This window comes from Zalophus californianus, chromosome 10 (genome assembly GCF_009762305.2).
Source record: "Zalophus californianus isolate mZalCal1 chromosome 10, mZalCal1.pri.v2, whole genome shotgun sequence".
NCBI classification, from domain to species: domain Eukaryota; kingdom Metazoa; phylum Chordata; class Mammalia; order Carnivora; family Otariidae; genus Zalophus; species Zalophus californianus.
In genome coordinates this window covers 3,954,582-4,097,448 of record NC_045604.1, presented here as the reverse complement: position 1 = coordinate 4,097,448, position 142,867 = coordinate 3,954,582, and the positions used below count along the sequence as shown (strand labels likewise).

General features: G+C 47.1%; 2 protein-coding genes, 2 long non-coding RNA genes, 1 other non-coding gene and 1 pseudogene across 7 annotated transcripts; 3 read left to right on the top strand and 3 right to left on the bottom strand.

The window, feature by feature from the left end:
• The first annotated feature begins 2,034 nt into the window (after nt 1-2,034).
• LOC113932661 lies at nt 2,035-3,110 on the top strand (annotated as a pseudogene).
• Nucleotides 3,111-63,302: 60,192 nt separating this feature from the next.
• ACKR1 (atypical chemokine receptor 1 (Duffy blood group)) lies at nt 63,303-64,871 on the bottom strand. The gene is made up of 2 exons (XM_027611307.1): nt 64,736-64,871; nt 63,303-64,324 (listed from the first exon to the last, which is right to left on the bottom strand). The coding sequence occupies exons 1-2, from the start codon at nt 64,757-64,759 to the stop codon at nt 63,353-63,355; spliced, it is 996 nt and encodes a 331-aa protein (XP_027467108.1). The 5' UTR covers nt 64,760-64,871; the 3' UTR covers nt 63,303-63,352.
• A 3,418-nt stretch (nt 64,872-68,289) lies between these two features.
• On the bottom strand, nt 68,290-97,406 carry CADM3 (cell adhesion molecule 3). Of its 3 annotated transcripts, XM_027611303.1 has the most exons (10): nt 97,162-97,406; nt 79,819-79,920; nt 77,593-77,733; nt 76,936-77,088; nt 76,141-76,278; nt 75,629-75,799; nt 73,385-73,475; nt 72,793-72,962; nt 70,136-70,261; nt 68,290-68,531 (listed from the first exon to the last, which is right to left on the bottom strand). In XM_027611303.1, exons 1-10 carry the CDS (start codon nt 97,241-97,243, stop codon nt 68,413-68,415), a joined length of 1,293 nt encoding a protein of 430 aa, XP_027467104.1. In that variant the 5' UTR covers nt 97,244-97,406; the 3' UTR covers nt 68,290-68,412. The 3 variants fall into 3 exon arrangements, with proteins under 3 accessions (XP_027467104.1, XP_027467105.1, XP_027467106.1); XM_027611304.1 differs by lacking the exon at nt 79,819-79,920 and having other exon boundaries at nt 97,162-97,405; XM_027611305.2 differs by lacking the exon at nt 75,629-75,799 and having other exon boundaries at nt 68,383-68,531.
• LOC113932344 lies at nt 80,875-91,176 on the top strand. The gene is made up of 3 exons (XR_003523042.2): nt 80,875-81,543; nt 90,114-90,169; nt 90,521-91,176. It is a non-coding gene; the product is annotated as an uncharacterized LOC113932344 (long non-coding RNA).
• A 17,676-nt stretch (nt 97,407-115,082) lies between the features above and the next one.
• On the bottom strand, nt 115,083-126,573 carry LOC113932345. The gene is made up of 3 exons (XR_003523043.2): nt 126,343-126,573; nt 125,577-125,696; nt 115,083-115,212 (listed from the first exon to the last, which is right to left on the bottom strand). It is a non-coding gene; the product is annotated as an uncharacterized LOC113932345 (long non-coding RNA).
• Nucleotides 126,574-127,012: 439 nt separating this feature from the next.
• Nucleotides 127,013-127,086, top strand: TRNAR-UCU. The gene has a single exon. It is a non-coding gene; the product is annotated as a tRNA-Arg (tRNA).
• The last annotated feature ends 15,781 nt before the right edge of the window (nt 127,087-142,867 follow it).

The window sequence follows — 142,867 nt, the reverse complement described above, 5'->3', positions numbered from 1 at the left end:
TCACTTCCAACACTGTTCAGAAAGGTTTTCTTTTTCCAACTACCATCTTTCTTTAAAAACCGAAGTTAATTTCCTCTGGATCTGGCTGTTGGGTGCTCAAATTCTATGAAATGCCTGTTCGGAGGCTAACTTGGTCTTACATGATACTGTCAGCTTTCTCTTCTCCAAGGTAAATTAACCCACTACATTTACCTTTTCTCTTTCCTTTTCTCTTCAATCCTCACTGCAGCCTCATTATGGAGCTCACTGTAAGAAGAATTTAAGTTATTTTTCAGTATGTTTAGAAGAGAAATAATTAAGAAAATCTGTCTTATATAGAGAAGATAAAAAGAAAAGTCATTTAAGATTCTCCACTATCCAGAAAAAAAATATTTTTAGCATTTTGGTATATTTATTTCCAACCCATTTTTAATGGTGTGTGTACCGTTCCATGTGTTTCCCTTCATTGTTTATTCCTTCTTCTTTTCTTTTCTTTTTATTTTTGAAAAATTATGGACTATCTATCTATCCACCTATCATATTTTTCCGTGTCAGAACATTAGATGTTTAATAGTTCCATAGTTCCCATCAGATGGATATGTTATAATTCGTTATTCCCTTACTTATTTACATTGCTTTTGGTATTCATTATTATAAATAATATCATATAAGCTTCTTACACATATATCTTGATACATCTCTCTGATTATTTCTTTAAAGGAAGTAATTGGCGGCAGAAGTATTAAGCCAAGGAGAATGGACACTCATGGTCACTAATATGCTAATTTTTCATTTACTTATCAAGGTAAACATACTAAAATTTTTCCGGTTTCCCCAATGTTTTCCAGTTTTTCCAGTTTTTTTTTTTTTCCCCAATGTAATCTCATTCCCAGAGTGAGGAAAATCCTTTAATTCTTTTCGATAAAAGCCGGGGGGAAAAAAAGTGTCTTCTTTCTCCCCTGTTTTGTAGCCATGATGCTTTTTCAGGCAGTTGTGGTAAAGGCAATTCACACCGGCCTTAAAAGGAGAAGATTGGATCTATGACTTACTAATTTTGGGCAAACCACCAAACCCTAGGTGTCTTAGATTCCCCATCTGCAAGATGAAGATAGTTATTGAACAGATGGGATTGATGTGCTGTTAAATAATACATATAAACACTCTTCATAAACCAAAAAGTGCCATAAGGAACTATTCTTTATGTTTATTATTATTATTATTATTATTATTATTAAACTGTTTTTTTAAATGAGAAGTTGTTGATCTCTAAAACTCCCCAGATAGCAAGGGAGGGTGTGCAAACTGGTTTTCCCAGAGGTACAGTATATTATTCTGAAGAAATTAGAAAAGAGAGCTCAGAGTTTAGTCATGAGTCAGACCACCTGTGAAAATTCACATCCAAGCACCAGCTGCAAAACACGAAAATACACACAGTGCAGGAGAACCAACACTTGGTAACTGACCTACACACAGAAGGTGCACATCGACAGGGCCTGGCTGGTCCTGAGAGGGCCCTCTGAGCAAGAGGAGGCTCCGTCAGTACGCAGGAAAGAGGGGGAATGTGTGTGGTTAAAAACTACATTCGGGAGGGCAGTCAGGTTTGAAGCAGTTGAATGATTTGTGAAAAGGGTTCACGAAAAGATGTAGACAGGTGGAACAGGGACAGAACAAAGACTCAGGTCCCCTCAGAGTGGAGTGTTGTCCCAGTTGGCAACTCGGAAGGTAAGATTTTTAAGAAGATGATCAAAATTGTGGCTTCAACAAAATGGAAGAGGTTGGCCACTTTGGTTTTAGTAAATAAAAATCTGAAACTGTCATTCATGAGAAAATTCTTTTCAAAATTATGCATTTTCTATTTCTTTAGCTCCAGTGGCCTCCCAACACCCACGTTCTGGCTCATGAGGGAACCGCTTCCAAACTAGCCCAGGTGGCCTTCCTGCTACACTGTCCCATCCGTTTCGTCCTCTGTGCTTTTATACAAAACTCTCTGTACATGCAATTGCTTCCTGATTATGTTTTCTGCCTTTTCCCTCCTGGGGCACAGGAGGACCCATGCACCCGACACACCTCCTGGAGCAGGTCCTTATTGCCCCTTCTCCTGGTCCTGAGCAGGCGTGGGGCACAGGCATGTTCTGACTCACTGACAGGCCTGAGTCTCCATCATATCGACCCAACAGTTCGTCCATGAAGAGCAGGAACCACACAGTGGTGAGTGAATTCATTCTCCAGGGGTTTTCCAGCTTCTGAGAACACAAGGTCATCCTCTTTGTGATATTTCTTACGTTGTACCTTTTAACTCTGGCTGGCAATGTCATCACTGTGACCGTTATCGGCTTTGCTCATCATCTCCACACACCCATGTACTTCTTCCTCAGTGTTCTCTCCACCTCCGAGACCGTGTACACACTGGTCATTGTACCGCAGATGCTCTGCAGCCTTACAGGTCTTAGCCAACCCATCTCCTTGGCTGACTGTGCCACCCAGATGTTCTTCTTCCTCACCTTGGCCATCGACAACTGCTTCCTGCTCACAGCCATGGGGTATGACCTCTACGTGGCCAAACTGCAACCCCTTGAGGTACACAGTCCTCATGAACAAGAGGGTGTGTGCCCTGCTTGTGTGGGGGGCTTTCAGCTTTGGGCTGTTTGTGGCCATAATTCAGATTTCCTCTGTGTTCAGGCTGCCCTTTTGTGACAGAGAAGTGGCCCATTATTTCTGTGACATCCGCCCAGTTATGAAACTCTCCTGTGCGGACAACACCTCTACCTGACATAACTAATTTTATCATCAGCTCGCTTGTTATCATGATGCCCATGGGGCTGGTCTTCATCTCCTACGTCCTCATCGTCTCCACCATCCTCAAGATCAGCTCTGCCCAGGGCCGGAAGAAGGCCTTCGCCACCTGCGCCTCCCACCTCACGGTGGTCGTGGTCCACTATGGCTGTGCCTCCATTGCCTACCTCAAGCCCAAGTCCGAAAATACCAGGGATCAGGATCAGCTGATCTCGGTGGCCTACACCGTCATCACCCCCCTGCTGAACCCTGTGGTGTACACCCCGAGGAACAAGGAGGTCAAGGATGCTCTTCACCGTGCTATTAGCAAAAATCCTCTTGCCTTGGATCTATGGTAGTTTGACACATAGCCTGTCATCTTCTGGGTATTTCATAATCTCAAAAAAAAAATTTGTTTTTTGATCCTGTCATTCATTCTCTACCCAGAAAGAGTTGCAGAATGTGGTGGTAAGGCTGCAGGGAGGAGCCCAGAGTTTCCCTGACTGGAAGCTCATTTTCATCATCATGCTCACATGCCTTCTACTAATCTCAGAGGTTAGCACCAGAGGAGGTGTCAGGTGCTGCTCGGAAGGTGGAGAGCTGGTAGGGAATAACAAGCAAGAGGGTGGCTGATTGTTATCAGTTTTTGGTGGCGGGAACCTGGGCTGTATGACACCTGTTTGAAGGGAGGAGTTGAAAGAGCAACCTGAGTGTCAGGTAGATCCTGAGCTCTGAAATGTAAAGAGAGCATGGCTGGTGCACAGGATGTCCTGGAAACACAGTGAGAACTACCTTCCTACTTATCATTACTTTCTCCTTTGGGCAGTGACAAGAGTAACAGACCCTGACATTCCAGAAGAAATATTCTCTGCTTTAACATTCTCACCTGCCTTGGAGACCCATGAATTTTTTTTTTCCAATTTTATTGAAGCTCACATTAGAACTGTTTCCTTGGTGAGTCTCATATATTCACGTTAGTAACTTGTCACATCCGGCAGCTGCATTTCCCTGCAGTTAGAGATGCTCTCTGTGGGGGTAACGCATGAGCTGTGCTGCATTCACGAGCGTGGGGATATCTGAAGACCTTTTCTGAAATTAAATTTATTAACCCCACCTCCCACCTAACTCTGGCTGTCTCAGATCTGGATAATTAGCGCATGTGGAGCCTGAGCAGAGACACGTGTCTTGCCTTCACGCTCTTCATTTCTGCATTGCTGAACTCATTTTCTGTCAACAGTTGGGTGCCTACTTTAAACTCTAAGTTTGAACACTTGTCTAAACGCAGGCCGGGGTGTCTCCCAGTTCCTATTGCTGTTGCCTTCTGCAGGGGGGAGATTGCATTGATTTGTGAGAAAGGTGGAAGTTTTTAGGGTTATTTGGCCTGGAGTGAAAAAGAGACAGAGCTTGTCAAATGTCTTCCAGTCTGTAAAAAGGTGATGTTAAAAAGATAATAATCCAAATTTCCCACCCACCACCCTCTTCCGCTCAAGGACAGTCCAAGTACCCCCATTGAAGGTGCAGTGAGAGTGCCTGTCGGACAAGCGACTTGGGGTCCCTAATGGTAGAGGGGCCAAGAAGAGAAACTTTCATGTTTATGCAGCATTACCTGAAAGAATAAAAGCTTTGCTTCCTCACAGCAGCTGCCTCATTGTTGCCCTTATCTGGGTTCCGTGAGAGCACCTCAGAATCCTTTCTGAGCCTGGTTCAAGGGAAACACTCTCCTAGGCCTGCATCTCGGAAAACCCCAAAGGAGATCCTCTCTTTGGGGGTCCGGCTCATTGTAGCAGCCCGTTCCTGAAAGCCTCTCCCAGCGTCAACCCATTTTGTAGATTGCTGAATTTTTGCACACAGAACCCCCATGGGATTTCTCACAGCTGCCCAGGGCTTTATAGGATTGGCGCTCATACTGAAAATAGTGTGTTCCCCTGAGTTCCTATAGTTTGATGCTGCAGAAGATGATGGTGTAATTTTCCCAAAGTAATATTTGCAACAGTAAAGATTGTGTGTTAAAGGTCCACCCATCCTTTGTCTTTTTTAAAATATAGATTATACCATCATAACGAGCCAGAAAAAAAAATTAAACCAATGCATTTAATTTCAAAGAGAGTGTGTGTGACTAATTCTCACTCAACATAAATCATGTCTGAACAGATGACGCTCAAGCCCACACCTTGGGCTTGGTCACTGCATAGCCATTATCTTTCTAAGTCAGGGCCTGCCAGTTGAGGGGTTTGCTACTGTGACATGGGGCACACATCTCCTTTTGGGAGAACATGTAATCCCGCAAGGACACATCCCATATCTCCCCAACAAAGGATTGCTACTCTTGTCCCAGAATATTCTTTGCCTCTGTCCCCCACACAGTACCCCTTGCTCACGCCCATCCTCCCCATGGTCTTTCCATCCTCCCGGAGCTGACTCCTGGCACAGACATGGAATTGGGCATAAGGAGACGGGGGCTCTTGCCAGTGACCCTAGCATTCCCAGTGGACCCCATGTGCTCACTTGCTTTGTTGACATAGAGAAGCCGCTCACTGTCCTTGGACTGGGTGCTGTGGGGGGAAAGGCTGTAAGGGCAGGTGAGGCCTGTAGAGTCCTTCAGTGGCCTCTTCACCCTGGGGATCAGGACTCCCCTTCACGGGGGATCAGAGGCTGCCTCCAAACAGGGTGTGTGTGTATATATATATATATATATATATGCATATAACACACTGGAGCTCACAGGCTGCCTGTGAGCACATTATCTCAGTCATTACCTAAGAAATGTTGTGGTAAAGTGCAGGCTTTGGTCCAGTTGTCCTTAGAAGAGGAAGTAAAGACGTCCTACATCACCCTCCACTTGCATCTTCTCTGCAGATTTCATCGTGCAGACAGCAAACACCGCCATGGGGCATGAAACACCGCTGACTCATTCAGTGTGACTGATAACCCATGGAGTGCCCCCACTTCCCCCACCGCTGATCACACTCAGATATCTCACATGGGACGCTAGTGGTTGTGGTTCGAGGGCCTTATCGTGACTCTTCTAGAAGCATGGCTTGTCTGTGCTGGACCATCGCTCAGAGCCAGTGGACGCCTGAGGAGCAGAAGTGTGCCTGCCGTGCCCCCCCACCCCCCCTTTGTGCAGCTCTTGTGTTCAGGGCCACATTCCTACTGCTTACTTCCCCATGGCTGCAACATCCGCATCATGGCGTTACTTATCATCGACTTATTTCCTCTTAAGACCCCTGGGAGAGGCAGGCTTAACCATCATAAAATCAACTGTTTTTCTCTTGCTTAGGGAAGCAGATTTAACAAATATTATGGTCTGGAAGTAAATTAGGGAATAATGAATAACTTAATCAAGGGAGACACAGCCTAGAAACACTGCGAAGTCCCGAACTGAGTTAGTTTTGCTTCATAGTAGGAAATGGGAAAACAGCATGAACTCTTCTTTCCTCGGATACAAGCGTTTCTTAAAATGTTCACCCTAGACAAAGATTGAGAGAGAGGGAGAGCACCTGTGTGGGGGGAGGAGGAAGGAGGGAGAGAGCCCGTGCTTTAGTCAGTCCTGTAGGAACTAGGAGGATGAGGCAGTCCCTCTGGTCTCATTATCTCCCTGTGTGTGATTTATGAACTTGTTAGTGTACAAACCTGGGGCAAAACAGTGTGGTTAGCCCGAGAGTGGCATTTTGAATATTCGATTACTGGTAGTGACATGATAGAGAAAGGGGGTGTCTCAAACCTGAGAAGATGAGGCTGTGCTTAGTGGCAGGAATAGGGAAAAAAAAAAGGTTGACAGAATATTAATGCTTTGTTTTTGCTGCTAATAAAAACTAACTTTCTATAACATTTACACATCACAAAGTGCATTTTCCCTTTAACTGATCTCGCCCAATCTTCAAAGCAACTCTTGCAAGATTGATGTCATTTTTATCCCTATTTCATAGATGAAGAAACTGAGGATCAGGGTCCACTGAGCATTACAAACGTAATGCAATTTGGGAGAAACCAGCTCTCTGATTAAAGTCCGAGATCCTTGTAAGTTTTCGTATTTCCTCCCCTGCGACCCAGACTGAAGGATTGGAAGGGTCAGAGAGGGGACACCCCAACCCTGCAGGACCTTCTCTTTTACTAGTGAAGGCTGCCTGCCCCTTCTCGTACCCCCACCGCAGGTGAGAGAGAATGGTGTTCCCATGGAGGAAACAAACCACTCTCCTTTCTCTGTCCTGGGGCTTTTTCGAGCCAAGCATATCCTTACTCAGCAGCGTCTGTGGCTGTTTTAAAAAGATGTCCAAAAAATAACTCTACTCTCCTTGATTGTGGGTCAACTCACTTCTACTGAGTAGAATACAGCCAAACTGAGGTGTGTGGTTTCCAAGATTAGAGTGGGGGAAGACAGACTTCTGTGCTAGGCAGGATCGAGGCAGGGATCAGTGTTGGAGATGCCTGCCATGCTGGGGGCTGCTCTGTAGGAAGGCCCACATAGCAAGGAACCAGGGGGAGCTCTGCCAGTAGCCAGTGAGGATCTGTGGCCCCCAACCCAACAGCCAGCCCAGAACAGATCCTGACAGTGGCTACGCAGGCCAGCATGGAAGCAGGTCCTGTCCTGGTCAAGGCTGAGATGAGACAACAGTCCTGGTGGATGGACTGCAATTCAGTCGTCCAGCTAAGCTCCTTCTGGTTTCTGACCCCCACAAAGGATAATAAGTGTCTGTGTTTGAAGCTGTTAAGGTTTGAGGTGCATGGCACATAACAGCGGGTAACTTAGGCGGCGTCCTTCTTCCGCGTCTTTCTTAAAACAGCAACAACACAGGTGCTGTGCCCCTGCTCCCCCAGGGACATGGAGAAACGTCTTCCCAGCAAGACTTAGCACCCACCCAACAGTGTCACACTGCCCGAGAGGACTGCCAGAGCTCCAGCCTGCTCTCCGTGGTCTCAGGCAGGGCAAGGCATAGCACCACCTGCAGCAGCGTGGAGATCTAGCTCTTGTGGTCTTGATGAGGAAGTGGCCCAGTTGTCGATAACGAGCTCCTGGATATTGGGTTAACGGATGAAGCCCTTCACCTGGAATCAGGACATCAGCTAGGAAATTAGGAGCTCAGAGAAGGTATCTGTGAAGATGGATAGACTGAGCCCATCTCAAGAGGACGTGAAATAGTGCTTGATACTGAGAACAAGCCAGCTACATTGGCCTAAATCTGTGATTTATAAACTTGACTATAAGCATTTCATCCTGGGGTTTGTTTCTCTGTCTCCAATAAAAACTGTATCAGTTCCCTGTTTTGTTTTTTAGGTATCATACATTATGAGTGAGACTTTAAAATCCAAGAACATATGGGTCAGGTATGGTTTCCCCCACAGCGTGATCTCCAGCATCTATCTCTGTGATTAATTCATAATAAGAGCCATACAAGTACTTAGAGCATGGACTAATCTTGGTGTTTCCTGGTCGGTGAGAAGAATGGAAGCAAGTTGTCTGAGATAAGGCTCCCAGTTGCAAACAAAAGCCACCATATTGAGTTGTGGCTGTCCACCTCTACTTAACTATTCTGTGCAATAAACCACCCAAAACTCAGTTTGTGAAACAATAAACATTTATTTAGTACATCAATCTGTGGGTAGGTGATTTGGGTTTAGGGATTTTTTTTTTTAATCTCAACTAGGTGCTTAATAGCAAGTCAGCTACTTTTGAGGCAATAATATCATCTGGGCCAGAAATGGGGTGATGGGAATTAACACATTATTAAATCCTTGTCTTGTTTGTATAATTTTAGGTTGGTCTAAATCAATCTTGATTTCTCACTTTTGATTCTAAAACTCCTTTCATTGTGATATATAACATCAAAAATTCCCTAAGTGAGTCTTAAAATAATTTTTCACAGCATATTTTTGCATAATATTAAATAAACAAGTTATTTTCCATAACATATGTTACTTTAGATCAATATATTACAACTAAAGCTTACACTGTAAGTTCATTTTATCAGTCTTTAATATCCATTAATATATATCTAAAAAAAATCTGACTTATCTACATTTAATAAGTGCTCCATATTATTGAATTAACTTTAAAATTATTATGAAAGAAAGAACATAATTTATGGACAGATTCACAATATTTTATATACTACATTTCATTCAGGGATAAAAATAGATGCATTAAAATGAACATTGAAATTTAACTACTTTTTGCTACATCAGAAATATACAAAAAATCCTTTGAATGTTTGATTTATGTTTCTGAGGTTTAGAGCCTAAGAAAACCCCACACATTGTATGTTAAATAATATTCATGCTTAGTTTCCAAGTACTTACATTCCAAGTGTTTATTTAAGTGCTGAAGATATCTTGATGTGCTATAGAATAATTTATTAGATTGGGATCTCTGGCAATTGATATGGATAAATATCAAAAATAGAATACATATGTATATTTGGGATAAGACCATATATTTATACATATAGACATATGTGCTAATGAGTAAATGTGCAGAGGATTAGCTCTCACTCAACACACTGGTTATCTCTGAGGAAGAAGAAGGGAGGGGAAGGGACGGAGTGAGCTCCTGATTTTATCCTCAAGTGTTTTTACCTTAAAAAAAAAAGATAGGAAACAATTATGACAAATATGGCATAGTGAATACATGGTACTTGATTTGTAATTTTATAACTTTTCTCCACCTTTTTTGTAAATTTTAAACTTTTCACAATTATTTTTATTTTTAAAGAATCTTCGGGTGAATTCTGAGTGATCATTTTTATGTTCTTCATTAACATATTCTATTTCAACGTGAATGTTCCTCATGATCCATAACTTTAACCAATGATTCATTGTGGATATAAATGAAACAAATGTATAATCGAGGGGGAAAAAAAAGCCACTGTAAAATGGTGTAACGGTCAAAACCACCAGCTCGCCTTGCAGTGATAAACTCTCAAGAGTGGTTGAGTTACGAGCAGGCATTTCTGATCTCCACTAACCACCGGACCTGCTCACCTGATTCCCACTGGGAGGTGTCCAGCAGGCTCCTCTTGAAAGAAACAAGACCAGGAAATGGAGGGCCTCCCCCCTGGCTTCCATTTTGAAGCCCACAGCTGACCTCCGTGGTGAATGATGTCAGTTGTCTATAAGATACCAGTCTTTCATATTTCCGCGTTGAACCAAGACCTGGACACACAGATCATAATGTCAAAGAGGCTGTATCCTCATGGTCAGACAGCCTGTCTCCTTGGGTGACGTGCTCAGGCTTCTTCAGGGGAAAACAGGAAAAGGGGAGTTATAGGAGATGGGGCCATCACACCTGCAAGAAGTGACCAAGGAGTAAAAGAGCATTTGCCTCCCTCTCTGTGCTTATTTGTCATCTGAATTTGATTCCTGTCAGCTAGAAAAAAAAGACCCTGTCCTTGAAAGAAGAGGGCCAGAGGCCTGGTGGTGTGCGTCTTCCCCTTGCTCAGACCCTTGCGGCCTTTGAGTGTCTCCTCAGTCTTCACAGAGGACGGAGGTGCGGTCAGGTAGGTACTGAGTCCACTTGGGTGGAAGCTCCCAAGCTAGAAAAGCAGGGAGACAGAGAGGTTTTTTGTGTGTTTGCTTGTTGTTTGTCAATGGGGGTAGAGAGGTGGGGCTGGAGCCAGAAGAGGTGGCAGATAAATGGGAGAACTGATTTTCAGAGCACCAGGGACCCTTAGGGCCAGAGAGAGGAGAGTCGGTGTGGCTGCCAGATGGGAACACCATTACCTTTGGTTCAAGAGAAGGTCTGGGGCCTTGTTGGTTCACAAGCCAGTTTCCTGTACACGGGGGTGGGGGGGGGGATAGGTGGGGGGGGTGGGCACTAAAGACAAAGAGGTAGTCCACTCCAAATCGGTAGGTGGCAATTTTCTTACGGGAACAAGGGAGCTTATCCAGGGGGCTTGACTGGGGTGGCAGCAAGATGAATAGATCTCTGCACCAGCCCACCAGAATCTGAAAAGTTTACATAGATTAACTGCGTTCAGCCTCCTGTACCCTCCAGAGGCTCTCAAAGCCATATCTGTCTCAAGGCTGTGTCCTTGGAACAGCTCCCACTGTGCAAGTTACCCCATCCCCCCACCCACCTCCCTTTCTGCAACCCTCAGGTTGTTTCCCAGAGTCAGGAGTCTCATATGGTTTGTCTCCCTCTCTTATTTCTTCCCCTTCAGTTTTCCCTCCCTTCCTCTGTGGTCCTCCCTGCTATTCCTTACGTTCCACAGATGAGTGAAACCATATGATAATTGTCTTTCTCTGCTTGACTTATTTCACTTAGCATCATCTCCTCCAGTCCCATCCATGTGGATGCAAATGGTGGGTATTCATCCTTTCTGATGGCTGAGTAATATTCCATTGTAGATATGGACCACATCTTCTTTATCCATTCATCTGCTGATGGATATCTGGGCTCTTTCCATAGTTAGGCTATCTGCTGCTATGAACATTAGGGTGCATATGGTCCTTCTTTTCACTACTCTGTATCTTTGAAGTAAATTCCCAGTAGTGCAATTGTTGGGTTGTGGGGTAGCTCCATTTTTAACATCTTGAGGAAACTCCATACTGTTTTCCAGAGTGGCTGCACCAACTTGCATTCCCACCAACAGTGTAGGAGGGTTCCCCTTTCTCTGCATCCTTGCCAACATTTGTTGTTTCTTGCCTTGTCAATTTTTGCCATTCTAACTGGTATAAGGTGGTATCTCATTGTGGTTTTGATTTGTATTTCTCTGATGGCAAGTGATGTGTAGTATTTTTTCATGTGTCTGTTAGCCATTTGTACGTCTTCTTTGGAGAAGTGTTTGTTCATGTCTTCTGCCCATTTCTTTTGACTGAATTATTTGTCTTTTGGGTGCTGAGTTTGAGAAGTTCTTTATAGATCTTAGATACCAGCCCTTTATCTGACATGTCATTTGCAAATATCTTCTGCCATTCCATAGGTTACCTTTTTTTAAATTATTTTATTTTATTTATTGTGTTATGTTAATCACCATACATTACATCATTAGTTCTTTTATGTAGTGTTCCATGATTCATTGTTTGCGTGTAACACCCAATGCTCCTTTCAGTATGTGCCCTCTTTAATACCCATCACCAGGCTAACCCATCCCCCCAGCCCCCTCCCCTCTAGAACCCTCAGTTTGTTTCTCAGTGTCCATAGTCTCTCGTGGTTCATCTCCCCCTCCGATTTCCCCCCCCTTCATTTTTCCCTTCCTGCTATCTTTTCTCCTTTTTTTTTTTTTTAACATATAATGTATTATTTGTTTCAGAGGTACAGGTCTGTGATTCAGCAGTCTTACACAATTCACAGCACTCACCATAGCACACACCTTCCCCAATGTCTATCACCCAGCCACCCCATCCCTCCCACCCCCCACCACTCCGGCAACCCTCAGTTTGTTTCCTGAGATTAAGAATTCCTCATATCATAGGTTACCTTTTAGTTTGGTTGATTGTTTCCTTTGCTGTGCAAAAGCTTTTTATCTTGATGAAGTCCCAATAGTTCATTTTTGCTTTTGTTTCTCTTGCCTTTAGAGATGTGTCTTGCATGACGTTGCTGTATCCAAGGTTGAAGAGGTTGCTGCCTGTGTTCTCCTCTAGGATATTGATGGACTCCTGTCTCACATTTAGGTCTTTCATCTATTTTGAGTTTATTTTTGTGTATGGTGTAAGAGAATGGTTCAATTTCATTCTTCTGCATGTGGCTGTCCAATTTTCCCAGCAACATTTATTGAAGAGACTGTCTTTTTTCCATTGGACATTCTTTCCTGCGTTGTCAAAGATTAGTTGGCCATAGAGTTGAGGGTCCATTTCTGGGCTCTCTATTCGGTTCCATTGATCTATGTGTCTGTTTTTGTGCCAGGACCGTACTGTCTTGATGCTTACAGCTTTGTAATAGAGCTTGAAGTCAGGCATTGTGATGCCCCCAGCTTTGGTTTCCTTTTTCAACATTTCCCTGGTGATTCAGGGTCTTTTCTGGTTCCATACAAATTTTAGGATTGTTTGTTCCAGCTCTGTGAAAATGATGGTATTTTGATGGGGATTGCATTGAATGTGTAGATTGTTCTGGGCAGCATAGAGATTTTCACAATGTTTATTCTTCCAATCCATGAGCATGGGACATTTTTCCATCTCTTTGTGTCTTCCTCAGTTTCTTTCATAAGTGTCCTAGAGCTTTCTGAGTACCGATCCTCTGCCTCTTTGGTTAGGTTCATTCCTAGGTATCTTATGGTTTTGGGTGCAATTGTAAATGGGATCAACTCCTTAATTTCTCTTTCTTCTGTCTCATTGTTAGTGTATAGAAATGCAACTGATTTCTGTCCATTGATTTTATATCCTGCCACTTTGCTGAATTCCTGTACGAGTTCTGGCAATTTCGTGGGGGGGGGAGTCTTTTGGGTTTTCCACATAGAGTATCATGTCATCTGCAAAGAGTGAGCGTTTGACTTCTTCTTTGCCGAATTGGATGCATTTTATTTCTTTTTGTTGTCTGATGGCTGAGTCTAAGACTTCTAGTACTATGTTGAACAATAGTGGTGAGAGTGGGCATCCCTGTCATGTTCCTGATCTTAAGGGAAAAGCTCTCAGTTTTTCCCCACTGATAATGAGAATGATATTCACGGTGGGCTTTTCATAGATGGTTTTTATGTTATCGAGGTATGTTCCCTCTATCTCTACACATTGAAGAGTTTTAATCAAGAAAGAATGCTGTATTTTGTCAAATGCTTTTTCTGCATCAATTGGGGGGATCATATGATTCTTTTCTTTTATTAATGTGCTCTATCACGTTGATTTATTTCCAAATGTTGAACCACCCTTGCATCCCAGGAATAAATCCCACCTGATTGTGGTGAATAATCCTTTTAATGTACTGTTGGATCTCATTGGCTAGGATCTTGGTGAATATTTTGGCATCCATGTTCATCAGGGATATTGGTCTGTAATTTTCCTTTTTGGTGGGGTCTCTGTCTGGTTTTGGGATCAAGGTAATGCTGGCCTCATAGAACGAGTTTGGAAGTTTTCCTTCCATTTCTATTTTTTGAAACAGCTTCAGTAAATTGGTATTATTTCTTCTTTAAATGTTTGGTAGACTTCCCCTGGGAAGCCATCTGGCCCTGGACTCTTATTTTTTGGGAGGTTTTTGATTACTGCTTCAATTTCCTTGCTGGTTATTAGTCTGTTCAGATTGTCTATTCCTTCCTGTTTCAGTCTTGGTAGTTGATAAGTTTCCAGGAATGCATCCAGTTCTTTCAGATTGCTTAATGTGTTGGCATATAGTTGCTGATAATAATTTCAAACAACTGTTTCTATTTCCTAGGTATTAGTCATGATCTCTCTCCTTTCATTCATGATTTTATTAATTTGGGTGCTTTCTCTTTTCTTTTGGATAACTCTGGCCAGAGGGTTATCTATCTTATTAATTCTTTCAAAGAACCAGCTTCTAGTTTTCTACTTCTTACTCAAAGAGGAGCTATAATAGAGACTCAGGAAAATCAAGACATTGTCCAAAAGAAAGAATTAACACCACATTTGTTTATCATCAGCCAAATCCAAATCTACATGGAAAAGTCTCTGATTCTGAGGGGGATGTTGAGGCCCAGGGACCAGGTATGAGGAAAGGAGATAAATGGGGTAACACAACCTTTGTTCACTACTCTCAATACACTAACTTATTTTTCCCCCTGGAATTGAGTTGATGAACCAAACAAGTGAGTTAGGGGAACAGCTTAACTTATGAGATCTTTAATTCCTCTATCACATATAAATAATATAAGCTATATTTGGAAGTCCTATGTAAATTCCAGCAAGCTGTATGTGGAAATAGAACATGCCCACAGGAAGTTGGTTTTTATTTCAATTTTTATGTCAACTCTCATCTTGTTTACATGTCCTGATTCTAGAGAAATCCTCCCCACCAACCTCACCTGTGGTTGAAGTCTGTTGTTCTACAGCACCTGGACCAAGACAATAGGCTCTTCTATAGCCACATAAAATTGGGGAGCATAATCTCTCAACTGGACAAAGAGAGGGTATTGTCTGGCTACTCTGAGCCTCTCTGGCCTCAGTCCATTTGCACCATCTGGAGTCAGCCTCTGGCACCATGGAACTCCTGAGTAGGAGAGAAACCCCAAGTAAGAAAGAGATACTCAGTTGGATGGAGAGAAAGATCACCCTGAAACAGGAGCAGGATTCCTTAGGGGGCAGATTTCATATAGCTAGCCCTTTGATGGGGAGATTTGGGATTAGTCCTATAGGACTGCATGCTCTTCTCAGAGAAGATATGTACCACCTATTGTAATGACATCATCCTAACCTGGCAGGTTCTGAGGTTTCCTTTTCATTCTTATAACTTTTTGTTTTGACATAATTTTGGACCACAGAAAAGTTGCAGGAATAGTACAAAAAAATTTCCATATACTTAAATTATTGTGGTAAAATATGCCTGTATAAAATTTACCATTGTGACCATTTTTAGGTGTACATCAGAGGTATTAAGTACATTCACAATGTTGTATAATCCTCTCATCACTATGCATTTCCAGTCTTTTCATCATTCCAAACAGAAACTCTGTTCCCATTAAACAATAACTCTCTATTTCCACCTCCTCCCCAGCCCCTGGTAACCTCTATTTGCTTTCTATCTCTATAAATTTACCTATTATAAGTACCTCATATAAGTGTAATCATATAATATGCATCCTTTTGTGTCTAGCTTACTTCACTTGGCACGACGTTTTAAAGGTTTATCCATGTAGCATGGATCAGAATTTCACTTCTTTTTAAGGATGAGTAATGTTCCATTGTATGTATATGCCACCTTTTGTTTATCCATTCGCCTGATAATAAACATTTGGGTTGTTTCCACCTTTTGGCTGTTGACTCTGTTATGACCATTGGTGTACAGGTATCTGTGTGGGTTTCTGTTTTCAATCTTTTGGGTATGTGCTTAGGAGTGGAATTTCTGGATCATTCAATAATTCTGTGTTTAACTTTGTGAGGAGCCACTGAACTGTCTTCTACAGTTGCTGGAGCATTTTACATTCCCACCAGCAATAAACAAGGGCTCCAGTTTCTCCACATCCTCACCAACGCTTGTTACTTTTCATTTTTAAAAATTATTAATAGCCATCCTAATGGGTGTGAGCTGGTATCTCACTGGTTTTGATTTGTATCTCCGATGGTTATCTAGTAATATTGAGCATCTTTTTGTGTACTTATACTGGCCATTTATTTATCTTCTTCAGAGAGATGCCTTCAAATTCTTCACCTAGTTATGAATATGATTTTCCTTTTTTTTCCTAATTGTAGAAATTTTTGATATGTTCTGGATATCAATTCCGAATCAGATACATGATTTGCAAGTATGTTCTCCCATTCTGTAGGTTGTCTTTTCACTTTCTTGATACTGTCCTTTGATGCCCTAAGTTTTTAATTTTTTATCTTTTTTAAATTTTTTATTGTTATGTTAATCACCATACATTACATCATTAGTTTTTGATGTAGTGTTCCATGATTCATTGTTTGTGCATAACACCCAGTGCTCCATGCAGAATGTGCCCTCTTTAACACCCATCACCAGGCTAACCCATCCCCCCACCTCCCTCCCCTCTAGAACCCTCAGTTTGTTTTTCAGAGTCCATTGTCTCTCATGGTTCGTCTCCCCCTCCGACTTACTCCCCTTCATTCTTCCCCTCCTGCTATCTTCTTCTTCTTTTTTTTTTCTTAACATATATTGCATTATTTCTTTCAGAAGTACAGATCTGTGATTCAGCAGTCTTGCACAATTCACAGCGCTCACCATAGCACATACCCTCCCCAATGTCTATCACCCAGCCACCCCGTCCCTCCCACCCCCCACCACTCCAGCAACCCTCAGTTTGTTTTCTGAGATTAAGAATTCTTCATATCAGTGAGGTCATATGATACATGTCTTTCTCTGATTGACTTATTTCACTCAGCATAACACCCTCCAGTTCCATCCATGTCGTTGCAAATGGCAAGATCTCATTCCTTTTGATGGCTGCATAATATTCCATTGTGTATATATGCCACTTATTCTTTATCCATTCATCTGTCAATGGACATTGTGGCTCTTTCCACACTTTGGCTATTGTGGACATTGCTGCTATAAACATTGGGGTGCACGTACCCCTTCGGATCCCTACATTTGTATCTTTGTGGTAAATACCCAGTAGTGCAATTGCTGGATCGTATGGTAGCTCTATTTTCAACTGTTTGAGGAATCTCCAAACTGTTTTCCAGAGTGGTTGTACCAGCTTGCATTCCCACCAACAGTGTAGGAGGGGTCTCCTTTCTCCACATCCCCGCCAACATCTGTCGATTCCTGGCTTGTTAATTTTAGCCATTCTGACCGGTGTGAGGTGGTATCTCATTGAGGTTTTCATTTGGATTTCCCTGATGCCGAGCGACGTTGAGCACTTTTTCATGTGTCTGGTGGCCATTTGGATGTCTTCTTTGGAAAAAGGTGTGTTCATGTCTTCTGCCCATTTCTTGCTTGGATTATTTGTTCTTTGGGTGTTGAGTTTGATAAGTTCTTTATAGATTTTGGATACTGGCCCTTTATCTGATATGTCATTTGCAAATATCTTCTCCCATTCTGTTGGTTGTCTTTTGGTTTTGTGGACTGTTTCTTTTGCTGTGCAAAAGCTTTTTATCTTGATGAAATCCCAATAGTTCATTTTTGCCCTGGCTTCCCTTGCCTCTGGCAATGTTTCTAGGAAGAAGTTGCTGTGGCTGAGGTCGAAGAGGTTGCTACCTGTGTTCTTCTTTAGGATTCTGATGGGCTCCTGTCTCACGTTTAGGTCTCTCAACCATTTGGAGTCTATTTTTGTGTGTGGTGTAAGGAAATGGTCCAGTTTCATTCTTCTGCATGTGGCTGTCCAATTTTCCCAACACCATTTGTTGAAGAGACTGTCTTTTTTCCATTGGACATTCTTTCCTGCTTTGTTGAAGATTAGTTGACCATAGAGTTGAGGGTCCATTTCTGGGCTCTCTATTCAGTTCCATCGATCTATGTATCTGTTTTTGTGCCAGTACCATACTGTCTTGATGATGACAGCTTTGTAATAGAGCTGGAAGTCTGGAATTGTGATGCCGCCAGCTTTGCTTTTCTTTTTCAATATTCCTCTGGCTATTCGGGGTCTCTTCTGGTTCCATACAAATTTTAGGATTATTTGTTCCATTTCTTTGAAAAAAGGGGATGGTATTTTGACGGGGATTGCATTGAATGTGTAGATTGCTCTAGGTAGCATTGACATCTTCACAATGTTGGTTCTTCCAATCCATGAGCATGGAATGTTTTTCCATTTCTTTGTGTCTTCCTCAATTTCCTTCATGAGTATTTTATAGTTTTCTGAGTACAGAGCTTTTGCCTCTTTGGTTAAATAGATTCCTAGGTATCTTATGGTTTTGGGTGCAATTGTAAATGGGATCGACTCCTTGATTTGTCTCTCTTCTGTATTGTTGTTGGTGTATAGGAATGCCACTGATTTCTGTACATTGATTTTATATCCTGCTACTTTACTGAATTCCTGTATGAGTTCTAGCAGTTTTGGGGTGGAGTCTTTTGGGTTTTCCACATACAGTATCATATCATCTGCAAAGAGTGAGAGTTTGACTTCCTCTTTGCCGATTTGGATGCCTTGGATTTCTTTTTGTTGTCTGATTGCTGTGGCTAGGACTTCTAATACTATGTTGAATAGCAGTGGTGAGAGTGGACATCCCTGCCGTGTTCCTGACCTTAGGGAAAAAGCTCTCAGCTTTTCCCCATTGAGAATGATATTCGCTGTAGGTTTTTCATAGATGGCTTTTATGATACTGAGGTACGTACCCTCTATCCCTATACTCTGAAGAGTTTTGATCAAGAAAGGATGCTGTATTTGTCAAATGCTTTTTCTGCATCTATTGAGAGGATCATATGATTCTTGTTCTTTCTTTTGTTAACGTATTGTATCACGTTGATTGATTTGCGGATGGTGACCAGCCTTTCAGCCCAGGGATAAATCCCACTTGGTCATGGTGAATAATCCTTTTAATGTACTGTTGGATCCTATTGGCTAGTATTTTGGTGAGAATTTTTGCATCCATGTTCATCAAGGATATCGGTCTGTAATTCTCCTTTTAGATGGGGTCTTTGTCTGGTTTGGGGATCAAGGTAATGGTGGCCTCATAAAATGAGTTTGGAAGTTTTCCTTCCATTTCTATTTTTTGGAAGAGTTTCAGGAGAATAGGTATTAATTCTTCTTTAAATGTCTGATAGAATTCCCCTGGGAAGCCATCTGGCCCTGGGCTTTTGTTTCTTGGGAGATTTTTGATGACTGCTTCAATTTCCTTAGTGGCTATAGGTCTGTTCAGGTTTTCTATTTCTTCCTGGTTCAGTTTTGGTAGTTGATACATCTCTAGCAATGCACCCATTTCTTCCAGGTTATCTAATTTGCTGGCTCATAATATGTTCTTATAATTGTTTGTATTTCTTTGGTGTTGGTTGTGATCTCTCCTCTTTCATTCATGATTTTGTTGATTTGGGTCATTTCTCTTTTCGTTTTGATCAGTCTGGCCAGGGGTTTATCAATCTTGTTAATTCTTTCAAAGAACCAGCTCCTAGTTTCGTTCATCTGTTCTACTGTTCTTTTGGTTTCTATTTCATGGATTTCTGCTCTGATCTTTATTATTTCTCTTCTCCTGCTGGGTTTAGGCTTTATTTGCTGTTTTTTCTCTAGCTCCTTTAGGTGTAGGGTTAGGTTGTGTATTTGAGACCTTTCTTGTTTCTTGAGAAAGGCTTGTATTGCTATATACTTTCCTCTCAGGACTGCCTTTGCTGTATCCCAAAGATTTTGAACAGTTGTGTTTTCATTTTCATTGGTTTCCATGAATTTTTTAAATTCTTCTTTAATTTCCTGGTTGACCCATTCATTCTTTAGTAGGATGCTCTTTAGCCTCCATGTATTTGAGTTCTTTCCAACTTTCCTCTTGTGATTGAGTTCTAGTTTCAAGCATTGTGGTCTGAAACTATGCAGGGAATGATCCCAATCTTCTGGTACCGGTTGAGACCTGATTTGTGACCTAGGATGTGATCAATTCTGGAGAATGTTCCATGGGCACTAGAGAAGAATGTGTATTCCGTTGCTTTGGGATGGAATGTTCTGAATATGTCTGTGAAGTCCATTGGGTCCAGTGTGTCATTTAAAGTCTTTATTTCCTTGTTGATCTTTCGCTTAGATGATCTGTCCATTTCAGGCAGGGGGTTGTTAAAGTCCCCCACTGTTATTGTATTGTTGTCAATGTGTTTCTTTGCTTTTGTTATTAATTGCCTTATATAATTGGCTGCTCCCATGTTAGGGGCATAGATATTTACAATTGTTATATCTTCTTGTTGGATAGACCCTTTAAGTATGATATAGTGTCCTTCTTCATCTCTTGTTACAGTCTTTGGTTTAAAATCTAATTTGTCTGATATAAGGATTGCCACCCCAGCTTTCTTTTGGTGTCCATTAGCATGGTAAATCGTTTTCCACCCCCTCACTTTCAATGTGGGGATGTCTTTGGGTCTAAAATGAGTCTCTTGCAGACAGCATATGGATGGGTCTTGTGTTTTAATCCAATCTGATAGCCTGTGTCTTTTGATTGGGGCATTTAGCCCATTTACATTCAGGGTAACTATTGAAAGATATGAATTTAGTGCCATTGTATTGCCTGTAAGGTGACTGTGACTGTATATTGTCTGTGTTCCTTTCTGGTCTATGCTGCTTTTAGGCTCTCTCTTTGCTTAGAGGACCCCTTTCAATATTTCTTGGAGGGCTGGTTTCGTGTTTGCAAATTCCTTTAGTTTTTTTTTGTCCTGGAAGCTTTTTCTCTCTCCTTCTATTTTCAATGACAGCCTAGCTGGATGTAGTATTCTTGGCTGCATATTTTTCTCGTTTAGTGCTCTGAAGATATCATGCCTGTCCTTTCTGGCCTGCCAGGTCTCTGTGGATAGGTCTGTTGCCAGTCTAATATTTCTACCATTGTAGGTTACCTATCTCTTCTCCCGAGCTGCTTTCAGGATTTTCTCTTTGTCTCTGAGACTCGTAAGTTTTACTCTTAGATGTCTTGGTGTTGACCTATTTTTATTGATTTTGAGAGGGGTTCTCTGTGCCTCCTGGATTTTGATGCCTGTTTCCTTCCCCACATTAGGGAAGTTCTCTGCTATAATTTGCTCCAATATACCTTCTGCCCCTCTCTCTCTTTTTTCTTCTTCTGGGATCCCAATTATTCTAATGTTTCATCTTATTGTATTGCTTATCTCTCAAATTCTGCCCTCGTGATCCTGTAGTTGTTTCTCTCTCTTTTTCTCAGCCTCTTTATTTTCCATCATTTGGTCTTCTATATCGCTGACTCTCTGTTCTGCCTCATTTATCCTAGCAGTTAGTGCCCCCATTTTTGATTGCACCTCATTAATAGCCTTTTTGATTTCGACTTGGTTAGATTTTAGTTCTTTTATTTCTCCAGAAAGGGTTTCTCTAATAACTTCCACGCTTTTTTCAAGCCCAGCTAGTATCTTTAAAGTCATGATTCTGAACTCTAGGTCTAACATCATACTAATGTCCATATTGAGTAGGTCCCTGGCTGACGGTACTACCTCTTGTTCTTTTTACTGAGGTGATTTTTTTCATCTTGTCATTTTGTCCAGAGGAGAATAGATGAATGAGAGAACAAAATGCTAACAGGGTAACAACGTCCCCAGCAAATATACTCTATAGAAATCAGAAAAGACCTGAAACCAGGGGAAAAGAAAGGGAAAGAAAGAAAAAAGAAAGAGAAAAAAAAAGAAAAAGATAAAAACAAACAAAAACAGAACAAAACAGAATATGATCAAATAAGATCAGGCTAGTGCATAGATCAGTGCCACACACTAGATTTTGGGCGTATTTTGGTCTCTTAGAAGAACGTGCCTCCTAAAATTTTAAAGGAGGAAAGACTTATATATGTACAAAATAACGGTTGATACAATGAAGTGATGGAAGATGACTGTAAAGATGAAAAGATTCTATAAAAGGAATTGATAAGATAAAAAGTTATTTGAAAAAAGAAAGAAGAAGATTTTAAAAAAAAGGAAAAAAAAAGGGAGAGAATGTGATCAGGCAGGAGACTGGAACAAAGCCATAAACTTGTGGTTTAGGGTATATTTTGATCTGTTAGAAGAAACTGTATCTCAAAACTTTAAAGAGAGAACAAATGATATATATATGCCAAAAATAACTGTAACTACTATGAAGGGATAAAATATGACTCTAAAAATGAAAAATAAAAAATGTTTTTTTAAAAAAGGGATTGATAAAATGTTGGTTGAAAAAGGGAAAAAGAAAAATTAAAAAAAAAAGTTAAAAAAATTAACTTTGAAAACTAATGAATTACGGTAAAAAAGCCATGAATTCTATGTGCAGTATTCCCCTAGCGCTGGAGTTCTTCCGTTCTCCTTGATCGGTAAACTTGGTCTTGGCTGGCTGTCCATGCTGATCTTCTGGGGGAGGGGCCTGTTGCCGTGGTTCCCAAATGTCTTTGCGGAGGCGGAATTGCCCCGCCCTTGTCGGTCGTGGTTAAGCAGTCTGCTCGGGTTTGCTCTCAGGAGCTTTTGTTCCCTGCAAGCTCTCGGTACAGCTTTGGAGGATGAGAGTGAAAATGGTAGTCTCCCAATCTCCACCTGGAGGAGCCGAAAACTCGGGGCCCCGCTCCTCACTGTGCCCCCAGAGAAAAGCAGTCACTCCCGTGTCCCCGGTCTCCGGCCGCACTCCGTGCTCACCCGGCCTGTGACCGAGGGTTTCTATCTCTGGCACCCGACCCCGTGTGGAGTCTCCAAACCCAGCAGATCCCCGCGGTGCGCTCCCGCGCCGCTCCTCCCGGGGGAGGAAGGGGAGTCTCCCCAGCTCTGCCGCTTGTTGGGTCCCTGCTGGAGGAGCAGTGGCCCGACTGTCACTGATCACAGTTTATGGCCACCCCGAGCTGAGAGCCCGCGCCTTGGCTCCGTCTTTGCAGCCGGCTTCCCCACTCTGATACCTGGGAGCTCTGCCGCACTCAGGCACCCCCGGTCTTTCTGTGACCCCGAGGGTCCTGAGACCACACCGTCCCGGGAGGGTTCCACCCCTCGCTTGGCCACTGGAGCGACGTCCCTCAGCAGAGCCGATTTCTAAAAGTTCCGATTTTGTGCTCCGCGGCTCTAGCACTTGCCAGAAGCGGCCGACGGAGGCCCCCTCCCCCGCCGTCTGTCCTCCCGAATATCGCCTCGGATTCACTTCTCCGCACGTCCTACCTTCCAGAAAGTGGTCGCTTTTCTGTTCAGAGAGTTGTTGCTGTTCTTTTCTTCGATCTCCTGTTGAGTTCGTAGGTGTTCAGAATGGTTTGATCCCTATGCAGCTGAATTCCTGAGACCAGACGAAATCCAGGTCTCCTACTCCTCTGCCATCTTGCTCTGCCCCCCAGTTTTTAATTTTTTAAAGATTTTATTTATTTGAGAGAGAGAGAGAACAAATGAGTGGTGGGATCCGCAGAGGGAGAGGGATAAGCAGACTCTCCACTGAGCAGGGAGCCCAATGCAGGACTCTATCCCAGGACCCTGAGATCATGACCTGAGCTAAAGTCAGACACTTAACTAACTGAGCCATCCAGGTGCCCCTAAAAGTTTTTAATTTTGATAGAGTTCAATTTATCTATTTTCTCTTTTTTTGCTTGTGCTTTTGATGCATATCTAAGCACATCATTGCCAAATCCAATATTATAAAGATTTTCCCTATGTCTTCTAAGAGTTTTATAGTTTTAGCTCTTACATTAGGTCTTTAATTCATTTTGAATTAATTTTTGAGTCTGGTGTAGAGTAAGCATCCGTCTTCTTTCTTTTGCACATGCATGTCCAGTTTTCCCAGCACCATGTGTTGAAAAGACTGTCTTTCCCCCACTGAATGATCTTGTACCCTTATTGAAAATCAACTGGGCTCTCTAGTCTATTTCAGTGGTCTCTATTTTGGTCTTTATGCCCCATATACTTTTCACTTGGATTTCCCAAATGTTAATATTTTATCATTTTTTGCTATATAGCCTTTCTACACATACACACACACACGCACGTGCACGTGCGTGTGTGTGTGTATGTATATACATATATATATGTATATTTTTTATCTACTTTTCTGAACTGCTGAGAGTCAGTTGCAGACATGAGGCTCCTTTACCCCTAAATACTTTAGTGTGTTTCATTTTCTTTAAAAGGTATTTTTTTAAAGATTTTATTTATTTATTTGAGAGAGAGAGTGCAAGAGCAGGGGAGGGGGTGGCGGGAGTGAGAGCGGGAGGGGCAGGGGCAGAGGGAGAGGGAGAAACAGGCTCCTCTGCTGAGCAGGGAGCCCACTGCAGAGCTCCATCCCAGGACCCTGGGATCAGGACCTGAGCCGAAGGCAGACGCTTAACTGACTGAGCCACCCATGTGCCCCTAGTGTGTGTTTCCTAAAAGATTATTATTATTCCAAGATTATTCTCTTACATCATATAGTCTCAGTAGAGGTGACATCACCCTCAAGGGGGCAAAAATTGATTGTATGGGCAAAAAAGTCTGAGATATTATGAATGACCTGTGGCTCTCCAAAACTCAACGCTATCCAACAAAATCATATTTCTTAGTGTTTAATTTATCTTATTAGGGAGAAACTAATTTAAGTATCAATTAATTTAATTTTTCTCCTTTGGGTGTACAATAATGAAAAAAATCGTTGAAAAACATTGTCCTATATACACAACAATTATCAAAATGAGGAAATTAACTTGATACAGTAATCTAATCTATAAATTTTGTGTTGTTTTGTTTTTACATTTCACCAGGAACACCACGGAAGTAACGTTGTGTTCTTCAGGTGCCCTTTTCAGCCTCTCAGAGTAAAATACTAGGAACTGAGGATATAGCAGAGAACAAGATAATGTTCATGGAGCTGACATTCTAGAGAAGGGTTTACAAAGCACTGAGAAAGGATTGCCCATGGGAGGAAAGACTTAGGGGTAACACGGGAACAGGGGTAGCCTTGTTCTTTACAGCCCCATTTGATTGGACAAAGTCTGTTGGAAACAGATTTAATCCCAGTGTAAAGAACTCCCTCCCCCCACTCTCTCTCTCACACACACACCCACATACACACACACACAGTATTGGAGATGAAGTGGATTTCTCTGGGAGAAACTGAGTTTCCTGTTATTCAAAGGACAGTATGTGTAATGGTTTGACTTCTGCCATGACAGATCCCTTTGTTTTAAGTATTGATCTGGTCTCTATGCCCTTGAAAAAAATAAAAATTCTATCAACTTCACTATTCTTATCTGCAAAATGGAGAATAAAAATAGTACATACTTCAAAGAGTTATTTTAAAGATTAAATGTGATAATGCATGAAATAAGCTTTTAGCTCAGTGTCTAGCATTAATAAGAGCAAAATAATTATTGATTATTATTATATTTTTTAAGTAAAAGACTACTTAAGTTATTTTTCTAGAAGATTGTTCATTAAAAGCAAGGTCAGTATGGAGAGGAAACTTGTGCTAATATTATTAAGTAGTATTTCAACTATGTCAGTTTTTAATTTTTATTTTTAATTCATGAATGTCAAGGTTGCATATACAATGGTTTTCTATATGTATAATAGGGCACCTGGGTGCCTTATGTCAGGCCAGTTTGGAGGAAGTCTGATTTCTATTATGGTTAAGTTTATGTACCTGGTTGAACTCATAGCACTAAGGTTCTGGTTAAGCTCAAGGATGAATTTACTGAGAAGCTAATGAAACTTAAGCTTCTCCCTCATTTGCACAGAAAATAAACTTTCATTTTCATGTATTCAGAGCCTGAGCCTTCCCCTCGTTCGATGCCTATCCAGAGAACCGAGGTCAAGTTCTGGCCACCTGTTTTATTTGATAGGAAAAATCTTGGTGTTAAGATCTCATCTCAGGAATCTTTCCTCAGAATTTCATGGTGTGATATACAACAAATAAAACATAATAGCACTAAAAAACTGCCATTTAAAACAATTTCTTTCTTCAGCCACTTGTCCCTTCTCTCTGGAGCATAGGGTCTTTTCAGTAACAAAACGCCTTTTAGACCATTTGTATCACAATGTTGACTTCCCATTTTCTTTTCTCTTGGACAGCCCAGGAGATTGCTTGGGGGGGGGGGGGGCGGTGGCACAGAAGCAAAGAGATTTAAAGCTGAAGTGCCTAAGAAATGACCTGAATTTTAGTGGCCCTCAGGAAACAGAAGAGAAGGTGGAAGAGAGGGTGGGGAATATGACTTAGATGGTGACCTATAAAGTGGTGTGCAGTGAGAGATTGTAAGGAGTGGGGATTGTTGAAGAATTTAAAGAAGAATGATCAGGTATGAACACTGACACAGTTTGCCACAAGGTGCTATATACGATGTAATCGTACTCCATCCCTTTCTTCTATTAGTTCTGCTACAAGAACAGGTATCTGGCTGACTGCTAGTTTGTGGCCAATTAGAGAAATGGGCTGGATTTCTTTTTTCTCTTGGTATAGGGTCAAGAAAAGACAATAGCCCATAGGAAGTAAGGGCAAGGCAGAAATGGAATCAAGAAATTAGAAGTGCAAGCATAAAAATAAAAATCCTGGTGAATTTGCCGAAATTGTTAAGAGGGCTTTGGACTTCTCATCAGACATAGAATGGTAGGTTTGAATCAATTTTAAGCAATTATATATGTATGTCAAAGGGCAGGTGGCTCCTGACATCTGGGATTACTATGTATATGAAAGAATTAGCAAACATTTTCGCAACCATAAAATATTTTGTGATTCTTGAGATTACCTTCCCTGGGGTACTGGGGCTTCTGCTTCAGGGGGACCAACGACCATTAGTGGGAGGGGAAGTTTGTAATCCTTAATCCATTTGTGTCTCCAATTGGTTGTCCTGTTGAGAAAGACAGAAATAGACCTAGAGAATGAAGAAACAGAATGGGCAGTGGAAAGAATGCCATACTTAGGGCTGTGGGTTCATGTGCCAGCTCTATAGTGAGTTTTCTGTGACTCTGGGCTAATACGTCACTTTTTAATTTCTTTACACACCAACCATTCAAACCACAATCTCTTAAATGCTGACTGGTCTTTTAGGACTGAATCCTTCAAATCCTCTTTCTTACAAGATACCCATTTTTGTTTTGTTTTATTTTGCTTTGAGCAGGTGGTCTGTTCTCTCACTCATCAACAAATGCCTTTTTTTCTTCATGTTTCAAGTTTTTATTTAAATTCTAGTTAGTTAACATATAGTGTAATATTGGTTTCAGAAGTAGAATTTAGTGACTCATCACTTACGTAAAACACCCAGCGCTCATCACAAGTGCCCTCTTTAATACCCCTCCCCCACCTAGCCCATCCCCCACCCATTTCCCCTCCAGCAAACTTCAGTTTATTCTCTAAGCGTCTCTCTTATGGTTTGCCTCCCTCTCTCTCTTTCTCTCTCTTTTTTTTCTTTCCTCCATGTTCATCTGTTTTGTTTCATTGTTTCTTTTGATTATAGCTATGACTTACTGACTACACCTAATGCCCTGGTTTCCACTGTCATTCACAGCATCTTGCCTTTCTTTCCTTCCCCTAAAGAATTCTCCTTGATTATCCTCCAAATGACTTTCTCCTCCATCCAGACAGAATAGTCATTCTTCAAGGTCTTCCTAATTCTTCATCCTAATTAAGTCCTAATCAGTGATGCCTGTTGCTACCAACTCCCACTGGCCGAGAGGCATCCCAGACCTTAGAGATAATTACTTCTCTCGATTATCCAGACACCTACCCAGTTTTTTCATTTCAAATGAATTTATTGGCTTTGGGGTGGGGGAGGGTGGGGTAAGGATCAGGAACTATTCAAAATGAGGCTGGTGTAGGCTGGCAAACACATCACTGATAGCTTCATATCTGTTAGAACAAAATCCATAGGAAATGCTGATTAAACAAACATCCCCCCCTCCCCACCCCCTCCAGGTCTGTGGCTAAGATGAAGCAGCTTCAATTGTGTGAGTTGACTGGTTTTATTTTAGTGGGAATTCCCTTCTCTATGTTTATATCAATAAAAAGAGTTAGATACTAAGTGTGGGTAGTATAATACAGCATGCTTATCAGAATTACCAGAAGAATATGACATCAATAGCAAGCCTATAAGAAGAATGTGTTAGTTAATGCTTATCAGGAGAGTATACCATAGATAGCTTGCCTATAAATAGTTAGATGTTAAGTACTGGTTGTATAACAATGATAGCATGCTTATCAGATTAGATCTTAAGTTTATTACCTTTAGAAAGGGTCCTTTTAGTATATCCTCCTGGACCTGCATATTTTAAAAGGTTTTAGGTTTGTTTGTTTGTTTGTTTGTTTGTTTTTACCAAATGAATTGTGTTTCTTAAATAACTCATATTCTCATTAAAAAAAAAAGACATCAAAGTCTTCCAAACCAGTGCTACCAAAGTTAATTGAAGTAATTCAAGCAAAAGCAGTGAAAGTTGACATGTGGTTAACCAATACTACCTTACAGAAGATAAAAATATGATTTTTTTAAGGACATTTAAGATAGAGGAAAGAATGTTTTGGTCTTCACCAGGTAAAATCTTTAGATACTAGGTCAGAGCCAGAACTCGTAAAGATTACTGTAGGGGGTTGAATGGTGTTCACCCAACAGATATGTCCACCCAGAACTTCAGAATGTGCCTTATTTGGAACAAAGGTTTTTGCAGATATAATTAAGGTAAGGATCTCAGAATGAGATTTATCCTGCATTAAGACAGGCTCTAAATCTAAAGACAAATGTCCTTACAAGAGACAGAAGAGGAGAAGACGTAGGCATAGAAGAAGGCCATATGAAGACAAAAGTGAGATTAGATTTATGCTGCCACAAATCAAGGAATACCCAGAGCCATGAAGCAGAGGTGAAGGAGTCTCCTCCAGAGCCTTCTGTGGGAGTGTGTCATTGAAGGCACCTTGATTTCAGACTCCTAGCCCCCACAACTGTAAGAGGTTCATCTCTGTTGCTTTAAGCCACCAAGATTGTGGTAATTTATTATAACAGATTTAGAAAACTAATATAATTACCTTGCTGGAATATTCTAGCAAGAGCTTTGGAAGGTAGGGAATGGGAAAAGAAAAATGACTAAAGGATCCAGAACTTCATGGATGAGTTGAGGTTGGCTGGGAGTGATTCTAAACATAAAGGATCAGGAGAGGGTTTCTTTTTGGATTGGGATGCATGGGCGGGGGGGAAGTTGGGTGAGACCATTCTTTTCTGGTCATGACTCTCCCCATGCTTGGCTCAGCACAGCTGAGAGATGCCAGCCAAACTTAAAGGGTCCCCTGCAGAGATTTCTGAGAAAATTAGGACCAAAATAGTAACAATCATGAGATTTTCAGTAAGATAGGTATTTCCAGAGAGAGTTGTCCAAGATGAGCCTCAAATGGGGCTTGATCTTACCCAAAGGTTTGGCTGCTTAGACTCTTGATGTTCCCACTTCTCAACAAGAAGGCCAGGCCCTGAGCCCTGGTGCAACCCAGAAATTTCCCTGTGATAGGCACACCATGAAATTAATTCTATGGAATTAGTGCTATGGTGAATTTCACCCTAATGAAATCCCAACCTCAACGTTACTCTGGTTTCTCTGGGTTTTTTTTTTTCCTTCTATTTTTTCCCCAGTAACTTAAAAATTTTGGGACAGTTTTATATTTACAAAAAAATTGGAAAGATAGTGCAAAGAGTTTCCATATACCCTGAATCCAGTTTGCCCTGTTATTAACACCATACATTGGTATGGTACAGTTGTCACAATTGATGAGCCAATATCAATACAGTGTTATTAACGAAGGCCATAGTTCATTCATATTTCCTCGGATTTTACCTACTGTCCTTTTTTTCTTTCCCAGGATCCCATACAGCACACCTCGTAGTACTTAGTTGTCATGCCTGCTTAGGTTCCTCTTGGCTATGACATTTTCTCAGATTCTTCTTTTTGGTGACCTTGACAGTTGTGAGAACCATTGGTCATGAATTTTGCAAACTGTCTCTCAGTTTGGCTTTGTCTGATGTTTTTCTCATGTTTAGACTGGGGTTGTGAATTGTAGAGAGGAAGACCTCAAAGGAAAAGTGCCCTTCTCATCCCATTATATCAAGGGTACACACTGTTAGTGCGGATGTTGACCTTGACTATGGGGATGAAGTAGTGTTTGTCAGCTTCCTCCACTGCAAAGTTCCCCTTCTCCCTGTCATGACATATACCAGTCTTTGGAAGGAAGTCACCATGCATCGCCAATATTTAACAAGTGGGGAATTACATTCCACCTGCTTTTGGTGAAGAGTATGTTCAGATATTTTGTCCATTTTGTAATTGGGTTTTTTTTTATTGTTGAGTTTTAAGGATTCTTTGTGTATTTTGCATACAATTTCTTTATCAGATATGTGCTTCACAAATATTTTCTCCCAGTCTATGACTTTTCCCCTAGTCTCTTAATAAAGCCTTTCAAAGAACAGTTTTTTTTTAATTTTAATAAAGTCCAATTTATTATTTTCTTTCAATAATCGTGCTTTTGGTGTTGTATCTATAAACCCATCACCAAACCCAAGGTCATGTCAGTTTTCTCCTGTGTTTTCTTCTAGAAGTTTTATAGTTTGGCATTTTACATTGGAGTCATGATCCCTTTTGAATTACTTTTGATGAAAGATGCAACATCTTGGCCTAGGTTCATTTTGTCATTATGGACATCCAAGATTCCCAGCACCATTTGTTGAAAAGACTATCCTCTCTCTTTTGATTTACCTTTGCTCCTTGTCAAAAGTCAGTTTGCTACAAAATACCTTGCTGGAATTTTGACTGGGATTGAAATGAATCTGTAGAGTAAGGTGGGAAGAATTGATATCTTAATATTGAAAGACAACCTCTGTCTTTTCATTGATGTATTTAGACCATTCACAAAGTGATGAATGATAAGGTTAAGTTCACTACTACCATGTTTATATTTGTTTTCTACTCAATGCATTTGTTTTGTTTCTATTTTTCCCCCATATTTCTAGCTTCTCTTGTTTACCTGAACATTTTATGTGATTCTATTTTATCTCCTCTCTTAGCATATCAATTATGTTTCTTTTAAAAAATATTAAAAAGAAGGGCAACTGGATGTCTCAGTCAGTTAAGTATCCAACTCTTGATTTCAGCTCAGTGCTGATCTCAGGGTGGTGAGATCAAGCCCCACTTCAGGCTCCGTGCTCAGCACGGAGTCTGCTTGAGACCGGCTCCCTCTGCCCCTACCCCCATGTGCACACACACTCTCTCTCTCAACAAACAAACAAACAAATAAATAAATAAAATATAAAAAAATAGTTTGCCAATAAAGTTTGCAATATACATTTTTACCCAGTCGAAGTCCACCAGCAAATAACATTATACTGCTTCATGTGTAGTACAGTACCCCATAACTGAGTGTTCTTAATTTCCCTTTCCCATCTCTTATGATTTTGAGTCATTTATTTCAGTTTTTTATATACTATAATTACCCAATACATTGTGACTATTATTACTTTAAACATTTATTTTTAGATCACTTAAAATAATAAAATAAATATTTTATTTTAGCTTTATTTATTCCTTCTCTGATGTTCTTCCTTTCTTTATGTAGATCCCAATCCTGACCTATACCATTTTTCTTATGCCTGAAAAACATCTTTTAAAATTACTTGTAAGGCCAATCTCTTGGCAATGAATTCCTTCAGTTATCATTTGTTTGAAAAAGTATTTCTTGTTCATCTTTGAAGAGAATTTTCTGAATACAGAATTCTAAGTAGTAGCATTTTTTCTTTCAAAGCTTTAAATATTTCACTTTATTCTTGCTTGCATGGTTTCTGATGAGAAGTTCTGATCAGTGTTCCTCTATAGATGAGGTGCTTTTTCTCCCCTCTATATTTTTTTCAAGATTTTGTCTTTGTCTTCTGTTTTCTCCAGTTCAAATGATATGCCCAGTTATAGATTTTTTTGATATATTTTTTTTTTTTTGGTGTTCACTGATCTTAATGAATCTGTCTATGGTTTGTGGTCTATCATGAAATTTGGAAAATTCTCTCTATTCTAATTTCAAATATTTCTTCTGTTCTGTCTCGTTCTTCTTCTGGTATTCCAATTAAACTTTCTGAAATTGTCCCACAGTTCCTGGATGTTCTGTTCTGTTTGTTTCTTCATTCTTTGTCTTTTCAGATTGTATTTTTTTTCTTGCCTTATAGTGTACTTTTTAAGTTTTGTTGAAAGTTGGGCGTCATGTATTAGAATAAAAACTGAGGCAAATGGGCATTTAAGGTGAGGCTTTATGTTAATCTGGCTAGGAGCTGGGCTGTGTTTAATATTTGCTGTATCTGCAGGTACCAGAGACTTCAAATTCCTCTCGGGCCCTTGCTTCTGTCTTCTCTAATGACTTGGGGATTCCCTCCTCTTATAAGTCTTCTAACTGTGAACCACGGTTATTATGCTGGAGTCCTCTTGATGTGGTGGTAAGGTATGGGCGGGGGTTCACTCTATAATTTTATGATTAATTTTCAGTCTTTTAATGGGCTGGTGTCCATAGGAAGTGACCTTCATGAGTGTATCTTATCCCCCCTCCCCACTTCTGGGTGAGAGAGCCATGCCAGAATGGTGGGAGTGAGAGAAATGTTCTTCCCCACATGGGCTAAAGCTCTTGGTAAATCTTTACCCTGTGAGAAGAGGTCTTTTTATGGAGGATATTCACACCGTACTTCATTACAGTGATTCTTCCCTGCCTCAGCCAGAGCCCTGCTGTTCCTTCTTAGCTCTTCCCCATGAGAGCCCTGTGGGGCATCTGGAGGGGCGACTCAGGAAGGGATGAGGGGTCCCTTAAGACAATATCCCCCAGGTATTTCTCACTCTCGGGACACTCCACGCTCAGCCTCAAGCAATTCATCAAAATCGTCTTCTAAGTGTTACAGTTTATGGCTCCAGCAGCTTCTCTAGGAATAAGCAGATCTCCCTGTGGCTCCCTGGATTCACCTGTGTGTCCAGTCTGGCAGGGACAGTTCACTCTGCAACTTCAATTTCTGAGGTATCCATGAAAATGTGGTTGATTTTGCTTGTCTCTTGTTTTGTTGTTACTGTAAGAATGGGAGTGACTTCCAAGTTCTTTACATGTTGGAACTGAGAAGCATCTAATCTAATTTTAAAGACCAGATTTTTTTTTTTTTTTTTTAAGGGAAGCCCCTGTAGGTCAGTACAGCCTGGCTTATTCTCAGGCTGAACACCAGGTGGAAATATTAGGTCTACACAAATAATACAATTATTTTGGAGTTTCTTCTTAATATCACGTCTTCCGTGAAGCCTTCATCTGGCACTGAATTCACCTTCATCTGAGCTTACATCCCTTTCCGTGTCGTCTTTTTGTCTTGATTTGCACTGAATTGAATACTACTTAGTAACATTTAATTTTAGATGATGAGCTGCCTTTTCAACTACAAGCTCTTTTATGGGAGGAACAATCTTTCATGCAGCTATTATACTCCTAGTTCTACTGCCGGAAGTATATATTAGGCATATAGGAAATACTGAATTAAGTGTTTAGGGCAGTATGGCAGTTGCTTACTTTTCTTTGATTTTGGTGTTAGTGAGGCTTCCTCAGACTTTCAGAACAGAAATATGCTCAGGTTGCTCCAGTTAATAGAGGCTTATTGTCTGGATAGATGGGAAGGTAAGGAGGAGAGGACAAAACAGCCAAACAACAAGACCCCACGAGTGACTGGCACGTCATTCATTATTAGTTCAAGATACAACAATAAATCCTTTCATTTCAGGGCAGGGGCAATGGCCCCCGAGCAGTCATCCGTGCGGGGACAGCTCCTGCACCTCTACTTCCCTGACTCTGCCTACGTTGTGGGTGACGGCCCTTTTTCTTACTCTATCCATATGTGTCACTGATTGACTGATTTAAGGAAGACCTGAGCACTCTCTGTGTGCCAGGCATTCTGCAAGGCTTTGGAAATAATAAGGAGAAGAAAGATACAGTTCATGTGCATAGAACCTGCAGGCCAGAAGGAAAGACAAGTAAGCTGGTCATCGTAGCACATGAAGACTATGATGGGGAACCTGGGTGTGTAATGGGAGCGCACAGAAGGAGTGTTTCATCCAGGCAAGGGGATCAAGAAGAGCTTCTTGGAGCAAGTATCACCCAAAGTGAAGAAGTGAATGAAGAGGGGGAGTTTAACAGCCAGATGATTGTGATGAGTGTTTATTACAGGCCAAGGGGACGGTGTGTATGAAGGCCTAGGGAAATTGCAGTGTGTTTGGGAAACTGAAAGCGGTTTAGTGTGACTGCAGTGCAGAGCATGGGATGGGGAGCCGGGGAGGGTGTGGTGGAAATATAAAAAGAGAGTGTCTTGAAGATAAGCAGGGTCAGATTATTTAGACATTTTAATCGTGTCAATAAGGATGACCTTCATCCTTCATGCCCCTGAAGGGAAGACACGGGTGACTTCCATCCATGAAAACGACATAGTCCAATTGGCATTTTGGAAATACCATTCTGTTAACTGTTGGAAGAAGCCAAGGGAGACTTGACACAAAGAGACTAGTTACTGAGCTTTTCCGGTAATCTGAGGAAGAGACGATGGGTGTGATGAGAAAGAAGCGAACAGAAGGGAGGGAGAACTATTTAGGAGAGAGAAAGGCGAGGCTCAGGACTTTGTACGTGAATCCTGAGAGGGGGCCATGCGTTTTGATGCTGTGTTCACTTCAGCACACACTCTTCTGGGGCCCTGTCAGCCACACTCAGGGTGGTAGAGTCGGGGCCCACAACCCAGTGCCATTCTGAGCCCCTGCATGCACTAGTGAATAGGCCCTGACTTCAGGTTCCTGAGGGTGGGAAGCAGTCTGGATATTTTAGGGAAAAAAAAAACATTTGTAGAAGCTTCTCTGCACCAAGAATAAAGGAAGACTTTAATATGAGTCCAAGTAAGAGTCTTATTGGTGATAGAAGTGGTAGCAGGAAGCCAAAGTACCTAATTCTTGCCTTTTCTGAAGATGGTATGGGTGAGGGGGGAGGAGCTAACGTTCCCCAAGATGCTCTAGTCCACCAGTAGGCGGGTGTTCCTTCACGGAGAACCCCTCGGTAAACTGGGGCAGTTGGCTTCCCCCTGTCCCAAGTCCTAACCTCTAGCAGTTCGCTGGGAGAAAACGAGAGTCACATGGCTCTCTCCAGACCAGGCATCCTGACACATAAGTAAGGGCCCTCGTCCTGGGGCAACCCCTCATTTGGACTGACCCCTGAAAGCCCCACAGTCGTACCTACATTTTGACTTTATTCATTCTTCTGTGCAAGGGGGTTTCACTCAAAATAAAGCTGTGCTATCCGTCTAATTATTCTGTGATTCTGAACGAATACAATAGCCTCCGGCAGCAGCCATGCTGTTGTGTTTATGTCCTGATGGGTTACAGGCATATATTCTTGCGCTATTATGGAACTATTTCTGGTGAACTAAAAAAAAGGGGGGTGGGGAGAAAAGAAAGAAAGGAAAGGAAAAGAAAGAATATCCCTATTTTAAACAACAGTTGCCTTTGGGAGGGCGATAGATTTTGTTAAAAATAATCTCAGAACTGCCGGTCTTTTGTGCCCCTAATGCAGGACATGGCCCCTTTGCTAAGCACCTTCATGGGTTTTGGTACAACAAATGTGAGCCTGGAACTCAGTTTTAGAGCGGAGGTTAGAGAGAGCTTTGTTCTGCATTCTGTAGGAAAATAATTCAGAGTTCCTAGCAGGGGGGATGTGGATGTGGGAGAAATGGCTGAGGAAAAGACGGGAAGAAAGGTGGGAGGGAGAAGGAGTTAATCCTCGGTAAGAAACATGTAGATCCACAGAGGTGCCACACTGGAGCACGTTTTGTGGGAGTGTGGCTAACATAAACTTCCGGGCAGGGATGACCAACATTCACTTGTAAGTGTGCATTCTGCAGTGACTTCTGTGCCCTAGGGTCTTCCCCATCATCCTGACCTTCATTAGTAAAGCCCGATACACATCCCACACGAGATCTGTAGGCAGAAGTAAAGGGGATTCCACAGGAAGGTGAGCACATGCGTGGGGCAGGATGCTGTAGACACGAAGCCCCCTAGAGACTGAACGAATGCACTGGGGACCAGAGGTAAATGTGAGAATAGAAACCTCTGAGAAGTCAGAGAAATGAGGGGGCAGGCACTGTACCTTCCATAAATGATGAAATGGCTGTTGAGGATCACCCCAGCTCCAAACTGGGTTATCCTCATGAATGAGTGCCTCATAGGTGTGGGCTGTGGAAAAGTACGAAAGGAGGGAGGCCCACGTAATCTAACTAGGTATCTTATAAATCAAGTAGGAACAATGGTAAATAAAATGTTCTAAACTTTTCCCTAGACTGGCATATCTTTATAATATCAAAACTAAAAATATGGATAAAGCTGATAAGAAATAGATACAGAATTCACAAAATATATGTTTGTTTCAAGAAACTTATTTTTCTTGCCTTTATTTCAGAAAAGTCACTAATTATGTTCTTTTATGAATATTTCCAGGTTATAGTTGTCTGGTTTTTAAAGATTTTATTTATTTATTTGACAGAGAGAGAGATAGCAAGAGCAGAAACACAAGCAGGGGGAGTGGGGGAGGGAGAAGCAGGCTTCTGGCTGAGCAGGGAGCCTGATGCGGGGCTCGATCCAGGGACCCTGGGATCATGACCAGAGCCGAAGGCAGACGCTTAATGCCTGAGCCCCCCAGGCGCCCCTATAGTTGTCTTGTTAAAAGCAATGCCAAATTAGATAATTTTCCTTGAGTTGTTCATAGATAGTTTTTATTAATTTCCATGTGCAGAAAATTTGCTTTTCTGAGGCAGTAGCAACTGGAACCAACAACAACAAAAAATGTGTAAAGCAATATTTCACTGGAAATGAACTATACATTTTATGTATTATGCTCAAACATTGTGATGGGGTCAAATATAATAAATTACCACAGAGTATGTTACCAAATGTTTAGATTTCATCCTTTAAATTACTATCACTTGCATCATATTTTTTTTTTTTTTTTTGCTCTTTTAGAGCAGTATCTTGAGCCATACAGTATTACTTAGTTCTTTCAAAAATGTCAATGCTAGAGGGGCGCCTGGGTGGCTTAATCAGTTAAGCATCTGTCTTCGGCTCAGGTCATGATCCTGGGGTCCTGGTATCAAGCCCCACGTTGGGCTCCCTGCTCAGCGGGGAGTCTGCTTCTCCCTCTCCCTCTCCATCGGTGTGCTTACTCCCTCCCTCTCTCTCTCTCTCTCTCACAAATAAATAAGTAAATCTTTTCTTAAAAATGGTAATATGTGGTTATCTCTCTTTAGGTGAAACTATACCATTATCACTAACAGACTTAAAATAGTCTGTATAGAAACTAATACTAGAATTTTTTATATATGCATCTTTTCCTTCAGAGTTTTGGAAATGCTTTTAATTTTCTTTTTCTGATTTGTTTTGTGTTGTTGGAATATCACTTTTGGAATCTATTTCACTTATGCAGTTTCTTTTGACTTAGAAAAACATTTTCTCTAAAATGTTAACAAGTATTTCTTTACTCTTTAAAAATTACTTGTTATTACTTTTTATTAAGTAATTAATCTGTTATTTTTATTTCTTAGTTGATGTTGTTCATAAGCTTCTGCTAACATTATTGACAGCAAGCAATATTTCTTAACAAATAACTGTGTGGAACAGAAATTAAACTTTATTTTTTGCGGAAGATCAAGATTTACTATTTTTTTAAAAAATTCTTTTTTTGATGTTTCATTTTTTTAAGGTTTTATTTATTTATTTGACAGAGAGAGAGAACACACAGGCAGGAGGAGTGACAGAGGGAGGGGGAGAAGTAGGCTCCCCACTGAGCAGGGAGTCTGACGAAGGGCTCGATCCCAGGACCCCAGCATCATGACCTGAGCCAAAGGCAGCTGCTTAACTGACTGAGCCACCCAGGCACCTCAAAAAATTCTTTATTTAAATTCAATTTAGTTAACATATACTGTATTATTAGTTTCAGGGGTAGAATTTAGTGATTCATCAGTTGCACATAACACCCAGTGCACATTACATCACGTGCCCTCCTTAATGCCCATCACCCAGTTACCCCGTCCCCCACCCACCTCCCCTCCAGCAACCCTCAGTTTGTTTCCTAGAGTTCAGCATCTCTTACGGTTTGCCTCCCTCTCTATTTTCATCTTATTTTATTTTTCCTTCCCTTCCCCTATGTTCATCTGTTTTGTTTCCTAAATTCCACATATGAGTGAAATCATATGGTATTTGCCTTTCTCTGAATGAGTTATTTTGCTTAGCATAACACCCTCTAGTTCCATCTTCATCATTGCAAATGGCAAGATCTCATTCTTTTTGATGGCTGAGTGGTATTCCATTGTATATGTATATACCATATCTTTATCCATTCATCTGTCAATGGACATCTTGGCTCTTTCCACAGTTTGGCTATTGTGGACATTGCTGCTATAAACATTGGGGTGCACGTACCCCTTCGAATCACTATGTTTGTATCCTTTGGATTAAGTCCCTAGCAGTGCAATTGCTGGGACGTTGGGTAGTTCTATTGTTAACTTTTTGAGGAACCTCCATACTGTTTTCCAGAGCAGCTGCATCAGCTTGCATTCCCACCAACAGTGTAGAAGGATTCCCCTTTCTCTGCACCCTCGCCAACATCTGTTGTTTCCAGAGTTGTTATTTTTAGCCATTCTGACTGGTGTGAGGTGGTATCTCATTGCGGTTTTGATTTACTATTTATTTTAGGATCTTCTTTTGTTTCCCTTAATTCTTCCAGTGCTTTACCTTGTTTAACCTAATGTAATTATTCTAACAGTGATTAGTAACATTCTCATTATGTATCTAAGAGCACTTTTAAGGTCAATTTATTAGGTGTTTCATCAAGATATTTCATCTGATCCAGAAAATATTGTATGTAATCTTTGATTTGTTCCAAAAAATGTCATTTCTTTTGGCACAGTTGGGTACATGTCTTCTAGTGACAAATTTAAATTACGCAATTTGTATGTCACCAAAGAAAGCTTCTGACTTTTCACCTGAAATTCTGTCATAGACACATTAACTTGAATTGGATTCTGTTTTGCTCAAAATGTTCGTATCATGTCAAAATAATGCAATGGCCATTTTCTAAGATTCTCATCCAATAAAGTGCAAGAGGGTCAGTCTTCCTCAGCTATGAAATTTGCCAACTTCACTAATGTGATTTTCTTCATCTTCAGGTGGGCAGGTCAAAATTACATTTGCTGTTTCCAAATTGTAAGTTTGAGTAATTCTTTTTCATTATCATTGTTTGTATTAGTAATTCAGTTTTCATTTGGTAAGGGATAGAAAGTTGTAGGCATTTCATTTCACCTGTTCAAGTTGCAGATTTGATGAGAATAGTTTTCTTACTCATGTATATTGTTTTTGTAAATAAGTCTTTCACTAGAGATTGTAATATCATCATCACAAATCTTATGTTGGTCATGCACATCAGAAAGTATTCACCTTCATTGTTTATAGTTCTAAATAGCTCAGCCTCTTTTTTTAGCTTTTCAAAAATTTATTAGCTCAAAATTTCCTTTTTTCCTCTAGGTTTATTAAGATATAATTGACATATAACATTGTATAAATTTCAGGTGTGCAACATGTTGATTTGATACATTGACATGTCCCAAAATGATCACCGCCATAGCTTTAGCTACCAGCTGCATCATGTCAGGTAATTACCATTTCTTTTTTTGTGGTGAGAACACTTAAGATCTACTCTCTAAGCAACTTGCAAATATATAATACAGTATTATTAGCTATAATCTCATGCTGTACATTAGGTCCCCAGAATTTATTCACCTTATAACTAGAAGTTTGTACTCTTTGACCAGTATCTCCCCATTTCCCCTACCTCTAGCCCCTGGCAACCAATAAACTGTTCTGAGTTTTTATTTTTATTCCATATATAAGTAATATCATACGGTATTTGTCTTTCTCTGTCTGACTTATTTCACTTAGCCTAATGCTCTCAAATTTCATCCATGTTGTTGCAAATAGCTGGATTCCCTTCTTTCTCATGGCTGAATAATATTCCATTGTGTGTTTGTGTGTATGTGTGTGTATACACAAACATCGCACATCTTTATCCTTTCATCCGTTGACAGATACTTGCAAATTTCTTAATTTTTATTTCTATCATATTCTTGACTTATTCTTACTGACCTAAGAATTTTTAAAATGTCTTCCTTTAAAGTGTATAAAATTTGAACATATTTTCCTTAAAAATTCAAATTGAAGTAAATGTGAAAGATTTTACAAAATAATTTGTTTTCAAGAGTTATTTTTCTTCTAAAATATTTAAGTGTGTTAAAAAGTAAATATGAATTATAATTAAAAAATTAAAAATTATTTCAAGCTGAAAGTTTTAGTCAATATTTGAAACTTTATTAGAATCGTATTGAATATCAGGGCGCCTGGGAGGTTCAGTTGGTTAAGCCTCTGCCTTCAGCTCAGGTCATGATCCCAGGGTCCTGGGATCGAGCCCTACGTCGAGTTTCCTTGCCTCCCTCCCTCTGTCCCTCTCCCTGCTCATGCTCTCTCTCTCTCAGATAAATAGATAGATAGATAGATAGATAGATAAATAAATAAATCTTTAGAATTATATTTAATATCTTTATAAAAATAAAGATATTCTGGGGTGCCTGGGTGTCTCAGTCAGATGAGCGTCCAACTTTTGATGTTGGCTCAGGTTGTGATCTCAAGGTCCTGGGATTGAGTCCCGTGTCTGGCTCCGCACTAAGCACAGAGTCTGACTGAGATTCTCTCTCTCTCTCTCTCTCTCTCTCTCTCCCCCTCCCTCTGCCCCTTCCCCTCCGCTTGTATGCATGCTCTCTCTCTCTCAATGAGTAAATAAAATATTCAAATAAATAAATAAAAATAAAGATATTCATAATTTTAGAGTTCAATGTCTGTTTACTTGCAAATGTAAAGAATCAGTGCTGGCTTTTCATATATTGTGTTGGCTATAAAGATCTAAACTTAAGAGGAACGTGAATTGTTTAACATCGCAAAACATTTTTCATCGGCCACGTGTAAACTGTGCTGGTTAGCGAGTCTCTGTGGAAACTTCAAATTGGAATGCAAAGAGAAGCAAGAAAATGGACAGTTGGCTCTATTGGGAAGGATCATCTTTTATACAAGAACTCGCTGCATTCATGTTATCAGAGAGCACAAATGTGACAAGTTAATTAATTTGTTTTGTTCTGTCCTAAGAGCTTCTGCCATTCAAACCTCTTTTCATGCTAGACGGTATTCGTTTCATAGTGCTGCAACCTACCGACTTAACAGTATTTAGACACAATTACTTTTTATTTTGAAGACAAAGGACAAGAGATGTGGAGAAGTGCTTCTCTGGGGGAAGTAAAGGTATTAGTTATAAAAGCAGATGTCAGGATTATCTGTCCTTTGGCCATTGCTGGACACTGGATCCCCAGGGCAGAGGCACTATTATGTTTTTTTTTAATAAACTTACTCTTGACTACGTTTATAATATGAGTCCCTCTAGAACGTGGGACCTAGAGCAGGATCCCTTTGCCAGAATCAAAAAGTGTTACTGACACTCGCAATTTTCTTATATATTGAGTTTAGCTTCTTCACATGGTATTGGAGGTGAGAAACCATACTCTCCTTTTGGCTTCACCTCCACTGTCAGCTGTAACATCAACAACCTTATATTTCTTGAATTTCAATCTCTTTTACAGTTGTTTACGTTGGTTGTAATTTTTTTCCCTTCATCTTTTTCTTCTCCTTTGGTAATAAAATTCTGTTTTTCTAGCAACTGCATCTTCTCAACTCTGGGCTGTGTTCAGGGGGATGGGATTTTTCTGATCAACCAACCTGGGTTATCTGCTCAGGATAGTCTTGGGGGAAGTGGGATCCCACAGTCACGCTGGGCGTGTGATCCACATTGGTCCATCAGAGTTGCTTTCCATACCCCAGACATGGTGAGTAGTTCAGAGATGGGCACATGACCCCAGCAGCAACATGGATTTTCAGAAGCTGGTATGATTTCTCTGCTTCAAAATTATAAGCATTAATGAACATGTAAGCCTAGAGATGCCACCAGCTATTTTTGCTACAAACTAGAGAATGCCTACCTGAGAAAAAAAACCAACCCGGAAGAGTAAGAGCCAAGAGATTTAAGAGAAAGACACCTGGTGATGTCATTTGAGCCCTTGGATCCTGCCTCACCTACTGGGCATTTGAGGTTATATGATCAATTACATTCTTTGATTCTTGTCTTTTTCCTTACCTAACTCAGGTTAAATTTTTGCATTTATAATGAAAGTGTTCCAAATAATACACAACTGTCCTCCCGCCTGGCTTCTGGATTTTTTTTTCTTTTATGTACTTCACTGTAGCATTTTCTGTATGACTTCCCCATTCAAATCTCTGTAACAACGAATAAAAGAGTGAATGAAGCTAACGAAGACTTACTGTTTTTTCCCATATATGGAAGCACTTTCCAGATCCTCCTCTGGAATTAAATTTCTTTGAAATTTATTTCAAATAAATAAATAAATTAATTAATTAAAAAAATAAATTAATTAAATAAAAAAATAAATAATTAAAGAAATTAATTAATTTCTTTGAGATGTGTGTTATTCTTATGGTTATAAAATATCAGCTCACAAAGTTTAAGCTTCTTGCCCAAGATCATACAGCTAGTGGGCAACAGAAGCAAAATTCGGAGCCTGGAAACACTGTCTGCAAAACCTAAACTTTACGCGCTCCTCTCAGTCTCCAAACAAACATTAAAACGGAAACAAAATAACATTTGTTTGTTTCAGATGCCTTAGATCCAGTGATTTCTCAGTGGCCTTTCTCTCCATGGTTCCATGACCGTGTTTACCATGTCTCCCGACTTACTTCTCTCAAAGAGATCATTGATGTTTTCCTAGTTGGTTTAATAATGAACAGCTCTTACATTTGCCTTTCATACCTCTTAGTGTTTTTAGATCAAATTAGATAATCCATAGAAAGTGTAATGACTAATACACACTAAGCACTCAAAAATGCCTTTTGCTGTTGTTATTAATATAGAGGTACTCAGTACGTATTTTGAAATGAATTAGTTATGTGGCCCCAGACCCTCACTAATCCTGTCCCGAACCTCTCCCTACACACCAGTTCCCAGCAATTAACATTGTAGGTGTGATGTGACCAATGAAATGTTGTGAAGATTGGCCACCTCCCTTTTGCATGGTTCTCTCTCTCGTCTAGGCAAGAGTTGACTGATACCGTGCTTGCCAGACAGCTTAAGCTTTCTCAAACACGTGCCGTTTATCAGCAACTCCAGGAAAATCCAGGGGTAGAAATAATGGACTCGCCATGTTGGAATCTAACAGGGTGATGGCTTGGGCTTCAGAATGAGGTGTGGACCTGAGGACAAGGGAGGAGAGACATCACCTCAGTGACCCAGGGAAGCAAAGAAAATAGCTCTGGATTTGGAGCTGTGGGGTGGGAGGGAGAACAAAAGTTAACACTAGGAAGCAGGATGGAGATGAGCATAGAGACCAGCTTTATGTGTCAGCAAATGCCGAACTGAAGTAACAAAACTGTGTTTAAAAAATTATTCGCCCAGATACAGTTTGTATCCTGAGAGCTTTGCATATTGTGGTAAAACATCCTTGTCCTCTGAAACAGCTGTGGGGGAGAGGAGGCGCATAAGTGAAGGGGAAAGGGTATGGGTTCTGGGGCACGATCTTTGGAGGAGCGATCCCTTTCCCTTCATGTGGTGGCGGCGGAAACCGGCTCAGTGGCAAACGTGGCCACAGAGCCTGCTGTTTGGGGGCTGCTCTGGGCACCTGCTTTATCACATGTTCATGAAAGATCATGTGCTCTCTCCAGCCCAGTGTCTGTGCCAACATCCTGAACTGGTGGGCCCTGAGCAGTAGCCAAAACGTCACGTCCTGACTAAATCGGAGCCGTGGGCCTGAGCCCTGCCATTGTACTGAAAGCATTTCTCCGTGCCCTCGATTCTGCTGTCTGTGTGGAAAGCCACCCCCCACCCCACCCCACCCCCGTGAGCCCAGACACTCAGGAGCAAAACCAGTGCTCCCTGCTCTGCAGCGTTCCCGGGAGGGAGCCAGGAAGGGTGCAGAAAGGGGCTCCGTCTGTCTCTGAATAAATCCTTCTCAGGGCATGGTATCTTGAAAATGTGCAGTAATTCCCTGTATAAAGAGTTGATTCTTTCATTCATTAATTAACTAAAACATGGCTTCTAAACTTAACTTTTGGCTTCTGTAAGAGAGATTTAGGACTGTGTTTACCCTGGCCCACCCAAAGATAAAATTCTCCTTTCTCCCAAACTCAAGCTCCTTGAGAAAATAGAATATAATATATAGAAAACTCGGAGCCTTATGTCATTCAGTCCTGTCTCCAGGTTGTATCTAAGGATGCCCTAAAAACAGTATATAAAGTCAGAAAAAAAATCGTCTGATCTTTAACTGATTCTCTCAAAGTACATTGAAGGAAATCCCATTCAGAATCCCTAGATCAAGCACTCCATAAAGAACAGTTTTGCTTATGTTTTTATTACTAGTTTTCATTTATTGTTTTTTTTTTAACTTTACATCCCCCGTCCCACACTCCCACCTCTACTGGGGCACTGTCCTGGGACCCTAAAGTCCTTTTGTGGGACTGTCTGTTGAGGCACACATCAGAATTGCACAGAAAGCAGTTATCAGCCAGGAACACAGCTTAAATTAGTTCCTCAGATTGGCTTCAATCACTTGACGGAAACCTAAGTCGGAGAGCCTTGGAACCCCGTCAGGAAAGACGGTTTCCCTCGCCTCCAAAGTGAAGAGCACTCAAAGCAAAAGCTTAGAAAAGGCTCCGACTCCCTAGTCCAAGACAGAAGACAAATCCCTTGACTGACGGTAACCGGAAAACAGCAATCCACCCACAGTGGATGAAGCTTCTTCTCATATACTTGGAGGAAGTAGCCAACTTTAAATGCTGTCGATGCCAAAGGTCAATTCATAGGCTCTCAATGCCATAATCAAGTAATCTAATACAAAGAGAGCAGTCAGGCTTTACCCTAAGTTATCTTTTACAAGAAGGATTACACATGAAGAATGTATGCCTCCAGCATTGACTTAGAGAAGCAATTCAGTAATTCAGTTATTGAGAAATACACCTTGATGAAAGGATGTCAGTTCACCAATGCACAGATACTTGATAGCATTAATTCTGGGGAGCATCCCAGTGTTTTACTTCTGAATTCTACAATCACCAAATAGTTTCGTGTTCTCTGTTTTGCCAACTGTGTGACCTTAGTCAAGTCACTTAAATTCCTGGGTCTAACTTTAAATAATTAATGAAAAGTCTGGGCTAGATCATCCCTGTGTGATTTTCAAGTGTTAAGAGTTTGAATTCATATCATTTGTAATTTTACCTCCTGAGGAAAGCAACCCACCAAAAAGCTAGTATAAGAGGACTTGTTCTAATGCTTAAGATTTACGTAACGTGCATCTTTTCCTATTTAACGATGTTGCTACCTCTATTTACTTTCGTGAGGATTGCTTAGCCTACTGCGTTAGAACAATATGATGGCTCCCATTGATATCATCTACAGCTTGCAAAGTGCCGTTATGCTGGAAGAGAAGTTAATAGGGCATAAGGATCAAACGGTGTGTGCTCAGGAGGCAAATTGCCTGGATTTGATACCTTCACATCTTAGTTGCATGATCTTGGGACAGTTGGCGTGCCCCTGTGGTGTCACTTACATAAAAGGGAATACCAGAGTACCTCCTTTGTGTGTCACCATGAGGATTGAATAAATTAATACATTGAAGTGCTCTGGATATCCATACAGCACACGGCAAACATTCAGTGGCCATCAGCTACAACGTTAATTGTGACCATTGCGTCCATCGATCTTCACAAGACTGAACAGGCATTCCCGGTGGCCCTTCAGATGAAGAAATTATACCTGAGGGGGAAAAAGGAAACGATATAAGGAAATGCTGGCAGTCCTTGAATTAGAAGCCTCTTCCAAAAATTCATTTTAAGTTAGTTGTTTGAAATTTGGAGAACGTTTACCTATGGAAACATTGTCATAAATTATGCTCTATTCCCAATATTCATCCGCGGCATTTTGCCAGAGAAGTCAAAGATGAAAAGGACTTCAAAATTTATCTGGTCAAACCCTCTCATTTTATGGAAGGTACGGTGCGACTTTCTCAAGCTCACACAGCGAGTGACCAGAAGCTAGAATCTGAATCTCTCGACTTCCTATGTTCACTTTAGTAACAGTCGGTACTAATGACAGAAAAGGCAATCATCACGACAGTGAACTGTGTTTACATAAATGTTGATCCAACACCCATCACAAGGCATTCTTGTGAAAATGCCTTTTCATGCAAGCTACAGACCCAGGCATCCTCCTTGACTGGCCCATCTCCTCCACTGCCCCCTGTTCTGATCATGTCCTGCCGGTTTCCCTGCCTAGGCGGTCCTCAGATCTGCTCCTCTTCCCCACCCCTGCCTATTCAGACTGTCTCTTCCTCATCTGGCCCATTTAGCAGCTTCCTATACAGCCTCCAAAGTGATTTATCTACAGCTTCTAAAAAACAAGCCAGATCATCTCACTTTTCTGCTTAAAATCTTCCCATGAGTCTATCCAGTCACCTCCTGGATAAAATGCATGCTCCCTAACTTATTCTGCAAACTTCTTCAGGATCTAACTCCTCCCTTCCTCCACGTCATTTCCCACCTGCCACTCTGTGCTACCACAGCATGCACCTGCTTCTCACGCAGTGCTCAGACTATGATGCCTCGAGTTCTCCCCTCTGCCCAGAGTGCCTCCCATTGCCTGGCTAGTCCGTGTCTGCCCTTCATAACAGAGGTATGCATTTTGCTCTGCCTCCAGCTTGCTTCAGTACATCCCCTGAGTGCGGGTTCTTGAGCCCCTTACCCCAGGGGTGGTGATAGAAGAAAATTCAAAACAATCCTTCCATCACCTTATTAGGTGACCAGGAGCATTTGCTGGGTGAGTCGAATTAGGGAATCTGCCATGTTGCTGGATCCATTGCGGGTGGTGTCTCTGAGGCAGAGGCCAGATTACACACAGTGACTCGGAGTCCTCAGATAACAAGAACGGTCAGGGTTGCAGGTGTGGTCTGGCTCGCTGGCCTTTGGGAGGGTTGTCCCAAGCAGGCACTGCTGGAATGATCCGCCTGCAGAGGATCCAGGGAGCTTGCACTCTTGTCCTTCAGCCCTGGCCTTTTCCGGCCCCGTATCCTGGCTCTGCTTTCCCGGGAACTCGGGGTCCTGACACATTTCCCTCTCTCTCGTGTCTCCCTTGGGTCCTCCCCTTTCTCCACATCTCCTTCAGCAAGGACTGATTCCATCCTCCTTACACAGTAGGGCTGTTGGCCCCTCAGGGCCCGTACGTTTACCTAAAAGCCTATTAAGGAGGTTCTGGTGTGGGCCATCCATAGCTACTGGGCAATTTCTCCTGTCCAGCCTTTAAACCCAAAGATTGATCATTTTCCCAATCAGGGGAAGAAGCGGTTAGTTTTGTGCCACAATGGTATCTCTCTAATTAAAAAGAAGTTGATGACACTTATTTACGATAGGGCATTTTGCTGAGCTTGAGGACCCGGTTGGGCATCACCACTGTCCAGAAGCCACTCTGACCAGCAGCATTGCTCTCCCGCTCCGGCCGGGCCGGGCACCACTGCTCTGTGCTCTGTATCAGGTGGAGAGACCGCTCTGACCCTGCACTCACTGCACTGAACTACAAGGTCTGTTCATACGCCTATTTCCAACACGCTATGCCTCATTCACCTTTGTGATCTTTATCCCAACAACAGTGCCTTGTCGACACATAGTAGGTGCTCAAGAGAGGACGGTTGTGGTTTTGCTGCATTTCACTGACCTCCTTTGATATCTGGAATTCGTGAGAGCGCTGACCCATGCCCTCAAGGATCTTACAACCAATTTAACATTAATTATTACTACTATAAATAATGATCCTTTCGAGATATGAGGGGTAGATGAGACACCAAGAATTACTATGCAGATGGGAGACACATAGAAATATATTTAGCTAACCAACAACTAATAGCTCAGATCAGCTGAATGGCCAGCTGTGATGATTCAGCATCAGTCGGGGGCTTATAAAAAGTCCAGCAGGAGCCCAGGTGATCTCCCTTCTCTCCAGGGTTCTGGATGAGGTCCACACTTTGTGGAGGGGTGGTAAGTCTCTGACCCACAGAGCAGAGTCAGATACCAAAGTGGTGTCTAACAGATGCTCCTTTCAAATCGGCTCTGCGTCAAGGAAAAATCCTCAAGTCTAGATGAGAATTGATTTAAAAAACAAAATAAATCTAACAGAATCTAAGGGATGCATGAAAGTTGGTTAGAAAAAGGAGTCTTTCGGGAACTTTCATTCTTATGGAGGAGATGAGGCAGGTGTTTGTGCAACTGGCATATAGATATCGCTCTAATCTCCTTTCTCTGAATTGCAAAAATTGGCAGAGAGGCAAGACCTAGTGGTGATGAGGGACTTCAACTAGCAGGACATCTGCTGGAAGTCTCATGCAGAACATCTGATGAATTCTTGCCTTGCCCTGCTGACAACTTAATCTCTCTGTAGGTAGAAAAAGCAATGACGGGGAAACTGGTACTCAGGACTTAATTAGGACCAGTAAAGAAGACCTGGGTCATGATGTGCCTGTTGTAGGAAAGTGACTGGCATTTCCAAAAACTAAAAATAAAGGGTAGGGTGGCCTCTTATAACAAAATATGACAACCACCTCAATTCCTTTTGGGAAACAGGCAATGTATGAATAAATTAATTAAAATATTCAGATCAGTGTACCCCAGACACCAGGAGAGCAGATTTCTAAAAGTTCAGAGCAAAGGATTATGATCTTGTGACCCACAATGCAAAATAGTAATGGAACTCCATTCTTTAGTGGATGGGCACTTCTGAGACATGAAATCCAAATAAAATAATCATGAGTCATCCTGATAGAAAGAGAAGTCGGCTAACAAAACCCACGTGGCTTCATAAAGAGCTCTTTGATGAGCTCAGATTGAATAAAGAGCTGCACAAAAGATGTAAGGAGGAAAGCGTAACTCATAGCAAATCCGCAAGTTCACGTGGTCCTATAAGCACAGGAAGAACGTTAATGCCCAATATTTACTGAGGATTTACTGGGTACCTGGTACCGTTCTCAGCACTTTACATATATTAACTCACGGATTCCTCAGAAGAACATGATGAAGTATGGTGTACATTTTATCTTGTTTTCACAGATGAAGAATCTAAAAAACAAAGAGGTTAAGTCACTGGCCCAAGGTCAAAAACCAACACAGAGCAGAGTGAGCCCTGGCAAGCTGGCTCCAGGGCTCACACTCTTAACGGCGCTTCTCAGGACACTGTGAGCAGGTGAAAGGGCAGAATGCATCAGTCTTTGGCAAAATAGTCACTTCATATGGCTTTGAGAGGGAATATTCCATGTAACAGAGTGAGGAAGACAACAACGGGCTTAGAGGACATGACATGGTGGGAACAGGTGTCAAAGGAAAGGCAGTCTCCTTAAATGCTTCTTGTGTTGCCATTTCCTCCAAAGCGAAGAATTTTAAGTTGGAGCAGGTAGATTAAACCATGCTGTAAACCTGAAGCCCGCGTAAAAAGAGAAAAGCTTCTAGTTGCTCCCAAATCATAGCTGTCCTGGGGATTCTGTTAGCTGGTCAGAAAGGAAACCAGAGCCCCGGCTGGGAGGGGCGGAGGAGTGACAGCTGTAGGACGCAAGATCCTGAGGACGCCCCATGCTGCTGTTGTCGCGTTGTACTCCTGGTGGTTGATTCGATCAGGCCCAGGTCTGGGTGTGACATCTTGCGGGAAGCACTCACCACCATGCCACCCATGTCCAGAGGAGTAAAAGCTGATGGTGAAGAGTGGGCACTGTACGAAGGCCTCCTGATGGCCACGGAGTTCCCGTCATTACGCATGTGACAATCACACGACATTCACCCTTACAAGGGTGCTGCCACGCGCCTCATCGTGCTCGGTCCCCACAGCGTCGTTCCTCAGTAGATGCTCCTAGCCTACGGAGCAGAGGTTTGGAGGAGGAACCCAACATGCCTGCAGACCTGGAATGGAGCTTAACCACGGGCTCTGCCGTCTGAAGGGCAGGGGTGTAGAAGAGGACTTTGATGTGTCTGGGGAGCCCCGTCTGGGCTCTGCAGGGGCGGGACGTCCCAGCAGAGACAGCACCTGACGCTGGGAGCGTTCGCGTGGGGCGAAGGGACTGGTGACTGCTCCCAGGCTGGTCTGATGGATTTACGCTCCCTCGAGAGAACAATACCAGGAGTAATCATCGTTAAGTGGAGGACTGATGTGGGACTGGCAATCCTACCAGTTGCCTTGTATCAGCCCATTGAAAAAAGAAAACTCGGGACACCTGGGCGGCTCATTTGGTTAAGCCTTTGATTTCGGCTCAGGTCACGATCTCAGGGTCCTGGGATCAAGCCCCACGTCCAGCTCTGCACTTAGCAAGGAGTCTGCTTGTCCCTCTCCCTCTGCCTCTCCCCCGGCTCATGCTCTCTGTCTCTCTTTCAAATAAATAAATAAAATCTTAAAAAAAGAAGAAGAAGAAGAAAATTTAAGGCCAAAGAAAGCACAACTTACTACTACATCACCTTTTATTTTCACATCTTGCTAGAGACCGATAAAAGATTTGTCACAAACTGGCAAGAATCCGTAGAACAGTATTTGGGAAACATTGGATTAGAGGGTTTTTAAGGTTCTCTCTAATTCTAAAAATTGCCTGACTCCAAACCACGTATTTGGGTACCAAATTACACCTTTCTTCTATTGCATCCAACTTCTTGACCGTGGACTCGGTGCCAAGCAATGTGTTTAGTCCTTTACATGCTCTCCAATCTAATCTTCCAGGTAACCCCTGGAACAGGTACTTGCTCGTCCACTTCCAGTGGAAACTGAGACTCGGAGATGCTCTGGGGCTTGTCCCTGGTCACATGGATGGGAATCCGGCTTTGGTCTCTGCCTTCAGTGCCTTTGCCCTCAGTGACTGTATTACAGCCCTTCCATTATTAAATACTCGTGTGATATTGCAAGTGTTTTGGGAGGCCCCAAGCTCCTGGATGGCAGGGTCGGTACGTTTTTTATTTCTTAGTTCCGTGCTTGTAGTCAATGTACTACCTCTATCGCAGTCAAAAAAATCGGCCACCATTTATTGAATGCCCGCTATGGGTCGGCCAGTAAGCTCAGGACTTACAGAAGATACACAGCAGATACTTGTTGATGGGGTGATCAGCAAATTTGTGTAGGAGAATGATGCATCTCTGCAATCAGTACAACTGTACTCTTGTTTAATTTATATGCTGAATCTTCAAACTCACAGGAATCATCAGCAGAGACCGTCTTTTCTCCGACTTCAGAACCCGAAGAAGGAAAGTCCTGACGTTTTATTGCTTCTCAGACTCCTCTCCGTGCCAGGGAGAACAGCAAGGACCCAACCTGCCCTTTCTTTCTTGTGTTCTCCAACCACCCAGCCAGGCCTGCCAACTGTTTTACAACCTGGAAGACCAAACAGGCTCCCCTCGGGGTCTTGTCGGGCCTTGGCACCATTAAAAATGGTTGGGAATTAACACCGTGTGAGCCAAACGGTATGAAAGGTGGTTCTGAGGAGGGTGAGAGTGTAAGATTCGGGGGACGGACAGCCTGCTGCCTGACTTCCCAGCTTCTGTGCACACAGTGCGCATCCCAGGCCACTGTCCCATGTGCCCAGGGGGCCGAGGTACTGTACGGGGGGAGAGAGAGCCACTCGCCCAGGGTCCAAGCAGCGAGGCTGTCCCCTTTATGTGAGCACAGCAGATGTGACCGAGCAGCATGTTCCGAGGCTCATGAGCTGCCCTGGCCACCTCTCCTGCCACCCACCCCTGCGCCCTGCTGCACCCCTTCAGCCCCGTCCTTCTCACCACACCACACGAGTCCAGTGCCGGGGCTGGGGGCCTGTGGGCGGCAGGTGAGAAGGAAAGTGAGAAGAGCAAAATCTATCCATGACAACCTGAAGGTGGCAATAATCACATCTACTTGAAAACTGCCTGAGAATGAACTGCATGTTCTTGTGTGGATATGCAAACACATGCAAATGTATGTAAATGTGCGACCCTCTTAACTGTTTTCTCCATCTGGTTGTGGCCCCTTGTGGTGAGGCCAGAAGGAAGGGGGCTCCAAGGGATGGATTCTGTTCAGTTCTCCCCCTGGGCCGTGGGCGTGGCTGGAGAAACAGATCCTCTGTTCTGCAGGCCACCTTTTCCCCCTCCCGGCGGTTTGGGGAGGGGGTAGGGTGGGGAGGCTCCTGTCCAAGAAATATCTCTTGCTTTGATTCAGCTTGATCTGGGCCCGGAGAAGTGGGCCTTCTGTTCTCTGGCCCCTTCCTCATCCCCAGCCCCTCCCATCCCAGCCGGCCCAGTCTGTGATGGCGCTACGGCCTTGCTGGGAGTATCACCAGGATGGGGGAAGCCCCCACATCCCTGAGGCTCAGCCACCAGCTGGAGAACAAGAGGGCTGAGCTCGATTCACTTCTAGGTCCCTCCCAGAAGCTCAGATCTGAATGTCTGGGATCTATGATGGAAAATATAGCAACAGGGCTGCGCTGATATGACTCACCACCAGCTGGATGCGAGAGAGGAAGGAGCACACTTGAAAGTCATCCTGGAACACAGGCCTGGGTTCAAATCTTCGATTTTTCTGGTTCCTAACAGTTCGTGGACAAATTGCATGATTTCTGATTTAAGGGCCCCATTTTTCCCTTTCGGTACTTAACCTCTGTCCTGCATACATGCGTCAGTATATACAACAGACTTCTAAAATGTATACTTTGTGTCCAGCCCTGGGCAAGGTTCGAGCACGGCTGAAAGGTAAGGGCACCTGGGTGGCTCAGTCAGTTAAGCGGCTGCCTTCGGCTCAGGTCATGATCTCAGGGTCCTGGGATCGAGCCCCGCATCGGGCTCCCTGCTTGGCAGAGAGCCTGCTTCTCCCTCTCCCTCTGTCTGCCGCTCTGCCTGCTTGTGCTCTCTATCTCTGTTAAATAAATAAATAAAAATCTTTAGAAAAAAAAAAGAAACCATAGATTCTGTCCTTCAGACATCTAAGCTAGGGGGGCCAACACCCAAGGACAGAGGTAAAATAACACCGGGTGCGAACTATGATCCCAAGATGCTCTGGGAGCACAGAACAGGTACATCTAACTCACCACCCCAGTCGCAGGGACACAGAAGGTGGCTGCAGGTAAGGAACACCTGAGGCAGGTCTTGGAGGACGAGTGGGCATTGGCCAGACAGAGGGGGCAGGTGTAGAGAGCTTTCCAGTCCAGTGGAACAGCCCCACGCAGAGACACAAAGGAAGACAGAAGGCCTTACTTTGGGGAGCAGCTTGTCACACATCATGTCTGGAACTTGGCATGATTGGCAAGGCCGGGGAGGCAGGTTCAGGGGAAGGTAGGGAGGGCCGCACGTGCCATGCTGAGGCCTGGATTTCCTCTAGGATGACCGGAAGCCAGTGACTCCCAGAGGATTGATTGGTCTGCTTTCAGAATCTTTCTTGCTGCAGGTGGAGTGGTCTTGGGGTGAGCCAGGCTGGGGCCTGAGAGGCCCATCAGGAGGCTGGAAAGCCTAGTTGCCCTGCTTGCCCCGGAGAAGGTGAATCTGTGCCAACATCTTGCCCTGTGAACCAGCCCTGCTCCTTGGCACCACCGTGAGGCAGGGAAAGACGAGCTTGGGGCCCCCACCTCTGCTCCTTCTTCCCTTTGGTTCCCAATCCACCTCAGCTGCCTGATTGTCTCCTGTCAGCAACTTGACCCTTGACCTCCTTGCAGCAACATTTCTGAGAAGTGAAATTGCACTTATGGTCTATTATTTAATTCATGGCCCGTCTTAGAGGAATTCTGTGTTGAAGGGGGACCCCGGGGTGAGGGGTGGTGTGTGCCAATGAGAGGCAGGGGTCCAACGGCAGGCCTTTCAGGAATCTGCAAGGACTTCCCACTGCCCCCACCCGCGCTCCCATCACAGGGTGCCTCCTTCTGCCGGGGACGGGGACAGCCTGCTGGGGTCGGGTCTGAGCCACCAAACGCAGACGAAGCCTGGCCTCTGTGTGAAGGGCATGGTGCTCAGACTCAGGGTCTAGAAGCTGAAGATCGTGTGGGGCTGCCTGCCTGCCCCAGGCCTGTGGTGCGTGGTGTGAGACCCTGGGTCCCACGTGATGCTCTGGGGTCCCTTTGCTACCTAGAGGGAGTGATGCTTTTCCTTCCTGCGGCTCACAGCCAGCTCCTTGGCAACCCCTGGAAGCTCAGTCATGACTGATCTTGCACTCACCTCACCGCTGATCTTACTGACAGTTTCCCACAGTTGCCCTTTCTGGGGACCCCTCCCAGCCTGGACACGGGAAGGACAGAAAGGCAGGAAGGTTGCATTCTCCAACACCCTGCCCTCCGACTGGTGCCCCATGGGGGAAGATGTGAGGAACGTCTCTACTTTTGGGGCCAAGGAGGCCGGGGAAGGAACGGGAATGTGTTTTTTGTTTTTTGTTTTTTTCTCACTTTATGTAAAGCATGGGAACTAAGCATGTGCAGGTCCTGCCACCAGTGCATGGTAATGTCTGAATTTTGAAGTCAAGTCTGGAAGGCAAGGAGACTGGAGAAGGGAAAGGTTCCGGGACCCAGGCCTTCACCTGCTAGGGGAAGGGTGTGGGCGGGGCTCTGGATGAAGACAGCCCGGCTGAATAGCCACCGAAGCGTGCAGTGTTCCTCACACTCCAGCTCTCAAATGAATTGCCTGGGATCCTGTTAAAGTGCAGATTCTGATTCAGCCCCAGGTCTGGGGCAGGGCCCGAGAGTCCATATTTCCTCCAAGCTCCCAGGTCATGCCAATACTGTGATCCATAGCCCATATTTTGAATGGCAAGGGTGTAGAGTATATGCCATTAATCTATGCCAGAGAGCTGGAGGCAGCTCAGCACCTGCTGAGCAGACAGGTTCTCCCCACCGCACCACCTCCCACAGCAAGGAGCCTCGGAAAGACCCCGTATACCAAGGGACAGAAACCACAGGCGACCATGTGAGAAGAGCTGGAATGTAGTCATTTTGGGGTCCCTGGGGCAAGGTTCAGTATCATAAACAGCATGGGGGAGGGATTGCTGCTTTTTGGCAGTCCAAGAACATTTTATGCTCTGCCCTAAATAATACTGTAATGCAGCCAAATCCAGCCCAAATGCCAGGAAAATGCCTGCCACAGCCCCATTATCGCCCTCGCCAGGCCAGCCTCTCTTTTAAAGGAACACTTCCTCGGCACTTCTTGTTAAGCTGTCTCAGGCACATTGCGTTAGCCTTTTGGTCCCTGGGCCAAGTGGAGACACAGGAACCTCCGGAGGTACACAGGGGACACCCAGCATTCCTGCTCCTTCTGGTGGAGTTTACAGGTGGAGTGAATGGCCCAGAAGGCAACGGACACTTCCCCAGTTGCCTGCAAGGCAGACTCTTCTTTAATACTAATCGTGGTGCATGTCCTCCCAGCTGTAACTCATTTGACAGCTTCCACATCTGTCAGTTCATTTACTCGTCAGGTCAGACCTGTGAGGGAGGTGGGACTGGCATCATTACCTGCTCTTTCTCGAGTGGGAAAACTGAAGCCCGGAGAGCTAAGTCACAGAGCTCAGGACGCCTCGACCCAGCCGTCCAGACACCCTGTCTTCACACACTGTGTACTTTCCCAGGGAACAGAGACGATCTTGGAATCCCTGGCTGGTGGCTGCGCATCCTGAAGAGCCGTCTACTCTGGTTAGGGGAAGGTATCTAAATTAAGATCATCCAAGGCTTGGCAACGAGGGGCAGGCAGGGGGGATGTAATTGGTAAGCAGGTCCTTAGTTCTACCACCTCTATTTCTTAATGCTAAGTCTAGTGGAGAGCTTTCTAAAACACGTATTTCGGCTTCTCTGCGTTCTCTTCATAGTGCCCCTTCCTCGTCTTAGAGCCAGTATCAGCTAATAATTTTCCGGCCAAACCTGGGTCTGGAAAGAAGGGGAGCCGAAGTGACTACTTTTGGCCACTAGAGGGACCCCAGGCACCAGCTACAGTTTTTTTTGCAGCAATTGGTTCCTGGAATGGTACCCACCTCTTGGAAAGATTCAGGTCAGCGGCGTATCTGGCTAAGAATCCCTTCATTGTTCTACAGACCAGGTTTGGAAGAGACCAGAGTATCCTAGCTCTGAACCAGAGCACTTTAATTCAAGGATCCAAGCAAAGAGACTAAAATCATCACAAGTGAGACCCAGACACCAGAATCAAAGAATTATGCAATTTGGTCTAACTCTTTCATTTAACATATCATCACAAGGGTTTCAGAGTCTTCTGGCCCCAAATATTCTGATTCAGAATATCTTGAATTGAGTCAAGGACTATTGAAAGCCTCTCCCCAGGCGATTCTGATGCACTGCCAATTCGGGGAAAAGCTGCTGGACTAGTCCTGGCTCTGTCCCAGTGCATGGGACATCCCTCTACTGTGTCTGATGATTTGCTGCTGTTCAGCCTCCACTTGAGTCCTTTCTGTAACTGTGAGCTCATAACTCAAATCAGATCTGTCCTCTTATTCTCTTGCAAGACACCAGTTCTGTTCTCCTGTAACAGCATTTAAAAAAGCATGTGCAGGGCGCCTGGGTGGCTCAGTTGGTTAAGCGACTGCCTTCGGCTCAGGTCATGATCCTGGAGTCCCGGGATCGAGTCCCGCATCGGGCTCCCTGCTCGGCGGGGAGTCCGCCTCTCCCTCTGACCTCCTTCCCTCTCGTGCTCTCTCTCTGCCTTTCTCTCTCTCTCTAATAAATAAATAAAAAATCTTAAAAAAAAAAAGCATGTGCAATTTATCTGTGTGTTTAGTGTCTAATCTCTGCCTCTCACATTTGTCTCTAAACTCCACAAGGACAAGGCCATCCTCGGATATGTTTCAGCACAATAAAACAAGAGCACAGCGCAGTGCAGAGCTTGGTGTGTGTGTGTGTGTGTGTGTGTGCGCGCGCACGTGTGGTGCGTGCCTGTGAGCATGTGTCTATTTTTTATAGTAACAAGAATGCTATAACCCATCCCTGTCATCTGTAATCTAGTTGTGGAAAGACTTTCTTAACATTCAGCCAAAGTCAATCTGTTACTTCTCCCCCATCCAGTGTCCCTAGTTCTAAGGCTACAGCGGACATTTCTCTAATGCTCTCTTCAGAGGACAGCCATTCAGTGACCTGAAGATAGCTGTGTGTTTTCTACATTTTTCTAGAGTTGGGGTCCCCCCCCCCGCCTCCCCTGCTCCTTCAGCCCCTCTGTCGGGGGTGGGGGACTGTCATTTCGGCCACTCCCCTTTAAAGAGCTCTAATTTGTTAGTGTGGTCCCCAGAGCTGAGCCCTTGGTTCCCAAACTGGCCTGTGCAGGGCAGGAAGGAGCGGTGGAGCATCCTGCCTTGTCTCTTACTGCAGCTTGGGTCTGCATTCGCTTTTTGGCTGCCACACACACTACTGAATCGTCTTTAGCCTGTGGCCAAGTGAAACCTCTAAGTTGTTTGTTTGTTTGTTTTTTAGTAAGAACTTCTGTCGAGCCAGGTCTCTTCCATCTTGTTTCTGTGCAAATGATTTTTTAAAACACAGGTTTTGTTTTAATTTCTATTAAATTGTATTTAATTTCTGCAATTCTTTCTACCCCAGTGGACTTCCCTCCAACTCTGTGCTCCCAGAGATTTCCATGGGTTGTTCTCTGTCAACCAAGAACATGGCCGGAGCAGCCCCATCCTGGAGACTGAAGGAGTGGCCATAGAGGAGAGACATGGGCATGCTTTTGGAGCTTCCAGGTTGCTAGAAGAGACGATCCACTTCTTCCTCACCTCTTCCTTGGGGGTCACAGACAGACAGGGGCCAACTGATTTGTAAAGCACTTTCTTCCCCAAAGCTCCACACCCTTTTTCCCTCTCCTCTGGGTAATTGCCCTCATTGTACCGACTTTCATAACCCACCACACCCACCTTGGAAAAGTGTGGAGGGAAAATGCCCTCCGTTCTTCTGTCTTCTCTGCATCTGTACGTAAAGAACTAAACAACGCTCCTGGCCACCACAGGGAGGCAGGACCACCCGCTGATGAGGGGCTTTGTGATTTGCTAAGCGTCTTTGGGTGTGAAGTAGAAACCCGGACTGAGCTGTCAAGGTGACCAAGGACCTTGTGGGGTTTCTGTATGTCCTGGGACCCAAACACGTGTAAGGTTCTTGAGGAGAGAGCTGGGAAGTCCTGAGAACCTAGGAAGGAAGGGGACAGGAAGGGACCAGGTGGGTCCAGGGAGATGCTGATGTCTAGAATTGTGTCTGAGTCCTTTCTGTGTCTTCTGGGACCTCTCCCAATGTCCTGAACTTAGGAGGCATTCAATACATCCTTTAAGTGAAATGAGTTACACACCCCTAAGTGCCTTCAAGGGTTAACCTGACCAAGTGCTCAGAACTGCGGAAAGAATGGACTGCTGCGGAGGGTGGGGGTGGGCTCCAGCAGGCTAAAGAAGGAGCCAGAGCTCCAAGGTCTCCGAGGGGTGGTGGCAACGGGCAGTGGGGGCACTGAGCTGAGCTGGGACTGAAGGAAGGAGAAGAAACAAGCAGCAGGGAGGCCAAAACGTCTCTTAGGTCCACGAAGAGTGTGGGCTGCCTCCCTGAGTGTGATCAAATCTGAGGAAGTGGCTGGACTCCAAATTTGATTCTGAGCCAGTGGAAAACCGCCTCCTGGGGACTCGGGGGCATCCCCAGGGACTCACTTTTCCTCCAGTAAAGATGAAGGATGGCAGGCCTTCCAGCTCTCCCCCGATGCCCAGAGCTGTGCCGTCCCGAAGGAAAGCGAGCATCCCTCCTCCCACCTGTGACTCGGGGACGGCGGCGAGTCCCCCCGGCGGCAGCTGCCCGAGAGTGGACACAGAAAACAGGTTCCCCGGCCAGAAATCTTTTATTGTTTTGCTTCCGAGACATTACTTAAATTCAAGTTAGTTAACACGGAGTGTAGTACTGGTTTCAGGGGTAGAATTCAGTGATTCATCACTTCCGTAGGACACCGAGTGCTCGTCCCAAGGGCCCGCTTAACGCCCATCCCCCAGTTAGCCCATCGCCCCACCTCCCTCCACCCAGGCCAGAAACCTTGTGCTGACAGTCCTCCGGTCTCTTCAGCCCCCAAAGGACTGGATAGCTGGGAGCGATGCCCTGGGGGACTTTGGGGGGAGGAGCTCTGGGCCCTGGCATTTGTTCTGGGGGAATTCTGTGTTTACTTGTCCCGGGGGCCTCCAATCCCTCCAGGCTGGGGCACCACGCATTATTCATAGGAAAGTAATTAATTCACATATTTAGCTGGAATGTTAAAGAGAGGAAGTCAGTCACAACAGAGTAAAAGCTCCTGCATTCTCGACACTTGCTTTGTTGTGGTGGGGGGAGGGGCAGATGAGCAGGAAACCGGTCAGCAAAACAATGAAGAAAGGAGACAATTTCAGTGTGTGATACACACCACACTGGAAACATCTCAGTTGAATTGGCAGAGAATAACTGGGTGCATGGAGTGGCCAGGGGCTCCATCTCATTTGATGTCAGGAAAGGTGAGTCTTGGAAGAGGCGATATTTGTATTGAGATCCCGAGGATGAGAAGGAGCCAGGCACGGAAAATGCACAGGGAAGAGTGTTCCAGGCAGAAGAGATGTCAAGTGCAAAGCCCAGAGTACAAACGGGGTTTTCCCATTCAGAGAACAGAAAGTTCTTTAGGTCCCTGGGCCTCAAGCTTCCTGAGCAAGGGGGAGACGAAGCCCCTACCGTCTGATCATGGAAATTCCTCCGTTGAGTTTTAACTCCAAGGGCGGTGGGGAAGAACTCAATGCCAAATTGTGGGTGTAATATTCTATCTTCCTAAAGAGAGATTTCATCACTTTCACTGGATTTTCCAAGAGACCTAGGAGTCCCCCTTCCCCAAGCATTAGTAATACCCGACTTCGAGGGAGAAGATCAGGCTTAGGTCCTTCAGAAAGAGGCAGTTTGCAGCCGTAGACAGTGTATTTTTCTTTCAGGATAGAGGGAAAGACTCAAGAAAAAAGTTCAAACCATAAGCCTTGAGAAGGACATGGCTGGGACTTGGAACACTATCTGGGAATCTTAGGGAGTAGACAACTTTAAACACCGCCAAAACATGGTACCAGGGAAGGCGGAGAGACATGGCAGTGTTGGGGCAGTTGGGGTTCTCATGCTGGAAATCCAGTTCCCAAACACCTGGATGGTGAATTAGACACGTTTGAGAAATTGCAAGGACTCCTTCCTCTCGTTTATACAACTGCGTTGGAAAGATTTCCTAAATGTAAGTGTGACGTAAAGATGGCTGAAATCCTCTACAGCTATGCCCCCCGCCCAGTTCCCCTAAACCAGTTTTTCAAGGGGGTCTCTGGAGACTCAGCACCAGGTAGTCACGGGAGAGATGAAAGCTGACGCCCACTTCTGCTGAACTCATTTCTCGGCTGGCCCCACCCCCTGCGTGCCCCACATCCCTCCTGCCCGAATCACTCAGAAGATGTGCGGATTCGGTTTGGAAGGACTTGGACTTGTTAATTAACCTAAACAGTCACATTCGTCTGCAAGGTGCATTATTGTTAATTAAAGCTGCGATTCTCCTTGTGCCCAGACGGCGGGCTGCTCTTGTCAGAATAATTAGAGAGCATACGACGGTTTTCAGGCAAATCCCTGGCAATTAGAGCTGGCGAAGAATTGGGTTTGAAATCCCAGTGACATTTTCAATCAGAATTCCTCAGAGGGCTACCTCTGGGGGAACGTGATGATGGGGCTGTGGGGTTCGGACATGGGGGTGGGAAAAAGGGTGTGAGGACAGGTATCTGTTTCCTGCCACCTCTGGGAAGGGACCCCAGCCTGGAATAAATGAACTGTGGGTATCACTGTGATCATCAGTCTTCCCCGGAGAAATAAGTCTCCCCCCGGAAGCAGTGTGGATGGACCTTCCCCAGGGCAAGGTGAACTCCCCACCCTTGCTTGCTCCCTGCTCTCATCTTTCGGAGAGGATTGTTCCTCTAGCCCGGGGCGGGGGGGGGGGGGGGCACTAACTGAGACACAGCGAATGTCCCTGCCAACCCTAAGATGAAATTCTGAAGGGTTCTAAGGAAACAGGAGCTGGGTTCCCGAGGGGTTGCTGAAAGGATGCCAGGTTCAGACCAGTTTGGGGGAGGCCGGTGGCGTGCGGTGGGTGGGTTAGATGGCTTGGGGTGACAACCTGGGATGGGAGGACCCCAGGAAAGTCTTGAAGAAACATCCAAAGTCAGGTTGAGGCGCACAGAAGAAGCATCCCTGTGCAGTAGACAGTGCAGGAAAGGGTCGCGGGGAAAGACTGGGGCAAAACGGCAGGGCAGGGGTGGGCTGGGCAGGAGATAAGCGTGAAGAGGCCGCCCCAAACTCCCGGACCTCTTATCAGCCACCAGCTTCTGCCTCATCCTTGGCTTGGTGAGAGATGTGATAGGGGCTGTCTGGGCTTCTCTCCAGCGAGACCCTGCAGACGCAGTTTGTGTCTAGGGGCCGGGGCTGGAGCCAGGGCTGGGGCCGGGGCTGGGGCGGGGGTGCACAGCCCCGGGGGCTGGAGTACAGCCTCCAGAGTATCAGGCTGACCCTGCAGGTTTCAGGACCGAGAGCACCCTCCACTGCCCGTGGACTAGGTCAGTCTCGCTGCCCGGAGAGGGGGTCGGGGGATGTCAGGTAGGATGGAGAGGGAGCGGGGCTGGCGGGTTCCGAGGAGGAGTCTCTGTAAAGAGGCTGAGAGAGAAATCCCTGTGCCGCCTTCGCGAACTGTGGTTGGAGGCCTTAGCATAAATTAGGTTTGTAAATTCTCTTTTCATTTTCCCTTCTCTCCTTTGTGTCTCAGAACGCCTCCCGCGGTTCCATGGGCCCTAAGTCCCGCCTTTCAATTTAGGATGCACCAATCAGCAGCTCCCCCGATGGTTGCTAAGAGACAGGAGGTGGGGGATTTGGAGGCTTTGTCACGCACCCACCCAGGAAAATTCCCGAGCCTCTCCGCCGCCTGCCCTGGATGTTCTAGCTCGTGCCTGCTCCTCTCCTGCACTCTCCTAGCTGTCTCCAAGCCCGGAGGCGAGCAGAAACGGTGTAGGGGAAAGCCAGGTTAGAGCACGTCTTTACAAGACAGGACAGGCTGTGTCCGGATTCAATGGAAGGTATCCTTCAAGTTTCCCCAGCTTTCAACTGGGTTGGAGGGAGAAACTCATTTTTGGGTGTGTGGCATCTTGGGTCGAGGGGGGATTTGCTGGTGGCAGTAGAAGTTGCGTCCCTTATGGAGAGGGCTTATCCACTGTCCTTCCAACCATTACCCAAACTTGGAGAAAAAGCCTCCAGGACCATGACTATGCAACCAGAGCATCGGGGGTATAGCTGGGTTCAAAGGGGAAATTTGGATTCTAAGCAGAAGATGAGTCAGGTCAGACCCCTCCCCTTGAAGTGCCTCAACCTTCTCAACGTCTTGATTTTTGGTCACCTGTATGCATCCCACACAGACACACAGAGAAAACTCGGCAGAGACGCCAGGGGAAAGAACTTATTTGGGTAGGGAGTGAGTCGTTAATCCTGATTCCACATTCTGAAAACAAGGATGGAGAGTGGAGCAAAGTGGAGGGAGAGTCTGAGAGAGAGCAGGGCGGGCACACAGCTGTGTGTGGTCGGACGCTGAGGGAGAGGCACCCACACGCGGACCGGTGGTATTACATGCATGCACCCAGCATGGATGTAGGTGCCAACAGATGGAGACAGACAGATGCACACACACATACACACACACACACGTGTGCACACTCACACACACACACAGGGATTAAGGTCCTGCCGAGAAATGAACCTCGGGGAATTGACTCCTAGGAAGTGCCTTTTGGAATTATCTTGATATGTTCCCTGGACTAAGCGAGCCCCCCCCCCCCCCCCCGGGATGCTTCTCTCCCTGATCTCTAAGCAAAGCCAACAGGTGTCAGGGACACAGAAGGCAGAGAGGAAGGCTGGACAAGACAGACAGGGTGGGAAGACATGCTCTGAGATCTTCTCTCTTTTCTGTTTTTCTCTCTCCGGTTTCTATTCCTGTTTCACTTGCTTTCTGGAGCAGTGTCTCTTCCTCCTTCATGTCTTCTAGGTTTTCAGGTGTCCTGCTCCCCTCATACTCTGGCATCTCTTCTCCCACCCCCTTTGAGACGGCAGTAACCCCACACCTCTAGAGAACATCTGTGCACCCTGAGGAAGTTTGTACATCATTCACTTTCTCCCCAGGCTGGCTAGAGAAACAGATGCCGGCAGGAAGGTCTGGCATGAAATGCCTCTCTCTCCATGCTCCTTCCTCTCCTCTGTGTCCCTGGATAAAATAAGAAACCACCAGCTTCATAAAAGCAGCGCAGACTTTAATGCAGGCGGACAGGTAGGAAGAGAGCTAGGACTTTCCCCCCTCGGTGTCCAGATGAGAAGGCCGTCTGAGCGGGAGGGGCAGGGAGGGCTGGGAGGTGCGCGCCGTCTGGTGGTAGGACAGGGCCAGGAGCAGGGGTGTGGCCACGCAGTGCAGAATAGCCACGGCCTCCGCCAGGTGCTGTAGCAAGTCCAGGGCCTGCTGGGCCAGACATGTCGACAGGACCAAGGTCTTGGACCTCACGAGAAAGTCCAAGCCCACAGCCACCCCATGGAGCCACCAGAACACAAACCAGGCCCACAGGACATTGACCCAGGGACACGGCCACCTGCCCAGTATTTTCATCAGCACCTTGGCTCCTAGCAAACCCAGTGGCAACAAGGTGAAGAGGGTGAAACAGGCCATGACGTGTGACAGCTGCAGAAACCAGTGGCTCTTGCTGAATGTCACGGAGCAGAGTCCACGGGAAGTGTCAGTGGCCAGGGTGACTGGCAGCCCCAGTAGGATAGCCATTCCCCAGAGTCCCACACCGAGTCCCAGGGCGATGTTGGGGACCTGACCTGCGCTCATTTTGGGGCCCAGGCAGGCATGGCCCCCTATCAGCAGAGCCTGGGCAAAGGCTGAGCCATACCAGACCATGTGGGCCAGGTGGCACAGCGCTGTGCCCTGGACACTGTTCTGCCCCGGTGCCAGGATGGGCACTGCAGTACTGAAGAGGGTGCTGCCCATGGCCAGCTGTACCAGGAAAGGCCGCTCGGGGCACACCTGCCAGTGGGAGAGAGGTCTCAGGAGCGCGAAGAGGACCGCCCCGCCGGCAAGGATGCCCAGGACGCCGGTGAGGATGAAGAAGGGCAGCGAGGAGCTGTCCAGCAGGCTGCACGAGCGGCAGGGGGCAGCTGCGTCCACATTGCTGTAGTTATAGTTCAGGTCATAGGAATCATTAAACTCGTCCCAAATATCGTCTCCAAAGGGGAACTTAGTAGAGTCCTCATCCGCCACCTGGAGGACAGCCCCAGAGGGGACAGTCAGATCATCTGTTTACCCCACTGAGGAGTCCCTGGGAATGAGGGGGTGGGTGGGGGAGATGGAGGGGAGGCTAGCCTGGAGGAGGGGACACAGTGGGGGCAGTGGGAGAGGTGGGAACAGGGAGCCTCGGAACCTGGGCAGAAGAGCAGGGGAGGGGACCGGACAGGCTGCAAGAGCCAGACAAGGTCAGGGCCAGGGCGCCAGGGACCCGGATGGATGGGGGACCCAGGAGACCAGAGTAAGAAGGAGAAAAAGGAAACAGAGGGAAGGGTAAGAGATGAGTGGAGAAGGAAAGAGGTGCAAAGCCCCCCCCCCCCCCGGGGCAGACCGAAAGAGGTGGTGGGGCAAAGAGATGGGGGACTGTGGGCCTGGCCCCGCACTCACCTGGTGCTGCAGACAGTTCCCCATGGCACTGCTGGACTCAGGGCAGGCAGAGAGAAGGGCTGGGAACGTCCTATGGGCAGCTGCGGCTCCAAGATAAGTGCCAGGGGCTAATGAAGGCCATCAGTTCTGGGCAGGGCCATGGGATAGGCGGCGGGGGGGAGCTGGGCATTCAGGAAGCCTTCGCCCCACGCCCATGGCCTGCCTAAGCCTCAGGAGCAGAAGGGGCACTAGCCCGGGGCTTCCTGTTTTGAGGTTGGATTCCATTGGTGTGGACCTGCGCTCAGGAAAGGAAAAAGGCGGGCCAGCAGATAGTGGGTATTTTCCCGAAGGTGGAAAGGGGGGCTGAGAAGCCAGGGGGGTTTCCAGCAAGGACAGAGTCTTCAAGCACCAGGAAGGAAGAGGGGCCAGGGGTGACTTGTGAGACAGAGATAAGAGACCTGCTGGGAAGGCGGAGGGAAGGGGCAGTTGATGACTCTCACTGAGTCTCCACCCCTTGAACTGGATCCAGGGAAAGATGGCTCCAGGGCAACATTTGTGGGAGGGGGTGTGAGTGGTGCCTGGGGTTGGATCCGCGGGCGGCTGATAGCCCCAGCGCCCAGCGCCGTGGGTGCCCCAGTCTATGTGTGTGGCTGTGTGTTGTATGTCGCATGCACATATCCGAGTGCTAGGTGGTAGGCAGGTGTCTGGGTGTTTCCGTGTGAGGACAGGAGGAGCTGGGGGGCAGCTGTCAAGGCTACATAATGAAGCTACTTTGGGGAGCGATTGGGCGTTGTCTAGCCACCTATGGGCGCAATGAATGCGTTTTCCATACCAAGCACAACCCACGGCCTGACAAGTTAAAGCAGGCTCTGGGGGACAATGGGACATGTTTTAAAATGGGACGGTTGCCTGTGGGGTAATCTCTATTCATATTTCTGTTGGGGGACATAAACGTTCTGGAATGGCCGCACGGGCCTGGCATCTCAGCAACGTGCGCAGTCCCTTACTGGGGTGGGGTCCTCTATTTCTCTGTGGCTGGCAGAGTGAAAGCATGGACTCTGCAGACCAGGCCCCTGAGCCAACACCTCTGCTCTTCTGCAGCCCCCACCCCCACCCGGCTTCTGCACATCTCTGATGTTTCCCTGCATTTTACTCTCTCGGGTGGGGAAACAGCCGGGACTTTGGGAGGGGTGAGTCATGGAGTCTCAGGAGCTGGTTAGATGACATTATTTCACTCCAAGACGGCATGGGATGTTTCAACTCCAATCTCACCAAGAAGCTCTTTTGCATTTAGGTAGGGATGCATGGAGCCGGAGTAGGAAAGCCAAGACACAAAAGGTGGGCGCCTTACACAGATCGGCATCCCCTTTCTTCCCAGGATGCCAACTCCAGTTTCAGGTTCAACATGAGCGGGTTAGACAGTGGTCCCTGGGGAGGGTCTGTCCTGCTGTGGGGCTAGTGGAGTCTCTGCCTTCATTTTAACCTTCTCTGGCACTGCCTGGCGATGGGCCGCGGGGAGGAGTCAGACACCTCTCCCCAAACATGCTGGAAAGCAAGGACCCAGCCAGGACCCCAAAGGGGGCTAAACACCCTTCTCTCCCTTGGAGAGTTCTGTGGTCTCCATACAGGGATGCCCTTGGGAGAGGGGCATGGCAAGGCGCACGCCACCCCTGGAGGCGCCGGGTGCAGGGGACACCAGCAGGACCACCCTCACACGCACACGTCCCAACTGGAGCAAGAAGGAGGCAGCCGGACGACACGGATAATCCAGATATATTGAGGGTGGCCCCTCTGAGATTAGCACAGGAGAGTTAGAAAGATTATAAAGATACACGATCCCCTCCCTGCTCCCCTCCCCCGCACCCACAGACAGACACACACAGCACAACGGCCCCTCCCCCCCCGCCCCCCGTACAAATATGGCTTCTGTGTAATATGGACAGAGTGGTTCAGCTCAAAGAGGAAAGGTGCTGGGAGACAGGGAGCCGACAGGCCTGGGGCCCTAGGCTGCCTTGCTGCTGTGGGGGGGGGGGGGGGCCCTGGCTGAGGTGGGGCGTGCCTGCAGTGTCCAAGGGCCCTAACCAGCGGCTGGAAGAGTCACGAGGCTATTACCTGAACTGAGGGGGTGGGCAAGCCTGCTGGATGCAGCAGGGAGGACGTGCCGGAGTGGGTGAGCGGGGCCGAGGGGCACCCTGGCTCCGGGAGTGTGGGCAACCTCATCTCCACGGCAATGAAGGAAGACAGAAAATCAAAAGCAGGGGTGGAAATGGGAAGGAGACCGAGGTCTCGCTCCCGGCCCTTGCTGCCCCGGGGACAGACTATAGGGGAAAGAAGTGACAGCGGTCCTTCCAGGGTCAGTGCCAGGGAGAGGCCTGAGGGGTGCATAGCAAAGGCTGTGGCACTGACTCCGCGGCTCTGAGAAGGGAAATTGAGGCAGGGTTTGAATGCTGTGTTTTAGGGAGAGACGAGATGGACAACTGAGCGAAACATATCCTGGGACTGTTTTCTCCGTGACTCATGGGCACTGAGGGTGGCCTGGGACACACGGGGACGGAGCCACAGCCCAGGGGAGGTCCACAGCCTGATTAGGAGCCCGCCGCACCCGAAGCCCTCCTTTGCAAAGTGTCCCAGCCCCCTCCTGCCCGGGCGCCCCTCCAGCTCTGTCACACGCACATGCATGTACACACAGACAAGCACAGACACCATAACCACACACTCACAGAGTTCACATCACGCCCCTCGTCTGGGCAGGACACAGCTCAGTGCAGTGAAGCGCCTTTTAGTATTTTTGTTGTTATGTCTGCCTGGCTGCTGTGGGAACGGGAAGGGGCACAGGCGGCACAAGACGGGAGGAATGGTTGCCGAGCGACAGGGGGGCTCGGGTCAGAGCCAGGGGCCAGGAGCAGCGCCTCTCCTACAGCTGCTGGAGCACTCCCCCCAGGGCCTGGCTTCCTTCGCCCCAGGGGGCAAGGGGTACACGGCCCTCTCCACCATCCTCCCCCTGCAGATCTACCCCCTCCAGGCAGGGACCTGTGTCCTCCCCATGCGGAAGCCCTGGGTCCCTGCGTGGCTGCCTTCCACCTGCGGGTCACACCTCCTCGGGGCCCCCACTCACCCCTTTCCCGATGTGCTGGAGGAGGGGTGACCGGGTGGTACCTGCTTCCCTGTCCGTAGCTTGAGGTGTGTGACTAGCAGAGGAAAAGCCCCCTCCAGCTTCTGCTCACCACCTCCCCATTGTCCCCTGGAGGCCAGGAAGCTGCCCTGTGGTAGGGGACAGAGGGCGGAGGGCCGGGGAGGGCCCCCCACACCAGCCCAGCTTGGCTCCCCGTCCTCACCCCTCCGCCTTCGCTCTCCTCCTAACACTCCAGGGTTGTTGCTTTCCTCACCCAGGGCCCCTGCCCCTCCAGCCTGGAGACGGATTTGATTTGGGATTGTTATAAAAATAATAATAACCCAAACGCAGAGAAGCCACGGAAAGGGCTGAGGGCAACCCTCCCTCCCCCCCGCCCTCCTCCCTCCCCATTCCAAACCGAGTACAAAACCGCACCCAAAGCAGACATTCTGTACAGGGGGGTGGGGGGGGCTGGGGAGCAAGCGGGAGGGGCGGCCCTGGGGTCGCTCTGTACAAGTCCAGGGTGGTGATGGCCCCATCAGTCCCCTTGGGGCCCCTGGGGGGCGCAGGAGGTGGCTGGGCGCCTCTAGATGAAATATTCCTTCTTGTCGTCCCCGCCCGACTGCCCGCCTTCTGCATTGATGATGGCCGTGTCTGCATCTGGGGCGTCATCGGAGCCTTTGGCCTCATGTGTCAGGTAGGTCCCTGCAGAGAGGAAGAAGCTCCTCCTGTCAGTTTCAGGAGCAGTTTCCACACCTCTGAAGCCCACCCCCCACCCCTGCCCTGCCCGCCCACCACACCTCCTCCTGCAATGTTTCTCCTGCCTAGAGCTTTCTACCTCCCCACCTGACCCAATTTGCCTCTTGCTGCCAACATCCATCACCTGACCACACCTCATGAATTAATGAATGAATGCGGTCCTTAATTAGAATCTCATTTATAAAACAGGAAAAAAGCCCTATGTGTGCGTGTGTATATGTGCATGTGTGTGTATATGCGTGCATACATGCACAGTTATGTGCGTATGGGTGTATGTATGTGCATGTGTGCCTACACATGTGTGTGTGCGTGTGCACGCGAGTACACACATGTACATGTGTGCTCCTATAGATGTGTGTCTGTGTGTACCTGTGTGTATGTGTGCATAAGCATGTATGTGCCTCTGTGTATATGCATACATGTGAGTGTGTACATGTACAGGTGTGTGCCCATAGGTGTCTGTGTGTACCTGTGTGTGTGCACGTATGCATGTGTGCATGCACCTGTGCATACATGCGAGTATGTATGTATACATGTGTGCCTCCATATGTGCATGTGTGTACATGTGTGCATGTATACATGTGTGCCTCCATATGTGCGTGTGTGTATGTGTGTGCACCTGTGTGCACATGTGAGTATGCATACATGTGTGCCTCCATATGTACATGTGTATACCTGTGTGCACATGTGAGTATGCATGTATGCCTCCGTGTGTGCACGTGTGTATGTGTGTGCTCCTGTGCGCGCATGTATGTATACGTGTATGCCTCCGTGCGTGCATGTATGTGTGCGCACCTGTGTGCACACGTGAGTATGTATACGTGTGCCTCCATATGTGCATGCGTGTATGTGTGTGCACCCGTGTGCACATGTGAGTATGCATACATGTGTGCCTCCGTGTGTACATGTATGTGTATACCCGTGTGCACATGTGAGTGTGTATGTATACATGCATGCCTCCGTGTGTGCATGTATGTGTGTGTACCTGTGTGCACAAGCATGTGTGTACATGTGAGTAGGTGTACAGCGTGCATGCATGGCCCCACTAGGCTGGGGACAGGGAAACTGCAGGTCAGCCATGTGCAGGTAGCTGAGATCCGGGTCAGCCCATGCAGTTGGACTGCTGGCTAAAGCAAGCACGGAGGAGAAAGTCTGTGAGGAGTCAGCAGGCATGGATACAGGAGAGGGGACACGGTGTGGGGACAAGGCGCCAGGGGACCAAAGGACGAAGAGATGAGAAAGGGAGCCAGCGCAGGAAGAGATGGGACGCAGTGGCAGAGTCGGCAGGTCTCTGCCCGAAAGCACGAGACCCTGGGGGCGGAGCGCTGTGGGAGCGGCAGCAGGCTGAGTGCGAAGACTCCATTTTACTTGGGTGATCACCGAGGGATCGGGCTGTACTGCGGGGTTGGTGGTGCTCAGTCATCACAGGGCTGGCTGTCTTCTTTCTTCCTCTCACACTCCAAGGGGCCAGCTGAGTCCCCAAAGGCCCGTCCTGCAGCTGGCTCCCGGCTGCTTCCCTACCTGCCCTCCGGCTCCCCGCTGCCTCTGACCTTTGTGCCGGATCAAGTAGTGTCCAAGGAAGATGAGCAGGATGAGCAGCAGGAAGACGATGAATGCCACGATCCCACCAATGACGGCGTGGTAAGTGCTGGAGGACGAGGGTACCGGGCTGGGGTCTGCGGGGAGGGACGCACACAGTCAGACCTGGGGAGAGCCCTGGTCTTCGAGCGTCTCTGGCCTGGTCGTGGGCAATCGGACTCGGCACAGAACACGGGCTGACGCCCACAGAACGGGCTGGATCATACGGCAGGAGGGATATGCCTTGCCTTGTTTTGTACCCTTTCTTCTTACATGGTGTCAGGAACGCAGTAATTGTTCTAAAAAATTATGTATTCCTGAATAAATGGACAAATCTGCTCACACTCAACCCTTTAAATTGTGTTTCTGGCATGGAAGCTTTGGTCAAAGTTCACTGCTTTAACGCCTACATCGTCTCTTGTTCTTGTTCTCGCTCTTGCTTTTACTTTCGGGGGTATCAGACTATTCTTTCTATCTCCTCCAGGCCCGCTTACCTCCTGTCTGTTTGCCATTCAGAGCTGGCCTCTCTAGGGGGGCCTCCAAACTATTCCCCGCCCCCCAGGGACCAGACAGAGGAGGGGCAGTGAAACACCGACGAAGCTGGGAAGGGGGACTCTGACAGCACCTCCCAGAGTGCCATGGACTATGGCTGCTGTGTAAGGATCCCAGTTCCGGGATCCAACGAAATCCCAGTCCTCCAGCATGCCTCCTCCGGGAGGTCTGGGACTCCAGCATCACATCCCACCGTCCAGAGGTTTGTGGGAAAGGCAAAGACTTCCTTCATGGATGCCACACCCCCCCGCCCCCACCCCAAGCTTCCTCTCATGGTGGCTAATGTCTCTGCCCTCCACTGCAGCATCTACAGGGGAGGGTGGTGTAGATCCTCAGAGGACACACTGGGCCAGGCATGCCACGGACAGCAGCAGCCTAGTCTGGGTCCCAAATGTCCGAGACAGTGCCCAGGCCCAGGATACAGTTCTGATGTGTCCAAAATTACATTAGCCGTAGATACAACTCTCCCACCCATGGGAGTGCTACTGTTTTCCTACAGACTCAGTTTGAGTCTTGATGCCTCACTGACTCCTTATATATTTCTTCTTTCCTATCTTATGTCTCCTCAAGCTTCTTGAGGAGGGCCAGCTTCTTGGTTCCTTGACTGTTGCTATGCCTAATTTGACAAGAAAACATTTATGTTTTGGTTTTTTATGCTCTGCTTGGGGGTGGGGGGAGGATTGGCCTGGGGGCTCCATGATATGACGGGGTAGGCGTGAGGGTGTTGAGTGGGAAGAAGCAGAGGGACGTTGCCCCTGTCTTTCTCCCGGGCAGCAGGTGACACACAGTCCACACTAAAAAAAAAAAAAAAATTAATCCTGGATAATTGTTCCAAGGCTATGGAAACGGAAATCCCTTAGAAAAACATAGCTTCCCATGGCCAAAATGACGTGTGGGGTCATCAGTTACAGATCCCTGTCTCTGCTGGAACTCCTTTATTCCTTCCAGGCTGGCGGGGCGGGGACTGCTCAGGAGACGCCTGGAAGGAGATGCAGAACCTCCTCCTACCGCCAGGTGTCAGCACTGGAAGCGGACGTGGTGAGACAGGACTGGGTGGGGGAGGGCGGGCCGCAGGAGACCAACCACCAACCACAGGGGCCAAGAACTTTCTCTCAGCGCCCTGCCGGTCACCCTCTGAGGTGGTGGGGGGAGATCCGGGGGCTGACACTGGTCCTTGCTGCTGGCATCCTACACTAGCTTCGCCTGTGGTGCTGAGGCAGCTCCCACATGCCCAGGCCTGTCCTGGAGTCACATCCACCCCGTCCACACGAACACCCCACTCCCACGGGTCTCAGGTCTCTCATCCATGGGAGGTCCGACTGCCATCACCTCACTGACTGAACGGGCATTTCCAGCAAGGGAGCCTCTGGTGTTCCCCCGACAATGCCTTTCCCCTATTATGGGCTTATAAGGTTTTCTGGCAGGACCCCACTGCCACCGGGATCTTCAAAAATTCTGCCCACTCTCCAATAAGGGGGGCCACTGTTCCAGCCTGTCATGGCGCCTGGGTTTTGGGGTCACACCTCTGGGAAGAGCTTCAGAGAAGAAGCATCACTAGTGTCTCCGGGAGATAAAGCACCGGAGAAAATGCCCTGTGTCTCAGCGTCGTACCGGCGGACCTCTGTGTTCTGCCTGGACCCACCCTACCCTGTCCAAGGTCTGCAGCGAGGAGATGGTGGTGGCACCACGTGTCCCCCACGGGTCACAGGAGTGGCAGCCCTGAGACAGCCCACTGGGAAGGGGAACCCCCACACTGGCCCTGGTGAGACGCTGGGGCCTCTCCACACAGAACTGCAGTCGTTGCTGCCTGGGGAGCGCTGGGGTGCGAGGGCAGGGTCCGGCGGGCCATCAGTGCTAAGCAGGCAGACGAGAGTCCACCATCCTGCTGATGGCTTCCGTGTTACACATTCCAGAGTGCACCTAGAGCCCAAGTCCCAGGCCCTTCCGCGGTGGGCTCTTGTCCCCTCCCTTGCCCCCAGGGTACAGCGAGGGGTGCTCTCAGGAGCCCGCCGAGACACAGGGCGTGGGGTGGGCGGACAGGGCAAGGGGGATGCGGGGGAGGGCTGGGAGGGCTCACCGTTCACGTTGAGCGTGTAGTAGGCCTTGTAGCTGCCCATGTTGCTGGTGGCCGTGCAACCGTACGTCCCACTGTCGCTCTTGTTGAGGAAGGGGAAGATCAGGGCACTCTCCTGGGTCATCTTTAGTGGGGGCACACTGCCCTCCTTCTCCCACAGGTACTGCTGGGGCCTGCGGAGGCAGAGAAATCACACGCGTTTGGGAGAGAGCAGGCCAGGGGGCTGAAGGGAGACCAGAAAACACCTGGGTGGAGGAAGTCACGGACGGTTTGGCGCAGGCTGAAGGACTTACAGGGGCCGCAGGCACGAGGTGCTGAAGGGAGGGGTGACCCCCTGGGGTTCGACCTGAGGCTTGAGGGCGATTTCCTAACTTGTATCTGACTGTGACTTGGTGGATCCTACGGGGACCTCGGGGGCAGCCAGAGAGTGTCCCCCTTCTGCTGCTTTGCAGGAGAAACAGGCGGGGGACGGACGGCGCGGGGCAGGGGCAGGGAAGGCGAAAAGCTGACAGTGGAGGGTGATGGGGAGACGCTAAGGGAAGGTCACAGTGTGAGGTGCGGAGGTGTGCCAGGGCCGGGAGGCGGATCCTCTTACACGGGATTGCCACGGCCTTCACAGTGGAGCAGCAGTTTCTGGCCCTCGCGGGGGTGTGGGGGGTCTGGCCTAATCTTCGCCGTCGGTGTGTCTGTGGAGAAGGAAAGGGCGTCAGCGCACAACAGCCACACCGTCCAGGAGAGGACCGTCATCCCGCCATCGTCCAGTTGCACATTACGGCTTCCACCCCGAGAAGTCTCAAGCGCTGGCGGGGCCAGGGACAGAGGCCTCCACCCCCAGCCTGCCGCGAGCCCAGTCCCCAGTTGCTACAGAACGCGCGTGGGATTCGCACTGCAACCCGTAGAGGTAGGATTTCTGAAGATCTGTCGTGGTGGGGACCGAAGGGACGTCCTAACAGAGAGCTGAGAAAGGGTTGACTTAATACACATTTTTGATAACCGGTGAACTTGAACTGGATTGTTTATTGAGCTCACGCTCTCTCCATCCTCTCTGTTCTGCGGGAGTTTTAACTGAAAGCAACAAGGGAACACAAAATATCATTTTCCACCATCAGTCCAACAGTGAAGTAAGAGCTTCCCAACAACAAGAGATGGGGGTCGTATTTGGGCTGCAGAAAGGCACTGACACTGTATAGATGAGCTCTGTGAAGGAATAATGGCATCTGCCCCGGCGCCAAAGGGCTGCTAGGAGGCTAAGTCCAGATGGCCGCATGAACAATACAGCCAGATGCTGGTTTAGAACAACAGATAAAGGGGCCGAGCTTCCCCTAAGGACAGAGCCAACCTTAACCACCAGTTAATGAACGTGTTTCTGTCAGATCAAACAGGACAAAGAGCATCAGGCCAGGTGAGAAGATGGGTGCTCCAGGGCCCCACAGCCAAAGAAACCTGTAGCACAGTGCCTGGAGTCTAGCATTTGTTGACTGACTGCTGACCACAGTTGGGCCTAGAGAGTCAGCGCCAGATGGTCGGGTACCTGACAGAGAAGTCTGTGGGGTTCGGACATGGGAGGGCCCTCCTGAGCCCTAGACAGGGACCCGGGCCTGGGGCCCCACACCTCTAACTAATCAGCAGAGAAACACCTTACAGCAATGGAGAACTCCGAAGTCTGCACAGTTCTTTCACAGATATTTTCCCCTTGACCCTCACGCTAACTCCGGGAAGTAAGCAGCCCCTGGGAGGTGGCAAGCTTGGTGAAAGAGGCACAGCTAGTCGGTAGGGGCCCCACAGCTGGAATCGGGGCCGTCTGCCGCCAGCTTGAGAGTGTACCAAATGGGAAGTGACGCCACCCCTCACCTGCCTCACATTCAGGTTTCAGCAATGGGTCTAGCAATTTTAAAAAGTGCCAAGTTCAGTCCTGGATCTTCCATAAGAAAGAAGATGAAACAGCTGAGTTATTTTAGGAAAATGCCCGCCTCTAGATAAGTTAGGATGAGAAATGCATTCTTTTATAACTCTCTGTCTTCTGCCTCGGTACTTTCTTTTCTCTTTTCTTGGTTCCCTGACTCAGAAAATTTACAAATTTCCTCAGGTGAGGGTGGAAGTTTCCTGTCCACACCCAAGGCAGATTCCACAGAGAAACGAGGACCCTTGGAAAGGTTCTGAGTAGGGACTATGACAGTGGCCATTGTAGGTCAGAAACCCAAGAACACTTGCAGAGCTGGGGCAGATGAGGAGGACCACAGGGAAAATCTGGGATCCTGAAATCACAGTATGTTCGTCTAGGAAGAAGCCTTGGTGATCGCCAGGTTCATCTTCTCGTAGAGCAAATAAAGAGTCAAGCTCAGTGGGTAAAGCCATTTTCTTAACCTCACAGAGCCTGGAGCGGCAGGGGGCAGGGGGAAGACTAGCACCTGCATCTTCTGACTCCTGGCTTGCTACAGTTACCACTAGAGCTTACAATCTAGCTGCATAACACTGGCCTAGCTTAGGGCTTAGTAAACTTGCCCTGGGGCCAAATCCTGCCAGCTCTGTGTTTTTGTAAATAAAGTTTTATTGGAATGCGGCCACACTCATGTGTTGACATACTGTTTATGGCTATTTTCCTGCAGCAACAGCAGAGTTAAGTAGTTGAGACAGAGACCATGGGACCCCCAAAGCCTCAAATACTTGCTATTGGGCCCTTTACTGAAAAGCTTGCTGACTCTTGGCCTGGTGCTGTCACCCCTCAACTCATCACTTATCTGTGCACGGTGCTTCACATATAGTCACGAGCGCTTTCTCCCCCGCCCCCCCCCCCCCATCTCATACCTGATCCTTCTTCACCCAGAAGCCCACCACATACATAGAACTTCGATGCGTTGAGAGGTGGATCTGTCAGCTCCCTTTAGAGATTCATGGTTCACAGAGCATACGATGTCAGCCCCATCGTCCTCACGGGAAACCTGGAATGTCACTGCGCTGCTCACAGTGAAGGTTTTACCATTGGGATCTTCCTGAACGCGGGTTGGTTCTCCTGGAGTACAGAACAGACGCACACGCACACACACAGACACACACACACAGAGTGAAGCCCTATCATACAGACACAGTGTGGGCCCCACGGCAGACATACAGATGGCGAGTCTCAACTTAGACAAACTTAGAAAGTTGTGAAATGGTTATGTACACACAGGGAGAATGTAGGCCCTAACACACACACACACACACACACACACACACACACACACGAGTGTGCACAGAATATCTGTCCTTCTCCTTCTGCACCATGCTAATGTGCACATACAGAGACATGTACCCCTCTCTTCCTCACCCTCCCCACCACCTCCTTCTGAACCCCAAAGCAGGGGGACTTACCGTGGAGCTCTTGGTCGCCCTTCCGCCAGGTGAGCTGGGCTGCAGGTTTGCTTCCAGAAGACTGACAGTTTAGGGTGGTTGTCTCCTTTTCCCGTAATGAGGACTTGTAGCCAGTAATTATGGGCTTCTGTGGGATTCCTGCCATGGAGGGGGCATGGCCAAGATAGGAAGGGGAGGCACCATGAGGTGACCTCAGCTCTCCCTGCAGAGATGGCCTCTCAGTGGCGGGGTGGGGAGGAGTCAGGATGCATGAGTCCTACTTTGGTTTAGAATGGGTAGAAGACTAGAGAAATCATCTTTCTCTTCATTCTCCTCCCTAAGGACCCACAGGGAAGATCTGTTACATGACCTGACACCCCACAGCAAACCTGGCTGGCTAAAGAAATGGTGTGAAGTCCAGGGGAGCAAAGAAGAAAGCGGAAACGTAGGACCCAGGTAAGAGCATGTAAGCGGCTGGGGTACTTGGACAATAGAATCATACACTGCAAGCACTTCTCGTTTTCCTCATATAATCTTGGGAGGTTCATGGAATAGACATTAGCATCTTTCTATCATAGGTTAGGAAATTCAGGCTCAGAGAGAGTAAGAGATTCCTCCCAGAGCACACAGTAAGCAGAGGAGAAAGGATCAGAACCCAGTGCTATTTGCACTTGGTTCCATTGTGAAGGAAGCACAGACTGAAGTTTTCCCGAACGCTTGGAGACTTGCCTGGCCTCTGGCTGCCTCGGGGGCTCACCTAGGAGCTGTGTTTGCAAGGAAGCCCACTGTGGGGCCCCTGGGGTTGGGGAGCCTCACCGAGCACAGTGACGAGGGACTTGGCAGTCCTCACGGGCATGGTGAAGATGGAGCAGGTGTACTCGCCCTCATCCGCCAGGGCCACGTTGCTGATGCTGATGCTGAGCTCATGGGGTGTGGATCTAACCAGCTGGATCCGATTATCACGAAGGGCTGGGGACATCGGGAGAACGGGAAGCAGGGCTTTTACTGGCACTGTTCATCTTCCAGTCCCATGCCAGAGTCTTTGGGAGAAGGGGTCTAGCATGGTTTGGGGCAGGGAAAACTGCTCCTGAGTTTGAGCAGTCTTTATGTGGTCAGTCACTTTCCTGAGCCACTGGGCAGGCACAGCAGCCTCAGGGACACTCAGAAAATTAGGCTTGAATCTCATCGGCTGCCGTATGAAGTACATGGGGCAACACTGACACCAGCTAAATCTTAGGGCTGCTTTGGGGTATCTCCAGGGAGGACCCTGTGGGACCGTGCATGGCTTAGGTCAGAGCTGCAACACTACAGTTTCTCTGGAGCCAGGGGAGGAGCCCCTGGCTTAGCTGCCTCCTCCAACAGCATGCCTTCCCAGTGCCCAGCCTCTGCACCCCAGGCACATGTACCCCTGGGCTCTGCAGACCCCTGCCCCAGCCCACAGTGCCCCCAGAGAGAGGACACCTGGGACGGTACCTCTCTTCTCGCCAAAGTAGAGAGTCTGCTGGGCAGGGTTAGACCACTGCAGAGATGAGTCCTCATGATCTTTCACTTGGCACTTGAGCACCACGGTGCCACCAGCCACCACTGTCTCATCCGATGTCCAGGGCTGGCTATCTGCAGGAGTACAAGAGGGTCAGCTTCCCGAGGAAGCCCTGGCCCCTCCACCCACTTCTGGGCCAAAGCGTGCCTTATCTAACCCAGGCGGTCCAAGGCCCAGGTGTCTGTCTGTGTTCTCTTAAGGCATCGTGGGAGAAGGAAGGGAGGTGGTGGGGAAGGGGAGACAGACCTTATTTCCTCTTGCTCGGAACACACAGAAAAACAGTCACTTGTTGAATGTTTGCTGAGTGAACTGACAGGGCCACAAACATTTAGGGGAATAAAGGCGCCCAAATCTACACAGAGCACCGCACATGCGTCTTTCCTGAGAGGCTCTGCCGTTCACTTTGAAAGCACGCACACGCATCTGTCATTCTGCACTCCGCCTTCCTGCCTGGGCCTGCCTGTTCGAGCAAGGACAGGAGAGGCGGTTGAGACCAACAATCCCCAAACTAAAAGCGAGGAGAAGGCTGAGCCAGCCTTGGGTCCCACATTCATTTACATAAGAGGTAGCTGATAAAACTGTGGAATAAGCAACCAAAAAGATTAAAAAAAAAAAAAAAGAAGAAGAAGAAAAAGAAGAAGAAGAAAGAAAGAAAAGAAAAGCTGAAACATTTTGGCACAGACTTTTGAATTCCTCCCACAATAACTTCCCTTCATCGTCAGCTCACACTCTTTCAGTACCCGGACAACCGGCCTCTCCACACACCAACCCAAATCACCCCCCTCCTGTTATTTTAGAGCAAAGGATTAAAGATTTCCCTGCCATGTGATGGAAATACTTTCTCATCCCTCTCTCCTTAGTCAAATTGATTTAAAAAAAATAAAAAAAGGACGAATAAGGTATCGTATGGATGAGCCATTTGACTCCCAAATGGGCCCTCAAGTTGGCCTAGCCGGGAGCCCTCACTGAGTGACCCTCGCTTCTGCCTCCACCCAACATTGTTCTGTGTTCCCCACGGCTTGGCTTCTGCTCCCCATGCTGACTCCCTCATCTTCAGGGCTGACTTTCTGTGACCCCAGAGCAGCGACCTCCACGGGATGAAAATGCACAACACCTTCCAGCTCTGATTCTGAAGCATCCGCACCATCCCTTCGGTAGCACAAAACCAGTTAAAAGTGGCATTATTCTTCTCCGAATAGGAAGCCAGGGAACTTACTTCCTGCGTTTCTTAATTGAGTAATTTTAAACAATCCCCATCCTCCCCCTGGCACTGACCTTACCCCTGCCCTGTCTGTTATTCCTTTCCTCCTTGGTCACCAGAGCTCCATTTCCAAGAAATACATAATGGATGCTCCTAGCAGAGAAGGGGCCCTGGGGAGAGAAGGTGGCGTGTGCTGGGCTTGATAACGAGCACGCGCGCTTCGGGGTGTCTGTCTCCACGTTGGTGCACAAAGTCTGGCCACTGGTTTTGGTGTTTAGAATTGTAACAGAACTGAGGGGGATCTTAGGGATCACGGAATCCAATTCCCTCATTTTACAGATGTAGACAATGAGGCCATGGAGGTGGAGTGATTGCCTATGATCATTCTACTAACCAGGGACTTCAGCGGGGACTACGATTCTGTTCTTTGACTCTCAATGCAGGGGCCTTTTCATGGGAATGCTCCTCAAGTAACCATCTAACTTGAAAATTTAAACGATGATTTTAAGATTAGTGAGCCAGAGACGGAGCTGGCTGAGTAAACAGGGACATGATTTATCCCTTAAGCATCTGAACTAAAGGTTTGGGAAACCTGTCATTTACTGCTCGCCATGTACCGTGTTTTGACCAGTAATCCTGTTGTCCCTGGGTCCCTTTGAAGAATTCTACCTCGATTGTGTCTTTCAGAACCTCTTTATTCTGAGTAATACCCTCCTCCTGGGATCATTTTATTTTGGGAAAAAGGTGTAGGGGATACAGAGGTCTCTGCACTGGAGTAAGGGAAGAGGCGTAGGTGCAAGAGAAGTTGGTGGTGTGGAACTAAGAACTGAAATGTCAGATGGAGCTGTGTGGTAATGAAGGGAGTGAGAACATAGGGCAGAGGCAACACGAGTGGGAGATGACGTGAGGATGGCCGAAGGAACCGAGGGACACTGAGATGAGGGTCCTGGATTCTCACCTTGACTGGCCAGCATGTCAGAGCTGCTCCAGACTGTGGAGCTGATGGCCTCGCCGGGTGGAGCCAGAGTTCCCAGCTCCAAATCCTGCTCCTGCCAGTAGCCTGGGGAGAGAATCTCCATCAAGGATGAGCCCTACGTATTTGCTGCTGCCGTTTGGGATACGTTGGTTGTTGAGGGTGGGGAGAGGGCAGGCCCTTAATGAAAGGCAGGTTCTCCAGGATCCCCTAAGAGAAGGTGGGTTTCCCACAAACGGGAGAGACTAACTAGAGTCCTGAAAAAGGAAGTGAACTCTTCCTCGGAAGGAGAGAGAAAAGGAGGATGCTGAGTTTTACCAGTCAGAGCCAGAAGAGACCTTAAAGATCCTCTGGTCCAGTTCTCCCACTTTACAGAGGAGGACAATGGAGCCTACAAAGGTTAAAAGTCACTTGGTGAAGGTCATCCCAGAAAATGAAAGATAAGCGTAGATTTTTCTTTCCTTATCCAGGATTCTTTCTGCTACACCATATTATATACTAAAATAACAACAGATTTAATAATTACAAAATACCTTTACTCTTAATCCTTTTAGTAGACCTGTGAAATAAACACGCTGGTTCCTGTTTTGCAGAGTGGAAACAGGACGAAGTGACTTGCCCAAGGTCATACAAACAGAAGAACAAAGACTGGAAATTTAATGTTTAATGCCTGATCCCAAGTCCAGAGGCCCCTACCACTGCAGACAGACCGCGGCGGGCCGGCGACAGCCACCTGCTAGGGGACGCGCAGTCTGGACTGTTCCTCCTGAGCCCGGCCCACTGCCCACTTGATTCCCCTGGCTCCGCTCCCTGCCCGCCACAACTAACCCCAGGGCCTGAGTCATGGCCTGTCTTCCCGGCCGGTGGCCCCTGCACCCGCCGGAGAAGCACTGCACGGAGCCCAGGGCCTGGGTCCCCAGCTCCTCCTGAAGAGGCGGAGGGACAAAGAAACCGGCCACGCGAATCTGCCGAGTCTCCCGCCGCAAACCCAGAAGTAGCCAATCACTGGCGCAAAGCTCAGTGACGTCACCGGCTGCTGAGCAGAGTCCGGAGCGGCCGCGCGTCCCGGGCCGGGAGTCGCGGGAAGTTGGCGGGCGGGGCGGGCGCGCGGGAACCTGACAGGCCGGCGCCGCCCGGGCGGTGCTAGGGCCCGTCGGGGGTTCGGGTCCGGGGTGCGAGACCCGACTGAGACGGGGGCCTGAAGAAAGGGGACGGGACGAGGGGGGGAATTGTGGAATGTGAAGGAAAGGGGAGAAGGGACAGGTTGCGGGGGAGAGCAAGGAAGGAGAGGGGAGGGAGGGAGGGAGGGAGGGAGGGGGCGGGCGGGGCGGAGGAAGAGAGCGAGGGCCCCGAGAGAGCGCCTCAGGGGGTCACCGGCCTCCACTGGTCCTCCCACACATCCTCCAGGAAATTCGAGAAAACACTCTTCTCCGGGAGTGTTCCACCAGTGTCCAAATAGGGAGGGAAAGTAGAGACAGCAGAAAACCTGGAGCCCGCGGAGAGAAGTAGGCAGCAAAGGGGCCAGGGAAAGTGTTGGTGAAGGGAGGCAAGAAGACGGAGGCCGCCAGGAGAGGTGGCCAGGGCTAACACAGGGGCTCTCGGACCCAGCAGTGCCCCCCCGCACCCCACCCCCCCGTCCCCACCACCGGGGGCCGGGCCCTGGCCCTGCTGCCTTCTGCGGACTTCAAGGCTGGAGGCAACCTGACGCTGGTGAGTGTTTCATCTTCTTTTCCAGGTTTTTGTATTTGTGGGTGCTTGGACACACGGTGAAAAGCCAGACTGGGGTGGTAGAGGGTCAGGGAGAAGCCAGAGAGGGGTCCATGCTTAACCTCCAACCCCCAGTACTGGTACTATGTGCACTGCGTAAGCACCAAATAGGCCTTTGCTCATGGCAGCGGAGGGAATAGGGATCTCAGACTTTGGCACAGGACTTCTCAGTTTGCAGGGTGGATCTTCAGCCACCAGTTCATTTAATGACTAAACAACCTTGAGAGATAGGCAGCCAAACAGAATCGCTTTTTAGAGACGAGGTTGAGAGAGATCCAGTGACTTACCTAAAGGCACACACACAGCACACCTCTCAAGAATCCTCTTTCTCTCTCCCTTGGGGCTCTCAAAGCTTTTTCAACAGCTCTTTTTTCCGTGTGGCATTTCTGCCCATTGTATTGCAGTACACTTGTTTACTTATCAGTTTCCCCATCTAAACTTTGAGCTGGTTAAGAGCAGGGGCCTGACCTTACTCATTTTGTATCTTCAGCTCTTAGTGCAGAGCAGGCTCTTGGTGCATTAAATTGGCTCTGGTCATTCATTCAGACACACCTGGCGCTCTGCTCTGTTCACAGTCAGGCAGAGGATGTATCTGCCCAACAGTGTGGATTTCGTCCCCACTTTCCTGTGCCTTCTTTCCTCTGTGCTTTTTTGCTGCATTCCCTCAGTTGCTTTTCCCTCCTGTTTCTATTTCTTTCATCTCTCCCCTCCTGCATTTTGCTGGCATTTCCTCCCCCTGTACAGGATGAATATGTGAAATGGTAAGGTAGGGCATTCAAACCACACTGAATTGTTCAGATGAGGGGACAGATAATTAAAATGAATAGCCTCCAATAAATGACATATATTGTGTTTGTAGATTTCCAGGGAACTCACTCTGGTTTGTAGTGTTTTAAGAAGCTGGTGAACAGATAACTGTGTGTGTGTGTGTTTCTTTCCCTGCTGCGGTGATATTTCTCCCTCTAGTTCTGAAAAGTACTTATGATCGCATGTCTTCTCTTGAAAACTGTCTGTTCGTATGCCTGAAAGTTTTCTCGCTGTTCTTATAACACTGTGCACCTGCAATGATAAACGCAGAATGGCCATTCCCCCAGCAGTGGACGAGTGATTATAATGCTATTAACAGAAACATGGATAAGTAGCAGAAATTATGACCGGTCGCAGCAAAAGCCTTGTGCCTTTGGGTTCAGATTGTGCTCATCATTTATGACATCAGCATAAATTCCTTCTGTGGACTCCAGGTGGAAGAGAAAACTCAGTAGCGCTCTGAAAGGGCGGCATGGACTTTGCTGTGCACACAGTGGACCTTCTGCTCAGGCAGGGACACTGGAGGGAAATGCAGACTTTGGACCACAGAGCCACTTGTTGGGGGGTGGGGGGCAGGCTACTCATAGGGAAAAGCAATGAAGACATTCTATTGAAATGGGCCTTACTGTCTTCCTGCTTGCGAGTCTTCACTGACTTCTTCACTGACTTCCCGTGGTCTGCAGATAACATCCAGATGTGTTAGGCTGGCCTTCAAGATCCCGGGCAGTCTGACGCCACCGTGCCTTCCAGCTTTGTCTTTCCTTTATCCTACTCATATCCCAGGCATGATGCCAGTCTGAGTTTCCTAAAAACCCTTGGCTTTCCCGCCTACATTCCCTTTCCTACCATAGCCCTGCTGATAATGCCCTCCACCCATCTTCATACATCTAAGCCCTACCAGTGCTTAAAGCCTACTTTCTGTGGCATTTGCTCTGGTAAGTCTTCCTTAATTGTCTCAGATGGAAATGGCTTCTGGTTTCTCTGAGTTGCAACACTTGATCTGCTTTTCTTAAGTTGTGTGCATCACTCTGTGTTGTACTGCAAGTTTGGCTTCCCTCCTAAATTATAAAGATTCCACAGGTGGGGATATCTGATTCATCTCTGTATCCAGCACTGGCTTTAATGCAGCATACTACACATGGAAGGGGCTTAATAAACAAATATTTAATAAATGAATCCAAGATGCTGGGCATCTTCTGTTGTGAGAACCAGGCTCAGCATCTGCCAGTGAAGAGGAAAAAGCAAACCAAACGGGAGGAGGAAGAAACAGGACAAAGGAGAAGGTAGACCATCCTGAGGCTGAAGCTCTAGAACCTACAATATGGGTGGGAATCGATATTTATTGATCACCTTGTATGTGTCAAAGCCCAAGTTAGGTGCTCTATAATCATTATCCAGAACAGCCCTTTTTGATAGGAATTAGTATGCACACGTTAAGGATGAGTTGGCTGCGACTCAGGGAAGTCAAGTAACTCATCCACACGACGGAGCCAGTAAGTGTTGGGATGGGACGGCCGTCAAACTTAGACCCCTCTGACCGCAGAGCCCAGACTTTGTGCACATCTCCGCGGCACTGCCTCTCTCTGCTGAAGTATGCATTTTGTGTGTGTGGTGGGGGTGGGGGGTGGGGGCAGGAGTTCTGGGGGTCAAGATTCCTTCCTGCATCGCTGGCGGGGGGGCTGGCTCACTAAACAACATTCATACTGCTCATCTGTAAGATGATCAAGATAACAGTGTAGCAAGTTGGGAATGGGGGCTTGTGGTGGTAATGGGATGGCTTATACCCACTGAATTTCCTTGTTAATTGGATTTCTTCATGTGGCTTCATCTATACCTCTGGGGGATACTTCATTTACCCCCAAGAGCCTTACAATGCGGGACTTTTCAGTTAACCAAGCAGCAGATGTGTCTAGTTAAAACTAACAGAATCCCCTCACGTTTTCACAGGACTCTAGTGTCTGGGCTGAAAACAAAAAGAGTGTCTTGTTTGCCCTCAGTTGCCTTGGGGGTTTCTTAATTCTTGGTTGATTTACCCATGAGTTCCAGTATCTTAAGGACTCCCGGCATTTTAAAGGACAAAGTAGCCCTTTCACCCACCAATGTCCTCCTGATTGATTGTTCACATTGAGAGTAGCAGAAGTGGGAATTGGAGACTTACCGTGTGCCCTTGAAAGCGCAGTGGCGCCCGTGACTCAGTTTTCCACTCATAACACATGTCCTCACATATAGTACGTGCTCAATAAATATTTATTGAATAAATAAATGAGCGACTCAAATGAATGAAGATGTGGGATGTCTGAGGGATGCTAGGAGGGAAGTCTAAGAGAATGTGCCAGTATAAGCCCCGATCGCTTGGTTCATGTCTCCCCTGCCCTGTCTGTGCTGGGAATCTACAATGCATTGCCCTCGGGCCCGTGAACACGGTCACAGGTGCATAGGTGGGGTGGTGGGCCAGGAACGGAGAGCTCCCGTGTTACCACTGCTGGCCTTGCCAGCGCCTGGGTCCAGAGCTTCACTTCCCTGACTAGAGAAAACCAGCTCCCCGAGTGGGAGTTGATGATGATGGTGATGGTGATGATGATGATGAGTCAGCATTTCTGACTCCAGAGTTAAAAATATTCTTCCTCCCAGCCTACTTGTTATTCCTCACGACTACCATGACAGGTGGGTGGAGGAGTGTTATCTCCAAGGGAAAAACACACTGGGGGCTGTGGCCCAAAATACTGAAGGGACCCACTTTTAGGATCGTTTACCCACACCCTCCGCTAGGCTCCCCGGCCAGGGGGTCTCACTTGGATTCTTCCCTGACCTGAGCTACTAGTGAATTCTTGTGTATGTCTGGATCACACGCAGAAGAGAATGGGCCTGGCAAAATCAGATTTAGAACTCAGCCCCTGGAGCTCTCCTGTGTGCCCAGAGCCACATGTTTCTTTATCAGTGAATGTCTGATTCTGAGTCCGGAGGAAGGTGGGCCTTGTAGTCCCGATTTAGATGATGACTCCGAGATCTGGGGAGAGTCACTTTGACCTGAGAGACTTTAGAGCTCAACACCCTGATCAAAAAAGGACTCCTTTCATACTTTCACACTTGCTTGTGTGCTGCCAGGAATTACTCTACTTCTGCTGAGGTCACTGTGCTGCTCTCCCTCATCTAAGGCACGGAGGGCCTGAGTGTCGAAAAACTCTTACTTCTACCTTCCGTCCCTTTCTAACTCCGCCCCCCCCCCCCCCCCCACCGCGTTCTCAATCCCTCCTTCCCTCTGTACTAGAGTGCAGTCAGACAGAAGCTGGGGCCCTGAGAGGTGGGAGTTGTTCCGACATTTGGGATTGTCTGTCTTCCCAGGTGTATCTCCTGCTTTCTCTGTTGCTCCTCAGGGATGGGCCTCTGTCCGCTCACAGGCGGCAGGATCGCCTAAAGGATGCCCTGGCTCGGTTCACATATGCTCCAGCTCACAGTTCCTGCAGGACTTCTGAGCTCAGTCTCACCCCAGCGGCCTGCCTCCCTCACCCAGGCCTCCCCTCCACCCTCTCTATTGTGGGGCCTCTGAGACCTGGCTCTTTGTTCCCTCGCTCCGTCCTTTCTGTTGCTGTCTGGCTTTTCTTCCTGGAGTCTTGTTTATCTCCTTTCCCTCTGGCTCCCAGCAGCCGCTTGGGCCCAGAAGGCACTACCCTCTAGGCTTTGCTGTTCTGTCCCAGGAGGCACACAGGATATAAGTGAAAATAGATGGTATATAGGGTGGGGAACAGAACCTTCACTAGAAGAAGTGCCTGTTATGTTGATTTGCCCCATGGCTTGGTGAAGTATGGCCAAGAGGTTCAGATCTGCAGAACCAGGGATCCTACGCTATTAGTTAATCCAAGAGATTTAGGTTTGGAAGGGGCTGATCCAGGCTCCGACAGGTTTATTACTGAACGTTGGCAGATGCCTTTTGGTTCCATCCTAAGCAGGTCATTGAAAATGAAAGGCTTTTGTTTCCTGGGCTTGGAATGGTGTGTGGCTAAGCTTTTCCAGGCTGAATGAGGAGGAGGGAATCTTTGGGTTAGCTGACTAGCTCGCCTGTGGTGGGCGTGAGGGTGGGGTTAAAACAAAAAGCTTATCTGTGGGTTAACCCTCTTTTCACTAAAAAAAAAAAAAACCAACCAAACAAAAAAACCCCCTGAAAACCCAAAACCAAAAAACCCCCCAAAACACCAAAAACAAGTTTCGTTATTCCAAATGTTTTGAATTACCCAAATATTAGAAAAAAGTACCAAACTACAATATGTCATGAATAAATCTATTTTGTATATTTCCTAAAACCCAGCCATCGATTTGCATGTCTGGTCATTTTCTACTGACCCCTAATGGCCAGAGGTGGTTAAACCTAAGATCTTTTTGATTCTACCACACGGAGGATGGAATTGATGTCCTCTCTGACCCCCTCTTAGACCTGAGTTCAGTAATTCCTCTCTTCCTTCTGTTATGCCTAATCCTCCCCAAAATATTTTCCCCTCTATCATTCTTAGAAGCATAGACTTTGAGACTTGCCAAGAATCCGAAGTAGCACCTAGTGCAAATCTCATTTTAAAGAAGAAAAACCAGGGCTCAGAGAGGTGGAGACACTTGAGCAAGGTCACACAGGCAGTCTGTGGAACCCGTGGTTAGAAGCCCGTCTACTGTGGTCACTGTCATTTGATAGCAGCCCTGTGGGCCAATGGATTCAGAGGTTAAGTTGCCAGCTGGTGTGATTTTACTTTCAGTGACATCTACCCTCCCTGCTCCCCATCTCTCTGTGGATGGTAGCGAGGCCCCCCCGCCCCAGGACCGTGGACCTCAAAGGAGGTATGGCTCCTAAGTGCCAGGCAGGTTAGAGGTGGTGTGAGGTGAGCTGTGAGCTCCTGCAGCCGTGAAGAATGGCGTCTTCACAGACTCGGGGCCTTACTGGCCTCTCCCAGGTCTCCCCAGAGAGGACACCAAGGGGCAGAGGCGCTTCCATGCCCTTAGATGTGAAAAGGCTGGCTGAGGACAGGCTGTGTGCGAGCACCCGTGTGCTGGCCTCTGGTGGTGGAGAGCCTCGGGATGCAGGGCTGACTGTGAGGAAGGGGAGGGCTGCAAGAGAGGAGAAAGCAGAGGAGCGTGTCCTGTTCTTGAGCTCAGAAGGGAGAAGAATCTGGAGGCAGGAGTGGGCTTGTGGTAGGCTGAGGGGGCCCCTCGGAGACTTAGTTAAGATTCCGAGGAGCGGAGACTGGGAAGTGGGTGGCGGAGAAGGAGGTGGGGACAGCTGTTGCTTTGATTTGCTATTGAGTCAGTGTTCTCGGTGCATTAGCACTGGGAGGGAGCCCTGGGCTGGCCCCCGACAGAAACAAGCCCCTCTGTAGCCAATACTGCCTTGTAGCAAGAACTGCAGTCGGGAGACAAAGAGGAAGGGGATCTGATCCCAAAAGAGCCCCGTCCCAGGCTTAGCTCTTTCCTCGCAGCACTGGGCTGTGTTCTGTGGACAAGCATCTAGTGTTCTGGACTAAGAGGCTGGGAGGGGCTGAGGCAGAGCAAAGAGGATGGCTCAGGAGTTGCTGCTGGGAGAGTGGCCGGGGTCTATGCAGGGGGCTGTCTCCTCTGCTGTTGCTCAGGTAAGCTCACAAGGCTGGGCATGACATCACTCCCTTGATGGTAGCTCTGAGCCATTTGGGGAGTGTCCATTTACCCCACCTCCTCATTCCCTTCCCACACATGCTCACACAGGCAGAAATCAGGACAGGTGGGACCCGGGGTCCGCATGCTGATGCAGGGGTCGGGAAGCCAGACTCTGTCTGAACTCTGAGATGCTCCCCTGAACCAGGTGCAGGCACTTCGTACCCCTCCCCTAAATTTTTACCTTGCCGCTTTCACATGAATGGAATAGAATTGGGGGAAAATCTCCTATCTTATAAAATACTTGGGAAAGGAAACATAACAGAGGCAGTGTGGAGTAAGTGAACAGAGAATTAGACCTAGCTCATTGGACCGTATGTTTGTGGTAAAAGAGGGACTGGGAATGGACAAGGCAGCCCAGGGCCATGGAGGAGAAATAAAGAGTGGGTTCCCCAAGGCTGAGAAACCCCAGCCTCAGCACCTGCTTGAGTGCATGGATGGCCTCCCTTTCTCAACAGGCTCTGTCTTACTCTCCTTGGCTCTTAAGTCCTACTTTAGATACCTCAGCCCAATGGCTTGGCGTGCGGGGATAACAGTGCTGGGGAAAAAAGTTTAACTTGTTAGAAGTCAGGCAAGAAAGCATTCATCTGTGCTGGTTCTGATTTCACTGACTTGTTTTTACTGTTTCCCTTCACTGGGTGATGAGAGTCAGGGTGTGGATGGCAGGTTCAGGGCAGTGCGGAGGAGCATTACATGGAGACAAATGTGTTCCGCCCTGCACACCCACACTGCTCCAGGCCCCCTCCCTCAGGCGTAACCGTCTCTTCCTTTCACTTTTTTCACTTAAAAATGTATTTTCCAGAGGGTGGCCCATTGTTCAGTTAGCCTTACTTTGTGCCTTCCAGGGGGACTTGAGCGCTTCGGTGAAACAGACACATTCTTCCAAGCCTACAGACTTCATGGTCCCGACAATGGGGACCCACAGATCTCCTGTTCTTTTCTTAACCTTCACTGAGTACCTTCTCTGAGGAGGGTATATACTCAATTTTTGTTCTCCACGATGCATATATATTCCAACCTAGTCACCCTTTCTCTCATTTAGCATGTGTCCCTCAACACGCATGACACACTACAGTTTTCACTATTCATATCTCTGTTTTTATTTTTTTCTGACATAAACACACAGCTTTTCTTATGACCCAGATACAGAGCCCTTTTCCCCAGCCCATTATTAGTCAGAACCCCTTACTTCAGAAAACCATATGGCTTAAACTCAGAGATTCTCCCCAAAGCAGAATCTAGGTTCTCTCCTCTGCTCAGGCTCCCCAGGAGAGGGACAGAATCCTCTCCCCTCCCGAGGGCTGAGGCTCAGGCCATCTGTCACTGACACTGGACTCCAGGGCTTGGAAACTAGGAGAGAGTTGGCATGAAGGAGCGGTTGAGGATAAATGAGAATATATGAGGCCCAGGGGCTTAGTGGTGGTAGTTTTTATATTTGTTTGAGAGGATAGGATAGAGATTAGAGGAGAAAACACATAATACGGGTTTAGAAAGATTTCATCCTTAGGAATTAGAGTAAGAGTTAGTAAGAATGAGTACAGTTGTCCTACTGTCATTTTTGCATTTGCTGAGGGACAAATGATTAGGAGCAGATGGCAAAACTGGCCCTTCGTTTCATAATAAGGAAAGAACTTGGCTCTAGGCTCTTCAGAGGTTGACCTAAGCCAAGCTCAGTCTCAAGTTACTTGTCATCAATGTATTTATTAGAGCCTTGCTGGGTTTCTAAGAAGTATCAGGTATTTAAGTCAAAGACTCCAGAAACCAGTTCACCCTCCAGAGCTTTTTACCCCAAGGTTTTGGCTGGAATTCTAGAATCAGGATTGGAAGCAAAGAATCAGGGCAACAGAAGAAGACAAATAAATGTAGGAAGCCAGGATTTGCATAATCACAATGAAATCTGGTATTGGAAGTACCGCTTCCCCACTCTGCCTGGCTAATATCTGGGATTATATGAAGGAAATGCAGAGCTAAGTAGTGGTTAGGTTAGAGATGAATGGCTGAGATAGCAGCCTTCATTTCTTGTTCTTTTTTTCCCCTAGGGCAAGGTGATGCATCTGACCTTCCTGACCCTGAACTGGAAGTAAATGAGCCAAAGGTGCTTATAATTAGCAATCAGTACACAATTAATGCAGGTCTAGCTGGGGTAAGGAAAAATAAATCCTTAGAGAAGACTACATTTTAGTTCTTTATATTATTTAGCTTTCTTATCATTCTCCTGGAGATCTCTAGGAGACAGAGAGAGAGAGAGAGGTTTAAGGAATCCCAGAGGGAAGAACTCAATGCAGAATAATGATACAATTTTGAAAAAAAAAAAAAATGTTGGAAGCTCTGCATAAGAATCCTTCCTGAAACGTGTCTGCTGTCCATGAGAACAGGGGGCTCAGGGAGATGAGTAGATAGGAGATACTCCAGCTGTTACTGTAACCCAAATTCTGTCTTCCTGAAGGCTCACTCATGGAGATAAATCACTTCCATTACCTGTCCTTGAGGAATGAAGTTTCTCCTTGTTTCACGTGAGGAGATGGAAGAGGGGCCCTGAAAATTCATCCTGGAAGCTCGCCTCCCCAACTAGATTCTGCTGTAGGTCATTCACCAGTGTAAACTATTACAAGAACGATTACTAGGAAATTGATACGAAATCAGCACTTAGGGGAAATCAGCATTTAGGGGAAGATAAGCTTGTGTGGTTCTAATTTGATGGGAGGAACAGGCTGTCTAGTCTCAGACTGGCAGGGGCTGAGCATTCTCGGCTCCTTGCTGCATTTGACGTCATCAGTATTGGCAGATACCCCCAAAGAGTAGCAGAGTCCAGTTTAAAGATGCGCCTCTTGAGATTTGGCCAAGGACTTGGACTCTGGGATAAGATGGTTGTATTTAGTTCCGAACAAGATGGTTGTAAAGATGGGGGACGTGAGTCAGGTTTTTGGTATTTGTTTTTGGTGCCTCTCATATATATTAAATTCCTCCCTTACCTATTCGGATAACCCATCCGTATGTATTCTCTTTGTATTTACTTCTAAGGTTGAGGGAAAAGAGAAAATAAGCACCATGACAGGACAGTTTGAGTTGGTTGCCAGGCTCAGAGTCGTGTTAAGAGGGGGGTACTTAGCAAACTGAGGAGGGCACATTTTTGTATTCCACACTTACAGGGCAGATGTGGTACTATTGTATATGAGCAATACTGTCTTAATCGAAAACAGGACTATTTGTAGTTCTGTTTATCATTTATGACTCCACATATGGCAAAACATCCAGTTCTTCTGAGGCCATCTGAGGTCACTGAGCATTTCAAACAGCACATCTTCTCAACCTCAGTTTCACCTGCTTGTTCTGTCCCCTTCCTACAGTTGTTTAGATGGTCGTGACGACCTTTCGTATCTCTATGTCAAGGTTTGTTCCCCTCTTCCTGGTGGAGCAGGTCAGGGATCATAGCCAAGATCAGGTGGGTTTGTGGTGAGGGGACGGAGATGCACCTTAGGAGAGGTGGAGACTTGGAAGTTTGGAGGGAGAGCAGGACCACGGAGAGCAGCAGAGAGAGCCTGGAGTGGCACGTGGGGGCTAGCACCATGGAGAGCTCAGGGCTTCGGGTCCTTCCTCAAAAAGCAGAGGGGAACAGGGATGATGGGTTAAGGCATCCAGCTCTCCAGAAGTCATACTGAAAGCAGACATCGGGACTTCTGTTAAGATCATGCTATGCCCGTCACTTGCTCTAAAAGGCCTCCTGAAGTCCTTTGTTTGAACCTGTCATATATACACCCAAGATCATATAAAAAGTGAGGACCACCACCAGACTGAGTTTGTCAATGTGAGCCTTAGTAATTATGACAATTACCTAGGCATTAGGGGTGGTGGAGGGCGTTTTAATTTGCCACAATCAATTATGAATAAAAGTATCTTCCTAATGAGGGAAACAGTGCCTGTGTCCCCTCAGAGACACTAGGGCATGAGAAAGCCAAATTGTGTCTTACCATCAGATAGGGTATGAGATGTATCAGAGTCAGGGTGCCCAGAGGCATCCCAAATTGGCATGAACGGTCCAGTATTCATCAGGTATGGGAAAGAGGAATGGATCATGCCTCTTAAGAAGGCATTTGTCTTCAGGACATTAGTTGGGACATTTGGTCGGTCTCTTTACACTTAGAGAAATTTTGGTAAAGGGACAAATCTAGTTCTCTCTCTCCAGTACTTGTTGCTTCAGTGAAGAATATGTAGCTTTGCTAAGCCTCTATTTTGCAAAAGTCTCAACAACTTCATGTGTTCAAGACTCTTGAAAGCTAGGTTTCTCAGTGTTAGAAGGGATGGATCTCCTTGTTATATAACAGGGTTGGATTGGGTTTTTACTTGGGTTATAGGAACCCTGAGCACCAGCTGGTTCTGACCTTGTAAAGAATCATCACTACTGCTGATCCTAGAGGAAGAGACAGGTCTTTGGCTCCAGAGACTTATTCTTCTCCATGTTATAGTTGCATGGAGTGTTTGTTCTTAATTTGACTGAGTTTTTAGGGACCTGAATCTTTATCGGATGGCTTGTTTCTCTGGGCTCTTTTTCTGATGGTTTGTTTCTCTCTATCTCTTATAAGCATTCCCGAGGGGATTGCTGTTCTCAGAGTTTATGGATAGACCTCTAGGACATGACCTCATCCAGGAAACAGAATGTTCCAGTATATGGGCCTATAGCCAATGGTTAAACAGGAAATGTTAAATTTTAACGTGAAAAATGAGAGGAGATATAATCACCAAAACTTTCTAATGCCTTGGGGATGTTTCATTCAGTGGTCAGTAAGGACGTAAGTCCAGGCCACCAGTTGCTTTCATGGAGAATCTGGAACCTAGGCTACCAGCCTTAGGTGACATTCTGTCACTGAGAAGCAGACGACAAAGCAGGGATCATAGAGCCAGTGTGCAGTTACTGGAGTAGGAAGTGACAAAGAATGTGACGCCTCATAGCCACCCCTCACCCCGGGGTTTTATCTCTCTGGTGATAACTGTGAAGATATCAGTCCTAGCATGTGACTTAAGGACAAGCAGCTTTTGATCCCCTTCTACATATTATGTGGACCTCAAGGAAGTACTGTGGTATCAGCGAGGAGTACCGACATCAAATCTCAGGATTCACAGACCAATGGTACAACTCCCCGATCTGCTGTTTCAAAGTGACCAGCGCACCAAAAAAGATGCCATCTGTGGAATTTTATGGCTGCAGAACTGTGAGTCACCCTCCAAGTGAAGAGGGAATGTCTCCAACAAGGCACTCTTGAAATTAGACTTGGGCCTCCAGTCTTCCTCAGTTGGAAGAGGAAGGAGAGAGAGCATCTGAGGGCAGCGGCCCAGCTCCCTTGTTGTTGGGCGAGACCAGAGGACCTCAAGCTGCATGCAGCAGAGTGCCCAGGTGTCAAGACTGTTGGAGGCGGACAGGAAGAAGGGTGAAAGAGCCACAGGTCTGTCTTCTCTCTTTCAAGCAGGGTAATTCTCCTTTGATCTTTTTTACTTATGTGATAAAGGAATTTCACATTTTCAACACTAGAAGTGAGAAAACCACCGTCCTGGTCCTGAAAGAAACTCCTTCGCCCAGCGGTGCTGCCTAGCCCCGGGGAGAGCTTGGGGCAGAGACCGAGTTGGGACTCTGGATGGCCAGTGGACGTGCCACAGCTCGGGCCCCTCGTCAGATAGACGGGTTCTGCATGGAGTTCACGAAGCTCTGCCATACCAGCATCTCTGAAGGCCTCAAGTTCTCGGTGCCAGGAAATGCACGTCTGTCCTTCCCGAGGGCTACAGCTGCACTGGGGAGAGCACGGGAACAGGGACAGAACAGTTACAGCTGCAGGGAGGAAGAAACGGGATGGAGGAGGCCTGCCAAGCAGACCCGCGGGCAGCTCTGGAGTGAATGCTTTCTGGACTTCTCTGGCACATTGGGCATGAGCTCTACACTGGGCACCTGGCCAGGGGGCTGAAGAATGGACGGCAGTGGACAGAAGGTCATTGGACAGGGAAAGATATTCATGTGTCGGGCAGTGCGCTACAAGGTTAAATTGCTACAGGCTGAAGCAAAGTCAAGCTGTCCACCCATCCTGTACACTCGGTCAGCTCACAGGGTGCTGGAAACAACTTGAGAAGCAGAAGGAAGAGCCCAAGGAAGGCTGGTCACAGTGCTCAATGTGGAGCTGCTTACCAGAGATTACCAGAGAACACATTAAGCTCATAGGCCTCGTATCTGCCAAACCTGTAGTCACCGGCTTCTGCCAGGACCAGTGGAGAAACGTGAGAGGGAAGGAGCAGGTGGCAAACTGAATGTGCAGACGGGTCCCGGGCCTCCAGCCACAGCATGAACGGTCCGTTCTCATAGCATTTCCTGCGCTTCTCCAGCCTCTCAGTCCCTGTTCAGCCTTGTGAACCCTCCAAACGTGCTCTACTCCAGGGAGCTCTATGTCCCAGCAGCACATGCTGTTTGTTTCCCTCCCTCTGCCTGGAAGTAGCCACTCTACCACACACCCGAGGCCACTCAGGCATCTGTGCGTTAGGCAATGTTGTCCTCACGCTTTCACACCACATCTCCTTGTTTTGGGCAAACATCACCAGGTAGACTCTGCACTGCCTCGCTCCCTGCCAGGGGACCCAGGCCACAGCAGGGGCACCAGACCCACCTTCTGCATGATCCTGGTCAGAATGGTCATCAAGACCACCATCCATGAGCCTCAGATCTATGCGACTACCTCCCGCATCAGAGCTGGCCTTCTTAGGTCCAGAAACTAAGAGGTGGAATTAATTGAGAGAAAGACTGTGTGGGGCTGTATGTCTTGTACATCAGTAAGTCCCAGGACATTGCACATCAGACGTATGTCTACTATCTAGACAGATAATACTCTAGAAGGAAAATGAAGCTTCATTTGACTCTTCCTTGGGAACAGACCTCCCTCCCCATCCCTGACTTCCTGACCTCTCCTGTGGAAATTTTCCATTCCAAAGTTAGTGCCTTGTACTCTTTCCCCCCAGCACTGCTGGGACGTGTTCATAAATGTGAGGGCAGAGGGTTTCTCTTCCTCTCAACCTGACCCCCGAGGAAGGGCTGGGCCCCCAAATTGAGGGCCAAGACAAAATACTGTGTTTGGTGAAGAAAGACTTGGCTAGTATACAGATTTACTCTGTTCTCCAATGTTTATGTGCTAGGGCTGAAGAGCTCCCAGCTTTCTGGGGTGACTTCTTTCTGTGTAGGTCCCAGCCTGGGGCTGTCCATCCCCACTCCTGAACAGGTGCAGTTTGGGTCACACCGTCTATGCTGAATACAGCTAGTGGGCTGAGAAAGCCAGGGGCTGCGGTTGAAAGTCAAGGCCTGGTAGAGGGTCATTACTGAGACACATACGGCCAGCAGTCTCTCCTTGCCTTTCACCTAGCTGGCCCTCGGGACTCTCCTCACCTCACCTCCTCAGTGAGCAGGGTCATGAGTGTAATCCTCTGGGGAAGGGGGATTCCACGGAGGGGAGGGGCCGCTGTCTCTGTGGTGACTCGGGCGGGCGGGGACTCCCTTTGGGGTGTTGATGTGTACAGCGCGGAAGGAGTCAGGCAGCTATAGGGAGGGGATCCCCCGTGTCCTCATACCAACTGAAGCTCCTTTATCATGATGGAAACAGGGCTGGGGGGGAGGAGGTCACGGGAGATGGACCAATTATTCCTCCAGCACCCTGACTCTTCGCCTGTTTTCTTCCGATGAAATTCTTTACATCATCCTCCCCAGTTTCAACCCCTCCCCTCTCCACCCCCGCCCCGCCCTGGCCCTGTGCCCATCCCTGCTGGCCACTGGGTCCATAGCCCAGGAGCCGCCTCCCCTTTCTCCTCCCCTGCGGTTCTTTCTGTTTTTCGTTGGCATCTGTCCGGGCATAGCCACCACCCTCCCTCTCACTCTCCCCACATCCCTTTGCTCCGCAGAGGTCCTGTGCCCTCTCCCCCTACGGCAGCCCAGCCCTCCTCTGACTGGGCGGGGAAGACTGAGGATGCATTCCGTTAGTCCCTCCACTGCCTGCCCTCCCGCCTCAGGGGACCTGAGGCTCTGAGCCGTGGCTCTCTTCCTGGGCTCCCTACAAACTGTCCCCTGCCACCCCATGAACCGTCAGCAACCTTTAAGAAAACCGAGGGGCCCCCACAGCGCTGACCTACATAGCTGGGTCCAGGGCGGGAGGGGCTCTTCCCCAAGTCCCCTCGCCCTGGCCCCGCCTCCCTGCTCCCCCCACTCTCTTCCTTGTCTCTTCGCTGACAAACCCAAGAAGGCTTGAGTTCCCACCTGGGGCAAAGGGGACCAGGCGAGCTACCCCACCCCAAATCTGGCAAAATCCGTGCTTAGCCCAAGACAGCTTTGGGTTTTCTCGGCATCCTCCTTCCCAAATATCTTGATCCTTCCGTTCGCCCAACCTTCCCCCACCTCCTCCGCTCCTGTCTGGGCTTCTTCTCCCAGCTGCTGCCACCGCTAGGGATACTGCCATCCTGGGGCCCCCCGCCCTGTGTTGTTGTTTTGCTCCAAGGAGAAGCCCCCCCCCTTCCTTGCCCACGCCCCCCTCGGCAGCCTCACCCAGGCCCCTTCCCTGCCCACTCGGAGCTGCGCCGCGGGTGGGGGCGGGCGGGGGGTGGGCAGCGGTGTTTGCATACAGCAGTTTGGGGGTTTGCACTGGCTATCCAACCCCTCCAGACACATACACAAACCCCCGACACACGCCCTTACTGAAACGGCGACAGATCTCACTCCGCCCCCAACACACACTGACACAGACATACACACAGATCCTGACACAGAAACACCAACACAGACGCGCACACCCAGACACACGCACACGGACAGCGGCACAGCCAGACCCGGGGCTGCACCAAGCCGAGCGAGCCCGGCGCACACGCACACAGCGAGGCGTACAGCAGGTGCACAGCCGGCACACCCCAGACCCACACCGACACGGATGCCTGGGCAGACCCACCCGGGTACAGCGGCGGCGAAGACTCGAACCCCCGCTTCCAGACAAAGCCCACAGGCTCCCCCGCCCCGCTGCGATCAGAGCCCCCGCCCCGGTCCCCCACTCCCCAGCGCCGCCGCCCCCCCCCCAAACTCACCGTCCTGGGAGAGGTTGGCCCCGCCGGGCGCCCCGCAGCAGGCCAGGAGCAGCAGCAGGGGCAGGGCGGAGGGGCCCCCCATGGCGCGTCCCGGCCGGCTCCCCGCTGCGCGCTGGCGAGCGTGGGTCCCCGGGGGCGGGGGCTGGGCAGGGGGTGGGCGACGACGCTGACCGACAGGGCGCCCCCCAGCCGCTTCGGAGCCCGGGGCCGAGGCGGGGACCGGGAGGGAGCCGGCGCTGCTGCAGTCGGCGGGGATTAAATAGGGCGCTCGGAGCAAACCATTCGGTTGGAGGTGGAGGGGGGGCGGCGGGGGGTTGGGCTGGTCGCGGGGGGGCCAAGCTGCCGCATTCCCCACGCCCCCCGCCTCCCACACCCCCTCCGCGCCCTCGTGGTGCCTTCCACCTTCTCCCCCGGGAGCTCCGCCAGCCGGGCGCGGGTGTGGAGCCGAGGGAGGGAGCTGGCTCAGCAGTGGGACCCAGCGCGCACCCCTCTTAGGCTTGGGTGGAGGGAGGGGACCTGGGCAGGGCCTTGGGCCAGCTGGCGGGAGCGGCCACTGCAGGCCTGGGCAAGGGCGTGCCCACTAGCCCGAGGTCCTCCAGCCCCGCCCTCCCTCCTTTGGCAACTGGGGAACCCCATGAGCCCCGGGGGGGCCCCCTCTCAAGAGTGTTGCCCAGCGACATCTCCCCATGGGTCGCCGGTTACCCTGACCGGATCTCCTAAACACACCCATCCCTAGCTCCTCTGACCCAAGAGCCCCCAATTATCTGTCCAGCAACAATGTGTGGCCCCAGGCAATTTCCCTTGAAAGGCTTCTTCCAGCAAACCCCCAGGCCATGGGAATCAACGTTTTCTTCAATCCCTTGTTCAAGAAATGACTCCCCTTCTAAAACCCGATTCCACTTCAGACTCTTGCCCAACCCAACAGCCTACAAAGCAACTCTGTAGTTTCCCCCCTTAATCCTCCTTGTCCTCCCTTTACTCACAGCCCTTCCCCCCGGTATTTTTTCTTCTTTCTTAATCTTCCAGAGGAGATTGTTCTTCCTTCTCCAGTTTTAGTAAGTAAGATTCTTGGGTGAATGGTCTGATCTGCAGACCCTCGAGAAGATGCCTTCTTTAAGGAGCCGTGCCTCTGTGGCTAAAGCAGCTCTTGTCCCTGAGGCCGGGTATAAGATGAATGAGAGAGGCAGGGCCTTTGCACTTGCTTTTAGAGCGAGAGTCGCAAGTCCCTGGGGTTTGCTGTTCTGTGTGATCTGTGTATTTCTGGAAGACTCTTGGTACATCTCAGAAAGGGAGCCCTTGAAGTCAGTTTCGCTCAACCATAGCTTTTGGGTATACATTCCTAAATCTTAGACTCTCTGAATCAAAGAATTTTAGGTATATAAGGATTCTTTAAAAACATTTGGTACATCCCCTTATTATACAGGTGGTAGGGGCTTAACTGCCCATCCAAGGTTACATGACAGTTAATAGTAGAAAACGAAAGTGGTGGTTAGGACATGGGGCAGTATGATCTCTGCAGTGTCTTCCAGTCCTGTGAGCCCATGCTTTGTCCCTGAATGATGGATTTGGGTGCATGTCTTCTAACCTCTACACCAGTACCCTTTCTGCAGCGAGACTGTGCCTCACCATGCAAATCCTTCATGTTTGGTTCATCTTGCCCCCTCTCTGACAGGCTTTCTCGGCCCTCTGTGATGGACTTAACTGTCTGCCACCTAGTAGCTCAAGGACAAGGATATGGGGAGTACTCTGTAATCGGGAAAGCTCTATGTCAGTGTTAGTCACTGATGGAGAGGCCAATGAATATTCCCTGGGAAATTCCTTCAGGATGGTCAGAATGCCGCCCCACTGTTTTCTCTGTTTCTAGAATCTCTCTGTGGTCTCTGGGGGAAGAGGTCTGCCTGCCTTTTGTACATTTTCTGAGCGTCTGGGTAGTTATTTAGAATTACTTGCAGAAGTTTTTGGCCACCTTGGGCTGTCTGACTTGCTTGCTTTCCCATATTTCAGTGACTCCAAACCATTCTCTTCCCTGGGGCTCCCTGATGTCTTAAAGTCTCTGAGAGATTAAAATGGAGGGGAGAGTGTGGTTGAAGGCTGTAGAGACCAGGATGCAAGACAGAGGAGAGGCCAGAGAGGAAGATCGGGCTTTCTGACAGTGGTGGGGCCAGGGTGGTATGAGTTTAGTCCTACAGAGAGAAAGAAGCAGTGGGTGTGTTTTCAGAGAGAATGGGGCTTCAGAAAGGAAGGATCAGGGTCTCCTAGCTGAAGGGTCTTGATGGCTAAAGAGTATTACCTTAGGAGGTAGAAGAAGCCTTAGAGATCATCAGAGCGGGCTTAAGAGATGACAGGTTACTGTCGCAGGAGTGAGAGGAGCTGGGCAGGATGGGACAGCAGGGTAGGGGATTAGGTCCCGAGCTTCTCTAACTAATCGTCTTTTCTGTCTGCTGCTCTGCCGTGATCCCCTTCTGCCTGTCCTCACCTAAAGCTCTAAGGCCTGCTGGTCGAGCCCCACCCTCTACTGTAGCCGCACAGGAGGAAGATCAAGGGTGGGGGGAGAGCGAGAGCTGTTCTGGAGAGACTATTAAGAGCTAGCAAATGTGACTCTGGAATGCTCTTTTCCTACTGGCTCCTTTTCCCTTTTCTGCATCATCAGCATCAGTTTGGCAGCACTTTAGGCCCTGGGAATAGGAAGCAGACATTGGCTTTTAGAATTATAGAATGAAAGAGTATTAGAGTCGTAAGCAACCTTCAAGATTACCTAATCAACGCCCCTTGTTGAATGGATGAAGAAGATGAGGCTCGGAGAAGTTGAGTGACTTCCCCCGATCACATAGGTGCACGCAGTAAAGGGGTTAGCCACGTTGGATAGGGAGGCAGATAGTCCCCTCGGGGGCAGGAGGAATAAGGAGAATCATTGTCAGTACTTCTGAGCAGTGTACAAATTGAGGAATTGCTCACTCCTGCGTGTCTCTGAGTGAAAGGGTAGCTTCTCCTGCAGATGTGGATGTCTCCGTTGGGAATAAGTCCTTGCCTATAATCATTCTAATGCCCTTTGTACATGCGTGCACACCCGGCATCTCACTCCTAATCACTAGGAGTAGAGTTTTTGCAAAGCAAGACTGACCTACAAGGATTATCCCCATCATGTAAATAGGTAAAATAAAAGTATCCATGTTGGATTGTGATCTCTATGGTTACTTTCCACTCTAAAATGCTGTGACACACAATATGCATTTCTAAGAGACTTGCACAAAGTGTGGAGTAGGTTGTCTGTGGGATTAAAGAGCTGGTAGCTACAGTGGAGGCTGGGTGTCAGGGGGAAGCAGAGAAGGAGACTGGAGAGAAGGCGGGTTTTGGCTCCTGGATGCTCCTGTCCACTCAGCAACAGCCTAGGGAGCTGGGGGTGTGGAATGTGGTGCTGGCACTGGTGCTGGGCTAGATGCAGCTGTGTGGGCCCTGGGCATTCCTTTCCCCATGCTGGTCCTGCTCCTGCTCAGGATGGGAGGGGGCCTCAGCCAAGCCCGGTGAATACTAGGTATTATTCATCCAGGAGGGGATGACCGCACCTGTAGGAAACAGCTCGGAAGACTGGGCTCAGTTCTGCTCTGGACTCTAATCCTTCTCGTCTCTATGATTTTTCCTTTATCAGTGAATTCTACGTGGGTTTCCACATTGCTTTTCTCTTTAATTTTCCACCCAGCTGAACCAGTACTCCTCATACTGCTTCCTTCTTCCATTATCCAGTTTTAATTAACCCCATCCTTAATAATCACCTCTGTATGCATTTTAATTCTAACCTTAATTGAATTCTAATTTCAATCCTAACCCTAATCTATTACAGACTCTAACTATTAGTCCTAATACCAACCCCAATTTAATTGTCAATTTGAGCCAGCATCTTCATTCTAACCTGCTGTGAGCCAGCAACTAGGACAGCAACACACATATAATAAAAATGATCACAGGTACCATTTGAGAATCCGACGTTTGCCACATTTGGCGCTGGGTACTTTACGTGCAGAGCATCTCATTGAGGGACTGGAAAGTACCTGAAGGTGGATGGAATTATTAGCTGCCTTACAAATATGAGGAAACAAAGGCTTAACGAGATATGTCATTTGACAATAGTGGGTCCGAATCTACTAGTTACGGCCCGCTTGAACTTAAAGCCTGTGCTCATTCCTCTTTCTGCCAACAAATACTTTCTGACCAACCCTTTCCTAAAATCCTAACTAAATCTGACTGGAATGACTTCTAAAATATTGAGTTTCCCGAGAGTGTATTATTAGTTTAGGGTTTTTATTTGTTTGTTTGTTTACTAAATAGTGGTACAAAATAGAAACCAAACAAGTACACCAACACAAAAGCCCAAATCTCCCTGCCCAGAAACCCCATTGACACTTTAAAAACGTGAATGTATTTATAAGTTAAAATAATCAAACTATAGAAAGAAACAAACTGAAAAGCCTCCTTTTCCTTCCCAGACTTGCTGAATTCCAACCCCCCCCCCCCACCTTGGGCAGGGGGGACGTTGTTGGCATTAAATTTGCCCAGCAAGCCTGCCTCCCACAGCATATCAGAACAGCAGATAAAGTCAAGGTCAATACCTGTCCATGAAATCACCCTAGGTGTATATATGACTTAGGCATGAAAATCGCTGGACAATTTGAATTTATGATTAACAGTAACTGTGAAAGGCCAACGATATGCCAGGTGCTACACAAAGTTCTTTCCTGTTAGTATTCCTTTTGGTGCTCCCAAGCTTTCTGGACAGCATGCATTACCCCTGCTGTACAGACAGGGGTGATCCTGTCTGAGCCTCAGGAGGAGATAAAGCCTGGAGACACCAAATGACTGGCCCAAGAACACAGAGACGTGGCAGAGAGATCCAGGTTTCAGATACACTAGATCTGTCCTAGCCCAGAGCCTAAGTGTTCAGCGCCTGGGTTGAGCCAGGAGACTTGTTAGATAGAAAAGGTCATTTGAGCTTTGTTCTGCAGGAGGGAAGAGGCACTGCTTGACATTAGAGAGGAGGATGACCTGAGAGACTATGGGAGGACGCAGATCAGTCTGGCAGGAGGCAGTGCAAGGGGAAACGGAGCAGGACAACCTGAGCACAGAGGGGAATGAGTGCAAGGTGCAAGTCATCGGGGATGGAACAAATATGAGCTGAGACTGGGGACAGTTTTTGTGATAAATTCAGGCAAATATAAAATCATGCAATAAATGTGTGTGCCACTTTGTTTCAGCGACGGGCTGATTGACGAATTTCGGAAAGACGGTAGACACACATAATCATCTGCAAACAAAAATACCCATTTTCGGTTACATGGGTATTTACAGCCTCTCCAGCGAATATCCCAGCTTCCTTCTCCTTGCATTCTGTGCTCCACAATATTAAATGGCTTGTAATTTCCCAAACACACTGTGTTGTTTCATGCCTCAGTGTTTTTGCACATACTATTTCCTATACCTGGATTGCCCATCTCATTAAGTCTGATGAAACTGGCGCTTGTGTTTATCTATCCAAACTTTGATTAGGTGCCGCTGCCTCTGTGAAGTTTTCTAGTCAGAGATACTCACTCCTTGCTACGTGCTACCACGATAGGGGATATAACCTCCCCTTGTTATCCTTCTTTTGTGGTGGTGCAAGGATTTGTCTGTGTTTTTCTTCGCTAACTGTGAGCTCTTTGAGGGCAGCAATGATAGTTCACGAATCTTGTTATTCCCAGTGCTTAGTGTGGAAACAGAAAAATAGTAGATTCTCAGTTAATTCTACTGCATTTAACTGAAATAGCATATTTATAAACACAGAGACTTGATGAACCATTTTTCTTCAGAAGTACATACATGTATATAACCAACCACATTTCACTGGCATATTCCCTGCAGTTATGTATGCGTTCAAGTAGATACAATGGGTGGCTCAGATGGTTGAGCAACTGCCTTCGGCTTGGGTCATGATCCTGGAGTCCTGGGATCGAGTCCCGCATCGGGCTCCCTGCTCCTTGGGAGCCTGCTTCTCCCTCTGACCCTCTTCCCTCTCATGCTCTCTATCTCTCATTCTCTCTCTCTCAAATAAATAAAATCTTAAAAAAAATAAGTTGAATGATTCTAATACATGTGTACACGTATTTCCAACCACTTATTCAAGATACATTTTTGTCATTCTTGGAATTGACTTGAGAGCTTGCCACATCCTTTTGCATATCTTCAGTTGTGGAAAATTTTCATCCTTTGAGGATGGCTTTTAATTTTGAAAATAGCCGAATGCCCTTAGGATCCAAGCCTTGTGGATAAGTGGTGGTTCATATTGGGTAATACAAAAACAGGATTTGGCTGTGGGGTAATAGTAGATGACTTACAGGTTGACTAATAATGGTGGTTCTTAAGGCAGTTCCTGAAGAGGAGTTCTAGAAAATTTCTGAGCAAAGGCATTCTGGTCTATTTGTTAATACAAACAAAATTAAGCTAGAGTACTGTCATTTTGTACTCACACCTGGTGGACGTACTTGCATGGATATAAGAACACAAGAGATCATATGTCCGAGAATAGAACTCTCTGATCATTCTTTCATTCGTTCATTTGTAGCTATGGAATTTTTATGTGCCATGCACGGTGCTTGTTGAAATCGGGTGTTTTGACCCAGCTGTTTTGTTGCAATCTATACAAAAAATAATCTGTAACCCCAGGTTTTATTTTTTCAATTACAAAACAAAATGATCAGTGAATGTTCTTAACCCCATCTCCAATTTCCAGCCCAGTTTTGAGCCTTATTTTATCCGTAAGGAAATATACAAAAGTCAGGGATAGAATAATATTCAGGGAGTGAAATACTTGGTAATTAAGACTAGCCTGGCAGTAATGGTTTGCTTTTTAGAATAAGATAGGAATGAATGTTAAAAAATGCTACAACAAAATGTCAGTGTCTGGTGCTGGGCTCTTGAGATGAGCAAGTCTGAAACTAACCTTTAAGGAGCTCAGAGTCCAGTAGGGAAAATAGGCATGTAAGCACATAATTGCTACACCGTGTGATAAATACTGTGGTGCAATTCCAAATATGGCCTGTAGAATCACAGAAGAGACAGAGATTACATTTGTGGGAAACGTTAAGGAATGACTGGGAGTCAACCAGGTATAAAAAGAATGAAGGCATTAACAAAAGAGGGGAGAGTGTATGCAAAAGCAGGGAAGCTAGAAGCAGCCCCCTCAGTTGTCACTAGATTGTGAAAGGAATTTATGCCAGAGATAGCTCCTAATTCTGCAGACCAGGAGCCAATGGAGGGTTTTAAGCAGGGAAATGTCAGTGCCGGATTTGCATTTTAGAGTGATAACTCTGGCAGTAGTGGATGGATGGACTGGCGGATACTCATCATTTGATTCAGAAGGCTGACCCTTCTGGAGACCACAGATCCAGTACCATGACATTGAGTAGGGCCCCCTGAGTGTGGGCTTGTCTGATCCTGTGGGCAGAGTAGAGATAACACCCAGAACACAGCTTGAGGACCCAGCCAGCCCTCAGTACCCGCCCCCTCCCAGTAGACAGTGCCTTGGAGACAGGAACTTGTTGTGTAGAGGAAGGGGGTAGGTACCATGACCAGCTGTCCTGGCTTTCCAGGGACTGAGGCACTTTCCAGAACTTTCAGTGCTAAGATTGGGAAAGTCCTGGATACACTGGGATGGTTGGTCAACAGATAGTTGCCTCCTGGCACCTGTTACTCGGAGCATCTCCCTGGCAACCAGCTGGGGGTCATCTCCAGGGCAGACTGGAGGGGAAGGAAAGTGGAGTTATTTTATGTTTTAGGGGGAGGGGAGAGATGGGAAGGGGTGGGGGATAGTGGTGATTCAGAAGAGCTAGGCCAGTTGAACAGAAAAGAGAGAAGAAAGGCCAAGTAGGAGACAGAGTGTGGAGGCTGGTTTCTCCCCAGGACCCCACCTCCGCTCTCTGAGATGCTGGGCTCTCTGCTGGTGGTAGGGAACATTGCAGACTCAAAAGAACAGGCATTGCAAAGAGTGAACGTGTTTATTTAGCTTTTCCTTCATGCATAGGGTTCATATATTCATGCATACATTTATTCGTTCAACATTCATGGAGGGCTTACTGTGCAGATGCTCTGTCATTTAGTCTTCGCACATGACTTGTAGGTAGAGTTATTCCCATTTTTCAGATGAGAAAAATGAGTCTTAGGAAATGTGGTAACTTCCTTTGAGTCACACATTACCTGGTAGAGCTGAGATCTTAATTTAGCTCTGTCTCCAAAGTGCCCGGTCATTCCAGCAAACCAGCATATCCACCTGTTACAAATAATACAGATTCTCAGGAGATTCTGGTTCTGTAACCTCACAATAAAGATTCCCAGCCTCACTGTTAGCAAGTACCCCCAGATGATGCCCAGACCCCGACAGTCCTGAGAAACAACATGCCTCAGCCCCTGTCTCCTCACAGAGACCCCGCTGACTTGTGAGAGAACCCCATGTGTAAGTAGCTCAGTAGAATACTGTTGGGTTAAGTTTTAAAAGCAAAATATAACCGAGTCTTTCAGTAAGTAGTTTTTCCTGACTTTTTCTCTACAACGATTGCTAAATGTTTATTATTTATAAAGCTCTGTGCAGTCTGGCCCTTTCCTAGCTCTGACACCCTGTAACTGATGGCCACAGGATTCCCCCTTGAGTATCTGTCCCTAACACACCCAAGCCTTCTAGCTAGCTGGCTAGCCTTCCTGCGCCAGAACCTTCCCCCTCTGCTCTGTAGGAAGCTGCTCTTGCATGCACATCTTAGCTTCAGTGTCGCCTCCCCTGGGAGACCTTCCCACTGCCTTGCAAACACCTCTCATTTTCGGCTACAGTCTTAATCATGTGTCTTTGGTTTGTGTATTCGTTATCTGTGCGGCTTCTCCTGGTAGACAGAAGCGCCACAGGATAGGGAAGACCTGTCAACTTGGATCAAAGCTGTTGCCAGTAGCCTGAGGATATTGCGCATAATAATCTCTGGCATGTAGTAGGTGCTTAGTAAATGTTTGCATAAATGCATGAAAGAAAACACTCTCTAGGGGTACCTGGGTGGCTCAGTCGGTTAAGTGGCTACCTTGGCTCAGGTCATGATCCTGGGGTCCTGGGATCTAGGGGTCCTGGGATGGAGCCCCTTGTCAGGGCCCCCACTCAGCAGGGAGTCTGCTTCTCCCTCCCCCTCTGCCCCTCTCCCCTACTTGTGCTCCCGTGCTCTTTCTCTCTCTCTCAAATGAATAAATTTTTTAAAAAAATCTTAAAAAAAAAAAAAGAACATTCTCACTCATCACACGAGAGAGAGTGTCCACATTCTTGGACTTTACAGTTAAGAATATTTTTCTTGGGCCCCAAGCAAATCTCCCTCTGTCATTTAACCTGTTTCCTGCTGGTTCATGAAAGAAAACGTCTCTTTCTCTTCACCAGCCTCGATGTAGCATCTTCTGGAGGCTGTGAGACTGTTAGTAACTTGCCCCTCAACCTCCCAGGTGTCAGGTGAATGTGTCCTAACTCCTAACTTCCTGCCCATTCTTTTCTCATTGGAACCTCTTCTCTGATCCTCTTTACTTAGATAGTCGGGTTCAGAACAGGTCCTGGTAGGTGAGTAAGGCCCTGTCTGATGGTTACGAGCATCTCATGCTCCTGCTGGCTCTCTTGTATGTTTTCCTGCTGTTCTTTTTTTTTTTTCCCAAGAGGTTTGACCATTTTTATTTTATTTTATTATTTTTTTAAGATTTTATTTATTAGAGAGGGAGAGCAGAGCACAAGCAGGGGGAACAGCAGACAGAGGGAGAGGGAGAAGCAGGCTCCCCACTGAGGAGAGAACCCAACGGACCCTGGGATCATGACCTGAGCTGAAGGTGGACTCTTCACCGACTGAGCCACCCAGGCACCCTGTTTTTCTGCTGTTCTTGATTTAAACTGTCTCTTTGGCTAATTAATGGTCACTTTTGGTCCATTTTGGTTCTAATACCTTCGTAAGCCCTCAAATTCCAGGGCTTGCTACCGTTAAGAGTAGCATTCCCTTGCCAGGTGACACCTGCTGAGATTTACCACCAGATCCCACCCCAGGGCTTCCTCGTGTTCCCGTGGCTGAGCCAGAAATGGAGGCAGATGCACTTGGGTGTTTTCGCCCCACTCATGTGAGCCCTGGCTAGCATTGGGCGGAGTGCTTGTGTGTCCTGCTCTAAGAACGTTAAGCAAGTTTCAGGAACCATTCCTGACTCACTGAAGATACAGTGTGGGAGGGAGAAAGTGTGGATTTTGAAGTTGGGCTCCCCTGTGCTTGAAGATGGACCAACTGGGCCACTGCCGTTGAGATCAGTCTTTTCATTTGTTAAACGTTAGACATAATCATCGACTGTCCCCATTGGCTTGTGGTGAAGAGTGAGGACATTCATATTCATGTGAAACACTGATCTGATTTAAGAACTCAGCACATGTTAGTTCTCTCTCTCTGTGCTGCCTTCACCCTGGAGCAGAGGTGTGGGGGATTGTCTCTGGCTGCCTGGGTGGACCGTAGACTCTTGCTCGGTGCCCATTGTCTGAATAGAAAGTGCTACCTGGGTCTAGAGTTTCAGTTCCAACTCCTTGACCACTCCTACCTGGAGCGCCGCCTTTCATCCTGCTCTCTGCTACCCTCGTGTGGCCACCCCGACCCCGCACCATTCCCGATCCTCTGCTCCCTCGGTGTGGTGGCTTTGCTGTAATGCAGCGCCTCGCAGCTTCTTGGCCAAACTGGCTCCTAACTCCTCTGTGTCTCAAACACACACGTAAAACAGAGTTCAGTTTAATTTCAGTCTTGTCTTGTCAGGTAATATTATATAGGTTCTTCTAACCATTACTCATCCCTTCTAATATGCATCTCATCTGTAAGAGATGCTTGCTGCAGGAAACATGTGGAGAGTTTGGGTGCCAGTAAGGTCACTTCGGGTTTCAAATCCCATGATCTGTTGCTTTGTTCGACACAAAGTTCTCTGACCCATGAGTGCTGAGACAACAGTTGCCGTAGGTTATTTATTTTTTTTTAAGATTTTATTTATTTATTTGGGAGAGAGATAGAGAGTCAGTGCACACAAGCAGAGGGAGTGGCAGGGAGAGGGAGAAGCAGCTCCCCACTGAGCAGGGAGCCCAATGCGGGGCTTGATCCCAGGACCCTGGGATCATGACCTGAGCCGAAGGCACTCGCTTAACCAACTGAGTCACCCTGGGCACCCCACCATAGGTTATTTTGTCATAGAAATCCTCTCTTTTTGCCCTTAAGTCCAGATCTCTGCAACCACTTCTCCTACTTGCATGGCTGTCTAGCAAGAGTGACAAAGGGTTATTTGGGATACAGTAAATACACTATTCTGTTTGAAAAACTTTAAGGATGAGAATAAAGGGAAATTCACTTGGTGAAGTGGTTTTAAACTAAATTTGAGAGGGTCGGACTTGAGTACCAGACACTGAAGAGGTTTTTGTTTTTGTTTTTGAAAGAGAGAGAGTGGGGAGGGGCAGAGGGACAAAGGGAGAAGGGAGAGAGAATCTTAAGCAGGTTCCACACCCAGTAGGGAGCCTGATGCTGGTCTCAATCTCACAACCCTGAGATCATGTGTTGAGCCAAAATCAAGAGTCGCATGCTTAACTGACTGAGCCACTCAGAGTGGCTTAGCGCCCCTGCAGAGTTTTATCTTTAACCCAAGGAGAGTGAGAAAAATTTTGTAGCAGGATGTTATGTGATTGAATTATTGCTTAAAGATTAACCATCAGATTCACAATGACAAAGGTGTTAATTCTTTCTCCCACTTAATCTGTAAATTCAGTGCAATCCCATGCTAAATCCCAATATTTTATTTATTTTTGTTTTTGAAGATTATTTATTTATTTATTTATTTATTTATTTACTTATTAGAGAGAGAGAGAGCAAGAGAAAGCACAAGCAGTGGGAGGAGCAGAAGCAGACTCCATGCTGAGTGGAGTCCACTGTGAGATCATGACCAGAACTGAAATCAAGAGTCAAATGCCTAACTGACTGCACCACCCAGGTCCCCCCAGTATTTTATTTTTATGGAACTTGATCCATTGATCCTAACATTCCCTTAGAAGAGAAAGTCAAGAATAGCCATATATATATGTATTTTTTTTTTTAACACACAGGGTTGGGGAGGTTGGGGAGATTATTCCAGCTATCCTAAGTTACTTTAAAATTATAGTAATGAAAACATTGAAGTATTGTCCAGGATTACACAAACAGTTCAATGGAACAAGAGAGAGACCATGGTCACAAACTGATGTGGAAATTTAGTGTATGAATTTGGTGTATGAATATAGTGCATGAAGAATCATACACTATATCATATACTATGTTTCTAATCACTGACTAAGGATTGGACTGTTTAATGCATGGTATTAGAATAATAGATTATCTATTTGCCAGTTGGCATGGGATAGGTTGAGCCCTCCCTCATACCATATGCAAAAATAAATTTCAGCTGGACTGAAGTACTAAATTTTATAAACAAAACAGAGCAAAAGAAATTGTTCAACACTAATAGAAAAAGTGTTTAATAATATTTATGTTTAATACATAAAAATACATTTAACCTTCCTAAGCCAGACACAACACCCAGAATCCATGAAAGAAAGGACTGACAAGTTTTACTGCTTAATTTTTTTAAATGATATAAATGTAGATACCATAGACAAAATATAAAAGTAAGTTACAGTCTGGGGACAATTTATTTACAACACATATAGCTAAGTATTACATGGATAACATGCAAAATACCTAATAAATACACATAAAAAGCTAAACAATCCAAAAGAAAAGTAGACAAAGTATATGAGTAGGAATTCTCAGAAGAAACACAGTTATCTATTAAACATCTGAAAACATGGTCAATGGCATTTGGATTTGGAGAAATACAAGTTAAAGCAACAAAGAGCCCTGAAATTGTTAAAAAGTATCAAAGACTAGGGGCGCCTGGGTGGCCCAGTTGGTTAAGCATCTGACTCTTTGCTTCAGCTCAGAACATGATCTCAGGGTCCTGAGATCGAGCCCCATGCCTGGCTCCACACTGAGCGTGGAGTCTGCTTGAGATTCTCTCTCCTTCTCCCTCTGCCCCTCCCGCTTGTATGCGTTCACACACACGCTCTCTCTCTCTCTCTCTCTCTCTCTCTCAAAATAAATAAATAATTTTTTAAAAAGTATCAGAGACCCATCAGATTGTTAAAAATTAAAATGATGGATCACATCCAGTGTTGGCAAGTGTTTGGGGAAATAAGCACCTTCATTTACTGTTAATGAAAATGTAAATAGGAGCAGCCGTCTTGGAGATATTTTGGCAGAATGTATCAAAATTAAAAATTGAAACACCAATGGTGCTATTTCCACAAACCCGTGCTATATGTCTAGTCACACATGAGCACCGTAATTTATGTGCATAGATGTGAATCAAGTCATTGTTTCCAGTAGAGAAAAATAGCAAGCAACCTAAATATCCATCAATAGTGGATTTGTTAAATAAATTATACTATATCTGTACTTTGTGATAACACGTAACAGTTAATAAAGAATGAGGTAAATTTATATATACCAACTTGGAAAGATAACCAAGATGTATTGTTAAATGAAAATACAAAGAAAGTACACATGCTATTATCCCTTTTGTATAAAATAGGAAAGAAACCTAAAACAATATATGTGCCTAGGTTATGTTTCATCTACGTGTAAATGTGTGTTTAAGTATACGAACTGCTACTTACTGGCAGTGTGACTTTGGACAAAGTGCTTAACCTTTCAGTATTTTATTCTCCCTGGGTGGAGAATAAAAATAATAATAATCATACATATCCCCTAGGGTTGTATAACATAAGGAAATAAATCCATTCATTTAAAGTTCTTTGAATAGTACATGGCACTTGGTAGACACTTGATGAGTGCTCCTATTATTCAGATCCATATTCAGCTTGGAAAATTATGAGTTCTGGGGTGGGAGTGAGAATTGAGTCATAAAGGAAGGGGACTCTAATTGTTTATATGATATACTTAATTTTTTTTTACAGTGATCATGTGCTTCTGTGCTGAGTAATTAAAAAATAATTTTAAAAGCTTATTCTAAGGAGATCTATTAAAAGATAATTATAGAAATGCAGGAATGAAGTCAAGCAGTTCTGAGCTGGGGTGACGGCATTGGGAACAGAAAGGGGGTGCTCTGGTTGGTGGTGGTTTTGGGAGGTGAAAGAGAGAAAAGGGTAGACACTGCTCTCAGTTTGAGAGATTGATCTGGAAAATGCTGAACCATGGAATCTTTTCGTGAGGTGTAGTATTTTGAGACGGAGGAAGATTAGTTTTGTTTAAACTGGGTTGAGGGTAAGCTTCTGGGACCCTTCTAACAGGACTCATTCAGTAGACAGCACGTAGAGACTGGAGCCCTGGACAAAGCTGACTGTTTCGATACCACTTTGAGGTAGAACAGCGGGGAAAGTCTCAAGTTCTCAGCTCTCATTTTAAGGGTTCCCGTGTAATATATCCATTATAAAAATAAACAAGTGTGGCATTCTGGAACAGTCCCTAGGCTAGGGAGACAGAGACCTGTTCTAGCCCGTTGTTTATCCATTTCCCCCCCAGCAAACATATATTGAGTAACTGCCACCTGCCGGGTGCTGTACAGACTGACAAGATACAAGGGGCTCCCAGTGCTCTGGGTCCAGCAGGACACAGACGTGCACACAGCGAGGGCAGTGTCATGTGCTCTGTGCTCTAAAGGGGCGTGCACAGGGGCAGTCACTGCCTGAGGCTGGTGGGCTCCAGTCTGCGGGGGTCCAGGTGGATGTTGGGGAAGATCTTACAGAAACGGAGGTGAAGGGCCTAAGTCTTTAAGGAGGAGGAGCAGTTTCCAGACAGATGTGGGAGCAGGAGAAGGGAAGGGCATTCCAGAAAGATGGAACAGTGCACACCGAGGCATAACCAGAACAGTTTTTGGGTTTGTGTGTGTGTGTGTGTGTGTTTAGGGAATTATAAGTATTTTGGCATTGTGCAACATAAGGCCGGAAGTGGGTGGGGAATGAGAGTAAATGAAGCTGAAAAGAGGGGCAGGAATCACATTGTAGATGGCCTTTAGGCTCTTCTCTGGACTATGGGTTTTCCTTCCAGAAAAATCACCACTGCTCTGTCGACTGTGTGGCAGATGGTGGAAGGGGAAAGGGCCAGGTGCAGATAGACAAGTGAGGGATTATGAAAATATTCCAATAGGCCTGCCCACGAGCCAGGACTCACATAGCACAGCGGCTGATGGGACGCCGAGCTCGCGTTGAGGGAAGGCGTCGCGGCAGACTCCAGGCTTCTAGCGCAGGCGACCCGATGGCCAGCCCTGTCTCCCTCGTGCTGTTTTCTGCCAAATCAGTCTTGTCCTTTCCATTTACTGTGTGTAGCCAGTTCTATGACTGGGGTGCGGACCTCTGTTAGGACTTACCTCGGCGAGGGCCTAAAGCCTCCGCACCTTGCCCTCTGGAAATGATCTACCGCCTGGCAGCTGGAACGATCTCTCTGAAATGCACATCAAGTCACAGTTCTCCCTTACTTAAAACCCTTCCCTGCCTCGGCATCTCCTGCGGGCTTAACATCGAAGGCCTTGGACATGACAGAGGAAGGTCTCCCCGATCTGGTCTTCCAGCCACAGGCTGTCACCCCCTGCCGGGACTCTGGGCATCAGCGATCCCTTATTTCTCGTAGTTTCTTGCACAGACACAAGGGGTTTGGATGTATCTTATGCTGGCCTCTCTTAGAGCACTGTTCTCCCCTAGTTTCCCCAACACGCATGGGTGCACACACACTCCCTGACCCAACCTCTTCTTTCGCTCCGGTGAGCAACCGTTCCTCCTTTCTACAGCTTATTTCCGTGGCTCTAGCAAACCTCCTCAGACCCTTGGACTGGGTTAGTTTGCCCGCATTCTCTATTACTGTACACGCTGCGTGTATCTCCCCAGTTGGGCCACTTGGTTTTGTGATTCTGTTTGGTTTTTGTCTCTGACTGTGACTTTTTTGAGGGCAGATATGGTGTCTTCAGTATCTGTGTTCCCAATGCCTGGCACATCTCTTGACACGTAGTACCTGTTCATGGATTTGCAGCATGAATAAACTAATAAACGAGCGGGTGGATGGTGCTACCATGAAGCAAATTAGTAGATCGTGAAGAGCAGAAGATTTACAGGGAAATATAAGTTCAGATTTGTACATTTTACCATTGAAATGCCTGTGAGTCCTGGAGGGGTGGTTATTTCAAGGTTGCTGAATATACCAGGCTGGCTGTCAGGTGCGGATAGGGAGTGTTCAGCTCCTACTTGGTAATCTGTGCTAGGCTGTCGTTTCAGATAATTTAGGGAGAAAATAGAAGAGAAGAGAAGCCACGCACACTTGAGGGCAGTGTGTTTGACCACAACCCACAGAGGAAATCAATATATTTTTTCTTACAACGGAGAACATACATGTCTACACAAATACCCGTACGTTTAACCGGAGCAACATTTCAGGAAATGGTACAGGGTCTTCTGAGAGGCTGATGCCTTCTGGTGTTTTCTGCTTCACTTTGTTCTGCCCCATCCTGTCTTACCCTATGCTACCATTTCTCTTCACTTCTATTTAATGGCATGAAATGCTGCTGACATTTTGACTGGTGGTCTGATAACCACTGCTCTTTGGGACCCTGATATGTGGGAAGGAGGCCCGGCAAAGGGGGCAGAGAAAGAGGGACGAAAAATAAGAGGAGAGGCCCATGCGCCATGGAAAGCAGGGGAGTGAACGTTCTAGAGAACGAAGATGGGTTTGGTGTGAAATGCTGCAGAAAGGTGAAGTGAGCCTCTTGAATCTGATGATGAGGAAGCCATTAGTGACTTGAGCAAGAACCTTCCATAGAAACAGAGATGGTTTTCACCTCCTTTGCCTCATTTACTCCTTGTAATGGCCCCACAAGGCAGGCGTTCTTAACTCGTGTGAATTCTGAAAGGAACAGGCAATCTGAGCCTCAGAGAGGTTCGTTTAGGTGCTCAGCATCACACAGTAAGTTGCGGAGCTGGGATTCAAACCTTGGTCAATCCTGACTTTAAAGTCTGTATTTTTCCAATCAGACCACAGCAGTTAGTCTATTTTTGTAATATTGGATAAGTAATTTAATTTCTATGGGCATGAGTTTACTGATCTATGTAATTACAGATGAGAGGGTTGACAAAAATTATAGACTACAGAAATATACAAAATAAAGAGCAAACATTCACCCACTTAGCATTATCAATTTAATCTTCAGATTAGTTTTTTTTTAAATTTATAAAAGTAATAAGATTATATGTAAAAATTCTACTAATGCAATACGATTAAAAATGAAACTTAATTATTTTAAAATCTCTTTCCGTTTTGAGCATTCAGTGATTCCAGGACAAAGCTACTTGATCTTTTGATTTTCTTATTTTCAGTGATGACTGAAGACTAAGCATACCGTCCACTTCCCCACACGCTGCATGGAGACCCCACTGGGGTGACCCCATAGTCACATAAAAAGAGCCCTCAAGTGGCAGTCAGAGAGCCCGGGACTGGGCGCAGCTCTGTGAACGACTGGCTGACTGACCTGGAGCGAAGCATCTTATTTATCTGGACGTTGGTTTCCTCTGCTTTGACCTTTGGTGGCTAAAGGGAGAATGAGCCACGGAGGGGAGACCACGGGGTGGGGGGGCTCGCCCACCCTCACCGGGCGCCACCCTCCATCTTCTTAGCCTGCAGCCCTGCCCTCCACCCATATGGCCATTCCACATCCTCCTGTCCTGCCCTTGGGGCACCACCCCTCAATCACAAGGGCAGGGAAGAGACTTGTGGGGAAGGTCTCAGACCAGTGTCATGGAATGCCTTGCTCTCAGCGCACGCCGTCTGTGGACGCCTGCCCGCGGCGGCGGCAGAAGTCAAGCAGCCCACTGCTTCCCGGATCACGACTTTGGGCAAGCCGTTGACTGTCCTTGATCGAGGTTTTCCTTTTGTAAAAGGAAGAAGATGATCATCACTCTTTCCACAGTCTTGGAGAGTTCTGATGATAAAATGAGATAAAGAATTAAAAATACTTTTATCATCATGATGCCTCCTGTTAATGCTGTTTCTTAGACTCTTGGATGGATAGCATGTGGGCGGACTGTGGAAATCCAGCTACTTCCTGCTACGCAGAGTAAAATGCTTCCCCTGGGGCCCGTATTCCGTGTGGGGACTGCACGCTCGCTAGGGGGGCCTTGAGAAGGGCCAGTCCTATGTTGATAAGGACAACAGCGCACACCTCGTCAGACAGAGGCCCCCTGTCCCTGGGATGGAGATGCTCCTGGTCACAATATCTATGTAAACTGATGCCTTGTAAAAGATGAAGACCGTTCTTCTCTTGCTGTTAGAGAGTCTACCTACAATGTTCACCTCTGGGCTTCTTCCAGGCTGAATGGGAAGTGGAGCTGTGGTAGTTAAAGGACAAATAAATCCCCCTTGACTCCTAATATTAGGCACAAACGACGTTCTCGAGCCCCTGGGCCTGTGACCAGAGTCACTGATGCTTGAAGGGTCTGCCTTCTAACTCTTTGGCCTCTGGCCTAGAGTATCTGCCCTTTTATGGACCAAGTTCCCTGTGGTGTCTGAGGATTAGGGAGCCTGGTTGCCAGGTCATCCCCATGTCCCTCAGTGCCAGGGGATCAGCAGGGCCCAATCGGGGGCCCCCAGCTTTAAAGCCAGTGGTGCATGCATGGAGCCCCAGGCCTGGAAGTAAAGCAGACACAGGTGTGTGCTAGAGGAGGAAGCTCCTCGGACGTCTGGAGGTGAACATGGCAAAGGGAGGACCAGCAGGTCATTCTGGACAGGAATCTGGCTCTGCATGGACAGGGTGGGAGAAGATTCAGAAGAACAGGTCCTATGGACTGAAGATTTGGGAAGCAGGAGAGATCTGGACTAAAGGGCTGGGGCAGGGGGGAAGTAAAGAGATCTGGAGAATGAAGTCTAGAGGAAGGGAAGAGAGGGCCTGATGGCGAAGGAGTGAACATACCAAGACTTTGGAGTGAGTGGCAGAGCACAGAAATCACAGGCAAGGGCGGAGGAGCTGGGAGGCCTGGGAGATCAAAGAGCCTGACACAAAGTGGTGCTGGGGACCGAGACAGGTGCAGCGGGCTGAGTGTGCCCGAGACCAGGAATGGTGCGTGTGGGTCGTAGCGTTTGGAACAGACAGACCCTAGAGGAGAATGGATGAGAGTGTGGCCGAGAAACTGGGCATGTCAGAGGATGGACCTTGTGGGGCAGGATTAGGGAATGCCAACGACATGTGGAAAGTGAGGAGATGGACAGGAGCATGGAGAGGTGAAGACGGCGGGGGCCGGGGGGGCGTCCAAGTCAGTACATGACCACAGGTGATGTGCCTGCTCTGTGGGAGAAGGAGAGATTGAGGGGGTGGTGAGAAGACACAGGAGGAAGCCTGGGACCGGGGAGTTAGTGGTTGGGGTCAGGGCCACAGGCATAGAGACAGAGCCTGGATTCTAAAGAGGAAAAGTGGGGCTTGAGCTGGAGGGGTAGCACCAGGAATTAACTCACTCGTTGGGAAATTGGAGTGAAGCAGAGAGAACATCGCCCTCCAATTTCCCAGAAAGATCTGGTGGGACGTGCTAACCCACTGCCTGTCCTTTCATTAAATGCTGCTGTCTTCCTCACACTTCTTGACCAAAGAGAATTTACATCCTTGGAGCACACTCTCTAGAATTCTCTAGACAGTCTCCCAGAGGAGGCCGAGAGAGGAGGAACAGAGAGGGAAACAGGAAGATTCCATCCCCAGATTCTTCACCATTCCTCAGACTCCCTCGGGGGTGGACCTCTGCATGGACTCCACCTGTTGTGACCTTGGCGAGTGCCTGGAGGTGCAGCCCATTGTCAGGACAGATTGGGTCCAGGTCTAGCTTTGGGGAGACTTGTGAGTAACTCATGGCACTGGGCTAGACCTGCGATGGAGGATGTGATGACTCAGGTAGACTTTGCCCTCCTTTGTCCTTTGTCTTGACTCTCAGGCCCACTAATTACCTGGATCATCTCACTTCTTCCCTCTTAGAGGACAGGAAAAGGGACCAGGAAGGAATAAACAAACTTCAGCCAGGTTCTTTGGCTGAGGAAGGAAGGAAACAAAAGGCTTTAGGAATATTAATACTTCGTTATGATGGGTTAGAAAAATGCATGAGAAGAAGAGACAAATGAGCACAGGGCAAGACCCCATGAGGACGAAAAGTCTGGAAAAGAATGGAGGGACCTTTGTTTTAGAGGGATGTCCATACTGCCCTTCTTTAAGGGACGGGGAGTTATGAGCTGAACATCTGTTAGTTGTGCAGAGTGAGCCTGGCTCCATAGGCCTGACTTCACAGAGCTCCTTTTCAGCCTTCCTGAGAGGTGCTTAGCAGAGGGGTAAAGGGGTGCCGAAAAGTGATAGAAAGCTGCTGGTGGTTGGGGACACAGAAAATGGTGTATGGAAATCACTTCTAGAGGATGTGCCCACAGTGGATGTAATGAATAAGGTTGGGACATGGCAGGCCCTGGCAGATGAGACTATCATGTATTGTCCAAGGCTGTGTTGTCCAAATGTCTAGTTCATGGTCTAACTCCATCTAAACCTCTTAGCATTTAAAACACAGGCTGGTCAGGAGGGGCAGAGCAAGATGGCGGAGGAGTAGGAGACCTGGATTTCGTCTGGTCCCAGGAATTCAGCTGAATAGGGATCAAACCATTCTGAACACCTACGAACTCAACAGGAGATCGAAGATAAGAAGAGTAACAACACTCTGAACAGAAAAGCGACCACTTTCTGGAAGTTAGGACGTGCGGAGAAGTGAATCCGAGGCGATATTCGGGAGGATAGACGGCGGGGGAGGGGGCCTCCGTCGGCCGCTTCTGGCAAGTGCTAGAGCCGCGGAGCACAAAATCGGACCTTTTAGAAGCCGGCTCCGCTGCGGGACGTCGCTGCAGTGGCTAAGCAGGGGGTGGAACCCTCGCGGGACAGTGTGGTCTCAGGACCCTCGGGGTCACAGAAAGACCGGGGGTGCCGGAGTGTGGCAGAGCTCCCAGGGATTGGAGCGGGGGAGCCGGCTGCAGAGACGGAGCCGAGGCACGGGCTCTCAGCTCGGGGTTGCCATAAACTGTGATCCGCGGCCCAGTCGGGCCCCGGCTCCTCCAGCAGGGACCCAACAAGCAGCAGAGCCGGGGAGACTCCCCTTCCTCCCCCGGGGAGGAGCGGCGCGGGAGCGCACCGCAGGGATCTGCTGGGTTTGGAGACTCCACACGGGGTCCGGTGCCAGAGATAGAAACGCTCGGTCACAGGCCGGGTGAGCACAGAGTGCGGCCGGAGACCGGGGACACGGGAGTGACTGCTTTTCTCTGGGGGCGCACTGAAGAGCGGGGCCCCGAGTTCTCAGCTCCTCTGGGTGGAGATTGGGAGGCTGCCATTTTCCCTCTTGTCCTCCAAAGCTGTACCGAGAGCTTGCAGGAAACAAAAGCTCCTGAGAGCAAACCCGAGCAGCTTGCTTAGCCCGGACCGACAAGGGTGGGGCAATTCCGCCTCCGGCAAAGACATTTGGGAACCACGGCAACAGGCTGCTCCCCCAGAAGATCAGCACGAACAGCCAGCAAGCCAAGACCAAGTTTACCGATCAAGGAGAACGGGAGAACTCCAGCGCTAGGGGAATACTGCACATAGAATTCATGGCTTTTCAAAGTTAATTTTTTTAACTTTTTTTTTTAATTTTTCTTTTTCCCTTTTTCAACCAACATCTTATCAATCCCTTTTTTAAAAAAACATTTTTATTTTTCGTTTTTAGAGTCATATTCTATCCCTTCATAGTGGTTACCCTTAGTTTTGGCATGTATATATGTTGTTCTTTTTAAAATTTTGAGATACAGTTTCTTCTAACAGATCAAAATATACCCTAAATCTCTAGTGTATGCCTTTGTTCCATTCTCCTGCCTGATCACATTCTCTCCCCCCCTTTTTATTCTTTCTTTTTTTTTTTAAAGATTTTATTTATTTATTTGAGAGAGAGAGAAAGCACATGAGAGAGGGGAGGGCCAGAGGGAGAAGCAGACTCCCTGCTGAGCAGGGAGCCTGATGCGGGACTCGAACCAGACACTCCAGGATCATGACCTGAGCCGACCGAAGGCAGTCGCTTAACCAACTGAGCCACCCAGGCGCCCTCTTTCTTTCTTTTTTTTTTAATCCTCTTCTTTCTTTTTTCAAACAACTTCTTATCTTATCAATTCCTCTTATAAAATTTTTTATAATTTTCATCTTTACAGACATATTCCATCCCTTCATCGTATCAACCCTTATTTTGTACATATATAAGTCTTTCTTCTTTTAAATTTTGGGAGGCACTTTCTTCTAACAGACGAAAATACACCCAAAATCTAGTGTGTGGCACTGATCTATGCACTAGCCTGATCATATTTAATCATATTCTGTTTTTTTTTTGTTTTGTTCTGTTTTTATCTTTTTCTTTTTTTTTCTCTTTTCTTTCTTTTCCTTTCTTTTCCCCTGGCTTCAGGTCTTTTCTGATTTGTTTAGAGTATATTTTCTGGGGACGTTGTTACCCTATTAGCATTTTGTTCTCTCATTCATCTATTCTTCTCTGGACAAAATGACAAGATGGAAAAATCGCCTCAACAAAAAGAACAAGAGGTAGTACCATCAGCCAGGGACCTACTTAATACGGACATTAGTACGATGTCAGACCTAGAATTCTGAATCATGATTTTAAAGATACTAGCTGGGCTTGAAAAAAGCATGGAAGTTATTAGAGACACCCTTTCTGGAGAAATAAAAGAACTAAAATCTAACCAAGTCGAAATCAAAAAGGCTATTAATGAGGTACAATTAAAAATGGGGGCACTAACTGCTAGGATAAATGAGGCAGAAGAGAGAATCAGTGATATAGAGACCAAATGTTGGAAAATAAAGAAGCTGAGAAAAAGAGATAAACAACTACTGGATCACGAGGGCAGAATTCGAGAGATAAGCGATACCATAAGACGAAAAAATGTTAGAATAATTGGGATCCCAGAAGAAGAAGAAGAAAGAGAGAGGGGCAGAAGGTATATTGGAGCAAATTATAGCAGAGAACTTCCCTAAGGTGGGGAAGGAAACAGGCATCAAAATCCAGGAGGCACAGAGAACCCCTCTCAAAATCAATAAAAATAGGTCAACACCCCGACATCTAATAGGAAAACTTACGAGTCTCAGAGACAACGAGAAAATCCTGAAAGCAGCTCGGGAGAAGAGATATGTAACCTACAATGGTAGAAACATTAGATTGGCTGCAGACCTATCCACAGAGACTGGGCAGGCCAGAAAGGACAGGCATGATATCTTCAGAGCACTAAACGAGAAAAATATGCAGCCAAGAATACTATATCCAGCTAGGCTCCCATTGATAATTGAAGGAGAGGTAAAAAGCTTCCAGGACAAACAAAAACTAAAGGAATTTGCAAACACGAAATCAGCCCTCCAAGAAATATTGAAAGGGGTCCTTTAAGCAAAGAGAGAGCCTAAAAGCAGCATAGACCAGAAAGGAACACAGACAATATACAGTCACAGTCACCTTACAGGCAATACAATGGCACTAAATTCATACCTTTCAATAGTTACCCTGAATGTAAATGGGCTAAATGCCCCAATCAAAAGACACAGGCTATCAGATTGGATTAAAAAACAAGACCCATCCATATGCTATCTGCAAGAGACTCATTTTAGACCCAAAGACACCCCCACATTGAAAGTGAGGGGGTGGAAAACCATTTATCATCTAATGGACACCAAAAGAAAGCTGGGGTGGCAATCCTTATATCAGACAAATTAGATTTTAAACCAAAGACTGTAACAAGAGATGAAGAAGGACACTATATCGTACTTAAAGGGTCTATCCAACAAGAAGATCTAACAATTATAAATATCTATGCCCCTAACATGGGAGAAGCCAATTATATAAGGCAATTAATAACAAAAGCAAAGAAACACATTGACAACAATACAATAACAGTGGGGGACTTTAACACCCCCCTGACTGAAATGGACAGATCATCTAAGCAAAAGATCAACAAGGAAATAAAGACTTTAAATGACACACTGGACCAAATGGACTTCACAGACATATTCAGAACATTCCATCCCAAAGCAACGGAATACACATTCTTCTCTAGTGCCCATGGAACATTCTCCAGAATAGATCACATCCTAGGTCACAAATCAGGTCTCAACCGCTACCAAAAGATTGGGATCATTCCCTGCATATTTTCAGACCACAGTGCTTTGAAACTAGATTTCAATCACAAGAGGAAAGTCGGAAAGAACTCAAATACATGGAGGCTAAAGAGCATCCTGCTAAAGAATGAATGGGTCAACCAGGAAATTAAAGAAGAATTAAAAAAATTCATGGAAACCAATGAAAATGAAAACACAACTGTTCAAAATCTTTGGGATGCAGCAAAGGCAGTCCTAAGAGGAAAGTATATAGCAATACAAGCCTTTCTCAAGAAACAAGAAAGGTCTCAAATACACAGCCTAACCCTACACTTGAAGGAGCTAGAGAAAAAACAGCAAATAAAGCCTAAACCCAGCAGGAGAAGAAAAATAATAAAGATCAGAGCAGAGATCAATGAAATAGAAACCAAAAGAAGAGTAGAACAGATCAATGAAACTAGGAGCTGGTTCTTTGAAAGAATTAACAAGATTGATAAACCCCTGGGGACAGACTTACCAAAAAGAAAAGAGAAATGACCCAAATCAACAAAATCCTGAATGAAAGAGGAGAGATCACAACCAACACCAAAGAAACACAAACAATTATAAGAACATATTATGAGCAACTCTATGCCAGCAAATTAGGTAACCTGGAAGAAATGGGTGCATTCCTAGAGATGTATCAACTACCAAAATTGAACCAGGAAGAAATAGCAAACCTGAACAGACCTATAACCACTAAGGAAATTGAAGCAGTCTTCAAAAATCTCCCAAAAACAAAAGCCCAGAGCCAGATGGCTTCCCAGGGGAATTCTATCAGACATTTCAAGAAGAATTAATACCTATTCTCCTGAAACTGTTCCAAAAGATAGAAACGGAAGGAAAACTTCCAAACTCATTTTATGAGTCCACCATTACCTTGATCCCAAAACCAGACAAAGACCCCATCAAAAAGGAGAACTACAGACCAATATCCTTGATGAACATGGATGCAAAAATTCTCACCAAAATACTAGCCAATAGGGTCCAACAGTACATTAAAAGGATTATTCACCGTGACCAAGTGGGATTTATCCCTGGGCTGCAAGGCTGGTTCAACATCCGCAAATCAATCAACGTGATACAATACATTAACAAAAGAAAGAGCAAGGATCATATGATCCTCTCAATAGATGCAGAAAAAGCATTTGACAAAGTACAGCATCCTTCTTGAACAAAACTCTTCAGAGTATAGGGATAGAGGGTATATACCTCAATATCATAAAAGCCATCTATGAAAAACCTACAGCCAATATCATTCTTAATGGGGTAAAACTGAGAGCTTTCCCCCTAAGGTCAGGAACGCGGCAGGGATGTCCACTCTCACCACTGCTATTCAACATAGTATTAGAAGTCCTAGCCACAGCAATCAGACAACAAAAAGAAATAAAAGGTATCCGAATCGACAAAGAAGAAGTCAAATTCTCACTCATTGCAGATGATATGACATTTTATGTGGAAAACCCAAAAGACTCCACCCCAAAACTGCTAGAACTTATACAGGAATTCAGTAAAGTAGCAGGATATAAAATAAATGCACTGATATTAGTGGCATTCCTATACACCAACAACAAGACAGAAGAGAGAGAAATTAAGGAGTCGATCCCATTTACAATTGCACCAAAAACCATAAGATACCTAGGAATGAATCTAAAGAGGCAAAGGATCTGTACTCAGAAAACTATAAAATACTCATGAAAGAAATTGAGGAAGACACAAAGAAATGGAAAAATGTTCCATGCTCATGGATTGGAAGAACAAATATTGTGAAGATGTCAATGCTACCTAGAGCAATTTACACATTCAATGCAATCCCCATCAAAATACCATCCACTTTTTTCAAAGAAATGGAACAAATAATCCTAAAATTTGTATGGAACCAGAAAAGACCCCACATAGCCAGAGGAATGTTGACAAAGAAAAGCAAAGCTGGTGGCATCACAATTCCGGACTTCCAGCTCTATTACAAAGCTGTCATCATCAAGACAGTATGGTACTTGCACAAAAACATTGGGGAGGGTATGTGCTATGGTGAGCGCTGTGAATTGTGCAAGAGTGTTGAATCACAGATCGGTACCTCTGAAACAAATAATGCAATCTATGTTAAGAAAAAAATAAAAAGATGATAGCAGGAGGGGAAGAATGAAGGGGGCGGAATCGGAGGGGGAGACGAACCATGAGAGACGATGGACTCTGACAAACTGAGGGTTCTAGAGGGGAGGGGTTGGGGGGATGGGTTAGCCTGGTGATGGGTATTAAAGAGGGCACGTTCTGCGTGGAGCACTGGGTGTTATACACAAACAATGAATCATGGAACACTACATCAAAAACTAATGATGTAATGTATGGTGATTAACATAACAAAAAAATTTTAAAGAAAAAAAAAACACAGGCTGGTCGGGATAGGCCCCCTAGGGAAGCTGTGAGTAGGTTTTAACTGTATTTGTTCCTGGGCCAACGGGAGACATTTGTTTGGCATTTATCATATGTATTCCAGCAACACTTTATGAATTTAATAATGTATGAGCATCACCAGTTTGTCTGTGGGGTCAAAGAATGGTATTCAGTTAGAGGCATGAGTAATGCTTGAGTCACAGATTGTTGAAGAATTAAATCAGTCCAAAAAATTTTTGGAAGGGGAATGTACTCATCTCCTTAGGGTTTGCATAAACAGAAATGGCATACCTACTTTCAAAGAAGAAAAAGATGTGCTGTTTTCAGTCATTTTGAATGGCTTACCCTCACTTTTCCTGCCTCGTGAAAGCTACCACTTTCTTTGATGATTTCCCTCATTTTTAAATTAAAAACCAAGTTTAGAGACATTATTCACACCTATCAAGAAGCTTTAGCTGGTTCATGGATGATAAAGTGAAACAAGACATGTCAGAGACATCTCTTATTTGAAAAAAGCCCTTGGGCAGTCCAGAGGATTTTTGTTGATATAGATTATGAGTATAAAGGGTCCCAGAAAGGGTTTTTTTTTTTTTTCTAGAATGGGGAGATTGCTGTGGGGGTGAGGGGAAGATAAAGGGAGGTTGTTCAAGAGGAAGGAGGTGACTCAGGCAACAGAGTCAAGACTTATAACTCAAGGGGCAGAGGCAGGAAGGGGATGAGAACACCTGCACCACCAAGGCTCGGCTCATCTTTATCCGTAGCACTTATTATCGCCCCTAATTTGTAGTGGGGAAGTGGAAGGCTGAGAAGTTAATTTTCACAGGGTTTTGAGGCAAGTGAGCTGCAGTTGGCTATTGCAGCTGGATCTTTCTGCTTTGAGACTTAGGGTCTTTGTGTGCACTTGGAAACTTGACGCTTTATTTGGTGGGCAATAAGATTGATTTTGTCTTTTCTCCCATACATCTTTTAGAGTAGTTCCTATGTTGGGATTTGCCTACAGGATTCTGGAGCGTGGTACAGTGTCCTTACTGTCCCTCATCGTTGTATCCCCAGCACTAAGAGAAAACGTTGCGAGCAATGAATGAGTCTCTTGGAAGGCGCTGGGAGCTGGGACTCTTCCTTCAGGGTGTGGAGAACATGTGATCTCTTCAGATGCAATGAAGCTTTGGGCAAAGCTCAAGACAGATAGATTTCTTGGATAAAGGACAACATCTTTAGAGCAGAGGGTGTGTGTCTGCATCTAAGAGAACTTTGAGCCTGGTGGGACGTGTCCTGAGAACCTGTTTTGCATCCATGTGGATCCTGGCTGGCATGTGGGGTTGAACTTCCCTTTACAGGCACATGGACCTCCTGACTCGTCCCTTGACCAGCATCTTGTTACTAGTCACCCCATGTAAGGCAATATCTGGCCAGCACTGGGTTTCGAGTGTCAGTTCCTTGGAGTGGTCCAGGGTAGACGTATTAAGAAAGGCCTGTTCTGTCCGCTTTCGCTTTATGTTTAGTATAGATACACCATCAGCTTCCCTATTCTGAGCTCCTGGCTCTGGGTCCCAGGGGGAAGACACGCTTGGTTGGCATGGCTGCTTTTCCCCGGGTGTTAGTTTTCTCCTTGCCCCCTGACCTGATGGAAGCACCTTGGTCCTGTTCTTGCCCAGATCTCATTCTTGGGGCTGTATGAACTGAACGGGCAGGGAAGTGTGAGTCTTAGAGTTCTAAGGGCCCTTCAAGACCTGTTGTCATGTTGTCCTTCACTTGGCCATCAGCTGGTCTCACAGGTTAGAAAGGACTGTCTTGAATTGTGATCGGAGTCAGTTGGCAGTGTCCAGGGTGGTGGGCCACAGAAGCACATGCTGAGAGGGGAAAGGAGGAAGCGTGCGTCAGCTCTTTGCTTTTACTGTAACCTTGTAAGTGGGAGTGGGCTGGCGAACACTGAATCTTTAAATCAGTGCATTGTCCTTGGGAGCATAGAGGCCAATTTTCCCCCAATGCGTGTGGCAATCAAACAGGAGAGAGAGAGCTGAAGGTGAGGCAGGAAGGACTTGGATTAGACGTTCAGGAGAACCAGCACAGGGGAAATTATAACCAACAGGGATTAGGGATTGCATCTTCTCAAGGAGGCTTTTAAAATCAGGACACAGTTTTCTTGGATCTGGGGGGGGAGGGGAGGCGTCTGAAAGTCTTTATATATGGTTATGGAGGGCTGGCTGATTTGATTGCCCTGGGATGCCTCTGGCAAGCCCAGCAGCTGAGAAACCCTCATTCTTTAAATTAGGCAGTCCTGGGAAGAAAGAATGGCAGCCTTGGAGCTAGGGAGGGTGGGGGAAGGGGAGCAGGTAGGTTTCCCGGAGGGCTTTGTGAGGACCACCTGTATTTCATTAGGGAGCTTACCCTCCTCCCTGTATGTTCTCCCTCCCTCTCTCCCTCTCTCTTCCTCTCTCTCTCTCTCTCTCTCTCTCTCTCTCACACACACACACACACACACACTTACACACTCACCACTCTTCCGTCTCCTCCCCATCCGTAATTCCAGTGAAGATGCTGCAGGCACATCACATTAGACTCTGGGTATCGCTTCCCCCCGGGGTTGACAGATGCAGCTCTTACAGCTGAGAGCTGGACCAGTCTCCCGGAGCCCGGCTTCCCCGCCTGGCTGTGCCGCCACCGAGGTTCACACAGCTTCTTTATGGCAACAGCTCCTTTGTCTCAGGGAAGGAGGGCTTTCCTAAATCCCCCAGCTCTGCCCAGCCCCTATCTGAGAGTAGCGCGACTGGGATGAAACCACAGTGAGGGAGAGGGGTGGAGGTAGAGCCGGCTCCGTTTGCTCACGGGGCAGGGTACGGCTCTGCTTAATTAGCATGAGAATGGACAGACTTTCCTGCATCCTCCCTCAGGGATGGAGAGGAAGGAGCAAAGGCTCTAGCTCCATCCTACCCCATCAGAGCTCCTGGGACTGAAAATGACTACGGCCCCATTCCTCTGATCCCCCAAGGACCCAGGACCCACCGTGTCGAGAAAAGCTTTGACGGAGCCGGCGGGTGGATCTCCACTCCAGATTTTCCAGCTGTCCCTGCCCCCCCACCGCTCGGGAGCAGGATGCCGAGATGGCTGGTGATGCAGAAGGTATGTGCTTTTTCAGTTCTGGTGCTGATGCTGTGTGTGTGGTGAGGTCTCTGTGGCGCAATGGACGAGCGCGCTGGACTTCTAATCCAGAGGTTCCGGGTTCGAGTCCCGGCAGAGATGGTCACCTGGCAGGTGCCTCTTTTATTTTGTGTGCTGTCATGCTAGGTTGATAATTGTATTTATCTGTCCCCGGAGGTTCTGGGGAAGAGAAAGGAAACCCCTTTCCTTGGGAATCTTGGACCTCCTCTCCTTTTCCCTTCCCTCCCCCTTCATTCTTTCTCTATTCCTCCTCTACGGATTTTCATTGTCTAGGGAAGTCTCAGCTGTCGGCTGCCTGTCTCTGCTCAGCCGGACTGGCACAGCCTTTGGATCCTTTGCTTCCTAGGGGAATCACTGACACAGGGACCGTGGTGCCAGGCCACGGGTTCTGGGACCACGGCCGTTCCCTCCTTCTCCTCTGAGAACACAAAAAGGCAGCCTGACCCACATGCATGCCCACGAGGAAATTTCCAGCTGTCCTCTAAGGTAAGGGTCCTCTTGACCGGGGTGGGTCAGGAGATGGATGGGGTCGTGCAGAGGACAGTTTATTCACCATCTTTGTCATTGCTGGAGCTTTTTGTGCTAGAGCTCATCACTCACTTCCTCATCTACAAGGTGAGAGGCGCTCATCGCTCTCAGTGGAATAAACTGTGCAGAAGCACATGAATTATGGGGCAGATGAACTTGTCCCGGGAAACTCAAAGGTCTCATGCTCCTGTGGAAAGTTGGTAGCCTTTCCTGTTTGGAGGGCAAGCTCAGAGGGCGGTATGTGTGTGGGGGGGTTATTTCCATCATTCCCCGTTTCCATCAAGACATCTCCTCACCCCTCTCTCATCCTGCATTCCCTTCTGCTCTCCTTCCCTGCCTCATCTAATGGCCACATTCAGCAAGATTGAGAGCTCGGGTTTCTATTCTGGTCTGGTCTGGCTCTCTCTCTCTCCCCCTCGCATATTGAGGCCTCCAGTGTATTAGCTAGAGGGAACCATCCATGCCAGGAGGTGACCTCCACCCCAGGTGAACCCAGGAAACCTGAGACACACATCTCTCCTCCGGCTGCTGGGGAGTCAGCATCTCTCCCACGTGGGGCTCTGCTCGGGCATCCAGCGGACACAGCCCTGCACTCAGGCTCTGGGAAGCTGGCATGGGGTGAGGGGGCCAATCCATACTGGGTTCCGCCAAACCTGCCAAGAGGTGGGAACTGACAGAGCAGTTAGGGTGGGAGACTGATGGTGGGAGACTGATGTTTTCTGCCTTTAGGGCACCTGCACATTTGTAGCAAATTGAAACTCCTCAACTTCTTTTGAAGTACTATGGTGCTTTAAAGAAACTTAAAATTCTTGCAGTTAAGAGCCCACAGATATTAACTCTCCCCCACCAGCCCCGTGGATGTGCCCTTTGGAAGATACCAGGACGGGACCAGAAGTTCCTAGGCAGACCCTTCCGGAGTCTTTCTTTTATTGTTAGCTCTGCCTGTGCTGGGTATTTTTGCTTTAAGCTCTGGCCTGAAAGGAAAAACTGGTGTATGTGGGGTGGGGTGGGGAGGGAGTTTGGCAAAGCGGCATGTCACCTTTTTCAACCATGCCCAGAATACTACTTCCTCCTGGTTCCCCTTCATCATTCTTTTGGAACAGGGCTGCTCACAGTGAGAAGTAGGGAGGTTGTTCAAGGTCGGGGCAAGGGTACAAATTCATTATGGCCCATTCCAAGGTTTGCTCAATTCTAGAAGCTTTCTAGGATTAAGGCTCCATGACCTTGTGGGGGTGGGAGGTTAGGGGTGAAGCAGGGAGGGAATGTGTGCCCAAGTGGGCACTGAATTGAGATTTGTTGAAATGTTTGATGAGGGTGAAATGTAGCCAGCTCCCCGGCTCGCTACCAACGAGGTCTGAAGCCTGTGGACAACTCCCAAACCTGATTTCAGCCAATCATTTCCATTGTGGACCTTGGAATTTGAAGACCATGGTTTAAGAAAACCTCTCTGAACTTGAGCTGCTTACCTATAACGACAAGGTTGTTTTGTGTGTCCTTCAGACGGGAAAATGATGAGAAAGTCCGTGGTGCGGCTCTCCACAGAGACATAGGCTGGTCAGCTCTGCATTCTGTCTCCTCTGTGGGCAGGAGGGGTGCCTGGCTGCAATGTGGGGAAAGGAAAGGGTCCGAACAGTCAGCCCCTGTCCAGCATACCCAGGGCAGCTGTGGGCCATCAGCTGGGGCTGATACTGACTCATGCTGCCCCAGGGAAGAGGAGGGACTGAACTTGCCAGCTGGTGGAATCCTTCAGAGAGCAGACGCTTCCTCTGTGTCTTAGGTGGGAGCCTCGCCTCAGCCAGGCAGGTAGAGGTCCCTGCAAGCTCTGCCACTCCAGGGAACTAGAAGCTTCCACATAGGCTCACACGTCAGCCAGCCTCCAGCTACCCCAGTCTCGGAGGAGTGGTGTCCTGGGAACTTGAAGAAGGGTATCACAAGCACTGGGGGCAAGATTTCTCACATTGGTAAAAATTTCTTTATATGAGATAATAGCTTTCTTAATACATGAGAGCTAACTTCCGATTTATGAATATCATAATTTCTGTATTGTAACGATGCTCAGAATGTACAAAGAAATCGGTGCTTTTTTTATAAAGTCACTTCACTGGAGGACTCAAATGCTTCAGCAGTGCTAGAGCTGGTCATTAATTACAAGGTATGCAGGCAAGATGTGCCTTATTTATTACTGTATTCCCAGTGCCTGAAATATGGTAGGCACTTGATGGATATATTTAAAGAATTAATGCTAACTTAGATTAGCTATAAATTATGTAAATGGGAGAGGAAGAAATGTGGCTTCCAGGGATCAGGAACACAGGTGGTATCTTTAGGCATTAGTTCGTTTACTTTACAAATATTCATCGGGCTCCCGCTTCCTGCCACCTGCCACGTCCTACGTCCCAGGATCCACGATAGTGTCGCCCGCGTGTTCCCACTGCGGAGATGAAAGACAGATGGGCAAATGCCATCATGATGGCATTGTAGGTACAGGTACCTGAGGGAGGAACTTAACTGAGGAGAAGAGGTCGACTGATGTGAGGCATGGCCATCACGGAAGACTTTCACAGGAGGAGACATTTGGGTGAAGAATGAGTGAAACCAGAGAGATCAATTAGACCCGGAGGGTGGGCATTTCAAACAGACAAAGAGCCAGAGCAGAGACCCTCAGGTGGGCACGAGGTAGATGGCTTTGGAGGACAGCACCAAGGTCAGTGTGGTTGGTGTGGAGGGAGACATGGGGAGACCGGTTCAGACATTAATATAGAGCACGTCCCAGAGGGTGATGCTCCCGTCACGCCCAACTCGGCCTTGTAAAGTCAAGCCAGTGGTTGCTCGCTTCTCTTTTGCTCTCCAGCAACAAAATTCATAGGTCATGTAAGCTTCCTGTGCACAAAATTTCAAAAGTTATAATATCCTCATTGTAATATAAGACAAAGGAAATAAGTATGTAATAACTGATTTGTATGCTACACTAGCAGTCTCATACTTGAAGAATCACCTTTAGTTCAACGCCTGTGGATACGTAAGTGCGGAACAATGCAGGCTTGCCTCCCTGTCGACTTAAAAATCATGAGGGATGTACCCTTGTTCGCTGTACCAGCAGGTTGTGACTCTCCAAACTGGTGAACACTGTCGATAAATTTGTAATCCAAACAAATTCAATCTTCTTGCAAATATTGCAGCATTTTGCATTCACGGATATTTTAGGACGTTTTCAATCATGCAGAAAGCTCTCTGTATTTATATGTAAAAACAAGTTAGATTTGAGGCCCAGATACCAACAACTAGCTTTTCAGTAGGTCATTCAAAAGAAGGACACAGCAGGAGGCAAGTCTGCATTGTGTGAGATGCATTGTGTGAGATGCACCTGCCCCTTGTGGGACAGGGCACACAAGCCCCAGGTACCCTTCCTCTCTACAACTAGCCGTGGTGCCCAGTCTTTACCAAACCAGAAATTACACCAGATTTCCAAAACACTTTCTCTGGGCAATTCCAGACCCACCGGCCAGTGCTGACTTAAGGCTTGCAGGTCAGGCTTTCCTTCATGCTAATGAATCATCAGTGGGTTTGAGCAGAGGAGGGATGGAATCTCATTTACATGTTACAAGGCTAATTTTGGCTGTGGGTGAAGAATAGTGTGGTTGGGAACAGGGGCATGTTTGCAGGTCTGCTGGACGCAAAGCCTTCTAGAAGCAGCGAGGTGTGACCCTGTGGTTCCCAAGTGGTGGTGCTGGTACCACCAGCCGCGGAGGGTTTTATAACAACATCCACCCAGAAAGTGACTTACCATCTGTGGAGAGCTGAGCTGGCATGGATCACTTACATTTTGTCTGAGAACTAATTACTTTTATTTATTGCCATTACAATGGTTGTCACCTACTAGCAAAAATGTGTGTTTTGTTTGTGTTTAAAAGCCATAGCAAATGGAACTTACTCCCCCAAACATTATTTTGGTGTTTACGTCCTCAGTAATTTCTAGAAATTATAACGGAACAGGATGTCTGTAAACTTCGCTGTGTCCTCCCTCAGAATCGGATCCCTCTGCTTCTGTGGTGGTGGTGATGTTCCACCGGGAACTCTGAGGAGGCGTCCCTTGATGGAGCGGTGGTGGGACATGGATGTGATACGAGGTGCTGGGAGCAGGAGCTCAGAGGAGGTGACAGCCCGGGGACAGCGGACCTGGGACCTGGGACTTAGTCTGAGGTCTTGCTATTTGCTGGCTCTATGACCCGGGCATGCAATAGGCCTCTCGAGCCCTGATTTCCTCATCTAGAGATGAGCCAAATAATACCTAGAATTAATTAAGGTAAAATGTCCAAGTGTCCGGATAGTCAGATACTCAGTAGGGGCCCAAACTCATATCAGCTTCCTTTGTTTGTGGACAGTGTTCCAGCCATTAGGCTGGTTTCCTGGAGACCATGGTGAGGATGTGGGGGACTTGGCCACGGGCCACATGTCACTGTCCCTTGGAAATGCCTGGGCATCGTGGAGTGCCAGGGGGAGTAGAAAGGCACAGAGTTACCCTCCAAGGGCATGTCCTCTCCCTGCAGTCACTGTGGGGGCCCTACTTTTCTCTCTGGGGCTGAGCACTGAGGTTGTGCAGGGATCCTTGTGCAGTCTGGGGAACAAGCCTCCACAGCCCTGTGGAGAGGACCCTGTAAGCCTCTTAGGTGAGCAGTGCAGGGCTTTAAAGCCAGGGATGAGGCAAGTCCGTCCCCACGGGGTGGGGAGAGGAGTGCAGAGCGAGGCGCCGACTCCTCGCCAGGGCTCTTCCTGGGAGCGTTCCCTGCCGCAGACCTGCCTCCACCCCGAGTCTGGGAGGACCGTCACCTGGAAATCACTAACAGCCGCTCCTTATCTTTTCTTTCTTTTGCTACATCTATAGGCCACTTTTGAGGAGAGAAATGGCAGCATCCAGAATAGCAGACAATTTAGAACCAATTATGTTTATTTTGGAGGAATACAAAACCTTTTTTCTTTTCTAATTATGCACAAGCTTTCTAAATGTTTTCAAAATTTTTGAAAATTTTTTTTCAAATTTTCAAAGAAAGTGTTTCAAAAAACACTTTCTAAGTGTTTTCAAAATTTTTATACTTGAGCGTGCTCCTAACAGCAGAGGAGAGTGATTGCCGACCCCCAGGTGTCAGAAGCAAAGGCTAAGTGGCTTTCGCCAAGTAACAGCATTTCCTTGAAGTCTTACACTTTATGCCACATTCTGGTACAGATTTTGGGTTTTAATTCCTTATAGCTACACTTTTTAAATACAAAAGTAACTAGCTGGCCTTAAATCTGATAATAAAAGTGGTGCCTGGTGTGCCCCACATATGGGTGCCTGGCATACCCTAGTTACAAAAGAAAATAAATAAATTAATATTAAGAATGAGCTTGTGACCCCTGAGCATCCACTCAGAAGAGGGAAATACTCTGGAGACAGGTTAAGGAGCTGGAAACCTGGCAGGGAATGCACATGAATTCATTACTCATTCAACAAACATTTGTTTAGTCCCTACTCCGTGCCAAGCATTGAACTAGGTCCTGGGACACACTGACCAGCAGAAGACACAGATGATCACACATAAAATCGGGGCTGTGAGTGAAGGGGTGATCCACGGGGCAGGCAAGTCTGAGGTGGGGGAGCTGAGCTCTTCAGAGAGGCCGGGGAATCTTCTTCCAGGCAGTGGCCCTGGAGTTGAGTCGGAAAGATCAGTGGGAAACGGCGAGGCAGACGATGAAGGAAGGAAGGAGCTTCCCAGACTGAAGTGTAGAGGTGGCAGAGAGAACAGAGGAGGAGAGGCGAGGGGGGTGGTCCCACCAGGGAGAGGGAGGCGGAAGGTGGCAGCAAAGCGGAGTCAGAGAGAGACGCAGGGGGATGACCCCACACGGCTGCATTGGAACTTCAGTGGGTTGTGTCCTTTTCCGAAAAACGAAGGGAAACCCCTGGAGATTTTAAGCCAAAGACTGCATGATTAGATTTGCATTGTAGGAAGATTGCTCCCGCTGCAGGTCAGGGAACAGCGTGGAAGGTGCCTGGGTAGATGCCGAGCTGAAGGAGAGTTGCCACCAGTGGGGCGTGGCGCAGCTGAGGGGAGGGTGGTGGTGGCCGCGGCTGTGGTGGTGGAGACAGAGTGGAGAAGCTGGGTTGTAGGGATATGCAGGAGCCGAAATGTGCAGGATTCGGTTACAGAATGGAACTGGTAGAAAGAGGAAGGAGTTGCCCAGGACGGTTCCATGATTTATGGCTCGCAACCCACTGACCAAGGCAAGAAACACTGTAAGAAGAAGAGTAGGTGCAGGGCAGCAAATGGTGAGCCCAGCGTTGGGCTTCTCATTTTGAGGGGCTCTGAGATCTCCAAGAGATGTCGGGTCAGGTGCGTGTGAGGTTGGGAGCTGGGCCCGGGTCTGAACTGGTGATCTGATTTGGGGAGTCCTCTGCATGTTGGGAGCCAGACGTTTGCGTGAGGTCACCTGGCGGAAGGTGCACAGTGAGAGGGGCCAGGGATAAGCTCAGACGGCTCCAACATTGAGGAGAGAAAGAGAAGTCACACCCGGAGTGTCCACAGAGGGCCGTGGTCTTACTGACACGCCCAGAATGGTCATAACCCAAGTCACCGTTAGATCAAGTGCATGGAAGTCGGTGGTGGGAGCTGTCTCGGCATCTGTGGAGCGTCAGGGCAAGAAACCAGACGGGAGTGGACAGCGTCCTGGAGGGAGGTGAGCAGGTTGAGGCAACTCAGAAGTTTGGCTGAGAAGCTGGTGAGTGGGAAGGCAGGGGGCGCCAAGCGAAAAGAAAGATCCTTTTTGTGTTCTTACTTTAAAATGTCCAGTTATGGACACTTTCACACATAAATAAACTAGATGAGATGGTACCGTCAACCCTCATGGAGCCATCACTCAGTCTGGACGGTGATGGGCTCACGGCCATCCCGTATCTGCACCTCTACCCACTGAGTTTGTGTTTTAGTGGCAGAGACTTGAGCCCCTGGAAATCCACGGGGAAGGAAATCATCGTGAAGGGGAGTGTGAATATTCAAGAAAGAGAGAAGCCAAGCACAGATGATAGCCGGGGTCGGTGAGAAGGTGGGGGGACTAAGATGCCGTGAACCTGAGGATTTTGGGGAAGCTGGTGGGTACTCCTTCCTCACTGCAGCGCGGACAGCGCGGAGTGCAGGTGTGTGCAGGTGCAGGCTTGCACGGCTGATGTCAGGAAGATAAGGGCTTTCATCTGATGACGGAGGGCGGTAGCTCCTTCTCATCCTCCAAGGCCTCCTCCTTTTAAATTAAGTAGTCATGACATCTTCAGAGAAGGTGGGGCGGGGTGGGCGTTTGAAGAGAGCGTGGAACATCGGGTTTGTCATTGTGGAGACAGGTGGAATATTTACTGGACGGGGTTCAAGGCCCATTTGGAGGAGATGGATTGGCCCCGAGAGCCAGACTCAGCTCTCATACATCTATGTGCATATTTGTACACCCCGCTTGCTGATGTTTGCTTTCATAATATAGTGCTGTTGGCACTCTGTCGCCTAGCAGAGGAATGTGCGTCCGGGCATGTGTGTGCGTGTTTTACGGAGGACATCGATTCCACAGGCCCCTGAGTGTGTGAGCAGAACGTATAGATCTCAAGAGGGAGAGGATTTCAGTTCTTAAAATGTAGGTGTGACTTAGGGACGGTGGCGCCTGTGTTTTGCATTAGTTGTTGTAGGGTGCCACCTGCTGGAAAGCTCGCGCAACGTCGCCAGCCGGGTTTTTCCAGCGCACACTGGCAATAAAACCTTCCTTCTCTGCAAGGTCCACGTTCTTGCATATGGCACTAACCCCTGGTATGTGAGTTCCACTTCTTAGAGGCTCCTTTACTTTCCTTGTGTATTAAGGCAGGAACACGAAAAGCAGGAACACGAAAACAGGGGAAGTCCAGAGAATGTTGTGGAATACCTGGAAGCTAGAGAGTTATGGAGGACTTCCTGGAAGAAGGGGTATTAACCCATGACAGAAGGGAAGAACAACCGAGTTCTTTTCTGACTCGGTTTTGGACCGAGACCACATCCGCCCTGTCGCAGTACGTTTGTTGTCTGTAAGCCTCATCCGTGCCCGTATATGAAAGAAGAAGAAGAAAATGTTAGACTCACCTGGAACAACATTAGTAAGAAATAGATTGTCGGTTAAAGGCATGGGGAGTATAGTTGCTATGGAAACCAACTTTGTCCAGATTATGAGGTGTCTTGTTCAGCAAATCTGCATTTAGTCCCCCTAGCATTTCCTGTTCCAAATCCTCCTCCTCCTGGTTCCGTAACTAAAATATGCGTTTCAGGGTGCCTGGGTGGCTCAGTCATTAAGCGTCCGCCTTCGGCTCAGGTCATGGTCCCGGGGTCCTGGGATCGAGCCCCGCATCGGGCTCCTTGCTCCGCGGGGAACCTGCTTCTCCCTCTCCCACTCCCCCTGCTTGTGTTCCCTCTCTCGCTGTGTCTCTCTCTGTCAAATAAATAAATAAAAAATCTTAAAGAAAATAATAAAAATAAATAAATAAATAAAATATGCGTTTCTTCATAGTCTCCAAGTTGACCCTTCGGGACCCTTCTGGTCTGTCGTAAGTGATCTTTTTTTATAGTCAAACTGGCCCAGAGCACCGTGTCCATTAAAGCTTGTTAAACACGAGACGCTCAGGTCACACCATGAAACTGCTCTTGGTTTCTAGGTTTTCATTCAGTAATTCCTTTCCTTCAAATTAACTTCTGCTATGGGAGAATTCAGGGATAAATCACTCTAATTGCTTCCTCTCCTTTAATTCAGTCAGTAACTCTTAATTATGGTCATTTTACATATACAAATTGTCATGATTCACAGGGAATTCAGAGAAATGCCAGGCTGAAGTACTGAGTCATTCACAAGAGAAGCAGTGTTCTCTCACTTACTTAGGCGGCCTTCAGTCAGGTCTTCACTTCTGTGTCAGAAGTTTTGGAAGCCCGTGGGGGTACTGGGGAGAAAGACAGTCATGACTGGTCTTTGCGGAGCTTTCTCTACAGTGTGGGAAACACCGATGAGGTCGTCACAGAAGACTTCTGGTGAGCTCTCTGGTAGGGGAAGTCCAGAGAATGTTGTGGAATGCCTGGAAGCTAGAGAGTTACGGAGGACTTCCTGGAAGAAGGGGTATTAACCCATGACAGAAGGGAAGAACAAAATGATGCCAGGAGGGCTATGGGGCCGAAACCTAATGGTGAGAGCCAGATGATGGAGAGGCTGATAAACCTTTTTGAGGTGTTCAGATTTTTTTGACAATATGTCTAGTTGATACCCATCCCCACGCATAGTTAAAATTTTTTATTTTCTTGTGATGAGAACTTTTAAGATCACTCTCTTAGCAACTTCTAAATATATGGTACGATATTATTGACGATACTCACCATACTGTACATTACATCCCCAGGATTTATTTATTTATTTTATAACTGGAAGTTTGTCACCTTTTGACCACCTTTACCCATTTCGCCCACCCTGGCCCCCACCTCTGGATTTTATTCCAAGATTTTATTTTAGGAGCACATACCAGGCAGTGAAAGATTTTAAGTATGTATGTTTAAGAGGGTGGTGACCACACTCAGATTTATATGTTAGAAAGGTTATTCTAGCTGAAATTTGGAGCAGGTCTGAGGGGCAGCCAGACTGGACATGAGAGCAAAGGTATGTGCGATGTGGCCCTGGCTTCTGTTAGGGGAGCCGGAGAGAAGTGAATGGATCCGAGAGAGATTATTGCATGGATAGGACTTGTTGGAAATTGGTTGTAGGAGGTAAGGGAAGGAGAAGAGCCTAGCTTTCTGTCTTGAGCAGAGGGGCGATTGGAGGTTTCATTTAGCGAAGCAGGGAGTACCGGATGAGAAGTAGATTCTCAGAATGGCCAGGGGAGGTGAGTGTTTCCCCTTTGGACCCGCTGAATTTGAGATATCTAATGCGTGGGGCAGATATGTCAGTGAGCGTCTGGAGGTAGGAGCCCGGTGCTCTGAAGACAAATCTGGGCCGGAGATACAAGTTAGGAGTCACCCTCCTGTTGAGGAGTAAATTGATGTTTGGGCTGTGGTCAACAGCTCCCAGAATGCAGGGTGAGCAAGCAAGAGTGGCCAGGAAGGAGCACCGAGGCCCCCATCGTTTAAGGAATTGTTAGAGAAGGCAGAAGCCAGCAAGTGAGACCAGTCAGAGGGGGAGAGAACCAGGAGGGCTGCTGCAGAGCCGGTTAAGAGAAGCTTCTGGAAAGGGTGCATGTGGGATAGCATGCACGTTCCTGAGAAGGACTGATGTTCTCTTTGGGATTTAGTGATGGGTGGCCTTGTCAGGTGGGGTCCTGGGAGAGTGACCATGGGCTTCAGGGAGTTTGCAGTGAGGAGAGGGGAGGAAGGGGAAACAGTGAGCTTATTAAGTCAATCTGCGCCTTGTGAATTGGAAGCTAAGGGTAAGGCGGGAGATTGGAAGCTAGGGGTGAGGCAGGAGCTGGAGGGGCAGGTGTGATGAGGGAGGGATGTTCTGTTTTTGGAAAGGGGGGTGGTTGAGAGTGTTTCACTATTCGTAGAAGTTATCATGCAAAGCTCAGAAGGCCGAGGGGTCAAGAGGGAGCACTCAGTAGGGAGTGGGTTCCCTAAGAAGGCAGCTGGAGTTAATCAGTTACCGTGTCCATCCTTATGCAGGAACCGTTCTAAGAGCATTGTCCCATTACACAGCCTCTCCGAGAGAGGTACTGCGGTTAGGATCCCATTTTTTTAGTTGGGGAAACTGAGGCATGGTTGGGCACTGGGAGGAACCAGGGCCATGTGGAAAGTGGTGGAGCTGGGATTCGTACTCAGGCGTCTATCTCGAGACTCACAGCGCTAACCCCGAGGCCTCGTCCTGGTAGCCACAGCCCAGGGGGAGACGTGAGTAGGAGGTGTTCAGCCTTACCCTGTGACTGAGCAGGGTGGGGACGGACGCAGTTGTCAACATGGGGGGTGTTATTGGTGTCCTAGAAATGCCGTAACAGGTTACCCCAATCTGGGTGGTTTACAAACCACAGGGATTTATTCTCCTGCAGTTTGGGAGGCTGGAAGTCTAAAATTAATGGGCCATCAAGGTCTGACGTCTTGAGAAAGGGCTCCCTGGTGTGGGGCTGCATGCCTCCACTGTCAGCCTCTGTCTTCATGCAGATGGCTTCTCTGTGTCCCAAACCTCTCTCTGCCTTTCTCTGAGAGAGACACCTGCCATGGCATCTAAGGTTCACCCTAAATTCAGGACGATCTCATCTTGAGATCCTTAATTACACCTGCAAAGATGCTTTTTCAAATAAGGTCACGACCATGGGTTTGAAGATCTGGGCACATCTTGTGGGGTCACAGTGTGACCCATTGTGGCTAGAAAATTGAGGGAGCCCTGCCTAAGGGATTCCATATCTTCTGTGAAGGAGGAACATGAATAATTTTCTGAGAGTGAACTCAGATGTAGAGGGATCAGGTTTCTGAGGAGAGTGAAGAAATCTTGCAGTGATTATTATTGGCATCTGGAGTCAGCTGAGTAGGAAACACTGCATGTTTGTGCGGAGCTAGTCTGCTCTCATTCACTTGTAGTTGTCTGATCTCCCCTGGCAGCCATGAGCCGCCTGGGCTAACAGGCGGAGAGCTGACCATTGACATGACTGAATCACAGTCTGCGGGGAGGGGGTGTGAATGCCGGGGAAGGGCAGAGACAGACGAGGCTTAGGATGTTGGCAAGTGGTGGTTTTCTAGAGAAGGCCGTAGACGTGAAGCCAGATGCGCATGGAAGTGAAGTCAGAAGGGGCGAATGGATGAGTCATGGCAGACAGGACCCTGGGAGGAATTTGGTGAACCGGTTGTCTTAATACAAGGTTATTCTCAGAGCATGGGGTATTGGGTTGTATTGTTTCACATGAAGAAAAGAATCTGGTTGCAGCAGAAGTAAAGAGAAGGTTGAGAGAGATGGAAAAGTCAAAGAAGAGAGAAGGCAGGAGTCTGGACAGGCCACCCGTGTGGACACAGAGCCCACGGGACAGTGGCAGGGCCAGGGTGGAGGAGGCTGCTAAGGGCACAGTGTTGGACCCAGCTCCAGGATCACTGGCGGCTGGAGAAGATGCTGAGCTGAGTGTGGTGATTGCCTTGGTATGCGGCTCATCACTGTAGATTGTCCAGAGAGATAGAACCAACGGGGTGTGTGTGTGTGTGTGTGTGTGTGTGTGTGAGAGAGAGAGAGAGAGAGAGGGAGGGAGGGAGACAAAGACAGAGACAGACAGAAAGAAGAAGGAAGGAGGAGAAGGGAGGGGAGGGAGAGGGGAAGAAGAGAGATTTATTATAAGGAATTGGCTCCCACGTGATGGAAGCTGAGTTCAGACCAAGGAGAGCTGATCGTGTAATTCTAGTCTGAGTCCGGAGGTCTGAGAATCAGGAATCAGTGATGTAAGTTCCAGTCCAAGCACAAATTCAAAAGGCATGAGGCTGATGTCTCGGCTCAAAGACAGTGGGGCAGAGAAGAATAATTCTGCCTTCCTCTGCCTTTTATTCTACTCAGACCTTTGATTGGATGAGGCTCACCCACACTGGGGAGGGCGGTCTGCTTTACTCAGCCCACCCATTCACACGTTAGTCTCATCCACACACACCAGAATAATGTTTGACTAAATATCTGGGCACCCATGATTCAGTCAAGTTGACCCATGAAATTAACCATCACAAGTGTCTTGATTACATGCATTGTCTTAATATATTGGTCTTAGTCTCCTCAATATAAAATGAAGGGTGAACAAGATTATTTCTAAAGGTCCTTCTAATTATAACTTTTGTGTTTTAAAGCAGAATCCCAAGTGCTTGGTGTGGGAACATCTTCTTAATGGAGTATAATTCAGAAATGGCACCCGTGAATCCGCAGATCTTAGAAACTGATGATTATACTCAGGGTCTGGCTATTACTCCCTCCTTACCTGCCTTTCTTTTTCTAATCATAAAGGTTTTGTTAGAACGCCTTTAAGAGTACAGCTCTAGGAGCCTCTCATTAACACACAGTTCCTGAAGGTTCCTGGATGGCGGGTGCCAGCTCTGGTTGTAGAAGTTCTGCTTTCACTGAACATGAGTGATGCTGGAGCAGTCAGCTCTCAGGTGAGTTCCTCGCACGGGTTCACGTAGCGGACTTGCGCTCAGGGAATGCACTCCTCTGTGTGGCCTTTCTTGACTTCGCTCCCCGCCTGCGCCATCGGACCAGGGGCCCTGCTGCTGTCACCTCCCCAGCGCTCCTGCCATGGCGCTCTACGCACGGGATTGCTTGTCCTTTATTTCTGTCTCCCTCACACGATGACTAACACAGAAGATGTGGCGAATTAATTGAGACTGATGTCATTTTATTGTGGGCTTAGGATGAATTTGTCCTTCTCTTGCTTGTCGTGACATCGAGCAGCTCTCTGATGCAGGTCATGGTGCTGGCAACCGGGAGCCATGATGAACATGACCTGGGAGGTCCTGACCCTCGGGAGGCGTGTGTGCAAGTAGCAGAAACTGACGAGGTGAAAGGGAAAGCCGCGGGAAAGAAGAAGTGGAGTGGCTGCCATTTGTAATTAGTTTGTCATGGCGGGAATAAGTAAGGGACTGACAGGTATCCCTACTTTGTTGAAGAGGAACACGACATCTTTGTCAGTTGGTGATGCGGGAGGGAACTGGGGAATTCTCCAGCAGAGGCTTGGGGTGGAGAAACGGGCCGCAGCCACAGGGGAGGCACGTGGGGTTGTGCAGGGACCTGCGCTGGTTCGGGTCCAGAGCACGCTGGGGGTGGGGGGTGGGGAGGAGGTGTAGCAGGAACATCATGGGTGAAGGGGACCCTACCGTCCGGGGATAACGTAATGGCAGGAAAGACCCAAGGATGTAGGTTTGAGGTGTTCTAAAGATAAACATTGATTTAGATTTGCTGATGTGATCAGATTTGTGGGCATGGATGATGAAAACAGGAGGCAGGCATGTCTCTGACGTAATGGATGGCCGTGCACTGATTTGGGGAGATCTGGAAGAAGAGAGGCTTCAGAGGGGGGTTCTAGGTGGGATGGGGGGCTGAGCACCCAGTGGTTCTACTTTCTCACCAAACGATGAGGTGACATCCTTAACTGAGTGAGCCTCTGTGACATTGAAGCTAACTTGCTGGTTAGAGATAATCAACTCTCTGGTCTGCTTGGATTTCTGCTTTTTGGCATCAGTGGATTCCTGTTCATCTGTGCTTTTTGTTTTCTGAAAGTTGTTGGTTGTGATAGTTCCTGTCTGGGTTTGTGTTGTTGTTGTTTTTTGATGAGATTTAAAATTCTGTGTCAGTGCCCGGTCAGCATATCCTGCTTTGGGGGCAATGGCCGGCAGGGCGGCGGGCCATGTGAAATGGGAGAATTGATCATCAGGGTTGACAGAGGAGCTTCTTGAAGGTTCGGAGGAGACAGGTGTTGGAGAAAGAGCACATTTAAGCATCATAGAGAAAGGGAGGGATGGAGGTGCACACCTTTGCCGTGCACTGCACAAAAAGTGACACTCATTTCCACCCTACAGAATTTTAGTCCAGTTGCCGCGACTCCCCAGGCCGCTCAGGTGCCCTTGCTGGGCTCAGGAGACTGCGTGCACGAGAGTGGGGGCTGCCCAAGGGGCCCATGCTCATCTGGGTTACATTAATTCTTTATTGTGAAATAAATTATTCATACCCAACGATGTATATAAAATATATTCACAGTTTAAAGCATGTAATTACAATCATAAAATAAACACTCAAGTCTCAACCAGTCAGCTGAAAATGAGGACACTGCCCGTTCCTTTGACAATTCTTGGGTTTTCACCCCCAGCCCCTACGGACGACCCTCACCCCCTTAGCTTTCTGTATGGTTAGATCTCAAATGCAGCTATCCTGAAATAATATGTTAACCAGTTTTGCTTATTTTTAAACTTCTTATAAATGGACGTATATTCTTTTTGTTCCCCCATGACTATATTTTCTGAGATTTCTCCATGCTTTTCGAGGTACAACAGTTAACTTACATTCATCGAGAGATACTGCTCCATGGTGGGAAGATGCCACAATTTATTAATACATCCTGCCTTCGATGGACATGTAGTCTATTTCCATGCTTTCTCATTTATAAGCAATGCTGCTGGGATATCCCTGTATCTCCTGGTGCAAGGGTTTTCAGATTATATACTTGGGAATGAAATTGCTGAATCTTAGGTGATACTCCTATCACCAGGGTATGCTTCATTGCTTTCAAAGTGATTCTCCCAATTTTGGATTGCATTTTCATTACTGGTAATCCCAGAGACTTTGCAAGTGTGGAAACAGAGCTCCTGCCTGGTCACCCTCACAG

Bases quoted from the DNA above. Each gene is read 5' to 3' on its own strand.
- ACKR1 (XM_027611307.1), bottom strand. From the start codon at position 64,759: ATGGGGAACTGTCTGCAGCACCAG. The intron at 64,325-64,735 runs GTGAGTGCGGGG...GCTGTCCTCCAG, and splicing joins GGAACTGTCTGCAGCACCAG to GTGGCGGATGAGGACTCTAC.
- CADM3 (XM_027611303.1), bottom strand. From the start codon at position 97,243: ATGGGGGGCCCCTCCGCCCTGCCCCTGCTGCTGCTCCTGGCCTGCTGC. The intron at 79,921-97,161 runs GTGAGTTTGGGG...TTCTCTCCCCAG, and splicing joins GGCCAACCTCTCCCAGGACG to GCTACTGGCAGGAGCAGGAT. The intron at 70,262-72,792 runs GTGAGCCCTCCC...CCCTCCCCGCAG, and splicing joins CTACACGCTCAACGTGAACG to ACCCCAGCCCGGTACCCTCG.